The sequence below is a fragment of the Bufo gargarizans genome, chromosome 5, assembly GCF_014858855.1.
Source record: "Bufo gargarizans isolate SCDJY-AF-19 chromosome 5, ASM1485885v1, whole genome shotgun sequence".
Lineage (NCBI taxonomy): Eukaryota > Metazoa > Chordata > Amphibia > Anura > Bufonidae > Bufo > Bufo gargarizans.
The window spans coordinates 213,170,311-213,314,489 of NC_058084.1; the positions used below are offsets into that span (position 1 = coordinate 213,170,311).

The following is a 144,179-nucleotide window of genomic DNA, read 5'->3' on the forward strand; positions in this document are numbered from 1 at the left end:
ATAACCTGTAGTCTCTGTGAACTTGACATTGACTAGTTCAGATTGATTATACTGTAGATATATGTGTGTGTGAAAGATTGCGGAGACTGAATTTCACAAAGTGTTCCTTGCCATCAAGGGTAATCAGCATCCAGCAAGCATAACGGTGCGCTCTAGGGTGTATTATAATCAAGCATATAGAACAATTTACTGTAAACTGTAACTGCCTCTTATATTTTACCTCAACAGAGTGAACTGTAACCATCAAGCACAATGTGCCACATTGCAAGTATCAAGAAATTGTGCCAAATGCTGAGCAAAAAAAGAAAAGTCCTTCATTCAAACGGTACACTCTGTGATCATGTTTTAAAAGGAAACCCACAACATCAACCACAAGCTTGCCACATATCTGAAGCTACAACACAAACTTTGGTCTTTTAGGGAAGTGGTCACTTATATTTCTCCAAGGCATTGACTGTGACAGCTGCTCACCTTTTCCATAACTGACTAAAATGATAACTGTAAGGCTACTTTCATACTTGTGTTTTGGGTGGATCCGTCATGGATCTGCAAAAACGCATCAGTTACAATAATACAACTGCATGCATTCATCATGAACTGATCCATTTGTATTATCTGTAACATAGCCAAGACAGATCCGTCATGAACTCCATTGAAAGTCAATCGGAGACGGATCAGTTTTCTAATGTGCCATATAAAATGGATCCGTCCCCATTGACTTACATTGTGTGCTAGGACAGATCTGTTTGGCTCAGTTTCGTCAAGCGGACAGAAAAACCTTGCAGGCAGCGTTTGGGTGTCCGCCTCTAGAGGGGAATGGTGACTGATCGGAGGAAAACTGATCCTTTTCCGTTCAGAATGCATTAGTGCAAAACTGATCCGTTTTGGACCGCTTGTGAGAGCCTATAACTAGGCGAGTGTGAAAGTAGCCTAACAGACTCCAGTATCCAGTGAAGTCTCGAGACTTGCTTTTCTGTTCTACTGTCTCGCCTACAGTGTTCATTTTTATATGGTTTGATTTGCAGTCTGTGTGGTCTCAGACCTTGCAAGGTAAATGAGGCCTACGGTCGAATCCATAAGACAGGGAAATGTTAATGTGAAGTAGCCAATAAAGTAAGGTAGGCATTTCACTTTTGATCACCTATGGGGGAGATTTATCATAACTGATGTAAAGGAACATTGGCAACTTAGCCTCTAAGGGCTCATGCACACGATCCGTGTGATGTCCTTGTTACATCGTCTTTTTTCGCGCATCCATTGCAACAATGCCTGTCCTTGTCCGCTAAACGGACAAGAAGAGGACATGTTCTATTTTTTTGCTGAACGGACTTGTGGACATATGGATACGGAATGCAAACTAAGTCGTTTCCGTTTTTTGTGGCCCTATTAAAATAAATGGTTCTGCATACAGGCCGCAAAAAACGGAATGGACACGGACAAAAAATACGCGTGCATGAGCCCTAATACATTTCTTTATAATGGGTGTAAACTGATTATAGCGTTGCATCACTTGGATGGAGGATTTATTTTAGTCTGTACAACACAGATTAAGACAAGAAACAAATCCTGTTAGATAGGGTGTCTGGTGAACAAACACATCCTTCATGTTCAGATCTCTCTGTCAAATATCATAGTAGAATATACAGTGATGTGAAGTATTTCCCTTCCTGGAGATGTCTAATATGGCTCCGTGGTAATTACAGTCCCTGTGTTACTTTATGAACACCTGTATCAGGCATATGAAGTAACAGCTCCCATAAAGCTCCCTTTGCACTACATCTAAAATACCTGCCATCCTGTAGGTCTTTTTTTTAAATGTGGGAATATGTCACAATCACAGCACAGGGGAGAGGACAACATTCACAAACATTACTGCAGGGAATGTTTTACTTCTATTTTATATTATAGGGGTTGCATGAAAAAATTAAAATTAAAGAGCTGCATTTTTATGTACTATATATTTATTTATATTATAAGCCATAACATTTATAGACTGTCTCATTATGGCTAAAAGGTGGTGTGACTAAAGCTTAACATGCAGGTACATACACAGAAACCTTATACTGTACTTTGTTGCCCCCTGGTGGTAAGCTGTAGAAACATAAGTTATTTTTAAACAAATTGCCAGAGTTGGTTATTATGAAGCAGTATCTGAGCAACTTTGGCAAAACTGTGATGGCTTGTGGTGTTGGTGTATTCCCAGTATGCAGTGGTTAGTGCCTACCAAAAGTTGTCCAAGGATGTATAACTGGCTATAGTGTCATGGGTGCCTAAAGTTTTTGGATGTCTTTGGGGAGTGAAGGCTAGCCAGTCTGGTCTGATCCCACAAGAGAGATACTGCAGCACTAAGTGCTAAAAAAAATTTATGCTACAGTATGTTAAAAAGATACAGACAGTGTACGTCAGCTTGCTGCACATGGGACTGTTCAAACCAGGGCTGTGGAGTCGGTAGATAAATGCTCCGACTCCTCAGGGCAGAAGCCGCTGCCTTCTCCTTTGTGTGCTGATCTTCTGCTGAAGATCGGGCAGTGGGAGGATCCAGGTCGGGGAAGCGGCATTTATTGTAAAACATGTTTTCCCTAGTAGAATCCCAGTCATGTTTAAAGTTTAAGCTAACAATCTGAGTTTACAAGTTTTTATAGCCTTAGCTGAATGACAGCAGTTTTCCAAATGGTTTACAGCTTCAGTCTTGAACTATTGACCATCCATTCCCTTCACTTATACAAGTGTCTAGTCCTGCAAAAAACATATTTACTTGATCAGTTATCAGTGAAAGGCTAGGTTAACCATGGGTGTTGCGTTCCCTGTAACAGCAGAACACAACACAATGGAAAGTATAACTGTGCGTTGCGTGCCATATAGTGAAGCATATGAAAAGCATGCTTCTTCATGGTCACTTAACGTGTTCGTTTTGCGGTAACGTGACGCACTGCATGCATTGGCCTTTATTCTTACCGTAGAGAAGTAATTATAACTTTGTGAATTGGGACATTTAAACTTACTTAAAAAAAAAATTAAAATTATTCCAATTTAAATCTAGTAGGAATCGGTTCATTTTTGCAGACTCCGACTCCAGGTACCTAAAATTGCTTCCGACTCCACAGCCCTGGTTCAGACACAAGAGTTAACTGTTGGCCCAACACTTGCAGTAAACCACTATCTCCCCCAGTCATCATCTGAGCATGCATATGTAGTGAGTGGAGGGGAGAAAGTCATTTCCAGACACCTCTGGCAGCAAATTATCTCCTGAGAACAAAAGGATCAGGCAACTGAATTCCAATGTGCCCGATCCTTTTCTCCTCCAACGTCAGCCGTTGGGAGCAAGTCAGGAGGCGCCATACACATTAGATCAGGCATCCTCAAACTGCGGCTCTCCAGCTGTTACTAAACTACAACTCCCAGCATGCCCAAACAGCCTACAGGTATCAGCCTACAGCAGGGCATTGTGGGAGTTGTAGTTTTACCAAAGCTGGAGGGCCGCAGTTTGAGGATGCCTGCATTAGATAAATCGGTGAGTTTGACAAACATAGATCTAATGTGTATGGCCAGCTTTAGGCTCTGATCACATTAGGAGCCTGCATTGGAGGTATACAGTACTGTGCATACAGTACTATGCTTTCAAAAATAGAAGTGTTAATAGATTACTGATATCAATTAACAAAATTCTAAGTCAATGAACAAAAGAGAAATCTAAGGCCTCGTTCACACTTCAGTGTTTGGTCAGTGATTTCCATCAGTGATTTGTGAGCCAAAACCAGAAGTGGAGCCTCCACAGACATGAGGTAGAAGGGAAAGATCTGCTCCTGTTCTGTGTTTAGAGTTGCACCTGGTTTTGGCTCACAAATCACTGATGGAAATCACTGACTAAACACTGACGTGTGAACAAGGCCTTAGGCTACATTCATGCAACAGTGAAAAACTGCTGTGCAACAGCAGTCACGCCCGTTTTTAGAACCAAAGTCTATGGGGTTATTTACATGGCTGTTTTTTATTTTAGACAGGAGTATACCAATCTAACAGCCGTTAAAAATGGGTTAAAGTGCCGTTCAGAGGGAAGAAGAAAAAATATATGTATTTACTCACCTCATCCATTAGAATGACACTCTCTCTGCACTGGAAGGACTGATGCCCCCAGTGTCATGATGTTGCATAATAGAAGCACCCCCTTTATAGACTGGCCCAGTGCCATGCATGTACAGGGAGGGTTTAACCACTTCCTGACAATCTACCTTTCTTTTATTTTTATTTCTTCCCCCCCCCCCCCCACCAAGAGACATAACTTTTTTTCCCATTCACATAGCCGTAAGAGGGTTTTTTTTTTTATTTTTTTTGCATGTGACTTGGAAGCTTGGGAAAAAAAATCTCTCCATAGTTTTATGTTTTTTTCAGGCAATTTTATAAACAAAAAGCTTGGAAAAAAAATACATTTTTTATTTGGATCTCTGAGCCTTCAGAAGGCCAAAGGCTGCAATAGCAACCAAACAGCTCCCGTAATCTAGTCATGGGGGAACAGTTCTGTTACCAGGAGCACAGCAGATGTCGTTGTGACAATTGACATTTAAGCAGTTAAAAATCCTTGTTCATTGTTATCGCCAATCATGGACTCGCCCTCCAGGGACCTGCTTTTTCCACAGCAGACACTCCGTGGCAATGGTGTTTGCACCACAAAATTAAACGCAATCCGCAGGCAGCATTCTACAGAACAGAAGATGAGCAGACCGATATACAGTTTTGTGAGAAAAGATTTAGTAAAACTTATTACTAATTTATTCATTTGTATCTGTTTTTTCTTAACTTGAAGAGGACCTTTCACAGCTCCTTGCATGTCTGTTCTAATAGCTACCAGCATTCCCCATGCAATAACAATTCTAGAGCATCTACTCTTATGGGTCCATGTTGTACCATTCCTGTATTATTCCTGCTACAAGGTATGAATAAATTGCTAGCAGTCTGCAGTAAGGGTACAGAGGGGTGTTACCAGTTGGGGTGTGTCCCTGCAAAGCCTGACAATGGCAGCACTGATTGGACAGAGTCAGACTGTGGGGGACCCCCCCCCCCCCAACTGGTTACCTCCCCTCTGTACCCTTACTGCAGACTGCTGGCAATTCATTAATAACTTCTAGTAGAAAAAATAAAGGAATGGCACAACAAAGTCATAATTTTTTTTTTTTTGGGGGGGAACAGAACAGCTGGCCCCCGAAAGAACAATACTATCCTTGTCGGTTATGCGGACAATAACAGGACATGTTCTAACTTTGAACGGAAGGGAAATGTAAGGCATACGGAATACCTTCCATATTTTTTTTGCGGATCCATTGAAATGGGTCCGCATACGGAACGCAAAAAACTAAACGGGAAAAAAACATACGCGCAAGAGGCCTTAAAGGGGTTTTCCGAGATTTTAATACTGATGACCAGATGATTTTCTGGATGGGTCATCAGTATCTGATCGGTGGGGGTCCATCACACAGAACCCCCGCCGATCAGCTGTTTGAGAAGGCAGTCACACTCACAGTAGCGCTATGGCCTTTTAGCTGATTTCCCTAGGCCAACTGACAACACATTCATCGGTCACATGGCCTAGGCGTAGCTCGGACCCCTGCAGATCAATACTGATGACCTATCCTCAGTAAAAAAATTAAAAAAAAATAAAACACACTTGGAAAACCCTTTTAAATGTATAAATTACAGTTTAACGGAATCTATATATCTATATACACACACACACTTTTTTTTTTTAAATCTTTCCAGCTCCTCTTGCTCTAACATGGTGCCTGCAGATTGCACTGCATTTTGTGGTGACCGGTCCTCTTCAACCCCTTCGTGACCAGCCTGTTTTGGGCCTTACTGACCAAGCGTTTTTCTTCTTTTTCATCGTCACGTTCCAAGAGCTATAACTTTTTTATTTTTCTGTCTATATAGTTTTATGAGGGCTTGTTTTTTTGCGGGACAAGTTATAGTTTTTAATGGAACCATTTTTGGGGTACACATAACTTTCTGATTAACTTTTAACTCTTTCTGGGAGGGAGATGAGGAAAAACAGAAATTCTGCCACTGCATTTTTACGTTATAAGTTTTACGACATTAATTTTTAGGTATAAATTAACATATCTTTATTTTCTGATTCTCTGGGTCACTACGATACCAAATACATATATATTTTTTACATTTTACTTTTTTGCAATAACCCCCTTAAAAGAAAAAAAATGTTTTTGCATTGCCACTTCCCAAGATCCATAACTTTCTATGGAGTTGTGTGGAGCTTGATTTTTGCAGGACGACTTGTATTTTTCATTGGTATCATTTTGGAGTAAATGGCGCTTTTTGATCACTTGTTATTAATTTTTTTCGGTGGCAACTCAGAATAAATTAGCAATTCTGCCCTTTTTATTTAATTTTTTTTACGGCGTTCACGTAAAGGGGGATAATTTACATGATATTTCTGTAGTCCGGGTCGTTACGGATGCAGCAATACCAAACATATTGAGCGTAAAAAATTTTATGGGATTTTTTTTTATTGAATACATTTTTTTTTAACCACTTAATAGTCCCACAAGTGGACTAGGACAGCTTTTTTATTGCTTTTAGAATGCAATGCCCTATCCCTATAGTGCATTGCATTTTAATGGCAATGCTATTCTGACATTCACCAGAAGGCTGCGCAAGAGAGGCACAGCCTGCTGGAAATTACTCAAGGCTGGTCTGGGGCCTACATCACACCCCAGGAAGCCTTCACACACATCGGCCCCCCTCAATCGCATTTCTGGGGTGCCAATGGAAGACAGAGGGAGTCCGCTCCCTCTGTCAGCACTTTACATGCGGCAGGCGCCATTGCCCACGGCATGCAAAGTGTTAAACAGCCCGGATCGTCACTCCCGCAACGCTTAGACTGGGCTGACGTAAAAAAGCGGCGGCCCAGCCTAAAGCCCCTTAGTGACCGCCGTAAAAACAAGTATGGGTGGTCACTAAGGATTTTGGGAAGAGGTTAACATAAATAGGTTCAAAATCCTGTATTTTCTTAATATACCTTGATAGTGATTGAAGCCCCGGTTTTCTGATGCAGGGCTCCAAATAGTCTGTGTAGATATAGATTTATTAAATAGCATGCTGGCTGCCTATAGAGTGACTTTTAAAAGCTTAACAATGATAAGTGCCCATGCTCACCGCAATGGGGGATGTTTTCATACCCAAGCAACAGAAATACTTGGAGTCATTTACTATGCTGAAATATGCCAATCTGTGACTTCGCCCAGCTCCCCCCCCAGGTCTAAAATTGTGGGCGTGGCATGGGTGGGGAAGAGGAGGAGCCATCAGGCCTGTCTCATTCACCATTTTCTACACCTGCTAGGAAGCAGTCTTATATTTATTACTGGCGCTGGATGCACCAAAGTTATGGAGAGGCCTGCGACTCTTCAAAACTTCGTTGGATCCACAGTCAGTTAAGGACTGAGTGGTTTAAAGATACACTCATTGACTAAAAAAATATCACTCCCAGATAGAAATATTGCTGTAAAACGCAACGGGTAGATATCTAAATGAACAGGTGGTCTGATTAGACATTGGGTCTTTCCACTAGAGGGCGTAAAAGTGCTCCACTCCCCCACTGCCCAATATAAAAAAAGGCTCTCAGAGGCTATTTTGGTTAGCGTACCTCTTTATGAGAAATGATTGGTTAATACACTTGCCTCTATGAGTCACAATTTTTTTTCCCAGTTGACAAACTTTGAGAAAAGGTGCATCATTGGACTGAGGGAAGCAGTATGGTTGTTTTGATGAACTGCCTTATGCTCACCCACCTGCAGCAAGTGTTTCCCAGGAATGTTTCCGCCAGATTGCAACACTTCCTTGGCCTGCTCAGTTACCAAATTTATCGCTAATTAAACATGTGTATCAGTCGATCAGTTAGGATGCCAGCTTCAGCAACCTACAATTGTGCAGGATCTACAGGCCCAGCTCCAACATCTGTGGGCAAATGTGCTGCAGGATACCACCTGTATGCCCCTATGCCCAACTGTATCTCATCTTGTATCCAGGTTAGAGGCAACCCAACAGGGTCCTAGAGCCTTCTTTTAATTGTAGTTTTCTCCAATAAACTTATCCTTTCACTCTAATATTGTAATCACTTACTTATATCACCATTACATTCACACATATATAATTTTATTCGATTTCAACAACTCCTTCTGGATGCATTATTTTATTTAGTCAATGAGTGTATATTAAGAGATTTAACATATAAGCTTGGACCTGAAATGATTGTGTTTAACCCCTTAAAAGGGTCTTCCAGAATTTTTTAACTGATAACCTATCTTCTGAATAGGTCACCAGTATCTGATTGGTGGGGGTCCAGGACCCCTGCCAATCAGCTGTTTGAGAAGACACTGGTGCTCCTGTGAGTGCCGTGGCCTTCTAGCTGCTCACCAAGCAAAGCGCCATCTGCATAGTATAGTGGCTGTGCTTGGTATCGCTCACTCAGCCCCATTCACTTTAACGCCATGTGAATGATGTGTCATCACTGGCCTAGGAAAAGCTAAGAAGTCTGTGCTGATCACAGGAGTGCCGCTGCCTTCTCAGAAAGCTGATTGGCGGGGGACCCGGGTGTTAGACTCCCACTGATCACATACTGATTACCTATTCAGAAGATAGGTCATCAGTATTAAAGTCTTGGAAAACCCAAGTACTAGGCCTATTTTAATTTTTGCATTTAAATCTTTTCCTCCTCATGTTCCAATAGCCATAACTTATTTTTTGTGGGATAAGTAGTATTTTTAATGGTACCATTTAATTTACCATGTCTCGTATTGGAAAATAAGAAAAATTCTTTATGGGCTGAAACAGAAAAAATACCCACAATTCCAAAATACAGTCCTTATTCTGTGGCTCAATATAATTATGGAGATACCAAATTTGTGTGTGTAAAATTATATATATATATATATATATATATATATATATATATATATATATATATATACACACACACACACACACACACATACATACATACATATTTTTTTTATAAGAGAAACAAAAAATCAATTTTCTTTGCATCACCATTTCTGACAGCCATAACTTTTTTAGATTTCTGTCTACAGAGCAGATCACTGTTACTGCATTTTTTTGTGGGGTAATAAGATGACCACAAAATGGCAAAAATTGCGTATTTTATATATATTTTTTCATTACGGCAATTACAGAAACATTTTTATACTTTAATAGTTCAGACATCTTCAGATGCAGCGATACCCGTTATGTTTATTTTTTGTTCATTTTTATATTTAAAATTGGGAAAGGGTGTGAACTTTTTACATAATACCTTTTCCTTTAGGAGGCTAGAACCTGGGATTAGGGATGAACGAACTTGTGTTTTACGAGTTTGGGTTTTATTACAAATCCATTATGGATTCCAATACCATGGGCCATAACGTAATTCTATGACGGAATGCATAATGCCTGGCATTCCGCCATAGCCTGTGGTATTGGAATTGTAATAAAACCTGAACGCCAAACTTGTCAAACAAGTTTGCTCATCCCTACATGGGATCTTTTGATCCCTTGTCCCATAAACCACAATAGAGAACCATTATAGTGTTTGAGATTCTGCCGCTCTGCCTGCTGACCTGTGCCTCGTGCACAGTTTTGCAGGCAGATTACCATGACAGGCCTGGGAACCGTCAGCAGGCCCCAGGCTGTCATGGTAACCCATCGGAGCCCAACGACTTTACTGCGGGGGCTCCGATTGGAAGGCCGAGGGAGCCGCCTCCTTCTGTCTAGCTCGACAGATCCTGTGATCTGAAGCGGTTAAATGACGGGGCCCGACATCATTACTGATCTTGATGATTACAGTGGGTGCCTGCAGTAGTATACAGCCGGCACCCGCATGTATAAAACGGGCTCAGAGCAGCAGCCCACTTGACCACTTCATACATTCCATCAGCCACTATGACGTACAGGTACGTCAAAATGCCTGAAGGGGTTAAACAAAGATTTACAATCAGACTTTTTTTTTCTTTTCTTTTTTTAAAGAGGAAAAAAGCTACACAGAAGAATATAGATCTATCTACACAATGTACACATTATAACAGAAAAGTAAAAAGATGGACCATGTACTTGCAGTATTACATCACAACATTGTTTATTATGTGACTTTGTACAATACAAACAAAAAAATACAGAATGCAGTATATGAATACAGCTAAATGCAAAATTGTGATGTTCCTCTCCTTGTGAGGCCATGATTCCCGTTTCTAGCAAAACATAAAATAGACTGCACAAATGGGTAGGAACAGAATGTTTGTTATTTGTATCTAGAAATGACCTATAAATGCATCATTCCTGCTGCCTTACCACAAGACGAGGCAGAAAGTAAAAAATAAAAAAACAAACATATATAGAGGTTTTACTCACTGACTCCTACTGCAGAGAAATAAGATATACTTTAAACCAGTAGGGCCCATACTCAAAAAATAATATCTAAAGTAAATGTTATTACAAAAAGGAAGCAGTTATTAAGAGTCCCCTGGAAAGAAGGTATTACATGGAAAAGCATATATTTTAAGTATTCCCCAGTCACTAGAGTTTGGTTTTGGGGGGAAAAAATGAAAGAAAAGCCAACTGTGCACTGTAAGCCTGTAATTCCCATGTGTATCTTTAAACAATGGAAGTGTCAAAATAGGGGGGAAAAGGTAAATGACAAGAAACCGTAAGCATGGAAGTTCTTTGTTACGTGTGCGCGAGTTAGAAGATGTAACAAAAGTATGGCGTTTATCTTCATTGTTAAGCCAGAGTCTTTGTATTGTGGAATATCCTGCTACCAGCCACCAGACCACGCTCCTACAACAGTAAAATGCTTTTTTCTTGATTTTAAAATGAAGACATCAGTTAAAAAGAAAGAGAAGTAGGAAAGAAGGAGCAGTTACTTGCAACGTATAGTTCTCCAAGTATGCAAAAAAAGAACAAAAAAACCTCAAACAATTCAAGGCATATTTATCTCCACTAAGATCAATAATAAAAAAAAAAAAAGGTCATGCCGTTTAATCCAACATTAATGGATGCAACTGGTTTCAGAAGTGGCTGAATGGCTCCAACAAACACTGATGTCTGTGCTGGCAAATTGGCAACGGATACAGAGTAAGGTGGTCAAAAAATGTCTTAAAAGATCTTCCCTTTCTTCTTATTTTTCTCCAAGGTCCTAAGAGAAACACAAACATAAAATTCACCAAAATGAAGACAATAACCCTCTCAGTTTAGTAAACAGCTTAATTTGCCAAGCTGATGAAGGGGTCATTTGAACGGAAGTCTATAACCTCACTGCTACCCTACACTAGATGCCAGCTTGTTGTCTATATTGTAAAAGAAGAGCTATGATTAAATAAATTGGCAGTTGACCATAGGAACCTGCGTGTAGCACAAGAAGAGAAGTCATTAAAAAATTAAAACATTATAATAGATCAATATGAACACCAGGGCAGAGTTGTGAAATTGCTGCTGAGTTTAGAAGCCTGTAATATGAACTACCATAGGCCTAACCCGTAGGATACCAGAGCTTTTTCTTTGTTTTTGCGTTATTTTCCTCCCCATCTTCCTTGAGACATAACTTTTTTATATTTCCGTTTACATAGCTGTATGTGGGCTTATTTTTTGCAGGACAAGTTGTACTTTCTAATGCCATCATTTATTTTGGCATACAATATAGTGGAAAGCTGTAAAAAAATAAAAATAAATTCTAATGGGGTGGAATGTGTGGGGGCTCATTTTTTGCAGGACAATCTGTAGTTTTTATTGATGCCAGTTTGGAGTGTGTGACTTTTTGTTAACATTTTATTACATTTTTTGGGTAAGAAAAGCAATGAAAAAAATGGCAAATTGGCAATTTTTAACCCTCTTTCCATTAAGCCATTCGCCGTATTGGCAAATATTTTAATAGTACGGGCGTTTTTCGGTTGCGGTGATACCCATGATGTTTATATTTTTGCAATTTTATTTTTATTATACGGAAAGTGGGGCGATTTAAACTTTTACTTTTTTTTTATCTTCGTATTTGAGCGTACAAAAGCCAAAAAAAAATCTTGACATTTTGAACAATCATGGATTTTTAAAATCCATTTACTACTGACAATTGCTCATTTCTTATGTTGGACTGCCACCTAACGGCCAAAATAAGAATTGCAGCTTTGACATCCTCAGCCTCTTCAGCGAGCCTGAGTGTATTGATATCAATTACCAGCATCCTCATTGGCCGCAGAGGCTGCCGGTAAGACGCCCAGAAGTGAGAGCTCCCGGTTTTTCACCTTTTAGATGCTGTGATCTCACTCTCCATGTTTGCCTATCGTTCCAGCGCAGTGTAGCGAAAGGGTGAAATACTGTATCTTTGTATATCTCAAGCTTAGAGGAAATTTAAGGAAGGTCACATCTGTAGGTACACAGCTTTCTTTCACAGCAATGACAGCTCACTATTGGGATCCTGATATTCAGTACAGTACCAGAACAAATAAAATGTGTCAAATGTGTATTTAAATAGAGCCTGTCAGCAGGGAATTCCCTTTTATGCCAGGCACAACACCTTGTAGGGCTAGCTCAACTGAATGTAATGCCTTTCACTTAGGGCTCTTTCACACTTGCGTTCTTCCGGCATAGAGTTCCGTCGTCGGGGCTCTATGCCGGAAGAATCCTGATCAGGATTATCCCCATGCATTCTGAATGGAGAGAAATCCGTTCAGGATGCATCAGGATGTCTTCAGTTCAGGACCGGAACGTTTTTTGGCCGGAGAAAATACCGCAGCATGCTGCTCTTTTTGCTCCAGCCAAAAATCCTGAACACTTGCCGCAAGACCGGATGCAGAATTAATGCCCATTGAAAGGCATTAATCCAGATCCGGCCTTAAGCTAAACGTCATTTCGGCGCATTACCGGATCCGACGTTTAGCTTTTTCTGAATGGTTACCATGGCTGCCAGGATGCTAAAGTCCTGTTTGACATGGTAAAGTGTAGTGGGGAGCAGTATACTTACCGTCCGTGCGGCTCCCGGGGGGCGCTTCAGAGTGACGTCAGGGCGCCCCACAGGCATGGATGACGTGATCGCATGGACACGTCATCCATGCGCATGGGGCGCTCTGACGTCATTCTGGAGCGCCCCGGGAGCCACATGAACGGTAAGTATACTGCTCCCCCGCTCCCCACTACTACTATGGCAACCAGGACTTTAATAGCGTCCTGGATGCCATAGTAACACTGAACGTATTTAGAAGACCGATCAGTCTTCAAATGCTTTCAGTTCACTTGCGTTTTTCCGGATCCGGCGTGTAATTCCAGCAAATGGAGTACACAACGGATCCGGACAACGCAAGTGTGAAAGAGCCCTTAACAATCCTTTCTGGAGAAAAACTATGTTTAATCCATATGCAAATAAACAGTTAAAGGGGTTGTGCCATAAAAAATATTCTAAATTTTTTAAACCAGCATTTGGATGTGAATACTTTTGTAACTGCTGTTAGAAGCTGTGACAGTTACAGGTATAGTGCTGCGGCACAAAGGACTCGCCCCTGAGGAAGAACACCCGCCCTGCTGTCATCCTGAAATAAATCTGGCAGAACAAGTACAGTAATAAATGGGAAGATCACCGGCTCCATGTGAGATACAGGGCTGGTTCTAGCTGGGATAGATTTACATTTTTTACATCAAGGCATAACCCCTTCAAGGACATAATGGGAGGGCCCAAGCCACTTGTGCACTCTTGTTTCTCCTGCTTCCTCTGCCACCGCCACCCCCTTGATAGACAGGTTCCTGCATAGTTCTCTCACACAAGCCTGTCGATGAAGGAGAGGAAGGAGAAAGAGCAACATTGGATTGGGCCCGCCCTTGGTGCACTTAACTGCTCATTTGCATATGGATTCAAAGTACATTTTCTCCAGAATGAAGCAACGGATCACTAAGTGAAAGAGCTGAGGTAGCCCTACAAATTCTACAGATTGTCAGCATTAAAAAGTACATTCAGAAGTACTTAATTTGGGGTTCAATGCTCAGATTACGCTCTATTTGGATGTGTGCTTTGACGTCTGTTTTCTGGTGAAAATGTTTTACATAGTTCAGTTGGTTACTATGGTAACAATTTTTATACTGAAACTATACATTCCAGTTATAGCTGCATCACTATGACAACATTTTCCATGTCCTCTGTCACATAAGATGCTGCTGAGTTTCCTGAATGTCTGCACTGGAAGGCTGGCTCTCATGACTGCCTGTTTTCATAAAAGGGAGCGATACCAGCACAGGAGATCAAGGCTACTTTAATATCTGCGTTTTTGCTGTCCGGTTTTGAGATCTGGCATAGGATCTCAAAACCACAGCAAAACGCTTCCTTTATAATACAACTGGCTGCATCCGTTCACAATGGATCTGGTTGTATTATATCGAAAATGAAGAAACCAGTCCGAAAAAAATGGATCCGGTACTAAAACCGTTGTAAGTCATTGGATGCCGCCCCCAGTTTTCTCATGTCCGAAAAAACGGATCCGTCACTATTGACTTACATGGTTTCTGGTGCCGGAGCCAACTTCTTATGTTTCCCATGCCACACACAAAAACACTGCTTGCAGCCGTTTTCTGTCCGGCATAGGAATGGAATGCATTAAGGTGCACTGCGTTCAGGTTTGTATTGTCCCTACAGACAATGAAGGGGGACAAAACTTAAGCGTTTTCCTCCGGTTTTAAGATTCTCTGCTGGATTTCAAAACTGGACAGCACAACACAGATGTGAAAGCAGCTTAAAACTGAAGCATTTCTTTCTCTCATCTTTTACCAGAATGTAGACTAGTCATGAGCGAGCATGCTCGGCCAAACTGCTGTTTGGCTCGAGCATAGCTATGTTTGGCAGATCAGAGTGCTCAGGCCGAATAATTTGGGTGCTTGAATACAATTTAATACAATGGAAGTCAATGGGAGAACCCCAGGTACCCCCTGCTCGGAAGAGAAGAGGGTGTCTGGTTCATTAAAAAAAAAAAAAAAAAAAATAAAAAGGTTAGAAATTGATGGAAACCCCATCAAAATGGTGTGGAAACAGCATTAAGAGGATAGCTGGATGCGTCTTGGACTCCTATTATCTACGACATAAAATAGACAGCCACACAAAGGTTGTATGACAAAAGCCAGGTATGTGCAAGCCATCAATCTATCCATGAGACAGATGACAGGCTTAGTCAGCATACTTTACAATGGCAGCCTTGTGCACTATGAGACATTCCAAACCAGCTCTCATCTGACTGAGAACCAGTAAACCTCAAAGTAATTTTAGGGTGACAAAAAGTTTTCCGATTGTCCTAACAACCTTTCTATACAGTTTTGTCATGTAACAACTAATTTGCATAAACATGGACATATGGGAAAGACATGCAAATGAGCAGAATCTGCCTTATTTTTCAGCTGTCATAAGACTATAAAAACCAATAGATGGTGCAATTGAGTTATGAAGAGCGCCCTCTATTGGTTTCACAGTCTTATTACAAGACAAATATTTTTGTCAGAAGACTATGAAACCAATAGAGGGCGCTCTTCATAACTCAATAGCGCCATCTATTCCTTTCATAGTCTTCTGACAAGAATAGACAGTCTTCTGACAAGCTTTTATAGTGTAGCCTTTTGCATGGAAAATTCACAATTAGAATATTCACGATCTACACTAGGATGATATCTGACACTGGGAAAGTTGGGTAATAACTAGCGATCTACACAGAGTTATAACCCAGCTTTCCCAGTGTCAGATATCATCCTAGTGTAGATCGTAAATATTCTAAATCGCTAATTTTTATCCCAAATTTTCCATGCAAAAGGCTACACTAATAAGCTTGTCAGAAGACTATGAAATAAATAGATGGCGCTATTGAGTTATGAACAGCGCCCTCTATTGGTTTCATAGTCTTCTAACAAGAATATTTGTCTTGTCATAAGACTGATACCAATAGAGGGCGCTGTTCATAACTCAATAGCGCCATCTATTGGTTTTCAGTCTTATGACAGATGAAAAACAAGGCAGATTCTGCTAATTTGCATGACTTTTCCATATGCCAATGTTTATGCAAATGACTTTTTACATGACAAAACTGTATAGAAAGGTTATTGAATATTATGTTTGGACAATCGGAAAACTTTTTTTCGCCCTAATATTGATCTAGGTGTGCCAGGTCCACACAAGCCATCCAACAGAGGCAAAATAACTTTGAGGTTTACTGGTTCTCAGTCAGATGAGAGCTGGTTTGGAATATCTCAGTGCACAAGGCTGCCATTGTAAGGTATGCTGACTAAGCCTGTCATGGATAGATTGATGGCTTGCACATACCTGGCTTTTGGCATACAGCCTTTGTGTGGCTGTCTATTGTATGTCGCACAAAACAGGAGTCTAAGACGTATCCAGCTATCCTCTTAATGCTGTTTTGATGGGGTTTCTAGTGATGGGAAGTTCGGATCTTTCAGATGAATCGGTTCATTTGAATCAGCTCATTCAAATGAACCGATTCATGAATCGGATCTTCGGTTCACTTCCTGAGCCGGCAGAAGCAAGTGAACTGAAGATCAATGCGCATGCTCAGCTCATCGAATCTTCGGTTCACTTGCTGAGTCGGCTCTCAAGTGAACCGAAAATCAGGAGGGACTGGCTCCTGGCAAACACAGCTCTGCTGCAGTGAAGCAGACTGATGTAGTGGCTATAGTTATTGCAGGGACTCAGATAATTGTCTGAGAGTTTTAGTTAAAAGAATCGTGTCACCGAGTCCCTACCAGACTTTCTGCTCTGCTACAGCATGTAGCAGAGCTGTGTGTGTACAGGGTGCATGTAGCAGTGTAGCATGATGCTACACTGCTGCATGCACCCTGTACACACACAGCTCTGCTACATGCTAGATTAATGCCCCCCCCCCCTTCCCCCCGGACGGACTTACAGGGAGCCGCAGAGCAGGGACTCGGTGACTCACGGTTCTTTTAACTCAAAGAATCAAATGAGTCTCTGACTCATTCGATTCTTTTAACTAATAGACTCAGACGATTCTCTGAGTCCCTGCAACTCCCCCTGTGCTGTGAGTCAGTGCTGGCTGCCTCTGATTGGTTGGAGGGCGGGGAGGGGCGGGGCTAGCGTCCACTGTCTGCTCCTATTACACTGCCTGCTGCTGCCTCTATGCTGATCTGACTGAGCCGTTTCATTCGGATCAGCTCAGTCAGAGGAACCGACTCTTCCGGATCAGTGAACTGAATCGGTTCAAAAGAACGATTCGTTCATGATCCAGACATCACTAGGGGTTTCCATAAATGTCAAACTTTTTTTTTTATGAACCAGACACCCTCTTCTCTTCCGAGCAGCATTGACTTCTATTATACTCGGGTGCTCGGCCAAGCACACGAATATAGCAATGTGTTCGGGCCGAACACACGAATACTTTGGTGCTCACTCATCACTAATGTAGACCCTTTGGAGAAGAAAGACTTATGGAAGGAGTGGGGGAAGAAGCACAGAATCTGTGGATCCTTTACATACATATGCACAGCAAAGTAGGCTCCAGCACTGAAGAGTCTTAAAAAAAAACCTCAGTCCAATTTACTGAAGCATATAAAATACACCATGCAGCAAAGACTGCATGTACATCACATTAGCGCTTCACAGGTGAAGTTAACCCCTTCCAGTCAAACAATAACCAATAACAAATTTAATCTCATCTCTGGTTTAAACACTCAGGAGTACATGCGTACCCAATAAGTCTCACTATTTGTTATGTTTTTCACATGATCTCCACCCCTGTTCGGTCTCTGTACACGTTATATACCTTGGAAAACTAACGTGGAAAAATTCCCCTGATGTGTATCCCTAAAGTTTTTGGATAAAGTAGAAATATTACCAGTTTGTGTTTGAAATACTGTACTTTAAAGGGAACCTGTCATCTGGATTTTGGGTATAGAGCTGAGGACATGGGTTGCTAGATGGCCGCTAGCACATCCGCTATACCCAGTCCCCATAGCTCTGTGTGCTTTTATTGTGTATAAAAACCGATTTGATACATACGCAAATTAACCTGAGATGAGTCAGAGCTTGAAAATATGACTCTTCTCTGTTCACACAAGTAAGATATGACTCTTATGTTAATTTGCATATCTATCAAATCGTTTTTTTGACACAATAAAAGCACACAGCTATGGGGATTGGGGATGTGCTAGTGGCCATCTAGCAACCCATGTCCTCAGCTCTATACCCAAAATCCCGGTGACAGGTTCCCTTTAAGGGGATTAGTAGTATGACCACCATACTGCAATCTACATAAATTGCAACTGGCCAAAACGTGTTGTGTTGCAATTAATGTAAGATTTCATTTTAAAATTTTATTGTACAAGTCAATTTCTCTCACAATGAACAAAAGCACAAGCCTTACACCTCCAATAACCACACTTGTAGTTGCCTATCCTTTTTAGCCAAGGTCTTGGAATAATGTTCTTCTCTACATACATGCTGGGCTCAATCCAATCGCCTAAGTGGACTACATTTTTCAAGACTTCTCAGTGCTGGAGCCTATTTTGCTGTGCATCTGTTCATCCTGCTTTGGGATGTTCCATGCACAAGTATGTCAACTTGATAAAAGGGGTGAGTGAACATATTTTCAAGCTCCAAATACATAAATCCCAATACTTAAAGTGTAAGGTGCCCAGTACCTGGAAGAATTCTGCTGTTCCAGTAGACGTTGCTGAGTTTCCCAGTTCATCTTCTCCTCCTCAAATTGACGCCTCTTCTCTTCCAACTCTTTGTGCTGAGCCTCCAGGTTCTTTTTCATCTGCTCATGACGTCGCTGGAGCTAAGAGAAAATAACAAAATGTCACACTGACTGATCCAGATCTCTCAGATCTGAAGGGACATTCCTTTACAAATCAGGAGTGATATAATATAGTCTTTAGGATTGTGGGGGAAATACAGTCTACCAAAGAGAGTCTGCAATATAATGTCTGGGAGCAACTAGCATAGAACTAAATTTTTTGTTATTGGCATATCCTAATAATCAAAAGAATTAGGGGTGTTATATTTTTCAGCTGATCATTTGCGTTACCCCTCATAATTGTGCAGTCAGGCATAATAGCTAGTGGTCTACAGGCAGATATATAAAAAACACATTTATGAAGGTTCATACTTCTGCTTCAGAATCCTTAAGCTTCTGAACTTTTTCCTTGACCTTCATCTCAAACACTTGCTCCATTTCCATCTCCATTTTCTTCATCTTCGCCACATGTTCCCTTCTTTCTTCTTCCATCTGAGCTAGAGGGCTCCTGGAATATAGGAAAAGAAACAGGTTGTTCAAGGTAGCACAAACAAAGAATGGACAATGAAAACATACAAAAGGTTAAATAAAATAAATGATGGAACAGTAAAGTCATGAGATGAATGGATCGATGAGTCATTAACGACCACTATGGAGATCACTACTACTCAGTGTGTGTATGATAGATTATTATATATATATATATATATAATATATATATATATATATATATATATATATATATATATATATATATCTCTATTAGAAAATAGCCTAGAGGATTTTTTATATATAATTTCTACCCACTTTCAGCAATTTTCAGACAATGCAATGAATCCAGCTAGGTAAATGTAAGGACTGGAACGCAAGGGACCCAATGTGGAAAGGTCAGCAAACCATCCTCTATTCAGTACATTATATTATTAAAGTGGTAAATTCTCAGACAAAACTGCATCTTCAGCAATGACCTAAATGAGGTAGAAGCAGAAAAATTCAATTCCCAGTAGCAGCTATAACTGGCACCATTTGTAGTGCTCATTTGAGATAATCCCATAGTCTTTTTCCACGACTGAAGGCTGTATTACACTGGACGATTTTGCGGGCAAAAATTGCTAACAAGCGTTTGCATGAATGCTCGTCAGCGATGATTTAGCAGTGTAATACTGACACGATTCATCGGGCAATTCAGATTTTTTAAGCATGCTTAAAAATCAGTGCTTGCCAGTGGCAGATCAAGCTAAGGCTCCACACCCGCAATTCCATTCCGCATTTTGCGGAACGGAATTGCGGACCCATACATTTCTATGGGGCCACACTTCCGGGTCCGCAATTCCGATCTTGAAAAAAAATAGAACATGTCCTATTCTTGTCCGCAAAAAGGCATATTCTCTTAGTGCCGGCAATGTGCGGTGCGCAAAATGCGGAACGCACATTGCCGCTGTCTGTGTTTTGCAGATCCGCAAAACACACACAGATGTGTGAATGGACCCTTATAGCGATCTGCCACCGGCAAACCACAAGACAGTAAGACAACGAACAATGGCTCCTCGCCATGTTGTGGAGGAGATCGTTGCATGTAATAGCAGTGGTCTCCTCCGCTATCTAGCGAGCTATTGCCGGGAGTGAATGTGTCAATTGACCTGTGTAATACAGGCTTGACTATTTTTTAATTTTTACAATGATACTCTATGGTGAACGGATGCCACTGTATGGCACCAGTATAATCCATCCTTTTTTTTTATATATGTTAAACGAACGAGAAAAAACGTGATGTGAACCCAGCCTTACCGTCCTAAACATCTCACAGACATAGCTCCTGTTTCAGTGGGACCAACTAAAGAACTAATGTGCACCCACTCTCCCTAAATTAATCTTAACATTTGTTTCCAGGAGAGAGGAGCTGAAAAGTCAAGGCCACGGCCTTATTCGTCTCAAAGCGGAGCATGCATGTGTATGGCGGTGGTGGGGGCCTACAGCAATTTCAGGTCTATGGCCACCTTTTGGAGTTAAGTGACCAGGCTTCTGCAATTTAATAAGACTTCATGACTGTTATTCTGAACGAGTATATACAGATTTTTCTAATTGCCCTATTAGGCCATATAGTTCACACTAGGATGTATGTGGCTGGTTTTAGATATATTTATATTTTTGAAGCCACAACCAATACATGATCCTAAAGAGAAAAGTATGAATCTTTTCTTACACAGAGGGCACACTACATGGTACCCTTGAATTTATCACATGAAAACACAGAACGCAAGTAAATATTTCATCTAACTGTGGTGCTGTATAGCAATTTGGCTTCACTGTATATATTATAAAAGCCACAGTCCCAGGCATTACCTTTTACCCATAACAGAGCATTTAGAAAGTAAATCAGTATACAAATAGAAGTTACGTGATTTTGTAGAACTTGAAAAGACCACTTACATGCCTTCAACCGTTTCACGTCTAAAAAAAAAAAAAAAAAAACAAACAAAAAAAAAAAAAACACAAGGACTTAGCATGCGTAAATGAAGTAAATTAGGCAAATCAAAATTAATCAATTAGAAAAAAGCTTAATTTGTGCATCTAGGAAGAGGAGAATGTGTAAAGAAAGTGGAGATCAGTCTTCTGAGAAGCAGAATTCAGGTGACAGATTAGACATATAGCCAAGTTCAGCATAACAACTGATTAATTTTAGGATTGCACAGGGGAAATTAAACAGCAATGGGTGCAAAGCACATTGGCAAAAGTGCAGCCATCATGCAGTAAGGTTTCAGAGAAACTTAACATTCAGAAATTAATAGTGATTAAACCTCTTTAGGAATCTTAAGGGGTGTCAAGATTAGCAAAAATAAGATAAATCTAATTCAAAGATACAAGTGGTTGGCAAGTTCTACTACACCGGGCTATTTGACAAACAAAAATGAGCCGAGAGTCCTCTTGCAGTCAATTTAGGGCGTAAAACGATAACCATGAATTCTGTTTGTGCTCAATCTAATTTCTCAACATTTCAAAGAATATATTTTACTGTGAACAATTCGCAACCACAGAGGCTGCAATAGTTCACCAATTACCAGTGTGGGCAGTAAGTGAACCTCTGGCTGTAGGGCATTTTGTCTGACCCGATATTCATAGGTGGACTAGCCCTAAGAACAGCAGCATAAATATGAAATCTTCAGGCTGCTTAGATTTATTTCCCATTGGTTGTATAGTGCTATGATACCGAACAGTACTGTACATAGACTTTCCTATTCCAATACACCTATAGGGTCAACGGCACTCAAGGCAAATTAAAGGGGTATTACGAGATTTGGTTACAACCCACAATCAATGAGTCATCATTGAAGGCACTTTCATGGACTGCTCCCTGCACAACATCTCCAGGTATGAATCCTGTGCTAGCACTGAAGAATACCATTATGCCTCCTAACAAGCCCGGCTGCGCCTGCGCAGTCAGACAGCTTCAGATGCTGACCTACATAGTGTCCACGGCTGCCTGACTGCGCCGCCGCAGCTTGGCTGGTTAGAATGCAAGATAGTATTCTATGTTCTCAAAGCATAGTGAGAATGGGCAACGGCAGGCCACGAATCGGTTGTCAGTGAGGACCGTCACATTCATTTTGGGTTGTAACTGGGCTAGGACCACATGCACAGTGTACGGCACCTGATCCAGGAAATGACTGAAGCATCATTTGGGAGGGCAGCGCTGGCCCAGTAGGAAAAATGTAACAATTATCAATGGAAAAGTTGTTCTTCAACTGAAGGGGAAAACGTGAAAAAAATAAAATAAATGTGTGTGTGTGTGTGTGTGAATACCCCTTTAATCTATGTTTTTAAGGCGTTAGAGTATCACCATCTTTATGATATATGCCAAGGATGGCCAACCTGAGACTCGCCAGCTGTTGCAAAACTACAACTCCCAGCATGCCCAGACTAACTACAGCTATCAGCCTACAGCAGGGCATGGTGGGAGTTGTAGTTTTGCAACAGCTGGAGAGCCACAGGTTGGCCATCCCCGATATATGCCATCACTTTTTGATCTGCGGAGGCCTGACATCTGAGGTCCCTACTAATCCTGAAAATGTAGGGGTCACAGCACTCATTTAGCAAAATATATCCTTCCCCATTTTTCCTTTCACAAAGGTGCCCAAGGGATCTGCAGCATGGCCCTCTTTAAAAGGAATGGTTGCAGTTCCCTGCACAGCCTGGTGACCGAGAGCTTCTCTAAGCAGGAAAAACAGATTGGGGGCACAGTACAAACTAGTGCAGTGATCCTTTCATTCTCACAATCAGTGGGGCTCCCAGAGTTTGGACACTCAAACTTCAAAATGGGATAGCATATCCTAGCAAAATGCAGTCACTTTATGAGATGAGAATACCCACTTTAAAGCTTAAACTTTAATTACAGTTCCTGCAAACTGGAGGTACATTGGATTTAAAAAGTCTACAAGTTAATATGTCATTTTTTTTACATCACAGAAACGTGAGACAAAGATAAATCATTTCAGAACTTTTTCCACCTTTAATGTGACCTATAAACTGTACAACTCAATTGAAAAACAAACTGAAATCGTTTAGGTGGAGGGAAGAAATAAACAAAAAATAAAATATGGTTGCATAAGGGCCGTTTCACACGAGCGGATGCGTGTGTGGCATCCGCTCCGTGAAAGAGTGCCAAGACCCGATGCAGACTGCAGAGGCACAGAGCATTAACATGACTGATAATGCTCCGTGCCTCTCTGCGATCGCTTTACTACGAAATCACAGTCAACTGTGATTTCGTAGTAAAGTGATCACAGAGCATTATCAGTCACGTTAAAGCTCCGTGCCTCTGCAGTCTGCATCGGGTCTTGGCACTCTTTCACGGAGCGGATACCACGCACGGCATCCGCTCGTGTGAAACAGCCCTAAGTGTGCACATCCTCTTATAACTGGGGATGCAGCTGTGTTCAGAATTAAGAAATCACATTCAAAATCATGTTAAATAGGAGTCAGCATACACCTGCCATTATTTATCTTTGTCTTTTTTTTTACATCACAGAAACCTGACATTTTAACAGGGGTGTGTAGACTTTTTATATCCACTGTACACGTTCTAAAACATACACAAGTATAAAGAATGGAGAAAACTTTTCACTTCACTTTTAGTTTAAAATCATAAATGTGATGTGGTGGAGACGTGGGGAGATTTAGGGCAAAGATGATTGTGACATGGTGGACACTGACCACAATCAAATTATATTCAATGACAATCTTTAGGAAAGTCCATTGGACAGAATACAGTGAAATTAATACATGAATAGTCAAGTCATCCAAAAAAAATATATCTAAAAAAAATAAAAAAAAAATAAAACACCCTTAGGCTGTGTACATAGCCATATCAACCCAAGACGACATCGGTTTATACCAGTATAGCCATACAGTTGGTACGATTCTACATAAAAATGGAGGACACATTTAAGGGGTTATCCAATCCCTATAATGACCCCCCAGAATGCCTGAGCCCCCTCCTCTAGAGCTTACTTACCTAATCCCGGTGTGGAGAAGGTGGAATGTTGTGGGGGGAGCCAGGGTTTGGGGGGCGGGCTGCTGCTAGGGAGGCTGGTCACGATCGCGGCCTGCTATTGGCTGCTCCCCCCCTGTTGCTAGACGTTTTGATCCGCACAACGGGAGATGCAGCAGCCAAGCAGGGATCCAGAGGGATGCGAGTGCCGGGAAGCAGGTAAGTAAGCTCTAGAGGAGGGGGCCCAGGCATTCTAGGGGGTCATTCTAGGGATTGGATAACCCCTTTAAGTAAAGGCTGAGGGGGAAATTTATCCCACGCTGCACTGAGGCTTTAAGGACTTTTTGGACTTATTTGCATAAAAAGCCCAACTTTTATTTTTACACCACTTGCTCCAGTTTTAGGAAGTGGGTAGAAGTTACAGTAGTATCAATCCAGATTTTTCACTGCAACTTTTTCTCTTTTTGAATCCGCTCCTAGCTTCGGTTTCACAGACAGCAACAAAACAACTGAATATGGAAACCAAGTCTAGAAGTGGTTTGCTTGTTTGGACAACCCTGGATCAGACTGTGGTGTCCCCTATTTGCAGGAGAGTAAAAGATAAGTATTTGCAATGGAGCTACAATCTACATTCTAATAGAAAGAAAGCAAAGTGTTAAAGCAGCATTGAAATTCCCCTCTAGAGATAAGACTTTGTGTAAGTGAATGTAGTTCTTCTCGGGAGATCTTCCTCTATTAGCTCAAAGGGCCTAATAGGTCGTACAGGCAAGGGGCGACGTGAAGTACACAACCGATAAATCTAGACTGACATTAAGGGCTCATCAGTATTAATAGTATGACACGCTATGTATAACCCTTCATACACCAAAAGCAGCAATACATCTTGGGATTTAGTGACTAACGTGGAAGATGACGCATCATGATACTACCAACACAAGCAGGACTATGGAAATGAATAAACCTAAATCTAGATGGGGCAAAAACTTGCAATAAAAGGGAATATTTGAAATACGCAAGGGCGATAGAAAAGTGGTAAAGTTAAATTTTTACACATGAAAATAATACAATTAGAAGTGCTGGAGTGCAGGAGCCAGCATGTACAGTTCTCTACTAGGCCAGTAGGGGTCACCACGTGCACGAGACCCTGCATCGATCCACTCCTGCTATCCTGAACTCTTACTGGCCTCAAATTAAATTAAAACCAGACCCTATACTACAAAGAAAGTCAGCCATTCAAGCTTGAGCTGCACATTCCTCATCACACAGATCAGATCCACCAATACACATTCCTTTATGATGGGGAGGGGGTTGTCAAGTCTATCTAAGGAATCAAGGGATCTTAAGGCATTAAAGCCAGTTGAAAAAAAAAAAAAAATGAAAAAAACACCTATGACTGAAACAAAATCACAGTCATCCCAGTCTAATATTTTTAAATAGGTAGTACTTACAATGCAAAACCATTGACTTAAAGTGTGAACTACATTTCCCAGAATGCCTAGGTAAGTGCCAGTCTATATGTAATTCAGCACAATTTCAATTTTCATTTGTATATGTTTGAATGGGTTTTCCGAGATTCTGACATTAACAACCTATTTTCAGGACAGATCAATAAATATCAAGTCAATAGGGGTCCAACACCGGTGACCCCTACTGATCAGCTGTTGGAAGAGGCCACAGTACTCTGACGAGTGCTGTGGCCTCATCCTGGACCAGGGATGTAACGTTCATCAGTCTCTTGGCCTAGGGAAAGCTCAATCCCATTCAAGTGAATAGGGTTGAGATGCAAAACCAAGAATGGCCACTATCCAATGGATGGAGCTGTGCTGTGTAATCTGCAAGGGGCTGCAGTCTCCTCAAACATCTGATCGGAGGGAGTCCTGGGTGTCGGACAGCAGCCAATCCAGAGGATAGGTCACGAATATCAGAATCTTGGAAAAACCCTTTAACTTTATACATTTTACATGAGTGGTCTGTGTGGGGGAGTGTTATTTTCAGCAAGTGGATGCCAAGGAGAGATGAGAGAGGGAGGCTTTTATAAAGCCCAAAAGCGGTCATACATATACAAGAGCTGTTGGTCATCATTGGGCAAACAACGATCTCTCCCGACTCCCCCACACAAATCAACGTTCAATTCAGCCGAACATGTACTCAATGGGGAGAGGAGAAAAAGCCTCTGCCAAACAGTTTTAGCAGGGCTGGGAGAACCAAAAAGATCGGGTGAAATAATGCAAATCGCCCAATCCTTCTCTCCCCCAACAGATGAGTAGTTGGCCGACAACAGAACCTTCAAGTCAGAGACTTGAAGGTTCTATGATTGGCTGGACGACAGGAAGTCTGGGACACAAATGTCTAAACTTGTAAGAGGTTCTGCAAAGTTTTCAGTTCTGGCTGGAGGTTTACTATAACTAGAATTACATCCTGTAACAGCAAAGATCATGTAACACCTCTTTTCCTGGTACCACTTTTTTTTTTATATATAGATAAGGCATATGCACCTGAACCATTTGGGTAGACAAAATACATCATGGAAACTGTACAAGGCAGAAAAAGTCCTCATCTAGATTGCATTAAGAATCATATTTCTGGGTGGAGATGGTAGTGTCATCTGTGAATCCTCTGTTCACATCACATTTTTAGCCCATGTTAGAGGATCGCCAGATGTACACATCCAGCTCCTATTCCTCTGTATAGGCATGCAATGGGATATGTTGCCAATAGGCCCCATTGTGGGGGGAAAAAATACTGCACAGCATAAAAATCAAATTAAATTGACACTTATTTGGCTTCCAATAGGTGAATGGAAGCCATATATGTGAAGAGCAGGCTCCAAAATGATGTCAATAGAGAGGAGGTCTACATGGTAGATGAGATGAGACAATTGTGATAGTGACAAGACAGACTCATGTGACATGTCAGACAAATGATAGCACAAGATGGAGAGGGGAATGGAATAATAAGAGATGGAAAGATGTGACCATGTGGCAGGCACTTACTTTGTTAGCTGTCCTTTGTTTTTGTTGTTGTCCACACCATTGTAAGTCACAGCTGCTAGTTTTCTGCTTCTGTAGTTCTCATAATGTACATTATTGGTGACATCCTTCAGATCCTGCATGTGTGTTCTAAAACAGGAGGAAAAGAAAATAATTGACGGCACTGCGAGTTTTTAGGCTCAGAACATAAAAATAGCCCAGATAACGTTCTCATAGTGGACGTATACACCACATTTCGAAAGAAAGGGTTTTTCATATCTAGGAATGTTACAACATATTGCAAGGCTATGCTATCACTTAATGATTGGGTGGGTCACTTTATAAGAGTGGGTCTCTGGGAAGGAATATTCTGGAAATAACTGGGCTGCCCACCAAAGGAGAGGTGTAGTGAATGTATATAGGAGAACATATTCCAATTCTATCCACCCATCACCTACAGTCCCCACCACCACAAACTGATTCATGTATATTGGCCATCAGGAATATTGTCATGTGCCCCATTCACAGGCAAACTAGAACTGTAGCGGTGAAGAGACCCATCTCCCTGTCACAAACATAAGCTCCCGCAGGACGCACTCTGAGGGTTTCAGTGTCCTTAGACCAGACACCTCATCAGGAGCTATGCATATTAACAGTAACCGAAGTATAACAGCCTCTGATGGTGTGTGGTTAGCAGGACCTTCCGGTGCTAGTACGGCCATATGGTCTTAAGGGGTTGTCTCGCTTCAGCAAATAGCATTTATTACGTAGAGCAAGTTAATACAAGACACTTTCTAATGTATTGTGAGTATCCATACTGCTTCCTTTGGCCATCACATTATACACTGCTTGTTTCCGTGGTTACGACCACCTTGCAATTTAGCAGTGGTGGCTTGTGCTTGCACACTATAGGAAAAAAACACCAGCCTCTCTGGTGGCCGGGACCAAGGGAGTGCACATAGGCTTGTGCTTTTTCCTATAGCGTGCAAGCATGGTCACCACTGCTGGATTGTGACTTCCGCTTCTGTTTTCTACACTGGCGGCTGTTATTGATTATTTAACTGCATGCACTTCTCTGATTATAAGCACAGGAGTCAAGGCTATAAACTTTCAGCGCAGGTCAAACAGTCCAAGACATGCATTATATGGATGTATTCCAAGACGATTAACCTGCAGTCAGAAATAAGTGCAAAGACTGCATCGGAATTTCTCGGTGCTCAGTACTCCAAGAGGATAAAGAAAAGCTGGTTTTTATTCCATTTGAATGTATACCACATATTTCGTGCAAACACTGTGCACTTCATCAGGTCTCCACTTTTAAAACTGAGTCCTCACAATCCAGTCTTTGTACTCCCCGATTACATACATCAATGGACTTGAACTGAGAAGATCCACAGCTGGAACCAAAAAGACAACTCCTAGAGTGGAACTTCTCATTTTCTGATGACACAAGAGGTTCTCTTGGAAAGAAAAAAAATGCTAATACTTGGGGGGGGGGGGGGAAGAACACACACACACACATTCTAAAACTCCTGAGTGCCTTTAATTATTTACAATGACTAATTTTATCTAGGGGACAATCAATGAAGGTCTTCTTAAAATGGCCGCTCTCAGATTCCTGAACATGGAATCAGTCCTCCTAATGACACTGCAGGAAGCAGAGCACAGAGCAGCAGACCCATGTAAACTCTGTCTCTGTCAGCATCAGCACTGTAAAGTACTATATCATGCGCAGATAACAGCGGAGAAGTGTGTCCAACAATGCATGTAAATACTAAGCATCTCTACATAGGAGTTGTGCCCAACACCCTAAAGGGTGTATTAGACTGGCAGATTGTCTGCCAGATCATTGCTAATGAGTGTTTGTAGTACCGCTCGTTAGCGATGATCTGGCAGTATACTGCTGCCGATTACATGATGAACAAACAAAAGCTCGTACATCAGGCAATTGGAATCTTGACAGGTTTAAAAATCATTGTTTGCTGGTGTCAGATGGTGCTGTGTAATCACAATCTGCTGCCGGCAAACTAGTCAGTATGGGGATGAGCAAGTGATTAACAGGAAGGAACACTTACCCCCTGACAATCGCCCGTTTCATTGCTGGAGGTAATAAAGCCTTTAGGTGAGTGACACCTTGGATCTACATTGTAACCACTACCATGTTATCATCCTTCACATGCAGCGCTTTTTTTTTTTTCCCTTTCTGTATGTCTGGTAACTTACAGTAATATACAATCAGTAAATCTCAGATAGTAATTTAAAGGGTTTCTGTCACCAGAATTAACCTTAGTAAACTAGCTGACATTAGTAATGTGCTAATGTCAGCTGAACGTAACTAGTCTAGTCCTACTTATCTATGCCCACATTACTGCAGAAATATAACTTTTATAATATGCCAATTAGCCTCTAGGTGCAAGGGGGGCGTCGCCCCTGCTCCTAGAGACTCCATTATCCCAACTCTGGCCACGCCCTGCTACACTAGATTAACAGGGCCAGGCAGCGTTTGTTTCCTACTGCCAACCCTGTCTGTTGTGTAAATCTCGCGCCTGCGCCGTCCTAGGGCACAGGGTCGGCAGTTGGAGGTGAAGGCGGCTGCCTGGTTCTGTCAATTTAGTGTAGCAGGGCGTGGCCAGTGGTGGGAGAACGGAGCCTCTAGGAGCAGGAACAATGCGCCCCCCCCCCCCCCCTGCACCTAGAGGAGTAACGGGGGCATAGATAAAAAGGTAGGAATAGGCTAGTTCAGCTGATATTAGCACATTGCTAATATCAGCTAGTTTTATAGGGTTCATTCTGGTGACAGAACCCCTTTAATGCAATAAAAGAAGCATTTATGCCTCCTGGTATGGTGGATCTGGCACTTGTCAGACTGGACATTTTTGGCCTTCTTCGGGATTGTCACCGAGTAGTAAAAGGTAACCATTGCAGATCTACCTACCTTATCAACATGTTCCGCAGTATAGTGAAATCACAATGTTCGCTGTTTTCAACTTAAAAAAAATAAAAATAATAATTAAAAAAGGTGATCAAAGCAGCAATTGAAAAATAAATAAATAAATAAAATCATCATCTATGCAGTATATGGATAATCCTACAAACAGTGCACACATGTATGAAAGAACAGAAAGTTATTCCAGCCCTGGGCTTTTGAGGCTGTCTATAGATACAAGTAATGTAACCGCGCCTGCTCACAAGGGAAGGAGAGACAATGAAGCCTACTAATCACAGACACAGGCATTGCACCACCAGAGAGAGATGCACTACTGAAAGGGACAATTGTACTACTGTACACAATTCAGGCTTGTGTGTCCAGCACTAGAGGTGACAGTGTCATAACCACACACTCCACATACCCAGCAACAAATGTAATCCTATAGCATACACTTAACTCATGCACCTCCAAATCTGTGTAATCTTTTTACCGCAAAATAAAAAAAAAAGCTAAGGAAACACTTAGAAGTAATAATAATGTCTAAACAAAACCGGCAATCCATTTTGTAATCTTAAAGTACAGAAAAACATTAATTGTTCACCAGCATGACTTGAAGTTACCCAAATTTGTGTGACCTGTGTGTGTCTATGTTGCATCCATTTTTTTTATTTTTTTTTGCGGATACACTGATTTTAATGGATCCAAGGTCTGTATTTTGCAGCCAAGAAGAGGACATGTTCTATATTTTTTCAGAATGGACATACGGAAGTGGAAAGTACACTGATGAGACGCATGTCTGTTCTGCAAACAGATAAAACATGTCCTGTACTTGGTCATGTCAATGCATCCGCACAAAAAAAAAAAAAAAAAAAGAAAGGATGAAACATGGACACCATCCATATTTTGCAGATCTGCTTTTTTCTGGACTGCAAAATACATACGGTTGTGTGCATGACCATAAGGGTCATCAGGGTGCAAACGCACAAAAAACATTTCAAACATCAAAAGTTTTGATTGCTGGGCAGGAGCGCCGTCTCTCCACCCTAGTTAAAGACGTGCGATAATTTGCTCGTCTGTTGTAACAATATAACCTCTTAGTTTGTTGTCTGCACTTCCTCTGGAGTAATCAGACACCGGACTACATTTAAGAAAAAACTCACAATTACTGCATAAGAGAAATATAAGCAAAGAAGCCGCAGTTAACTTTTTATACTGTCGATCGACACAGTTCTGGATAATTTATATTTCCGTGGAAAAAAGGACCCAAAGTCAAGAAAACATTATAAAAATGCAAAAAAAAGTTACAGTTAAAGTGAAATGATTTTTGAATTACAATTTAGAATGTTTCAAAGCTGAAACCTGCGTGAAGCTTATCCTACATCCGCACATGTGGCCAGCATTCTCTTCCAGCAGAGGAACTGAACACCGGAATTGCAGTGTCTGGAGATGCTGGACAGACTGAAGGAATGCTGGCCACATACGTAGAAGTAGCCTGCTCCAACTCTGTGAATGCTCCGCTTTCCTTATCTAATTAATCAAAACTTAGATGTTTTCTTCTCCATTCAGGTATAGAGCTACACTTTGGTTTCTTGCTACCAGAGAACTATTTGAGATTACAGTTAAGAGCTGGTCACGTATCTGGCAACAGAGAGGAGACCAATTATTGTCCGTTTCCAAGGGGAAGCAGCTGTGAAGACAATGTGAAGATGATACATATAATATGGAGAACATTTGAGCATGCAAACAATTCAGTGTATAAATATGGTCTGAAGGACAACTGCAGAGAACGCTCAGAGTAGCACTGACTATTACAGTCCATACAGTATGAATGTAGACCATGAGCCAGGACCTTCAACTTTACACTGATCCTTGTGTTGAAAACTGAAATAAATATTTTGAATGTGAATAACCTTGGAAACAAAGACTCAATAGTTCTTCAATCTGTGTTTGTACATTCTGTAATCCACATTTCTTACATTGTTTAACTGAAGACTGAAAAATAAAGACATTATTTTGGGGAGATTTCACAACAGTGGTTCCACCTGTGGAAAGTATTTAGGCAGGTTTCCTTTATACCAGTTTTGACTAATCTTCCCCTTTGTATGCTTTATTATTATTTTTTTCTTTGTCAATGTCTCACCTTCTGCAACTCCCCATGGATACTGTCTTCCTCTTACTCTCTTGCCATTCACTTCTATGGTAGTGTTGCTACCCACCACAGCAAGAGGTAAACGGTCCTACGCAATAAAAACAATGACACCGATGTAAATTATTTACCGGTCAAAGAGCTGAACAATGTATGTCTTCCTTTTAGATGAGATGACTGCAAATGTGAATATATGGATATATCAAACCTTTATTTTTTTCACCAGCTTATTTTCTTCTTCGTCATCTGTTTCAGGAAATTCATAGATCTTTATTTTGTGTTCTTGGATTTCCTTCATTATCTACAACACAAACAACATTAAAGAAAAAATACATTTTGTACCGGATTCTGAAAGGGCTTCTATGGAATGAAGAAACGGTCTCAAAGGCGATATATTGCACTGTATTTGTTTTAAATGTGCACAGCAGAAAATTCTTTTGCCACCTAGAAATTGAGTATTGTGCGTTTTTACTTTATTAATACATGCATTGAATACAGTATGTGTGTTAATGAGACTGAACAGTCCCACAGCACATTCAGAACATTACATCCTTGCACACTTAAAAGGGACACTTCCATCATTTTTTTTCATGACATTAAGGCCAGTTGCAGATTAATGTCAGAGATCCGATAGGCAACAGCCTGCCGGACCTCTGTGCACTTGGGCATTGCTGGAGGTCTGTAAGGCTCCATTCACTATAATGGGGAGCACTATATGCCGACGATCGACCAAAAAACTGCTGCATGCATTCTATTTTATATAAAAAGAAACCAGTGAGTTTTTTCCAGGATATCATTTTAAGGGCACTCCAAGTCTTAGTTCTTCCTCATTTTCTGGACTTCTAGCATGGTAGAGAGGCTCACTTAAAGGGGTTGTCTCATCATTGACAATGGGGGCATATCACTAGGATATGCCCCCATTGTATTATGGGTGCGGGTCCCAACGCTGGGACCCGCACCTATATCGAGAATGGAGCCCCGCAATTGTAGGAGGGCACACTGCACATGCACAGCCGCCTTCCATTCATTTTCTATTGGGCCAACAGAAATGGCCGAGCACTGGCTCGGCTATTTCCGTTTTCCCCATAAAAAAGAATAGGAGCAAGGGCCATGCATGCACCGGTACGCTCCCATTCACTTCTTTGGGGAGCCGGCTTGGTGGTGGCCAGACCAGGGTACTCCAGCCGCCACCTTGCGGGGCTCCATTCTCGATATAGGTGCGGGACCTGCACCTATAAGACAATGGAGGCATATTCTAGCGATATGCCACCATAGTCTATGATGAGACAACCCTGTTAACATTTTGTGTCAGGCCATCAGTCTGATCATGAAGAAATTAGGGGTAGTGACTCAATTAGAGCACCACACCTTCCCTGTGCTAACCAAGTAGTGTGGCTGGTCATGACTAATCCATGCAATGCTAATTTATCAAAAGAACAAATATTCTGTCCTTCTAGACGTAATTTCAGTCTTCCACCTACTATTTTAATGAGGAATATTACCTTGCAGATAAACCATTCCATGTCCAGCAGAGCTGTAAACTGGGATTAATTCCATCTTCCATTGAAAACTTTTATCTCTGACAGAATTCTCTATATAAAATTTTCATTAGCATAGTGCTGACTAAATAAAAATAAAAAAAAAGGAGATTTTTGTATAACTTACCAGTTAAATCTCTTTCTCGCTCTTCCTTGGGGGACACAGACCTTGGGTATAGCTCAGCTCCCTAGGAGGCGTGACACTAAGTAAAACTGTTAAGCCCCTCCTCCATCAGCTATACCCTCAGCCTGGAGATAGAGGCTACCAGTTGCGTGTCCAAGTAGTGAAAGGATAACAACCAATAACGGAAACAACCAGCCAGCAACCCAACAGGGGCGCCAGACCATAACCCTGTAACCAAACACAGAAGGGTGGGTGCTGTGTCCCCCAAGGAAGAGCGAGAAAGAGATTTAACTGGTAAGTTATACAAAAATCTCCTTTTCTCGCCCATTTTCCTTGGGGGACACAGACCCAAGAGCAGTCAAGAGCAGTCCAAGAAGGGAGGGACCACAAACCCAAGGCGGAACACCACCAGAGCATCAGGAAACCGCTGCCTGCAAAACCAGGCGGCCCAACGCAGCATCCGCTGATGCATGCGTATGCACCCTATAGAACTTTGTGAAAGTGTGCAGAGAGGACCAAGTGGCTGCTTTGCACAACTGTTCAGCCGAGGCCCGATGCCTCTGCGCCCAGGAAGCTCCGACTGCTCTGGTGGAATGAGCAGTGACGCCAAAAGGCGGAGGTCTGCCCTTGGCTCGATAAGCCTCAGACACCGCCAGTTTAATGAAACGGGCAATAGCCACCTTGGAGACCGCCAACCCTTTGCGCGAACCCTCCGGAACCACAAACAGGGAGTCCGTGCGCCGAAAGGACCCGGTGACCTCCAAGTAAATCCTCAACGCCCTGACCACATCCAGACGGTGCAGTTCCCGTTCTCTGGGGTGGGAAGGAGAGGGACAGAGCGACGGAAGGACGATGTCCTCATTGATGTGAAAGGCGGAGACCACCTTTGGCAGGAAAGTCGGGACAGGCCGAAGCACAACCTTATCCTGGTGGAAGATCAGGAAAGGTTCGGAGCAAGAAAGAGCCGCTAACTCCGACACCCGTCGGAGAGACGTGACGGCCACAAGAAAGATGACCTTGCAGGACAGAAGGCGAAGGGAGACCTCCCGTAAAGGCTCGAAGGGGGCTGATTGGAGCGCCGAGAGCACCACATTCAGGTCCCAGGAAGGAACTGGAGGGCGGTACGGCGGAACAGAGTGAGCCACCCCTTGTAAAAAGGTCTTAATTGGCCCTAGAGGGGCCAGGGGACGCTGGAGAAGAATAGACAGCGCCGAAATCTGACCCTTCAGAGAACTGAGGCACAGCCCCAGGTCCAGACCCGACTGGAGGAAGGACAGGATTGTGGGAAGAGAAAACCGGAGAGGTGGGATGCTCCGGGACTCACAGAACCCCAGATAGGACCTCCAAACCCGATAGTAGATCCTAGAGGATACGGGCTTACGAGCCCGGATCATGGTGCGGACTACGTCCGCGGAGAAACCCCGTCGCGTTAAGACGGCGGTCTCAATAGCCACGCCGTCAAACGTAGCGAGCCTAAATGCTCGTGGAAGATCGGTCCCTGAGAGAGAAGGTCTTCCCTGGAGGGCAGTGGCCACGGTGCGTCTGCCAACAGCAACATTAGGTCGGCGTACCAAGACCGGCGGGGCCAATCCGGGGCGATTAGAATCGCGGGGACGCCCTCTGCCGCGATCCTCCGAAGAACCCGTGGCAGGAGGGGAAAAGGAGGAAAGACGTACAGAAGGGAGAATTCGCGCCACGGAAGGACGAGCGCGTCGGCGCCGTATGCCTTCGGGTCCCGTGCCCTGGCCAGGTATAGGGGGACCTTGTGGTTGAATTTGGAGGCCATGAGGTCCACGTCGGGGCGACCCCAGCGAAGACAAAGGGCTTCGAACACCTCTGGGTGCAGGGACCATTCTCCCGGGTCGATGGTGGACCGGCTGAGGAAATCCGCCGCCCAGTTGTCCACCCCCGGGATGTAAATCGCAGATAAGGCCGGCACGTGCGTCTCCGCCCAGAGGAGAATGAGGGTCACCTCTTGCATCGCTGCGAGTGCCTCCCTGATGGTTTATGTATGCCACAGCCGTGGCATTGTCCGATTGGATCCGAACAGGGTGGCCCTCAGCAGATGGGTCCAGTGTCTGAGGGACAGAAGAATCGCCCTCAGTTCCAGAATATTGATTGGAAGTCTGGACTCCGATAGAGACCAAACGCCCTGGACGGACCGGGGAGGGAAAACCCCCCCCCACCCCCGTAAGCTGGCATCTGTGGTAATCACCAGCCAGTTCAGTGGAAGGAAGGACTTCCCCCTTAGAGGGATATGCAACCACCAGCCGAGGGAAGCTCGAGCCAGGGGAGGCAGAAGAAAGGTCTTGTCCAGACTCCTCAGTGATTTGTCCCAGGCCGACAGAATTGCCCTCTGAAAGGTGCGGGATCGGAATTGTGCGAACGGCACCGCTTCGAAACAGGCAACCATCTTTCCCAACAACCGCATGCTGGATCTGAGGGAAGGGCGGTGATGACGGAGGAGACTGCGAACCGACCCGCGAAGGGCCAGACGCTTGTCCGACGGAAGGCGGACCTCCGCCAACTCTGTATCCAGGAGCATCCCCAGGAAGATCAGCCGTCTGGAGGGGGTAAGGGAAGATTTGGGGTGGTTGATAATCCAACCGAACCGCGTCAGGGTCTCCAGAGTGAGTTCCACACTGCGGGATGTCTGAGAGAAGGAGGGTGCCTTGACCAGGATGTCGTCCAAGTATGGGAGAAGAAAAACACTTCTTGAACGTAGAAGGGCCAAGACAGGGGCCAGGACCTTGGTGAACACTCGAGGAGCAGTCGCCAGACCAAAGGGAAGGGCGACGAATTGGAAGTGATCGTCCCCCACCGCAAAGCGCAGGAAGCGGTGATGACATGGAGCAACCGGAACGTGGAGGTATGCATCCTGAATGTCGATTGAGGCCATGAAATCCCCTCTTTCCAGGGAGGCCACTGCGGACCTGAGAGACTCCATCCGGAATCTCTGCAGTCGGAGAAAACGGTTCAGGCGTTTTAGGTCCAAGATCGGACGCACTGAGCCTTCCTTCTTGGGAACCACAAAGAGGTTCGAGTAGAACCCCCTGAACCTTTCCGTCGGAGGCACGGGGGCGACGACACCCTTGTCCATTAGAGAGTGAATGGCCGCGAAGAAGGCGGCCACTCGTACGGGATCTCGCGGAGGACGGGATCGGAAGAAACGGTCTGGCGGAATGGACGCAAATTCGATTTTGTATCCGCAAGATACAATCTCGAGCGCCCATGCGTCTGAGATGTGGGCCCGCCATACGTTCCTGAATAGGAGAAGGAGGCCCCCCACCCGGGTGGGTGGGGGCGCACCTTCAGGCAGAGGGCTGCTGGCCTGTGGGAGCCCGTGCAGGCTGGGACTTGCGCCAGGTAGGTTGCGTCCGAAAAAACGGCTTCTTGCGTCTATCCTGGGCTGGGCCAGAGGAAGAAGAACTGGCCGCGGGTCTAGACCCGGTGGGCTTGCGAAAGGACCGAAAACGGGACGAACCAGCGCGACCACGGGGGGCGCCCATTGGCCTGGACTGGGGGAGGTGAGTACTCTTCCCACCCGTGGCCTCTGATATAAGTTCGTCCAGACGGGTTCCGAACAGGCGGGAACCCGTGAATGGTAGGCCGGCCAAAGAGCGTTTGGAAGCGGCGTCCGCCGCCCAAACCTTCAGCCAGAGTTCCCTCCTGACAGAAACTGCCAGGGCAGAGGAACGGGCAATGAGGGCACCCGCATCAAGGGAGGCCTCACAGACGAATTTTCCGGCCTGAACAATTAGTTGGGCTAAGGAACGGAGGTCCTGAACAGGGACGTCCGACCCTAACTCCCGTTCCAGTTGCAAACCCCATTCAGAGACCGCTTTGCCAACCCAGGCGGAGGCAAAGACCGGTCTAAGGGCCGAACCAGAGGCAGTAAATATGGCCTTGGAGAGGGATTCCGTACGACGGTCCTCAACAGACTGGAGGGAAGATCCGTCCTGTACAGGAATAGTAGTGCTTTTGGACAGGCGAGCCACGGGAGGATCAACCTTAGGCGGGGATGTCCACGTGGTCACAGAATCCGCTGGAAAGGGATAACAAATGTCCAGCTTTTTGGGTGTAATAAAGCGGACGTTAGGCCGAGTCCAAGCCTTGGATACCACAGAAGAAAAATCTGCGTGTATGGGAAAAACCTTGGAGGCCTGTTTGGGGCGGAGAAAGGACACGCCGGCCTGTTCAGAGCTGGGGGGGTCATCGTGTAGCTGAAAGGTATCACGGATGCTAGTGACAAGATGCCCCACCGCGGACGCCAATTTGGACGGAAGCTCTGAGTCCATGTCCACGTCCGAATCCGCCAGTTCTCCCTCAGAAAGCGTATCCCTTTGAGAGGATAGACTTGACTGAGCTCGCACGCATGGCGGAGAGAGCGAAGCATCTGGAGAAGATGTGCGCTCAACCCTTGAACGTTTCTGAGTATGCCGGGCCCTGGAAGATTCGCTGGGAGGCAGGGAACCAGTGGGGGCGGCAGAAACGGTAGTCCCAGCGGGTGCGACAGGGATTGTGGCAGCCTGCGGGAGAGGCGGTCTATCCACGAGACGGCCCACTACGTGTGTAAGGCTTTCCACCGCCTGAGACAGAGACCTAGCCCAGTCAGGGGGTTCAGAGGCACCGGGGGGCGCAGCGGGAAGCGGGCCCTGCACCGGGGCCTGACATGCAAGGCAATGCGGCTCAGATTGCCCACGCGGAAAAAGTTCCTTACAGGCGGTACAGGCATGGTACCAGGGTTTGGGGGCACCTGTGGGATCTGACATGCTGAAGTGTGGTTGTACTCTAATATAGAGACCACAAAGGGTTATAGCAGCTATGACCAGGAGGGTTAGGAGAGGGTTAACTGTCCTACCAGTGCCTCAGAAGAACGTCAGGAGATGGCCCAGATCAGCAGCAGCAGAGAAGCAGTGAAACAGCAGTGAGCAGCAGAGAGCGCCCACAGAAGCCGAGCGATGTACACAGGAGGTTAGAGTCCCCCACCGTGTCCCAGCTTCCTGTCAGGAGTGAGGAAGCGCGGGAAACCTCAGCAGAAAGCGCGGGGAACAAGCTCCGCCCCCTCCAGCGCTTGAAATGTCTCCTGTGAAGGAGAACGTAGCTCCGCCCCCAAAATGACGCGCGGAAGCCCCGCCCCCTGCCGGGACCGCTAAGCCCCGCCCCCCGTTCTCGGCGGGAAGGGGGAGAGAGAGAAGAGAAAAATGGAGTCAGCCCCGATGAGGGGGAGGGGGGGGGGGAGAAAGATAGCAGCGTGGGGGGGAAAAGCGTGGGGGTGCTGAGGATGCTGCTGTGCTGCATTGTCCTGCAGATGAGCGCTCAGAATGAGCGACCACGGGTGCCCCCCTTACCCAGAGGGGTAGATGCTGCAGATAGGGACGGGGTATGGGCTGGAATAGCCATCTCACCGTGCGACGTCTTCACCCTCAGTCCTTTCCAGCAGGGTCGCCCCTTCAGCCACTGGCACCGCAGTGGCAGGAAGCTGGAAGAGGGGCTTGGCGTGCGGGCGACCCCCTAGCTGGCGGGATGTAGGGGAGCCATTGCTGCCCAGATCCTCCTATTGCTTCTGTGGGGGAGGCAGCAGTGCAGATAAGTTGGCACTGGCGCAGCTCAACCCCGGGAGAGCAGAGAGGTCAAATGCGTCTCTGGTATCCCTAGGAAAAAATAAAATAACAAAATTAGAAGAAAAAGTAAAAATAACAAGGAGAAAACAGCCCTGCAGTAGCAGGGAGTGTCTTGCCTCCTTGGACACTAAGCTAAAACTGGTAGCCTCTATCTCCAGGCTGAGGGTATAGCTGATGGAGGAGGGGCTTAACAGTTTTACTTAGTGTCACGCCTCCTAGGGAGCTGAGCTATACCCAAGGTCTGTGTCCCCCAAGGAAAATGGGCGAGAAAAATCATTAATTCTATATATTAAAAATAATTGTTTCAATGAATATGGAGTCACTAAAATGACCCCTTTCTGATGGAAGTGTCCCTTTAACATACTGAGGCTGGGTACATGTTTGACATGCATTATTTGGCTGCACAGGTCTCATTGAAGGAACACATGCTTCACCTATAAAGATTGAATGCCTTAAAACGATATTGCAAAACCTCACTCAGGAAGGCTACATGTGAATGATATCCCTTTTTATTAAGTAATGGCACTATATGCCTTTATTTGATAGTGTTTTTATGATGCAAATACCAGTTCTGTTTCATTTACTATACTTCCTACTTCAGATTACAAAGATATGACAACTTGCATATATAGCTTGGGTGTGGTAATGTGGACCGTGCGGGAAGGCATGTGAATCCCACCCGGATACCTCAGCTGGGTGAGAGAACTAAAATCCGGAAAGCTGCCGTGGTCGTAGCAAAGTATAGTTTGCGGAGACAGTTTTGTATACATTTTCTTCTGGATTTTACTTGGATTGTCAGATAGGTTTGGTAGAGGGATCTGCCAGTCCACACCCTTCTGGCACAGGTATTCCCTTTCACCTGAGGTGATCGCAGATGAGGCCTGCTCTAATCAAGGAGGTATAAAACCAACCCTCTGTGTGTTAGTGAGGGGGGAAGGAAAGGCTGAGGAGGCCTGAGAGTGAGAGAGAAAGGCTGAGGAAGGGGGACCTAGCGACGCCTGCAGAGTCAGGCGGACTTCTGGACCACAATCCCCCAAAGGTACCGATGTTCTGGTAGTCACAGCCTGGAGGCTGCTGGACTGTTTGGGTTGAGAAAGCCGCATCTGATCACGTGTGTGAACTGAGTTCTTTAGAGGCGAGTCAGGGAATTAATTATGTATTAGGTAGTGCCTAGAGGGGCAGGAGTTATTTTGGTTGCTGTATTGCGCTAAAGTGCTAGAAAATAAAGCATTGTTTGGACTTCAATCCGGTAGTCTGCGAGAAATCTGTAATGGAGACCCCCTGAGAGAGAGTGATCCCTTACACTTGGGTTATCCAAAGTTGGAGTTTTACAAGACCCCAGTAACTTATAATGTGGTGACATTCTTCTGCTTGCAGCATTAAAGCATCCCTAATCTTTCAATAAACTATGCATTAATCAATAGTACAGTGTGTGTACATGGGTAATATGTAACTGGCATTGTTTAGCACTTTTCCACTCTGCATGCTGAAGGTCTAATTTGCAGTTCTCCCAGATGTGGTAGGTAGAGACTAGGTCCCATCCACTGCATACAGAAGGTAGAGGAGAATCTGCTTCCTAACCTTCTCACTCACTAAGAAGCAACCCTAGAACTACTGACCTGTATGGTTGTGTACTAAGATCTAAAATTCCTATTTAGCAGCAGCAGTCTCTTTAGTGTCTCCCTTAAGTCCTGTCTCACTCTGCTCCTGCTTACTCACCCCCACTCCCCCTTCCCTCCATAGACTTGTACTGGCATGTATAATATGATCCTTCTGTGAACTGCTCCCATCCTGGACGGATTCCAAGCCTATTTCAAGGAGAATCATTTAATGGGGGAGGGGAAATAAACATTTCTCTCTGAAAAGCCATATTATAAAGTTTATTATGGTAGCTTGTGCGTAAAGTTAGTGACCATTTAAGCTTTTCAAAGGTGAACGAGTCAGCAAGTAGTGGCAGCAAGGTGCATTTTTAAATATGGAGTAACGAAGCCTGTTTTATCTTTAATAAGCAATAATCTGGACACAAGTCGGCAGATAAGACCTACTTGCATCAGGCAGAAGATTAAGTCATCATTCTAAAAATCACATTTAAAAGAACAGCATAGTTTTAAAGGAGTTGTCCAGGATTGACTTGTTTTTTTTGAATTCCCCTTTCAGACCTGTGAAGGAACGCATACTTGCGCTCCCCGCCTGTCTGATCTAGCTCCATGGCTCTCATCTGTGTTTTAGTTCCCACATGTAAATTTCCGGCATGGACAGCGTCAGGTTTGCTGCTGCAGCCAATGCCTGTCTTCAGCAGTGACAGATCCCCAAAATGTACATCACTACTGGGTCTAGTACCGCTTGGTGACATCACCATTGAGGGCAGTTATAGGCTGGGGTAGTGCATATGTACATGTTGTAAATTTACACACAGGGACTCAAGTGCACTGAAGACAGCTGGGGACCTGGAAGTGAGAGATGAGGAGCTGGCGAATGTGCTTCCCTTCACATGTTTGGTCGGGGAGGGATAGAAATAAATATATGTTACAGTCAGTTCGGGTCAGGGAAGCCAGGGTCAGCCTGGCAGATTCAGCCAACACACAGACCATGCTTCCCAGGCCAATCACTGCTGTGTGCATGTGCACTAATACTGTCTAAAATTTATACAGCATGAACTTAGACAGGAACTCTAAAGAAGTGCCACATTTATCAGTGGGTGGTTCGGTGCAACAGTGTTGTATTTCAAGCCATGTCCCTTCATACTACTACATGCTTTTTTCCCTGTAAGCCATTCTCCTTGTCTCATGAGTGCAAAAAATGCCATAAACACATAATAAATGAAGGGCAAGACATGTATGAAAAAATTCTGCCACATTTAGCTTTGTGAATCTTCCTCAACTCAATTCCCTAAAATGAGGGGAGAGACACTAAATCAGCCCTTACCTGTTTTTTAAACTGCTGGCATTCTTCTGGCGTGAGGGTATCCGCTTTAGCAATAAGTGGAATGATATTGACTTTTTCGTGGAGACGCTTCATAAATTCAATGTCCAATGGCTTCAGCCTTCAATGAAAAAAATAACGTGATTTATATATTTCCAGGCAATGTTAGTGCCAATGTGAAACATGCACAAATTGTAGGAGACCACTAAACCAGACATCTAAACGTGTCTCAACAGATCAACGTTCATCAGATGGACAAAAACTTCCAGCCTAAAGCACTCTGATTTTGCTGTTACGAGCATTTAGCCAAATTCTTCAGCACACGTCCGATTACTATAGTTAAAGAAGAATGATATTTGTAAGAAAGGCTGCATTCACAGACATGTTCAACTAAGGCTACTTTCACACCTGCGTTCAGGTGTCCGCTCGTGAGCTCCGTTTGAAGGGGCTCACAAGCGGCCCTGAACGCAGCCGTCTGGCCCTAATACATTCTCAGTGGAGGCGGATCCACTGAGAATGCATCCGTCTGCCAGTGCTCAGCCTCCGCTCCGCTCAGTGAGCGGACACCTGAACGCTGCAAGCAGCGTTCGGGTGTCCGCCTGGCCGTGCGGAGGCGAGCGGATCCGTTCCGACTTATAATGGAAGTCAATGGGGACGGATCCGCTTGAAGATGACACCATATGGCTCAATCTTCAAGCGGATCCGTCCCCCATTGACTTTCAATGTAAAGTCTGAACGGATCCGCTCAGGCTACTTTCACACTTAGAAATTTTTAAGTTATAATGCAGACGGATCCGTTCTGAACGGATGCAACGTTTGCATTATAGGAGCGGATCCGTCTGATGAAACATCAGACGGACCCGCTCCGAACGCTAGTGTGAAAGTAGCCTAAGTCAACGCAGACGGCAAGAAACTACAAAAACTAAATGAGAAAAAAAAAACTCCAGGGCTTCAAAATACATGAAAATGATCAAATGTAACAGATTTAACATAGAAAGAACAGATGCTTCGGGGGTCATTTATTAAACTAATACTCCTAAATTAAGCATATTTCTGGAGCAGATTGTGGCGCAAAGTGACAACTTCTCCTTGCTCACGTAAAAAAAAAAAAAAAAAACACACGTCTCATTCATTATTTTCTATGCCTAGTTTAGGCATAGAAAACAATCTAAATGTAAGATGGCTAGGAGGCTCTTACATTTAGCAGCGGTGATGGATCCGTATGAGTTACAGAGAAGGCCTGCTCCTCTTCATTACTGCGGCGGATCCACTGCCAGCACAAGGCCTCATTAAGAACGGCGTCTAAAACTGCCGGTCATAATAAATGTGCCCCTTCATTTCTATCATGAAAGGTCTGCTTTGAATTCAGCTTTTTTCCTTTACGTTGGATAAAGACCTAGTAAAGTGTACCAGCCTCTTAGGGTATGTTCACATGTTCAGGGTTTGGAAATGGAAAACTGTATTTTACTGTAGAATGCATGGCATAAATGCGATGCTTTCAGAACTGCTATTATTTTCCATTAAAACATAGTTATAAGAGAAAATAATATAATTCTTAATACAGAATGCTTACTAAAATATGTCGATTGAGGGGTTAAAAAAAAAAAATAACTCACCTCATCCAATTGTTCGCTCAGCCGGCATAGTCTTCTTTTAGGACCTGCAAAATGACCTTTGATGACGTCACCACACGGTGAATGCGATTACGTCAAAAGGTCCTTCTGCAGGCCCTGAAAGAAGAAAAAAAGACGACGATGCCGGCTGCGCGATCAAGTGGATGAGGTGAGTTAATTATAATTTATTTATTTTTTAACCCCCCCAAGCCACATTTTAGAAAGTATTCTGTATTAAGAATGCCATTTTCCCTTATAAACATGTTATAAGGGAAAATAATAGTGATAGACTTTAATGGGGTTGCTCATCCCTATAATTTCCTAGCAACTATTCGTGAAAATTGCACCACATCCGCACTTGCTTGCGATTTTCACGCAGACCTACTCATTTCTATGGGGCCTGTGTTGCGTGAAATACGCAGAATATAGAACATGCTGCGATTATTACGCAACGAACACGTGAAAATCACCGCTGATCTGAACAGCCCCATTTAAGTGACTGGGTCCAGATTCAGTGAAGGTGCAATGAGTTCACGCATTGCACCTGCACGGAATTCTCGCCCTTGTGAAAGGGGCCCAAGTGCAACACAGATTCATTCACTTACATGGAGCTGTATAGCAATTCTGTATATAGACACTGATAGAAAGTGGCATCGAGTCAGAGAAAATGCAAATGACATTAGCAAAATCTAGGATACCATGGAGCAAATAAGAAACTTAGTTTTGCAGTGTATGGCTTGTATAAAGTGGCTGCTGGTTGCAGAGAGCACAGGAAAGCATCTCAAACCACCATTCAGAGGTCAGCTTCATTTCTGCTAGACTTTCTTACCACAGGAAACTGCGAGGCACACAAATGTGATACCTTTATATTAGAAGAGCTAACATGCTTTAGCTGGTTAGTAATACACAACCTTAACGCTGTACAGTGTCTTAAAGAGTCAATTTTTAGCAGTCTGGCTTTTTGAGTCGTGCAACCATCCAAATCAAATTATATGATAGACATGCTTCCAGTACAACAAGTGAACCACACGCGAGGTCTGCACTTAATGTTCTAAATAGAAGAGAGTTATGAAGGCTGACAAAGTGAAGACTAAAATAATACAATTACAGCAGAAGAGTAAACCTATAAATACACATAGGAAAAAGTTTAAATCCACAACCTCAGAGCATAACCAGAAAAAAAAAAAAAAAAAAGGGTATATTTTTAGACTAATATAAAATAAAACAACCCCTCTCCCCCCAAAAAATAGCAGTCATGTGAGATTATCAACCCCACTCTGTATAAGGACAAAGCCTTATAAGAAATCCACACTGAGCAAAGCTTCGTTTTAGATCAACTTGGGTCAAACAGAGAAGACCAAAAACTTTGCAACGACATCTGCCCACCACCTTGTTGTGCATTTTTGATGGACTGTGTGCACGCTCCTTCACATGTGTGACAGAGCAATGAGCTTCCCAGAAATCAGAATGGCTGGTTGGCCATTTTGGGCTGTTTTATAAAAATAAAAAAATTTAAAAAATAAAATAAAATAAATGAAAAAAAAAAACACTGACTGAAACCATATGAATTATTTGTACATAGCAACTAAAACTATGTGAGCTTATGAAGGCTGGGCAATACAGAATTTTCTGCTCTGGAAGAACGCCCTTTAACTCGTGGAAGAATCAGAATTGTTGAAAAGTAAGGAACGCACAAAAAGCTGGCTACATTAGGTGGTACATTGTTAAGAGAAGTATTAAGATTATTCATAGGAAAAACCCTAAGGGCTGTTTCACACGGGCGAGTCCATTGCAGGAATTGCGCTCCGTGTGCGATCCTCCACTCTGGACTTGCAGGAGCGTACAACATTATTATGATTTATGATGCTATGCGTCTCTGCTTGACCTTATTTCTACAGAATCATACCGACCGCTTTATGTCACTATGATTCTGTGGAAAAAAGGCCATGCAGAGACACATAGCATCATAAATCATAATGCCGTGCACTTCTGCAAGTCCAGAGCGGAGGATCCCACTGCCACGGGAAGCACGATTTCCGCCTGCCCTTCTGCTCCAATTAAGAGAGCAAGGGCAGAAGCCCTGCTCCATAGGGACTGCGCAGGCGCCACTACAGTTCTGGGTAGCGGCATCTGCAGAGTCACTGCTCCAAAGCTGAAGCAGAGCTTTTGCTGTTGCTTGGCTAATTGGAGCAGAAGGGCAGGCAGCAAATTGGTAAACACCACCCCATTCATCCAGACCTGTAAAGGAAAGATTACTTATCTGCTTCCCAACTCTGGCTCCCTGCTCATTCTCCTGCAATGCTACCTCAATGTACACATCTGGTTTGCCATCGCCACAGCCAATCACTGGCCATGGAGGAGACCAGATTCCCTTGCATCTTGTGACCATTACAGGGAGTGCAGAATTATTAGGCAAGTTGTATTTTTGAGGATTAATTTTATTATTGAACAACAACCATGTTCTCAATGAACCCAAAAAAACTCATTAATATCAAAGCTGAATATTTTTGGAAGTAGTTTTTAGTTTTAGCTATTTTAGGGGGATATCTGTGTGTGCAGGTGACTATTACTGTGCATAATTATTAGGTAACTTAACAAAAAACTAATATATACCCATTTCAATTATTTATTTTTACCAGTGAAACCAATATAACATCTCAACATTCACAAATATACATTTCTGACATTCAAAAACAAAACAAAAACAAATCTGTGACCAATATAGCCACCTTTCTTTGCAAGGACACTCAAAAGCCTGCCATCCATGGATTCTGTCAGTGTTTTGATCTGTTCACCATCAACATTGCGTGCAGCAGCAACCACAGCCTCCCAGACACTGTTCAGAGAGGTGTACTGTTTTCCCTCCATGTAAATCTCACATTTGCCAGCCATGCTGTGGAGTACTTGGACGCGTGTGATTGAGCATTGTCCTGCATGAAAATCATGTTTTTCTTGAAGGATGCAGACTTCTTCCTGTACCACTGCTTGAAGAAGGTGTCTTCCAGAAACTTGCAGTAGGACTGGGAGTTGAGCTTGACTCCATCCTCAACCCAAAAAGGCCCCACAAGCTCATCTTTGATGATACCAGCCCAAACCAGTACTCCACCTCCACCTTGCTGGCGTCTGAGTCGGACTGGAGCTCTCTGCCATTTACCAATCCAGCCACGGGCCCATCAAGACTCACTCTCATTTCATCAGTCCATAAAACCTTAGAAAAATCAGTCTTGAGATATTTCTTGGCCCAGTCTTGACGTTTCAGCTTGTGCGTCTTGTTCAGTGGTGGTAGTCTTTCAGCCTTTCTTACCTTGGCCATGTCTCTGAGTGTTGCACACCTTGTGCTTTTGGGCACTCCAGTGATGTTGCAGCTCTGAAATATGGCCAAACTGGTGGCAAGTGGCATCTTGGCAGCTGTACGCTTGACTTTTCTCAGTTCATGGGCAGTTATTTTGCGCCTTGGTTTTTCCACACGCTTCTTGCGACCCTGTTGACTATTTTGAATGAAACGCTTGATTGTTCGATGATCACGCTTCAGAAGCTTTGCAATTTTAAGAGTGCTGCATCCCTCTGCAAGATATCTCACTATTTTTGACTTTTCTGAGCCTGTCAAGTCCTTCTTTTGACCCATTTTGCCAAAGGAAAGGAAGTTGCCTAATACTTATGCACACCTGATATAGGGTGTTGATGTAATTAGACCACACCCCTTCTCATTACAGAGATGCACATCACCTAATATGCTTATTTGGTAGTAGGCTTTCGAGCCTGTACAGCTTGGAGTAAGACAACATGCATAAAGAGGATGATGTGGTCAAAATACTAATTTGCCTAATAATTCTGCACTCCCTGTAGTGATAACGGGAGTCGGTCACCGCTGAGATTTCAAACGGGATGTTTACATTGAGTGACCTCAGTGATGCCTTGTGGCCTAGAGGAGAAGGAGCGGGGAGCCAGGCCCAGGAAGCAAGTAATACTTCTGCGGATGTCACTGGCCATATTATTGAAGGAAATCACAGAAATAAGATAATAATGCACTTGGTAAAGTAGATGCAAGCATTATATATGGACAAAGTCCTCACTCTGATAAAATCTGAGACACACCTCATGCACACGGCTGGTGCCCGGCTGTTTCGTGTAATACAAGGACACCATCCGCACTGCTGCTGCAGACAGATCCAGACCCATTCAACTTGAATGGGTTTGTTATCCGTCCGCACCGCAAAAACATTTGAACAGGTTTTATTTTTTTGTATTTTTTGCGGTGCAGAGGCATGGAGAAAATCCCCACGGAAGCACTCCGCCGTTTGCAGGCTGCAATACTGGCACGCCGTGTGCTTGATGCCCAAGTAAAACCAACATAATGAAGAAACTTTTGACTACTGCTAAAGCTTCTGATTTACTAATATATGAAAACGTTAGCTTATTTTATTGTACAGCCTATGAGATTACTCCTTCGTTACGAACGCCATTCATTTCTGAACCTGAAAACCTGCCTGTTCATTCAGTTAGGTGACGCCCATGGCAACCTCCTGTGGGGAAGTGAATCAGAGCATTACACATCCAACTGATTAGGTCTGCAGCCTTGGAAATTGTATTAGGCATATTACAGACCATCTATTTTTAAACCTATTCACATGCTTTCAGACTGCACAGCGTCTCATCAGAAAGCAGTGTTATTTCTTTAGAGGGGTGGTCTCATCTGAGGCATTGTCCAGAGGTGGAACCAGACCTATCTCCAGAACAGGACCCCTGATGTGAACGTATGGCAGCCACGCATAAACAGCCGCCCTCCATTAATTTCTATGGGATTTCCGAAAATAGCCAACTGCTGACTTGGCTATTTACAGCAGTCTCAGAAGTGGATGGAGCTGTGGACGCGCTTGCCCAGTGTGCTCTCCATTCATTTCAATGGGATTTCTGAACATAGCCAAGTGCAGTCGTTTGGCTAATTTCAGAACTCCCATAGAAATGAATGGAGAGCATGCCACTAGGGGGAGCTCACAGTATTTTATTATTGAGTTTAAAGGGTTTCTACCACTTCGGTTTCACATATTTAGCTGTCAGACACTAGCGATCCGCTAGTGTCTGCTCTGCCCAACCATCCTAATATAATTGCTTTTGGGGCAGCCGTTTTGCTAAAAAAAGAACTTTTATTAATATGCTAATGAGCCTCTAGGTGCTATGGGGGCGTCATTAGCACCTAGAGGCTCCGTCTACCTTCAGAAACTGCCGCCACCCAGCGCGTCCCTCCAGCCCGCCCATCTCCTCCTGAATGCGATCCTCGTGAGCGTATGTATTCTGCGCATGCGCAGTGAATGTCTGACCGCTTCCTTGCTGAGACATCTCCACTGCGCCTGCGCGATGACGCCATAGTGCTCAGAGGAACAGGCGCAGTGGAGATGTCTGAGCAGGGAAGCTGTCAGACATTCACTGCGCATGCGCCGAATACAGGCGCTCACAAGGAGGATCGCATTCAGGAGGAGATGGGCGGGCTGGAGGGACGCGCTGGGCGGCGGCAGTTTCTGAAGGTAGACGGAGCCTCTAGGTGCTAATGACTCCCCCATAGCACCTAGAGGCTCATTAGCATATTAATAAAAGTTCTTTTTTTAGCAAAACGGCTGCCCCAAAAGCAATTATATTAGGATGGTTGGGCAGAGCAGACACTAGTGGATCGCTAGTGTCTGACACCTAATTATGTGAAACCGAAGTGGTAGAAACCCTTTAAGGTATAAACACTGTGCAGTAAGCTCCCTCTAGTGGCAGCTGTAATATGGGATTCTGACCCTCATCAAAAGGCATTACAAAATACAACAAAAAAATGATATGCAAGTGCTAAATGAGAAACAATGCGATGCAATGAGCCCTGTCCCAAGAAAATCATCTATATGTACTAAGAGGTGAGCGAGTAACAGATGATCCTGCACTGCATAGCTGTTTATGCTGACCTATTATCAGAATGCTACATTCCTGAAAGAGGAATTCAGGAAATGCTGCCATCAAAAGTTTAGGGTCAGTCAGTGACCTTCAGATGTTTATTTTAGTAAAATGTTCCCATAATGTCTCAAAAAAAAAAAAAGATGAAAAATAATTGGCAAAACAAAACTAACAATGTATAAATGGACTGTGGAAAAAAAACTCCGATTACTATTGCTTGTTTGTGGTCAGTCGAGAGCTGCAGTATTCTATGAAAAAAATAAAAATGTATGGAGTAGGGCTGCAGCTATCGAATATTTTAGTAATCAAGTATTCGACCGATTAATCCAACAATTAATAGAGTACTCAAAGAAATTTTTTATCAAAAGAATGTTTTCTATAAAAACTCATCAGCTCCCACTGCCATTAGTTCCTCCCCCAGTGCCACCAGCTCCCCCTAGTGCCATCGGTTCCTCCTCCAATGCCACCAGCTTCCCCATGTCATCAGTTGCTCCTCTTCCGAGTGCCATCGGCTCCTCCCCCAATTCCATCAGCTCCGCCCAGTGCGATGAACTGCCCCCAGTTCCACCAGCTGCCCCCACTGTCATCAGTATCCCCACCAGTGCCCAGCTGCAGCGCCAGCTAAAACACTTACCTTTCCTGTAGGGGCACTGCCCACACTCCAGAGATCTTCCATCCTCTTCTTCACGCGCTGCACTAGGACCTGATGTCACACAGCGTCAGGTCATAGTGCGTGCTTACATGTGTGCGCCACGAACCAGTGCAGCAGGCGGGTGACCACTGAGCGTGAGTAATAGCAAGTTCTTCACTCACACTCCGTGGTCACATGGCACAAACTGAATTATCGATGCAAAAAATTAGCATCAAGGATTTTTTTGAGTGGAGTTAATGGATTAATTTGAGTAATCGTTTCAGCCCTAGTATGGAGTGCATGTACCATAAAAGATCTGGAGAACTAAACCAATACATAAAAAGAGTGGGGCTGGCTCCAGCGTATCCTGCCTTCTGACATTTGTTGCTTTCTGAAACATTCCAGTATTTTCAATGGAGAGAGAAATATGAGAACTATGAAATGGGAACATGAGGCTACAACTCGGGCCGTCTGCTGCAGTACAACCACTGAGGTGCATGACACATACGGGATATCATGTGAACGTCTAGGGAATTTCAGCAAACATATATTAAAAGTTACAACTAACTCCTATGAGGTTCATGAGTTTTCCTACGAGTTACAACTAAGGGCTCTAACTAAGGGCTCTTTCACACGAGCGGATGCCGTGTGGGTAATCAGCTGCGTGAAAGAGCCAAGTCCCATTGCGGAGAGCAAAGAAACTGAGCATTAACATGATTGATGACACTCCGTGCCTCTCTGTGATCTTTTTACTACACAATCACAGTGAGATAAAGTTGTCACCGTGATTTTGTAATAAAAAGATCAGAGAGGCACAGAGCATGATCAATCATGTTACTGCTCCGTGTCTCTGCTGTCCAGAAAGGGGCTTGGCACTTTTACGCACAGCGGATTCCACACACAGGATCCACACACAGGTGTAAAAAGAGCCCTAACTCCTATGAGGTCCAGTGTACAGCATTACATGGTTATACATGGTGACACGGAAAGAAGACCAGGAAAATACACTAACCCATGGCCTGAAGGAGCGATGAAGTATAAGCAGCATTGCACGCGGTTGTCGGGCATCTGACGTCTGTTGACCCGTGATTCTGCATTAAGGTAGTCCTCAAATTTACTGTCAATGTAGTCGATAACTGGCTGCCAACTGAAAAGGTCATAGTATTAAATTATATATCAACAAAAACGTAAATGACTGTAATAATCATGCGTTTTACTGATCAGCAGATTATGCACATAATCTTTATCCCCAAATTATATATAAAAAATGCTAATCAACTGAAAACAAACTTTGACCCCATAGCTGTACACATACAAATCTGTACATGAGGGGTACACAACTAATGACACACAGAGTTTGTGTAGATTTCGCTGCGTTTCCTCTTCAAAATCCAAATGCATTACTTGCAGATTGTGATGCGTTTTTGCCCAATCTCAATCTTTGCATTGCAAAAGGGTGAAATCTGCACAAAAAATCCGCACAAACAACTGACCTGCTGCGGATTTCTAAATCTGCACACCAAGTCAATTTCCACGTAAAAAAAAGTAAAGTGTACATGAGATCTGTCAAATCTTATTCACTGCACTGGTACTGTATCAGGGATCATGTACACCGCCTTCGTTTTGGTCCATATAATGACCCATGTTTTTTTCCGGATCGGATGCGGACCTATTCATGTGAATGTAGCCGCAAAAGATTCGGACAACTAGCCGTCCGCATGTCTGCGGCCCCGCAAATAAATTGAGCATGTCCTATTTTTGTACATTTTGCAGACAATAGGACATTTTTGCAGGAGTTAAAAAAAATTAAAATAAATAAATGGCAGCGTGCATTCACCCAGAGGACTCCCCTGCATAACGGAAATGGAACGATCAGTTTTGCAGCCCATACACTTATATCATGAGGGAATGAATAACGGAATGCCTCCCCCAATCTCAAGCACTGTAGCGTTGGTCTTCACCTTTGGTTTTTACTTACAGGCTGCAGCAGTGACGTAGCTGTGTATGGCACATGACCGCTGCAGCTAATCACTGGCCTCAGCAGCATAGGGTATGAGGCCACTGAGGTAAGCGATTGGCTTCAGCGGTCACATGCCTTATACAGCCATGTCATCTCGGAAAACTGTGAACAGAAACTAGAGTGGCAGCACTGGAAATGGAGGTGGTGCATGCAGTAAGAATGTGTTCTTTTATTATTTTGTTACATTTGGAGGAACAGGGGGGGATTGTCATAACTGGGACTACTGTGTGGCATACCTTCATTTTTTACATGTGGCCTATGGGCAACGCAGGCTACCGTATACCTATGCACTGAGGTATACTTTAGAAAATCCACATGACATTCCCAACATAGCATAACTGCACCTTAAAGTTTTCTGAGAGGAAAAACAAACAAAAAAAATTACCAGTTACTATTGTCCACCGCATCGCCAAACCCAGGGGTGTCTACTATTGTGAGAAGCAGCTGGACTCCACCTTCTTTGATTAAAACTTTGGACTGCTCAACCTACAAAATAATAATAGTTTACAAAAATGTATACAAAGTAGCAATCTCAAAACCCAAATGAATGACAATAGAGCATATTTACTAACAGTAAGACTACACAGATTTATCACAGTGCCTACATGGCTGACGATAAACATGGCTAGGGCTGCAACGTTTAATCAGCTTTATCGATAATATTCTATAACTGGATTTGATGTCAACGAATGCGGGCGAGCGGTTTACTTTAAAATCAGAGCATCTTTATTTTACCTTACAATGAAGCTCCAGTAACAGGCAGAGTGGGCGTCGGCGTAACGTCACTTACTCACGTGACGCTCCTGCGTCATTCATAAAGTGGGCGGAGCATGCACATCACGTGAGTGAGTGACGTTACGCCGCCGGCCGCTCTGCCTGTTATCGGAGCTTCACTGTATTTGATTTTGTCAGGTATTAAAGATCAATTCATTGCGCCGATTTAAAATTGAAGTAAAAGTTACTGCAGGGTAATGGTTAAGGAATACTCTTTAGATATTGCTGTGAGCGGCGGGGCCAGTGTATTGGGACTCGGGAGACACTGTTATGGGGGAGATCTGTGGATGACACATATAGCATAAGATGCTATATAGCAGTGATGGCAAACCTTTTAGAGACCAAGTGCCCAAACTGCACCCCAAAACCCACATATTTATCACAAAGTGCCAACATGGGAATTTCCCCTGAATACTACAGTCCAGTATAGTATATCTTCCATGTACTTTTCGCTATAAAAGCCTGTTTACACTCAGTGCGCTGCCTGTGGTGTACATAGTACGCCTGCGCTGATGAATGGCAGGAAAAGTCTAAGGCCTCCTGCACATGACTGTAGGTGTCCCGTTGCCATATTGAGGACCGCATTTGCGGACCCGCAATACATGGGCACCGCTCCACGTGCATTCCGCATCACGGATGCGGACGCTTTCACTTTAATGGGTCCGCCAAATCCGGAGATGCGGAATGGTGCGGAACGGAAGCACAGAACGGAACCCTACGGAGAGGTTCCATGGGGTTTTATCCCGTACTTCCGTTCCGAAAAAAGATAGAACATGTCCTTTTTGCAGATCGTGGACCCATTAAAGTGAATGGGTCCGTGATCCACTGCGGCTGCCCCATGGTCAGTGTTCTTGCATTGCGGCCCGCAGCACGGCCACGGGGTTCGTGTGCAGGAGGCCTAAGGCATATTGGTACACCATAGACTTTTCCAGGGTGCAAGTGCCCACAGAGAGGGCTCTGAGTGCCGCCTCTGGCACCCGTGCCATAGGTTCGCCATCACTGCTATATAGTCTCATCCACAGATCCCCCTCTCCATAACAGTGTCTCATCCACAGATCCCCCCTCTCCATAACAGTGTCTCATCCACAGATCCCCCCCTCTCCATAACAGTGTCTCATCCACAGTTCCCCCCCTCTCCATAACAGTGTCTCATCCACAGTTCCCCCCCTCTCCATAACAGTGTCTCATCCACAGTTCCCCCCCTCTCCATAACAGTGTCTCATCCACAGTTCCCCCCCTCTCCATAACAGTGTCTCATCCACAGTTCCCCCCTCTCCATAACAGTGTCTCATCCACAGTTCCCCCCTCTCCATAACAGTGTCTCATCCACAGTTCCCCCCTCTCCATAACAGTGTCTCATCCACAGTTCCCCCCTCTCCATAACAGTGTCTCATCCACAGTTCCCCCTCTCCATAACAGTGTCTCATCCACAGTTCCCCCCTCTCCATAACAGTGTCTCATCCACAGTTCCCCCCTCTCCATAACAGTGTCTCATCCACAGTTCCCCCCTCTCCATAACAGTGTCTCATCCACAGTTCCCCCCTCTCCATAACAGTGTCTCATCCACAGTTCCCCCCTCTCCATAACAGTGTCTCATCCACAGTTCCCCCCTCTCCATAACAGTGTCTCATCCACAGTTCCCCCCTCTCCATAACAGTGTCTCATCCACAGTTCCCCCCTCTCCATAACAGTGTCTCATCCACAGTTCCCCCCTCTCCATAACAGTGTCTCATCCACAGTTCCCCCCTCTCCATAACAGTGTCTCATCCACAGTTCCCCCCTCTCCATAACAGTGTCTCATCCACAGTTCCCCCCTCTCCATAACAGTGTCTCATCCACAGTTCCCCCCTCTCCATAACAGTGTCTCATCCACAGTTCCCCCCTCTCCATAACAGTGTCTCATCCACAGTTCCCCCTCTCCATAACAGTGTCTCATCCACAGTTCCCCCTCTCCATAACAGTGTCTCATCCACAGTTCCCCCTCTCCATAACAGTGTCTCATCCATAGATCCCCTCCATAAAAGTTAAACTTGCAAGATCATATTTGTCTATCCCAAGTACATCCACACCATCGGAACGCCTCTTCTCTGCTACAGGCAACATGGCGTGCAAGAGATCTAGCCTCAGCCCTGACCACGTGGACATGTAGTCTTTTTTACATTGTAACATTTTTATAATTAAGTAACTCCTAAATTTGTTTTAATATGGCCTTTGAACATAATTTTTCAAGTAGAATCATATAAACCCAAAAAAAGAGCCAAATTTGTGGTATATCAGCAGGACTTTTTGCCTGGCCAAAAGCAGTCATTTATGCCAGAAAGTGGCCAGATCACAGTTGGATCCTATTATGGTCAACAGGGATCCGGTGGTGCGCGATTGAGTTTGGCTATGCCGGATACAGTAAACTCAGATACTCTGTACCAGTGTTTATGTAGCATATATGATCAAAGCCTTAGACTTGTCTCTTTCTTCTGCCACCTCAAGCATGACATATTTACCAAAATTGTTAACGTAAATTTGAAGCTTTCCCTATGTTTTCCTTACAACCTAGCTACTACACTACTGCAATTAGCTGACCAAAAAACTCTATAAAAATAAAACTCAATACTAAATATACAAAGCATAGCCAGCTTCGCCCCTAAAGGATCTTTTTAAACTGGGATACTGTTTTTGTTGGTCAGTACATTAGTGCATACTCTTAAAGGAGACCTGTCACCAGGAAATTCACTGATAAACCAGGCGTGATAACCTGTAGGGCTAGATCACCTGAATGTAATGATACCCATCACTTAGCAATCCGTTGCTTCATTCTGGAGAAAAAGTGTTCAATCTACCGACATAAAAGCAATTTAAACAGTGTGTCATCTTTAATTTTCTTTCAGAAAGTCACTTTTCTAATCCAATTTTATTTTCTGATTGTAGATGTTTTCATTCTAGTTCCTGAACGTGATTATAGGATCAGTCATCTTGCCTGAGCTCCCTTTAACAGCTACGTGCGCCATAGACACAATGGTCAGGAAGGCACCTCACTGACTTCTATGGGAGAGTTCTCTAGGCATGCGCTGAGGTCATTGTACAAGGAAAGAATAGATAAGCTGTGACAATCGCCTATTGAGAAAGGATCCTGTGATTTCTGTCTTTGTAATACGGCCTGTGATAATGAGATGACTGCTGAAAAGTGACCTGTACAGATCAGTAAGTGCTGACTTGTATTAGGCTTAGTGGCCAGTGTGAAAACTGCGTGGTCTTAGGATTTTTTTTTTTTTTTTAAGGGTCAATTCAGACAGCCGTAGTGCTTTGCGGATCGGCAATTGGGCGCAACAATAATAGAAAATGCCTATTCTTGATTGCGGACAAGCTCTATGTTTTCCCTCGGAGACGCGGAGCGGAACCAGCAATGCAAACAGCGCACAGTGTGCCGTCTGCATCTTTTGCGGCACCATTGAAATGAATGGGTCCGCACCCATTCTGCAAAATTGCAGAACGGATGCGGACTCAGTCATACGGGCGTAAAATTCTTCAAAAAACAAAACAAAAAACTTGATTTAAACAATAGGTCGTTTTGTGATGCCACTTTTCTTTCAGTTCATGAGAGCAGTCCTAAGTCACTGAGCACCCTTGTTTTGTAACCAAGATGTGAGAAGCAGCCACCCTTTTGCTGAGCAAAATCCAGCGAATTGTATTCATGTATTGATAAATGGTACACAATGCAGAGATAATAATTCAATAACATCTGCAGGTACGGGGTGCACAGAGCGACATGGAGAAGGGAGGTGCTGCGGGCTTCTCTCCAGCATTGAATACAGAGGCCTATAGCATTCTGTGCCCATACATGGTCAAACACACGCACTAAAACATCTGGAAGCGAGCCAACAAAACACAACTGTATAGCCGTGTCATTCACAGTTAAACTTCCAACTGTATCCCATCATCCGCTTTCTCCGCCAGAATTCCCAAGAGGCTCATGGAAAACAAATTAGCTTGAGTCCTGGAATTTCAAACTTTTCTCAGCAGATCGACTCCAAATGGCTTCTTTCCCATGCACTCGGTTAGGCGGGTCACTTCCATCCATTTTACAGATCTGTGGCCCCTACACACATCACTAAGATAAGCCTTTCCGCTGGAAGATGGTAGTAACAGCCGCACGAGAACAGGTTTGTGCATACAGCGTGGGACAATGAATGAGCATTCCTGACATCAAACGCCGGCTGACTTCTCTTAATATACTTGGGAAAGCTGCACAGTCCTAACCCACGTTTTATTTTTATTTCCCAATATTTCACCTTTAAGTGACACTTTATTCTAGGGCTGCAGCTAACGATTATTTGAATAATCGATTAGTTGTCGATAATTTAATCGATTAAATCGGGGGGGGGGGGGGAAAAAACACAAAACAAAAAGGTTTATATGATTCTACTTGAAAAATTATGAAAAATTGTGGGTGGCACTGTTATGGGGAGGGGGATCTGTGGGTGGCATTATATAGCATCTTATGCTATGTGTGTCGTGCACCGATCCCCCCTTCCCCATAACAGTGCACCGATCCCCCCTTCCCCATAACAGTGCACCGATCCCCCCTTCCCCATAACAGTGCACCGATCCCCCCTTCCCCATAACAGTGCACCGATCCCCCCTTCCCCATAACAGTGCTATACACAGATCCCCCTACCCATAACAGTGCCATACACAGATCCCCCTACCCAAAACAGCCCGGACGCGCTGCTCACAGCAGACTATTTCAGCAGTAACTTTTACTCAGCGTCAGCGCAGCTTCATTACCTTACAATGAAGCTCAGGTAACAGGCAGAGCAGGCGGCGGCCTAACGTCACTCACGTGACGTGCATGCTCCGCCCACTTTATGAATGAAGGAGGCGGAGCAGGCGCATCACGTGAGTAAGTGACGTTACGCTGCCGTCCGCTCTGCCCGTTATTGGAGCTTCCTTGTAAGGTAAAAAACATGCAGTGATTTAAAGTAAACCGCCCGCCCGGCAACAAATCGGCAATTATTCGATAACTGGATCCGTCGCCAACGAATCCAGTTATCGAATATTATCGATAAAGTCTATTAATCGTTGCAGCCCTACTTTATTCCAAATGAATCGGATTTCTTTTAATAAAGGAGGCCCCCCTCTACAAACTGACTGGTGTAAAATACACTAGTATTAGTAAATGTCGGCCACAAAATAAACATTACACTTTCAGTGACTTGTCACCTAATATTACACCGTACCTGAACAGTTTTTTTTATTCTGTGCGATGGACCCGGGTAATCTGGGGCATATAAATCCGTTAAGAAAAGTGAATTGATGAGAGTTGACTTTCCCAAACCAGATTCACCTACAGGGAAAAGGAAAAAAAAAAATTTACACAAAAACCTCTCTGTTAACACATTCTGTATGATGCATAAAAAGATACAATTCACGTTTACCAGACTGAATCAGCCCCTTGTTCATGAAAGTAACATACATTTACTTAATTACATATAAATGATAAAATTATCCTGTCTCTTAAATAAAAAATGTTAGCTATTTAAAGGACCCTTCACACGGGCCAGGAATCTGCCAGATAATCGTTCATAGGAACGCTCGTTAGCGATTATCTGGCGGTGTAAAAGGTGCCACCAACTACCCGATGAATGAGCGAAACGCTCATTCATTGGGTGATAGTTACTCTGTGCAGACACAAAAATGATCATTTACCAGCAGAAGATCGTGCCATGTAAAAAGCCTCGGCTGCCAGCAAATAAGTCTATATGGAGAGGAACAATTGCACTAGCGATCGCCCCTCCCCATACTATGGAGGAGATCCCTGCATGTAAATGCAGCAGTCTTACTCCACTGACGAGCAGGCAATTGCTGGGAAGGAACGCTTCCTTCCCGACAATCGACTGTTGTGTTGTCCTGTGTAAAGGGACGCTAAGGGTCAGAAAATAAAAGTAGAAGCTTTGCATCTGCTGCATTTCATTAGGCTTTTTTGTCAGAACTGTCACTATGTGAAGCCAACTCTGGCATTAGCAAACAATTACACTCTGCCACAGTGGGTTAGATGGAGAGGGGGGCAGATGGAGTAACACACGACTGCAGGTGTTGTTTGCAGTCTGTAACCATGGAGATACACAAGTCCAAAATATCCAACCATTTTATGCTCAATCCATTTAAAAGGCAAAACTTTCTTCATTAAACAGGCAATTGGCAGTTAGCTTGGAAACGACACACTTGATATAAGTTTATTTTATAAGTTTTAAACTATTCGGCTACATCCGCTATTGAGGATGCTGAAGCTGATGCTAGAGCCAATGTTGAGGACTGCTTGGGTTTGGTTGCTAAGGTGGGGACAAATAAAGAATGGCAAGCATAAGGAAAGTGTCACAGCCAAGATATAGCAATTTGACAAAGATTCCTTTAAAAGAATCCAAGATGGAAAAGTATGGTGTTCACTTAAAGAGAATAGGGGGAAAAAAATACATGACTAAAGGTTTACAAAAAGGTACAATATTTGAAGGATTTACATATTGATAGCCTAGCCGATCAACTGTTTGAAAAAGCCATAGCGTACACCGGAGCACTTGAATTAGACAGAGCTGTGCCCAGGCCTGTCATGGTTAACCTCCGGCACTCCAGCTGTGGTAAAACTACAACTCCCAAGATGCACAGTTGCTTGGCTGTTCTCAGAAGTCCATAGAAATGAATGGAGCATGCTGGGAGACGCAATTTCACTACAGCTGTAGAGCCAGAATTTAGCCATCACTTGCCTAGGCCATGTGACTGATGAACATGACTACATATAGCACCATGGAGTTAGATCCTGAGGATAGGCCATTAATATCCAAACCTTTAAGTCTACAAAAATATAAAAAAAATTACATTAGAATGCATCCCCAAAACAGCATTAATGAGCTTATAAACACAACCAAACTGAGCATTAATCACTGCCTACTAGAAAAATGGTACCATAGCGTTCCACAAAATATACAATACTGATTCTGATTAGATACCTTAAAACGTAATTTATCTTATAACCATTTAAATCCCTAAATGTATTAGCTAAACACTACTCGGTGCGCCATCGGTAACCAGGAGCTAGGGATGTGGGGAGACTAAAACTGGTCTCACAACTAGTCTCTGCCTACAATGGATGTACCTTAAAGTGACAGTCGCACTATCCACAGGGTTATCCCACGGTTGCCCGTGGACACCTAATAGGCCCTCCCTGTCCCTAGAGACTGCCCAGCTTTGTCACACTGTGGTGGAGGGCCCTGTTACCAATAGGTCATTATTTTAATCCTAGTAAACGTTCCAACGCGTTTCGTTGGACATTAGTCCAACTCATTAGGGGACCTGTTAGTAATGATCCCAGTTTCTGATCCATTCGATTACATAAGCGTCAGTACTTGTCTTAGCCCCCCATAGTAATGATCCCAGTTTCTGAGGTGGTAAGCCCTTTGCTGGGCTGGGCTAACCGCACACCCAAAGCCGCCTCTTCCCACTGGGTCAGAATGTACACAACATTCGAATACAATGGAGAAAGTGAATCCCAATAAGCCAGAAGCCACAACTTATAGCCGCATCCTTGTGGACCGAGACATTGGGGGGGGGGGGGGCTAAGATAAGTACTGACTCTTATGTAATCGAATGGATTATTTTATTGGGATTAACTTTCCCCATTGTATCCGAATGTTGTGTACAGTCGTCATCAAAAGTTTTGAGAATGACAAATATTGGAAAAGTTGCTGCTTAAGTTTTTATAATAGCAATTTGCATATACCCCAGAATGTTATGAAGAGTGATCAGATGAATTGCATAGTCCTTCTTTGCCATGAAAATTAACTTAATCCCAAAAAAACCTTTCCACTGCATTTCATTGCTGTCATTAAAAGGACCTGCTGAGATCATTTCAGTAATTGTTAACTCAGGTGAGAATGTTGTCGAGCACAAGGCTGGAGATCATTATGTCAGGCTGATTGGGTTAAAATGGCAGACTTGACCTGTTAAAATTAGGGTGATGCTTGAAATCATTGTTCTTCCATTGTTAACCATGGTGACCTGCAAAGAAACGCGTGCAGCCATCATTGTGTTGCATAAAAATGGCTTCACAGGCAAGGATATTGTGGCTACTAAGATTGCACCTCAATCAACAATTTATAGGATCATCAAGAACTTCAAGGAAGAAGGCTTCAGGGCGTCCAAGAAAGTCCAGCAAGCCCCAGGATAGTCTCCTAAAGAGGATTCAGCTGCAGGATTGGAGTGCCACCAGTGCAGTGCTTGCTCAGGAATGGCAGCAGGCAGGTGTGAGCGCATCTGCACGCACAGTGAGGCGAAGACTTTTGGCAGATGGCCTGGTGTCAAGAAGGGCAGCAAAGAAGCCACTTCTCTCCAAAAAAAAAAACATCAGGGACAGATTGATCTTCTGCAGAAAATATGGTGAATGGACTGCTGAAGACTGGGGCAAAGTCAAATTCCGATCAGGAAAAAGGCTTGTCCGGAAAAGAAAAGGTGAGCGCTACCATCAGTCCTATGTCATGCCAACAGTAAAGCATCCTGAGACCATTCATGTGTGGGGTTGCTTCTCATCCAAGGGAGTGGGCTCACTCACAATTTTGCCCCAAAACACAGCCACGAATAAAGAATGGTACTAAAACACCCTCCAATAGCAACTTCTTCCAACAATCCAACAACAGTTTGGTGAAGAACAATGCATTTTCCAGCACGATGGAGCACCGTGCCATAAAGCAAAAGTGATAACTAAGTGGCTCGGGGACCAAAACTTTGACATTTTGGGTCCATGGCCTGGAAACTCCCCAGGTCTTAATCCCATTGAGAACTTGTGGTCAATCCTCAAGAGACGGGTGGACAAACAAAAACCCACAAATTCTGACAAACTCCAAGAAGTGATTATGAAAGAATGGGTTGCTATCAGTCAGGAATTGGCCCAGAAGTTGATTGAGAGCATGCCCAGTCGAATTGCAGAGGTCCTGAAAAAGAAGGGCCAACACTGCAAATACTGACTCTTTGCATAAATGTCATGTAATTGTCGATAAAAGCCTTTGAAACGTATGAAGTGCGTGTAATTATGTTTCACTACATCACAGAAACAACTGAAACAAAGATCTAAAAGCAGTTTAGAAGCAAACTTTGCAAAAACTAATATTTGTGTCATTCTCAAAACTTTTGGCCACGACTGTACATTGTGACCCAGTAGGAATAGGCAGCTTTGGGTTTGGGTATGCGGTTATCAGCACAGCCCAGCAAAGGGATTACTACCTCAGAAACTGGGATCATTACTAACAGGTCCCCTGATGAGTTGGACTAATGTCCAACGAAACACATTGGAACGTTTACTAGGACCAAAAGAATGACATATTGGTAACAGGGCCTTCCACCACAGTGTGACAAAGCTGGGCAGTCTCCATTGCTGCACAGGGACAGGGAGGGCCTATTAGGTGTCCACGGGCAACCGTGGGATAACCCTGTGGATAGTGCGACTGTCACTTTAAAGGGGTTCTGCACTTTAATTTAACTGATGATCTATCCTCTGGATAGATCATCAGCTTCTGATCAGCCGGGGTCCAACATCCGGGACCCCCGCCGATCAACTGTTTGAGAAGGCAGCGGCTCTCCAGCAGCGCCGCGGCATTCTCACTGTTTATTGCCTTCTCAAAACAGCTGATCGGCAGGGGTCCCGGGTGTCGGACCCCCGCCGATCAGAAGCTGATGATCTATCCCCTAGTATTAATCATTGGTGGCAGTGGCAGCCAGGACTTCAGTAGCGTCTTGGCTGCCATGGTAACCGATCGGAACTGCAGCTCCGTGGTCATATCGCAGTCCGGCGATAACACAAAATCCATATCGTGGCACAAATTTATATCGCATATCGCCTATACCGCCCACCCCTAGTCAAGATATAGCTATTTTGCCGGTATCACATAGGAAGAACTCCCTTTCCTTATGAAAAAGCTTTGCCCATACCATTCCCTCGGATCATTCATGATTGGATTTTCTTAAAGAGGGTTATCCGTGAAATAATATTGACTACCTATCCCTAGGATAGGTCATCATTATCACATTCACAGGGGTCTGAGTTCTGGTACCCTCGCCGATCAGTCATTTCAGGGAGCTGCAATACCTGCCAGAGCTCTGATGGGCGCCTCGGTCTTCTGGTAGCTTACTAAGCACAGCGCCGTACATTGTATAGTAGCAGTGCTTGGTATTGCAGCTCAGCCCCATTGACTTGAATTGGGCTGAGCTGCAACTAGGCCACATGACAAATGTACGATGACATCACTGGCATAAGGAAGATCTTAAGATTTTTTTTAGTTTTGCTAAAAAAAAAAATGCATTTCCAGATGTTCACTGAAAATCTATGGGAAACATGAAATGCTGAAAGTTTTTTCTTTTTTCATTTCAATTTTATTTGTCCCTTTTTGTTGAAAATGTACTATGCTGAAACTTTTTTTTTCTTCATTTTTCTATACAGTGGAAAAAAAATAAGTCTGCAAAAAACCACTATCCACACATTTTGTGAAAAAGAAAGTAATAAAAATAGCCATCACAAATTTATGTAGTACGGAATAAAACGCCAGTGGTTTCTATGGCTTTTGTTTTGGTAGTAAAAAGACCACCTGAACAAATTTGTGTGGAGGGTTTGAATTCTTTTTTTATATAGGATTTCTGCTCTATCGCTTTGTATTTTTCATAACAAAAACACATTTAAAACACAAAAGAAATAAAGAACTTATGAAAGTAAAGGAGTAAAGAAATAAAACGAGGGATACTATCAATAAACCTAACAGACTATTACAAGTTAATAGGGCCCAGCAGATGTTTGAGTCAGTCATGTATTGGATATCGTTCTCTGCCATTTTTGGCTTTCTGCTCCTACAACGGAACAGAAAACCGGAAATCACAAGATGTGAACCAGGCCTCTATAATAAATAATAGTAAAGTGACTCACTTGACGTCCAATGCTATTTAAATGGTAAATTACAATACAGTAAGCAGTCCCCAAGCAATCCCAGCATACAGCCAAACAAAATATACTAATGAGAACATGACTCAGTAGTTAGACACAAGATTTTCACCAAAAAAAAAGAGAGGCTTTTGTATGATAAAAAGAACTGGGATGTTTCAAGCCATCATTGGATGTGCCCAGCAGCCCAGAAATAAAAGCGGATAAATGAGGAACAGAGATTTGCATATCTGGTACAAACTGCGTGTGCTCATGTGAACAGAACTGCCTATTCAACACAGACAAATGAAGGAAGCCGCAGAATAGTAATAAAGCACGATGCAATCTTACCATTGCCAGTGAAAGTCTACCAATCAAAATCATCACAACCAGAGAAAAAAGGAATGCTCTTAAAAGGGAACCTGTCATTAGGTTCAATCCCCAGTTATGTAGCTTGGATTATCTTCTAAACGGGCACACGTCTACACCGGCCTCATGGAGTCCAGGTCTTGGATTCATCTGTGCAATGAGCATGTATCTGGTGCTTTACTATGCATAGAAAGCCAAAACCCAGAGACAGGTTCTCGTTAAAGGTTATACAAGTATGCATATTCTTTCATAGTGTTATGGGAAGATCTATAGATACTAACGCCTCCATGGTAAGATAGATTATGCACTCAATGGGACACCATGTAGGGATCTATGTTACCATCACACACACACACCCTATAAAAATTGAACAGAAATAATGATACTATACCTCTGATTTCATACAGAGTTTTCTTTCGGATTCAGTATCTATTCTGCAATGCTTCTAGGTGAGAATAGCTCTTTATGGTGCAATGCAGTGACTTACAGCTCTGTAGTATGAAGCTGCAAGGACTGCGTATGCCTCCAAAGGTTAACATGATCTGAACAGACACAAAACCATCTGAAGCCACTGTGATGTCCCCATACAGAATTACTGCTTGCTGGCAGCCAGTCTCGGTTTACACAGGGCTATGTGCTAAAAACCGGAAAAATGTGATCATCCAATGAATGAGTGTTTAGTTGTTCATCAGGTGACTGGTGGCTCATCAGGAATGAGAGTTCGTACGAATGCCCCTGGTAATCTGCCACTAAATAACATATCTACAGGATATACCATAAATGTCTGATGGGGTTAATTTCCATAGGTAAATAGGTTAAGGGGTCCCTAGACCTCTGGGGCCAGCACATCACAGTGCACAAGGAATGGAGTGGTGGTTGGGCGTGTGCAGTGCTCTTGATTCATGTCTATGGCACATGCACCCATCAGACATTTAACATCCTATAGGAAAAAGTGGCACTGGAAAATGATGTGTTTAAAAATAATAGTTTTGCATATAGAGAACACGTGATCTTCAAGCTTTAATAATTCCAATACAGCAGTGGGAACATTATAGCACCTCAGGTAAGGATGCAAATCAAGCAAGCAACAGACAACTCCATTTGGGAAAACAAACTGTTAATTGCAAATTACTAATGCAAAGTATTTTTCCTGCCTGAGGACAACATTGCCTTCATTTCACTACCAACAAAGCTGAGGTTATTCTTCAGTAAATAATAACTTGAAGAAACAAACAGGCAACATAATGGAAGAAAGTATTCTACAAAGTATTAAACTGCTACTTCCCCCTGGCACACCCCCCTCATTCACATTAAAGAGTGGTAGCAGACAAATTCCTTCCATGTGCTCCATTTACCAACTATCCCAAAGTGCTAGGGTCTCACCAATTACCCCTCCTCACAGCAGTCATACAGTAACAAGGAATGGGGGCTCAGGACCACCATTCGAGTGATTGATAGGGTTCCAAGACATTTATCACCTATTGTGTGGACTGGACTTAAAATGTTTTCTGTGGGATAACCCCTTCAGGCGCCATAAGAGGGACTAAAAGGAACATGATATTCATGAAATGACTACTTTGAAGATCTTTGTGGTGTATTCCATGATTCCCAATGCCCCAAGCAAGGTTATAAAATTGGTAGAAAAGGCTAGCAAGCTAAAAACAACACAGCTCTGTATCTTCATGTGACCAAGCAGAAGGACCTCTTTCTCTACTGAGAATGTCTTGTGGTTTTTAAAGAATTTGAAGCATGCAAGTGTTGTGCTCATAACTCCAAATAACCATGCCTGAAACCAATCAAGAACATGGATGAGTTTGTAAGTTTTCGCAATAGTTGGAGCCCTCTACACTTAGCCATAACAATCATTTGTACATTGGCAGCAGATATTTCTTTGATTGCTCTATGAAGGCATTCTCATCTTGAAGATCATGTTGATAGCAGCCACTGCTTAGCCTGGGTTCCAAAATAGTGGTTTTTGGTGGCCTTTTGTGGACAGATGTTAAATAGGGCCCCTCAGCTCTCCTTAGGCTACTTTCACACTAGCGTTCGGGGCTCCGCTTGCGAGTTCCATTTGAAGGCTCTCACAAGCGGCCCCGAACGGATCCGTCCAGCCCTAATGCATTCTGAGTGGATGCGGATCCGCTCAGAATGCCTCAGTCTGGCACCGTTTGTCCTCTGCTCCGCTCAGCAGCGTTCGGGTGTCCGCCTGGCCGTGCGGAGGCAAACGGATCCGTCCCTCCTTTCAATGTAAAGTCAAAACGGATCCGTTTGCACTATCATGAACAAAAAAATAATTTTTTTTTTTTTTTTTTTTTTTTCATGGTAATGCAAACGGATCCGTTCTGAACGGATCTAAGCGTTTGCATTATAGGTGCGGATCCGTCTGTGCAGACACCAGACGGATCCACTCCGAACGCAAGTGTGAAAGTAGCCTTACCTGTATTTCTTAGTAAATACTTGCATTCCTCATGCAATAACAGTTCTGGAGCATTTATGCTTATGACTATGATTTTCCATTCCTGTATTATTCCTGCAAGAAGTTTACAAATAAATTGCCAGCAGTCTGCAGTAAAGGTACTGCTGGGTGTTACCAGTAGCGGGTGTGTCTGACTCTGCTCAATCAGTGCTGCTGTCTTGGACTGTGCAGGGACACACCCCTGACTGGTAACAACCATCTGTACCTTTACTGCAAGCTGCTGACAATTCATTCATAAACTTCTAGTAGAAATAACAGGGAACGGCATAACAGTCATAAGAACCGATTCTCCAGAATTATTACATGTGGCATGCAAGTAGTCACTACAACAGACATGTCAGGAGAGGTAATAGCTCCAAGTCTAAAGGAAAGTGCTATAAAAACAGTGAGGGTTTTTCATTTTTTTTGTTCTTTTCCAGGTATGTCTTTATTATTTTTCTATAGACTTCTGTAAGAGGTCAGAAATGGCAGAAAAAACTTGTGTAAAAAACGTAATGAAAATATTATTTTCAACCAAAAAACGCAAAGGCACATTATTAGGGCTCATGCACACGAACATATATTGCTTTCAGTGTCTGCTCCATTTTTTAGGCGGACCGTATGCAGAACGAAAAAAAAAAAAAAAAAAAAACACGGAAGTTACTCCATTTCCGTATTTCTGTTTCGCAAAAAAATAAATACTAAAAAATAGAACATGTCCTATTATTGTCCGCATTACAGACAAGGATAGTACTGTTCTATGTGGGGGGGTGGGAGGAAGCTGTTCCGTTCTGCAAATTTGAATATGAAATATTAAAAATACATAAGAAAAAAATGTCTACGAAAAAGAAAAAAAAAAAAAAAAAAAAGGTGTACAGGCGCCTCAGAGCAAAGGCCTTTTTAAACTGGTCAAGAAAGCAGGCCATAACAGGGAACAAACATTCCTATAACAGATTATCTGATCAATTTCTGTCTAATCAGACCAATAGCTGGTGCGTATAACAAAAGGTCTGTGTGTGTAAACAGCCATCTGACCAATGATTGGTCAGAAAATCTGTGGTGTAATACAGCCATAAATGGTGCATTAGACACCCCGATCAGGCAGACGATTGTCGGGAGGGAAGCGTTCCTTCCCGGCAAATTGGCAATCGCCTGCTCGCTAGCAGAGGAGACCACTGTTATTACATGCAGCGATCTCTGTAGCATGGGGAGAAGCGATCGCTATGTCATCTCTCATCCCCATGCTGTCTAGTGATTTGCCGGCAGCAGCTCGTAACTACACAGCGCAATCTGCCACCGGCAATATTACACTGCAAGATGATCTCTAGCAATAATTGGGCAGAATCTCTCTCCACTGACGCAGCTGCCGCTACCACCAGTGGCCGCTACCAATGACTAATTAAACCATTAATACAAAATGTAAGCAGCGGGCGCTGGCCATATCACATAGCCGGCACCTGGTCTTGCTGTGATCCCTATCAATTAACCCCTTAGGTGCGGCAGAGGTTAACTGCCGCGGTTTGGCACATCGCTGTGCCTCATCAGAGGCCGGGTGCAGGCCGTATCATACCCAGCCTCTATGACAGGGCACAGCGATCGGCCGAAACACGCCTAGCCTACATTTGCATTAATGGTTTAATTACATTTATTGGTGGCGCAGTGGCCACAGCCCCTCCCCTCCTTCTGACTGCCATCTCATCACTGGTGGCAGACACGTCAGTGGGGAGGGACCATCTCCTTCTCCACTATGCGGGCTGGGGGGGGCAAACATGGCATGCGCTGAGTGGTGCGTGCCATGTTCTGCAAGAGATACTAGGCTGTGCAAAAATACAAATAGCAAATCCCAGTATCAAATTGATCAGTGTCCAAAACTATCGATTGGATATCAACCCTAATTACATGGGCAGATTGTCTGCCTGATGATCGCTAACGATTGGCCGATGAATGAGCAAACACTCCACCTGGCAATTGTGATTTTTAAGCACGCTTAAAAATAATCGTTTGCTGGTGGCAGATCGTGCTGTCTAATTACCATCTGCTGCCGGTAAACCACTAGACAGCGACTCCGCCCCATGCGGCATTTCAGATTTTACGAACACTATTATGAAGAGGTAAAAGTTTTCATGAGCATAATATCATGCATCCATGAATTTAAAATAAAATTACACAAAGTACATTTCATTTAACAGACTAATAAATCAGCATTAGTTTATAAAAAAAAATAATAAATAAAAATGACACACATGGTGCTGTTAACAGGGGTCATGATGAAGTAATGCAGCATGAAAGAACATTTTTAAGAACTTCTGTTTACCTTGCTTCGGTTCAGCCACGCACAGCATGCTAGACACATTCATGCAGCAGCTGTCAGAATACCAGCAGACATCCTAGCAGCTGCAGAAACAAGTTATTAAAGGGGTATTCCGAAATTCTGATACTGAGGGTAGGTCATCAACATCAGATTGGCGGGAGTCTGTCTACCAAAACCCTCACTGATCCACTTACCAAGCACTCTGCTCGTTACTACAGCTTAGTGACATTCACTTGAATCTCGGACATTTCCAGCCATGTGACACTGGTTGGAAGAGCATGACAAAGACTTCCAAGTACTACCCTGGCCCCCCAGACTGGAACCCAATTTGTGGGACCACCTTGATCGTCATGTTCGCTGTATGGATCTTCCCACACGCACCCTCCAGCAGCTGTGGGATGCACTGCAGTCAGTATAGCCCCCCCCCCCCCCCCCTCCCCCCGATACCTGGGACAACCTAGCGGCTCCAGACTACACACAGCAGTTACTCTGGATATCAGCTGGTGGTCATAATAATGAGACTTAACGGTGTATAATTATGACAGGTCGGATGCACTACTCACAATCGGTGATGATATAGTTTATCTACTAAGTGCACAATGACCTCGGCAAAGATCACAAAGAACATCTAGAAAGCTTTCCCATAGAAATCAATGAATATCTCCTGCCTATTGTGGCCCATGTCCATATGGCTGCTTCTATAATCCTGTACAGAAAGTGTAAAGAAAATCTACAATCTGAAAATAAAAACTGATTACAAAAAAGAAATAGTGAAAATCTGGTTTTAATGAGTAAAAAAAAAGTGATACATTCCTTTTAAAGCTTTCTGATCACACTTTTAAGTGCACGGCTCTGCTGAAAGGAAAACAAAAAAGACAAATCTAAAAACGACTAGTTTTCCGTGAGTACCGAGTTTTAAACGATACCCCTTTCTGACAGAAGTGTACCTTGAAATCACATAGCCCTGGTTTTGTTGGAGCCCCATCAGTCAAATACACATGCTAAATAGTTCAATTTTTAAAACGTTCCACCCCCAAAGAGTTAACATTTGTTACACATTCCTTTCCTATGTAAATGCCTTTCCCTTCCTTCCGCTTCAGGATACTCCTGCAGTGGAGAGAAATCTGAATTCTACCAAAGAACGCAAGTCTTCAATCACGTAAGAGCAGGAAAGAAGCGCCTACAAAAAAGCAGCAACATCACGGTCATGGCTTCAACATGGTATAACGCTTTAAGGGGAACCTGGGCTACATTCACACTTGCGGCAGAGTGATCCGGAACTGCCTGCCGGATCCGGCAATCTGCATGCAAATGCAAAGCATTTTTAGACCGATCCGGATCAGTCTTACAAATGCATTGCAAGAACGGATCGGTCTCTCCGGATGTCATCCGGAGACACGGATCAGTTATATATAATTTTTTTTACATTTTTACCAGTCTGCGCATGCAGACCAGAAGGAAGGTTCCGGCAGTGCGGTATGTTTAATGCCTGATCTGGCCCTAATACATTTCAATGTAAATTAATGCCGGATCCGGCATTCCGGCAAATGATCCGGAATTTTGGACGGAGATAATACAGCAGCATGCTGCAGTATTTCCTCCGTCCAAAACGCCGTTTAGGACTGAACCGAAGACATCCTGAACGGATTTCTCTCCATTCAGAATAGATGGGGATAAAACTGATCAGTTATTTTCCAATATAGAGCCCCTAGGACGGAACTCTGTGCCGGAAAAGAAAAACGCTAGTGTGAAAGTACCTTTAGTCACCAGGACACCCTTACAGATCAGGCACATCCCTCAACCCACGTTTGCTTTGCACTGAACATGAAGGGCAGATGTGGCAGGACTTCTCAGAAATGTAACAGATCAACTTCATTTACTGGTTCTATCACAATGGTGCTTAACTTACACAAAGGAAAAGGCAGAAGGCGGCTTGTTTCCTCTAAGAAAGAAGCTGCCTGGTGGATGGGTTAGAACTCACCCCCTGACACTGCGGTGATCAATGACAGATCAGATACAGAGTATAGGCGATATAGTACTACTCACAGCACATCAGATAAAGGCCTCATGGACACGACCGTTGTTTGGGTCCGCATGCGAGCCACCGTTTTGGCGGCTCGGATGTGGATCCATTCACTTCAATGGGGCCGCAAATGATGCGGACAGCACTCAGTGTGCTGTTCGCATCCGTGACTCCGCTAAAAAAATAAAATAACATGTCCTATTGTTGTCCATGCTTTGCGGACAAGAATAGGCATTTATATTGCCGGCGCCCATTCCGTAAATTGCGGAAGGCAACACGGGTGGCTTCCGTTTTTTGCGGATCCACGGTTTGCGGACTGCAAAAAACAGCACGGCCGTGTGCATGAGGCCGAAGACTAAGTAGAGTTTCTTCTTTGTCTCCCTATCTTAGGCCTCGTTCACATCTCAGCCTGCTGGATCTCCACTGACTAATGAAGTATGGCGGTAATCTGGACAATTTCCAGCACAAATGCAGGGTTTCATCTGGACAGAAACTGTTTAATTCAGCTGGCATTTGCGCCGGATCTGCTAAACGGAGATGTGAATGCAGCCTTAGGCCTCTTGCACACGACCGTATGTATTTTGCAGTCCGCAAAAAAACGGATCAAAAAAATACAGATGACATCCGTGTGCATTCCGTATTGGGGACAATAATAGGACATGTTCTACTTATTTGCGGAACATAAATACGAACATACGTAATGCACACGGAATAACTTTCTCTTTTTTGGCGGACCCATTGAAATGAATGGTTCCGCATACAGTCTGCAAAAAAAACAAAAAACGGAACGGACACAAAGAAAATACGTGTTCGTGTGCAAGAGGCCTTAAAGGGAGTCTGTCACCTCCATATGGCCATATACATTGCTTACATGGCTCTGTAGCACACCTATACAGGATTGTAACGGTACCTTTGTTCTTTTCTTTAGACTTGCACCAGCAGGAGGCAAGTCTAAAGAAAATATCGATGAGGCAAGAGACTTGGAGGGCAGGCAGAGGCTGGGGAGGAGTAAAGTGAAAAGAAGGCAGAGCAGCCTGGGCACCCACACAGAACGCCGCCCCTGGGCACTTGTGAATGCTCATTTGCATATGAATTAAACTTCGTTTTTCCTGCTGGTGCAAGTCTAAAGAAAAGAACAAAGGTACCGTTACAATCCTGTATAGGTGTGCTACAGAGCCATGTAAGCAAGAAAATATGGGATGAACATTAGCAGTTAGATACTATCTGCAGGCAGAGGTACTGAAGTAACTCGACTGCAGGGAGATTTATGGAACAGCATAGTTTTCCCCCTTCAGACAGACAGTTTTATAAATCTGCTCAGTTGTCTCTAATCATAGAGACGACATTTGCATAAGTGACAAACGCACACAAAAAAATAGAGATAGAGAGAGAGAGAGAGAGAGAGAGAGAGAGAGAGAGAGAGAGAGAGAGAGAGAGAGAGAGAGAGAGAGATCTATATCTATATCTCTCTATCTCAGGACTTTTCTCTTTTGACTACTTCAAGATCGGTCCATTTATCGCCCATTCCTGACTAGACGCATTTTTCGACTTTTCTTTAGCACATGCGCCATAAAGTTCTCAAAAACTGTGTGTCCCATCATAAGCTCCTACAATACCTTTGGGGGCCATTGGACATAACATTTTCTGCCGATCTCTCCTGTAAGGCCGTTCAGCAGCACTGTACATCAGCAGCTTGTGCAAATACCCAGTGCCCAACAATTACACTTCCCGATATGTATACATAGCTCTCTTTGAGCGCTGTGTATACAGCGATGGAGAAGGCAGTCCCTGCCTTCTCCATGGTTAGCCCTACTGTCACTGACAGCTGGCTCCCAGCTCCTGCATCTGCACAAATAGCGTCCAGTTGCTAACTCTGCCTTGACGCTCTGAAACATCTTTGCCGAGTTCAGTGTGGCCTGCCTGGATGTTTACAGTCTGCTAGAGCTAATGCCAATGCTGCTGTGATCACAGGACTTCCAAGTTCTCTCTACAGACACGCAAACAGCTTATAATTTTTCTGTTCGGGTGAGATATTCAAGAGTTTTTAGTAAGATATCTTTACCTCTTAAAGGGAAATGTGGAAATTACTAGTGTATTACTGTACAGCAGCAGCTGCATGAAGCGCACGGCGTCATAGCAACCAATGACGCCGTGCGCTCATGCTGTCAGCAGGAATCCCGGCCGGGTTTCCACGGTCCGCTCACGGCCACGGAACATGGCCGTGTGCATGAGGCCTTATTCATAATCTTCTGCTCTCCGTGTCTATCTGCTGATGATTGGAAGTTCTCTCCTAGAGTGAAAGGGAGAAAACTAGGTAGAAGACTGTCAGTCATCAGCAGGTGGGCAGGGAAAGCAGGAATTCATGAATAACCAGGACTCTTCTCAGGTGGCCGGGACTCTTTTCCAGGCCCAGTCTGCAAACATTGTGAGGTTGGTTCTCAGCAACCATTTACTTTTAACTTATAAGTGACAGTCCCCTGAAATCAACCCAACTGTCTCTACTTTATTCTGCTGTTAGTATGGGCAGCACAACATTAATAACAGGTTCCCTTTAAGACATAGAAATAATCTGTGTGTGAAACTGTAGGCTACAAACTTTTTTTATTTTTATGTTTTCAACCTAATGTGAACCACATGTCACATCCCACAAGTTTCTCCAACAAATGGTTTCAGTTTCAGTAGGGATTAAAATGGGAAGTCTTTCCAAGGGAAGCTCATTTTCTTGGCACATAATTAGGGATCATTTTCACTTTTGACTGTAGGTGTGGTACAAAAGGCAAACTCTGAGGATGCCAGTCATAACACGGAAACTAGGAAATGCAAAGGGAATAAAAGGAATGCAGCACACATGTTTTTTACATGAAAGATTCACTTAGCATGAGAAATTTCTATGCATGTTTTCAGTAAGAAAGTTTTTTTTTGTTATGATTTTGACACTAAAGGGTTTGTTGGGGATTTTTTTTATTTTTATCCCCAGTCAAGGGGACCTGTGAATAGAAACATACTTAGGCTAGTTTCTCACTATAGCGTTTCTATTTTCCAGGAATGAGACCAGTCATAGGGTCTCAATACCGGAAAAAAAACACTTCCTTTTTGTCCCCATTCATTGTCAATGGGGACAAAACATAACTGAACAGAATGGAGTGCTCCGAAATGTATAACGTTCTCATACCGGAGAGCAAAGCTACTGTATTCAGTCTTGCTCCGTATCCCATGACGGAAAGATCTGTCATGACCCACAATGCAAGTCAATAGGGGACGGATCCGTTTTCTCTGACAATAGAAAATGGATCCTTCCCCAATTGACTTTCAATGGAATTCATGACGGATCAGTCTTGGCAATGTTAAAGATAATACAACCATCTGGTACCGATCCAGTTGTATTATCAGTAACGGAAGTGTTTTTGCTAAACCATGCCGGATCCAGCAAAAACGCTAGTGTGAAGTAGCCTCACCTGCTCCCTGCAGCTTTGTTCCAGCTCTGAGGCTCTCTGCACCACACTTCCTATCTGCAAACACCCGCACAGACATGGCCTTGTGCACTGTGGCAGGCAATGACTGGCCTCAATGGGGAGATGTCTAGAAGTGGCACACCACCAAGCAGTGACAAGCCACTTGCGCATATGGCAAGCCTGAAACCAGTGAATGGGTGCAGCAGTGTATGCTAAACTATACCTGTATTTGAAGATGGGTGCTAGCTCCAAGGGGAAAAGCTTGCCCAGAATATAAAAATAAAAAGCAGCACTCCAAATTGTGGTAGAAAAGGGATGTGTTTATTCACCCATAAGTGACGCGACGTTTCGGCTCCAAGATGAAGACTTTCTCAAGCAATGTGAGCAATGCAAAATGAACATATATATGGTGAAAGGAAGTGACATCATCAAATTAAAGTGCTTACAAATTAAGCTGGCATTAACCAATGTCGGCGTGAATGACATTATAAATACATCAAAATCACATTATACACACACACACACACACATCAAAACGACTGACAAAATAGGGAACCCATTTTAATATTTTATTGTTGTGTTAAAAAAAATAAAAGCTAATGTTTGAAAGAGAAAAAAAAAAGAAAAATAGTCAGTTTTCCCTAATTAAACCTAAAAAAAAAGAAAGTAATAAAATACTCTAAAAAGTACTAATAAAAATCTCTAAGGCCTCTTTCACACGAACTATACGGATTAGGTCCGGATGCGTTCAGTGAAACGCACACCATTTTGCAAGCAAGTTCAGTCAGTTTTGTCTGTGATTGTGTTCAGTTGTTCCGTTTTTCCCGCGAGGGTGCAATGCGTTTTGATGCGTTTTTGACGCACGCGATAAAAAAAATTGCTTGCGGATGCAATGCGTTTTTTCACACAGCCCATTTATTTCTATGGGGCCAGGGCTGCATGAAAAATGCAGAATATAGAACATGCTGCGATTTTCACGCAACGCACAAGTGATGCGTGAAAAACAATGCTCATGTACACAGATCCATTGAAACGAATGGGTCCAGATTCAGTGCAGGTGCTATGCGTTCACATCATGCATTGCACCAGCATGGAAAACTTGCTTGTGTTAAAGGGGCCTAAGTGTCACAAAAATTATTTTGTAAGTCCAACAAAGGGTTATTAAACCAATTAAGTCTGTTCTCATGATCAGTGGGAGTCCCAGCAGTAGGACCCCCACCTCCTATGTAACCAGAATACCCCTTTAACCACTTCAGCCCCGCTAGGTGAAACCCCCTTCATGACCAGGCCACTTTTTACACTTCGGCACTACACTCCTTTCACCGTTTATCGCTCGGTCATGCAACTTACCACCCAAATGAATTTTACCTCCTTTTCTTCTCACTAATAGAGCTTTCATTTGGTGGTATTTCATTGCTGCTGGCATTTTTACTTTTTTTTGTTATTAATCAAAATGTAACGATTTTTTTGCAAAAAAATGACATTTTTCACTTTCAGCTGTAAAATTTTGCAAAAAAAACGACATCCATATATAAATTTTTCGCCAAATTTATTGTTCTACATGTCTTTGATAAAAAAAAAATGTTTGGGCAAAAAAAAAAAATGGTTTGGGTAAAAGTTATAGCATTTACAAACTATGGTACAAAAATGTGAATTTCCGCTTTTTGAAACAGCTCTGACTTTCTGAGCACCTGTCATGTTTCCTGAGGTTCTACAATGCCCAAACAGTAGAAAAACCCCACAAATGACCCCATTTCGGAAAGTAGACACCCTAAGGTATTCGCTGATGGGCATAGTGAGTTCATAGAACTTTTTATTTTTTGTCACAAGTTAGCGGAAAATGATGATGATTTTTTTTTTTTTTTCTTACAAAGTCTCATATTCCACTAACTTGCGACAAAAAATAAAAAATTCTAGGAACTCACCATGCCCCTCACAGAATACCTTGGGTAGTCTTCTTTCCAAAATGGGGTCACTTGTGGCGTAGTTATACTGCCCTGGCAATTTAGGGGCCCAAATGTGTGAGAAGAACTTTGCAATCAAAATGTGTAAAAAATGGCCTGTGAAGTCCGAAAGGTGCACTTTGGAATATGCGCCCCTTTGCCCACCTTGGCAGCAAAAAAGTGTCACACATCTGGTATCACCGTACTCAGGAGAAGTTGGGGAATGTGTTTTGGGGTGTCATTTTACATATACCCATGCTGGGTGAGAAAAATATCTTGGTCAAATGCCAACTTTGTATAAAAAAAATGGGAAAAGTTGTCTTTTGCCAAGATATTTCTCTCACCCAGCATGGTTATATGTAAAATGACACCCCAAAACACATTCCCCAACTTCTCCTGAGTACGGCGATACCAGATGTGTGACACTTTTTTGCTGCCAAGGTGGGCAAAGGGGCACATATTCCAAAGTGCACCTTTCAGATTTTGCAGGCCATTTTTTACACATTTTGATTGCAAGGTACTTCTCACACATTTGGGCCCCTAAATTGCCAGGGCAGTATAACTACGCCACAAGTGACCCCATTTTGGAAAGAAGACACCCCAAGGTATTCCGTGAGGGGCACGGCGAGTTCCTAGAATTTTTTATTTTTTGTCACAAGTTAGCGGAAAATGATGATTTTTTTTTTCTTCTCTTTTTTCCTTACAAAGTCTCATATTCCACTAACTTGCGACAAAAAATAAAAAATTCTAGGAACTCGCCATGCCCCTCACGGAATACCTTGGGGTGTCTTCTTTCCAAAATGGGGTCACTTGTGGGGTAGTTATACTGCCCTGGCAATTTAGGGGCCCATATGTGTGAGAAGAACTTTGCAATCAAAATGTGTAAAAAATGACCGGTGAAATCCGAAAGGTGCACTTTGGAATATGTGCCCCTTTGCCCACCTTGGCATCAAAAAAGTGTCACACATCTGGTATCGCCGTACTCAGGAGAAGTTGGGGAATGTGATTTGGGGTGTCATTTTACATATACCCATGCTGGGTGAGAGAAATATCTTGGCAAAAGACAACTTTTCCCATTTTTTTATACAAAGTTGGCATTTGACCAAGATATTTTTCTCACCCAGCATGGGTATATGTAAAATGACACCCCAAAACACATTCCCCAACTTCTCCTGAGTACGGCGATACCAGATGTGTCACACTTTTTTGCTGCCAAGGTGGGCAAAGGGGCACATATTCCAAAGTGCACCTTTCGGATTTTGCAGGGCATTTTTTACACATTTTGATTGCAAAGTACTTCTCACACATATGGGCCCCTAAATTGCCAGGGCAGTATAACTACCCCACAAGTGACCCCATTTTGGAAAGAAGACACCCCAAGGTATTCCGTGAGGGGCATGGCGAGTTCCTAGAATTTTTTATTTTTTGTCGCAAGTTAGTGGAATATGAGACTTTGTAAGGAAAAAAGAGAAAAAAAAGAAAAATCATAATTTTCCGCTAAATTGTGACAAAAAAAAATAAATTCTAGGAACTCGCCATGCCCCCCACGGAATACCTTGGGGGTGTCTTCTTTCCAAAATGGGGTCACTTGTGGCGTAGTTATACTGCCCTGGCAATTTAGGGGCCCAAATGTGTGAGAAGTACCTTGCAATCAAAATGTGTAAAAAATGGCCTGCGAAATCCGAAAGGTGCCCCTTTGCCCACCTTGGCTGCAAAAAAGTGTCACACATCTGGTATCGCCGTACTCAGGAGAAGTTGGGCAATGTGTTTTGGGGGGTCATTTTACATATACCCATGCTGGGTGAGAGAAATATCTTGGCAAAAGACAACTTTTCCCATTTTTTTATACAAAGTTGGCATTTGACCAAGATATTTTTCTCACCCAGCATGGGTATATGTAAAATGACACCCCAAAACACATTCCCCAACTTCTCCTGAGTACGGCGATACCACATGTGTGACACTTTTTTGCAGCCTAGATGCGCAAAGGTGCCCAAATTCCTTTTAGGAGGGCATTTTTAGACATTTGGATCCCAGACTTCTTCTCACACTTTCGGGCCCCTAAAAAGCCAGGGCAGTATAAATACCCCACATGTGACCCCACTTTGGAAAGAAGACACCCCAAGGTATTCAATGAGGGGCATGGCGAGTTCCTAGAATTTTATTTTTTTTGCATAAGTTAGCGGATATTGATTTTTTTTTGTTTTTTTCTCACAAAGTCTCACTTTCCGCTAACTTAGGACAAAAATTTCAATCTTTCATGGACTCAATATGCCCCTCACGGAATACCTTGGGGTGTCTTCTTTCCGAAATGGGGTCACATGTGGGGTATTTATACTGCCCTGGCTTTTTAGGGGCCCTAAAGCGTGAGAAGAAGTCTGGAATATAAATGTCTAAAAATGTTTACGCATTTGGATTCCGTGAGGGGTATGGTGAGTTCATGTGAGATTTAATTTTTTGACACAAGTTAGTGGAATATGAGACTTTGTAAGAAAAAACAAAAACAAACAAAAAATTTCCGCTAACTTGTGCCAAAAAAAATGTCTGAATGGAGCCTTACAGGGGGGGGGGGGTGATCAATGACAGGGGGGGGGTGATCACCCATATAGACTCCCGGATCACCCCCCTGTCATTGATCACCCCCCTGTCATTGATCACCCCCCTGTCATTCATCACCCCCCTGTCATTCATCACCCCCCCTGTCATTGATCACCCCCCCTGTCATTGATCACCCCCCCTGTCATTGATCACCCCCCTGGTAAGGCTCCATTCAGACATCCGCATGATTTTTTACGGATCCATGGATCGGATCCACAGAACGCATGCGGACGTCTGAATGGAGCCTTACAGGGGGGTTATCAATGACAGGGGGTGATCAGGGTAATCAGGGTGATCACCCCCCTGTCACTGATCACCCCCCCTGTAAGGCTCCATTCAGACATCCGCATGATTTTTTACGGATCCATGGATACATGGATCGGATCCACAGAACGCATGCGGACGTCTGAATGGAGCCTTACAGGGGGGTTATCAATGACAGGGGGTGATCAGGGTAATCAGGGTGATCACCCCCCTGTCACTGATCACCCCCCCTGTAAGGCTCCATTCAGACATCCGCATGATTTTTTACGGATCCATGGATACATGGATCGGATCCACAGAACGCATGCGGACGTCTGAATGGAGCCTTACAGGGGGGTTATCAATGACAGGGGGTGATCAGGGTAATCAGGGTGATCACCCCCCTGTCACTGATCACCCCCCCTGTAAGGCTCCATTCAGACATCCGCATGATTTTTTACGGATCCATGGATACATGGATCGGATCCACAGAACGCATGCGGACGTCTGAATGGAGCCTTACAGGGGGGTTATCAATGACAGGGGGTGATCAGGGTAATCACCCCCCTGTCACTGATCACCCCCCCTGTAAGGCTCCATTCAGACATCCGCATGATTTTTTACGGATGCATGGATACATGGATCGGATCCACAGAACGCATGCGGACGTCTGAATGGAGCCTTACAGGGGGGTTATCAATGACAGGGGGTGATCAGGGTAATCAGGGTGATCACCCCCCTGTCACTGATCACCCCCCCTGTAAGGCTCCATTCAGACATCCGCATGATTTTTTACGGATCCATGGATACATGGATCGGATCCACAGAACGCATGCGGACGTCTGAATGGAGCCTTACAGGGGGGTTATCAATGACAGGGGGTGATCAGGGTAATCAGGGTGATCACCCCCATGTCACTGATCACCCCCCCTGTAAGGCTCCATTCAGACATCCGCATGATTTTTTACGGATCCATGGATACATGGATCGGATCCACAGAACGCATGCGGACGTCTGAATGGAGCCTTACAGGGGGGTTTTCAATGACAGGGGGTGATCAGGGTAATCAGGGTGATCACCCCCATGTCACTGATCACCCCCCCTGTAAGGCTCCATTCAGACATCCGCATGATTTTTTACGGATCCATGGATCGGATCCACAGAACGCATGCGGACGTCTGAATGGAGCCTTACAGGGGGGTTTTCAATGACAGGGGGTGATCAGGGTAATCAGGGTGATCACCCCCCTGTCACTGATCACCCCCCCTGTAAGGCTCCATTCAGACGTCCGCATGATTTTTACGGATCCATGGATACATGGATCGGATCCGTAAAAATCATGCGGACGTCTGAATGGAGCCTTACAGGGGGGGTGATCAATGACAGGGGGGTGATCAATGACAGGGGGTGATCAGGGAGTGTATATGGGTGATCACCCGCCTGTCATTGATCACCCCCCTGTAAGGCTCCATTCAGACGTCCGTATGCTTTTTGCGGATCCGATCCATGTATCTGTGGATCCGTAAAAATCATACGGACGTCTGAACGGAGCCTGACAGGGGGGTGATCAATGACAGGGCGGTGATCAATGACAGGGGGGTGATCAGGGAGTTTATATGGGGTGATCAGGGGTTTATAAGGGGTTAATAAGTGACGGGGGGGGGGGGTGTAGTGTAGTGTGGTGTTTGGTGGGACTGTACTGACCTACCTGAGTCCTCTGGTGGTCGATCCTAACAAAAGGGACCACCAGAGGACCAGGTAGGAGGTATATTAGACGCTGTTATGAAAACAGCGTCTAATATACCTGTTAGGGGTTAAAAAATTCGGATCTCCAGCCTGCCAGCGAACGATCGCCGCTGGCAGGCTGGAGATCCACTCGCTTACCTTCCGTTCCTGTGAGCGCGCGCGCCTGTGCGCGCGCGTTCACAGGAAATCTCGCGTCTCGCGAGATGACGCGTATATGCGTCCAGGAGGAGTAAAGCAACCACCTCCCGGACGCATATGTGCGTACAGCGGTCGGGAGGTGGTTAAGGTCATTTCAGGTCTGGTCATGAAAAAGGTTAAGTACCATGATTTTATACAAAAAGGAAAATATAAGTTCATATTTTATTGAAAAAAAAGATTCAATTACAGGACAATTGCTCTTAGGAGACAAAAAGTACCGATAACCACATACAACTACAAACTAGCAAAAGAAAGTGATCAGTGGTCCAAGGATTCAGCTCATGACAAAGTATGATATAATGTCAGGGCATATATTTGTATATTCTGGCATGCCAGATCCTCATTTTTTTAAAACCAGATTAGAAAACCAGTAATCAGAGTTTATTATAAAAAAAAAAAAAAAAAATACATAAAATTTAATTTTAAGATAATACTTGTCACATGTGACATTGGGAAATAGGCCAAGTTCTTACTGATATATACAGGAGCCAAGATAATCGAATCTGTCAGTAGCCCGGAAACAGAAATTCATTGAATAAGGCTACTTTCACACTAGCGTTCGGGGCTCCGCTTGCGAGTTTCGTTTGAAGACTCTCACAAGCGGCCCCGAACGGATCCGTCCAGCCCTAATGCATTCTGAGTGGATGCGGATCCGCTCAGAATGCATCAGTCTGGCACCGTCTGTCCTCCGCTCAGCGGGCGGACACCCAAACGCTGCTTGCAGCGTTCGGGTGTCCGCCTGGCCGCGCAGAGGCAAACGGATCCGTCCAGAGTTACAATGGAAGTCAATGGGGGCGGATACGTTCGAAGGTGACACAATATGGTGCATTTTTCAAACGGATCCGCCCCCCACTGACTTTCAATGTAAAGTCTGGACGGATCCGTCTGAATACAAATTGTACTTAGACTTTTTTAGTGAAATATAATGCAAACGGTCCCGTCTGAACGAATACCATCGTTTGCATTATAGGAGCGGATCCGTCTGTACGAATACCAGACGGATCCGCTCCAAACGCAAGTGTGAAAGTAGCCTAAAGCTACTCTAAAACTTAAACGTGCATCTGTCAGCAGGTTTGTACATATAAAACTGGCTGACCTTTTGAATGTGCACTTGGCAGCTGAAGACATCTGTGTTGGTCCCATGTTCATATGTGCCTGTATTGCTGAGAAATATGATTTTTTTTAAAATATATGCAAATGAGCCTCTAGGAGCAACAGGGGCGGAGCTCTCCCCACAACAGCCTCACGTTGACTGACAGGCCTGGCAGTGAAATCATCATCACGCCAGTCGCAGAGAGAGCAGAGACTCTAGGTGTAACGGCAATGCCCCAGGTGCTCCTAGAGGCTCATTTGCATATATTAAAACAATTTTTCTTAGTAATGCGGACACGAACATGGACCCAACACAGATGCCTTCAGTTGCCAAGTGCACATGTAACAGGTCAGCCAGTGTCATGGGTACAAATCTGCTGACAGATGCCCTTTAACCTTTAATACATATACATTAAAAAGTCAGTTTGAAAAAATATCAAAGATTACTGGGATCCTCCCCATTTGGGAAATACCATGCAGGGCTAATAGGTTGGCACACCAGGGGGGGGGTCACATTAGACATAGCTGATTAACCACCATATTGGTTTGTGGAGATAACTGCACCAGGAAGACACACAAATACAACACAATGCTGTGATGATCACATGAACACCATGATTGCTGTGGACTCACCAGCCCTGGTCAGAAGCTCAGTTGGAGAGGGACACCCACTTTATAGAAGGTGAAAGATGGGGTGATCATGCCAGGTAGAGCGCTCTATGCTTCGATACACTTCTTTAGGTTGCTGTGTTTATCTACAGGGGGTACCGATGGGACGTGCGGGTAACTAATTTCACCCTATATCGATTCCCTATGACGTCTCTTCGTGGAGACCCCTGCCTGAAAAGGGCGACACTGTGGACTGTCCCTAATAAACCACAATACAGCCCTACACATTATGCAGATGGTAGAATCCAAGCTAAATAGCCCATACGCCTTTCTGCTAGTGTCCCAACCACATTCAGTGAGCAACAAAAGCTTGGAGAAAATCCATCAGTGAACGTGCATGACCAAGTTTACAAGGAGCTCCATCTTTCAGCATCATAAGGCTACCTGCACACGGTAAGGGCTGTCTTGCAGAAATTCTGCACGAAAAGGGTGAAGTCCGCACCGAAGAACCGCACAAAGAATTAACAGGCTGCAGATTTCAAAAACCACACAACAGGTCAATTAACGTACAAAATTAAAAAGATAAGTGATTGGTAAAATCACATACGCTTTGCTGGTAGTGTTACATCGCCCTTTAAAGGACACCAGTCCCTTTTCATCTGACCATGCACGTTCACAATATGGCGTTTAAATCAAGATATGTCGCTATTGGCCTTACATGCGATTTCCCAGACAGTTTCGTCTTAGAGGATCCACTGTAATGACCGATTATTTTCACACTGACTTTTCAAGGACCTTCACTGATGGTTCACGTAGCTTTCTGGTGCAGTAACCTCCACAATACGGGGGTTAGCCAGATATGTCACTATTGGCATAGCATCAAGGGAGGATTCATCTTTAATATTCTCACACTGACTTCTAAAGCCCTATTTACTATCTACAAAGGTTACGTTTTAGAGTAGCTTCATTCTATGAACTCCTCACGGAGCTGACAGAACTGTGAGGACCTGAAATTCCACATGGACGCCCTGATCCCTGACAGACCACTTTACAGTTACTATAAAAGCTTCTGCTGTCACTTTATGGGAAAAGATTACATAACCAAAGCGGGTACTGCCCAGTTTTGCAAGGGAGGTGCCCTCCTAAAAAAATAAGAATTAGGATCCCAGTCCATTCAAACTAAAAAGTTCAGCTCCTTGGCTCCAAGCTCCAGCTGCTTGAATAAAAGCACAGGAAGCCTCCAGACCAAACCAAAAGGAACTCGGGGGATGGGGAGAGCCTTGACAGAAGCTACAACATTATGCATCATTTATGAAAATAGCTATTACAGATATAACTATACGCAGTGGCTGCTAATAACACTGTTTTATCTTCAATAATTTACTGGCGGACTTCTGATTATTTCTGGACTTTGGAAGTAAGGAGCTGATCAAGACAATATGACCAAGTTCTGTCACTACCCCTGACAAGTCTGTAACTACTTGTATTGCCCATGAAACAACTATTCTGGAGCCTCTCGTCTTGTATCTATGAATAATTTGACAACTATTATCATTCTGCTTGTCAAAGGGTTGTTTCCCTATACAGTCATGGGCAGCACTGACTGGACAATGTCAGGCTGTGTAGGGACACATCTCCAACTGGTAAGACCCAAAAATGAATGTATCAATACATTTCTGGAAGGAATAACAGGAGCAGCACAGCTCAAAGATACAGGAAAACAGGCTACAGAAATATTAAAGGGGTTCTGCAGTTTGTTTAAACTGATTATCTATCCTCTGGATATATAGTCAGCATCTCATCGGCAGGGGTCTCGGGTGTCGGACCCCCGCCGATCAGCTGTTTGAGAAGGCAGCGGTCCTTCTCACTGTTTACTGCTGGCCAAGTGAAGTATCAACTTGCCTGGGCGGGGCTAAGCTCCATTCAAGTGAACAGAGCTTAGCTCCGCCCAGGCCATTGACACTAGTCGTGACGTCACTGGGCCTGTGGTAAACTTCGAGAAGGGAGTGGCGCTACTGCCAGCACCGCTGCCTTCTCAAACAGCTGATCGGCGGGGGTCCGACACCCGGGACCCCCGCCGGTCAGATGCTGATGATCTATCCAGAGGATAGATCAGTTTAAACAAACTGCAGAACCCCTTTAAAGGCTACGTACACCTCCAGGGGCAATTTTGGAAAAAAAAATATATATATATATATATATATTTTCAATCGGTTATTAAAATTATTAAGCTGCTCTGTTGGAAAGGGTTAACTGTTTCTCTAGCTGTGTGAATCCTACTTTGACTTTGTGAAGGTCATCCAATAAACCTCATCTCTAAACTTCTGAGAGGTCATAATGACTTCGTTAAGCCACATTCTTATCAGTAATGAGTGTTTCTAAGGTCAGAGAGCAGAGATAAGGAGCTCAGTCTACTTTCACACTGGCGTTTTGGCTTTCCGTTTGCGAGATCCCTTCAGGGCTCACACAAGCGGTCCAAAACGGATCAGTTTGCATTCTAATGCATTCTGAATGGAAAGGGATCTGCTCAGAATGCATCAGTTCAGTCTCCATTCCGCTTTGGAGACAGACAGCAAAACGCTGAGGATTCATAACCTATGATATTATTTCAAAGCTGTAATTCTGCAGAAGACTTAGACCACAGTGGTGGAGAAAGAAACTAGCCATAAGTGTCCTCATTGCCCGTAGCAACCAATCAGATGATAGACTGAAAATGGAAGTGTTGATCAGAATGGCTGATATAGGCAACAATGACGTGCTCTGTTAGAGAAGTTTTATCCAGGAGTATGCTTTATATACACACACCATAGACTCTAGCAGGCAGGGCAAGACCATCAACTTGTGTCGCTTGAGCAATGTGGGCCATGCACATTAGATGACGGTCACCATCTTATCTATATCTGGGTGTCCCAACTCTCCCCCTAGGGCAGATGTAAGGGGAAGGAAGGCTTGGGTGTGTCCTCAGGGGATATAAGTTACTGCCAGAGTTGCCCGGCAACAGTTTATTCTGCATTATCAGCCATGTGTACTGGGTGAGGTAGAAGACAGTTGTCAGATGAATGGTCATTCAGCTGACAACCATCTAAAGCTAGTTAGTTCTTTGGTCTGTTGTAAGTCTGGCAAACTAATATCAACGTATAGATCTGCGTTTCGGAGCTGCAACAGAGCAACTGTCAGAATATTTCTAGAATCTCAGTGGTTTTAGCTGAATGTGTGTGTCTCTTTACACCTATAACCCAAAGAAACTGTGCTTAGGGACAAGTATGTAAAGGTGAATCTCAAGTTTAGAGTACACTAGTGTTACTTTTACCTTATATGAAAAAAAATACATTTTCACATGTAACCAAAATGTCGGATATAAGAGGCAAGGCTGAACTGCTATGGGAAAAATGTACATGGAAAGTAGAGAGGCTGCAGTATGTGAGAAGAACATACAGGTCTTTGTTTCCTAATCCTATCCAGTCTTCGGTTTCTTCTAATCCGCTACATCATCCCAGCAAAAGGACTGCTCAAGGAGGAATTTTATTTATTACTAATAAGACAAAGAAATGCCGTTCACTGACTAACACAAACTGTAAAAAAAAAAAAAAAACATCTAAATATACCAGAATTACTGTTCTTTGTTTCTCGAATGTCTGATCCACGTGTTCGAGGGATTGGATGAGGTTCTCATCATTGATTCTTAAAGGGGTTTTCCAGGCTCCTAAAAACTGATAAGCTATCTTCAGGATAAGTCATCAATATATGATCACTGAGGCCCTGGGACCCCCACCTCTTTTTTCTGTAACCATCGGCAATGGAACCAGCCCTCTGAACGGAACAGGAAGCACAGCTAGGTTCCTGCAGCTTAGCTCCTACTTACTTTAAAGGGGTTATCCAAATTCAAAAATACCCCCCCTTGTATGGATTCTACCCCTCTCCCTGGATGTTTTGATCCAAACAGGGAGATGTAGGCAGATGTGTAGGGATCTGGAGCGTCACGGGTGCCGGGGAGTAGATAAGTATAATCCATACAAGTGGCCCGGGCACTGGGAGGGGGATACTTTAGAATTCGCATAAATTCTTGAATGGAAGCTGAGCTGCAGTAACCAAGGACGTCCACTTACCGTATGAGCTGTGCCTCCTGTTCCATTCAGGATCTAGTTCCAGGGAAGGAGGTTGCAGGAAAGAGCTGATCAGTAATCAGACATCAATGATCTATCCTGAGGATAGCTCATCAATATCAGGAACCTGGAGACACTTTGAACAGACAAGTATTAGGATGTGACATCCCAATGAACAGCACGGTGCTGATTAACGGAAGGATCGTCCATACAGTTACTTCTGTTAATTTCAAACAAGCTGTAATCTTGGTCATTCATTAAATATAAAGTATAGTTTTCTTTCCAAACACCCATCCACCTCCTGCCTCAGAGGCTTATGGGCCCATACACCTTTAACAGCTGTCAGCTGACTCCCCCACACACATGCATGCTTAGCTGGATGAGCATACATGTGTTTCCAAGATGGAGAAAATTGGTTGCAGACACCTCTGGCGGCAATTTCCTGCAAAAACAAAAGGATCAGGCATTGAACGTCAACGTGCCCGATCCACCTTTCCCCGAACATCAGAAAAGTAGGGGGGAATCGCACTAGGGCGGCATCAATCTGATGTAAGGGGATGCTATTCAATTCCTCCTTCATGGTCTACAATGTAGCGGGGCTTCTACAGACTGACTAGCGGGTTCAAGCACCAGCTTACTCAGGGCTCCAGATGGCGACCAAAATGGTCGCCAATGCGACTTAGAATTGTGAAATGGTGACAAGACTTTATAGTCTTGTCGCCATTTGCGCCTAGACCCTCCGCTGCTCTGCCGCTTTAAGATCGGCATTTCATCCAGCAGGCAGAAGGCAATCCAATAACAGAGCTCCGCACAGTGGATAGAGCTCTGTTAGAGAGGAGGCTGCTGATTGGTCTTAGTATTCCCGGGCTGCCCTGCCATTGGCTGCTCCTCTCACCCCGCCCCCATTCTCCTGTGCTGAACACAGCAGACGCTTGATCTCAGTCAGAGTAATGAAGAAGACAGGGAGCCACGCCATGCGGAGGTTAGCTTGAGGAGGTTAGCTTGAGAAGGAATAATTAACAATCCACAAAGAGACAGTCACTCACCCCTGCGCTGATAAAGGCTAATCCTTGTCTTTACAACCCTGATAACACTCAGGGGGCCCGCTGCTGGTGCTCCGTGTGAGCTCCCTGCCTGGGCTCACAAACATTCTTAATAAGGGAATAAAAGGGTTAATAGGAGCCCGCACTGGTCAAGACACTAAAAAGCCAGCGAACCATATCTCTTTCAATAGTCGTGCTTAGTAGGAGGGGAGGTTATCTCCTAAGCACAAGAGATATGGTTCACTGGCTTTTTAGTGTCTTGACCAGTGCGGCTCCTATTAACCCATTACATACTTAACATTAGCAAGTGGCGAGATGACTGCTGATCACCCCCCCACTTGCCAATGGCTGCCGCTGCCCAGTATCCCCCCCCCCCCCTAACTTTCTCTGCGCATCTCCTATTTTATGCTGAAGTGTTGGGGGGGGAAAGACACCTTTTCTTGTGTGAGCCTGATAAGTGCAATTGTGACCAGATCCATCAGTTGCCGCACGTGTGGCGGTATTGAGGGAGCACTCCGCCATTTGTACAGCCTACAATGTACTCCAGAGCTGCACTCACTATTCTGCTGGTGCAGTCACTGTGTACATACATTACTTATCCTGTACTGATCCTGAGTTACATCCACCCCAGCTGCAGATTACATCGCTACGCTCCTTACTCTTTGCAGTCTCCGGTCTGACACAGTCCCGCCAAGTGCCAGAGTCTGCTAAAAACAACTCAGCGCTCCAGATGGCGACTAAAATGGTCGCCAATGCGCCTTAAAATTTGCAGATGGCGACAAGACTTTTTAGCCTTGTCGCCATTTGCGACCGGGCTGCCGCGCTGTAGCTGGATATTGTGGCGGGGCACGGGCATAAGTGACGCGCTGTCATCTCAGACTCCTAGAGAAACAGACAGGAATGGAGCGGAGCTGAAGTAAGTGTCCATGGTGCTGTAACAGGAAGAGGCAGAGCCCACAGTCATGACAACTTAGCGGCGGCCTCGCTTTTTGGCAGTGTCGGGAGCAGCTTTCAGCCGGGGTGTGTGAGGTAGGCGCTCTTAGCGGGAAACTCTGTTGTTCTCGGGGCTGCTGTGTCAGTGGCACTGGTGTTCGGGGAGCAGGGCAGAGCCAAAATGAGCGCAGCCGATCGGGAGATCATCCGTATCGCTAAGAAGATGGAGCGGATGGTGCAGAAGAAAAACACGGTCAGTGGTGCCTTCTGTGCCCGGCGGGTGAGGGGGAGCTGCCTGCTGTGGGCTCACTGAGGACGACTTACCTGCGGCCAGCGGGAGTCACCTGAGGACAAAGCAGGCTGACTGCAGGAGCTCTGCTCTGGGCCCTCAGGTCCTTCTCGGGTGGTATCAGAAGTGCCCCCTGATGCAGCAGAATACAGGCTGCTGTGAATGGAGGGCTGTATCTGAGGCATCAGGGTGACCAGCCTCACATAGGGTACTTTCACATTAGCGTTTTTCTTTTCCGGCATAGAGTTCCGTCACAGGGGCTCTATACCGGAAAAGAACTGATCAGGCATATCCCCATGCATTCTGAATGGAGAGTAATCCGTTCAGGATGCATCAGGATGTCTTCAGTTCAGTCATTTTGACTGATCAGGCAAAAGATAAAACCGTAGCATGCTACGGTTTTATCTCCGGCCAAAAAAACTGAAGACTTGGCATTTTTTCCCATAGGAATGTATTAGTGCCGGATCCGGCATTCAAAATACCGGAATGCCGGATCTGTCCTTCCGGCATGCGCAGACCGGTAAAAATACAAGACCGATCCGTCTGTCCGCATGACATGCGGAGAGACGGACCCATCCTTGCAATGCATTTGTGATCCGGATCCGTCTCACAAATGCTTTCAGTCAGCGGCGGATCCGGCGGGCAGTTCCGACGACCGAACTGCCTGCCGGATCACACTGCCGCAAGTGTGAAAGTAGCCGAATACTCTAATTATTCCCTTTCTGATCAGGTTCTGACGTTAGGGATCTGTTCAAGTTCATCGGTCTGTCAGGATCTCCAGTATCTGTTATACAGTAATTACATGTATTTTAAATTTGGCAACTAAAAATGTAATTTGGCTCCTAAATTTTTCAGGTTAGGAGCCAATGGCTCCTTGATATTTTTTTTAGTCTGGAGCCCTGTTACTTGGAAGCTATTATTTCGTATGACAAAACCAACAGGGGTAGCTTTGATTTAAGGATCGGGCAGATCAGAGAATGCATGCAGCTTGGCCAAGACATCCAAACTTACTTATTTCTCCTCACCACACTATTCACATGGCTGGAGAAATAAGGCATGGGCATACTAGCCCCATTTCAATGGTTCTAAATCATGCGTGGTACCCACCTAAAGAGTTTACGTGAATTCGCCATTTACACAACGCGGACATCAAATACACAACAGAAAATTCCGTGTCCATATGAACTACGGATTGGAGTACGAGAGATTAATTTTCAGCCCTGCACACACTCCAAAAGCCACGTGAAAAATCAGCCACGTGGTTTCCTACACAGACAGATTTTTTTATTCAAGCAGATGTACTGTGTGACTGTACGTGTACTGCAGTAAGCCACAGCAAAAACAGAAGTGACTCTGCACATAAAGTACCAGACATACACCATAAATACAATGACTATTCTGATGCTACAAGAAAGCAATCGCTTTAAGAATAAAGCCATGAACCTGCAAGTGTTAGGCTACTTTGACACCAGAATTTTCCAGTATCAAGATCAGTCATAGGGTCTCAAAACCTGAAGAAGAAAAAACGCTTCCTTTTATCCCCATTCATTGTCAATGGGGACAAAATGTAACTGAACTGAACAGAACGGAGTGCTCCAAAATGCATTCCGTTCTGTTTGGTTCCGTTCCCATACCGGAGAGCAAACCGCAGCAGGCTGCCGTTTGCTTTCTGTCCTGGGATGCAGAGCAAGACGTTTTCTCTGACAATAGAAAACGGATCTGTCCCCTATTGACTTTCAATGGAGTTCATGATGGATCCGTCTTGGCTTGGTTAAAGATACTACAACCGGATCCGTTCATAACGGATGCAGATGGTTGTATTATCAGTAATGGATAAGGTTTCTGCTAAACCCTGCCGGATCCAGCAAAAGCGCTAATCTGAAATTAGCCTTACATGAATTGAAAATGCAGTCCTACATCACAGAAAGAAAGCGGAGGAAAGTCTGAAAAGACGAGAAGCTGCAATACCAGCACTTACCTACAACCATAAGTGTGAATTCAAACCCCCTCTTCACAGACTTCCTGTACACTTGATTTGGCAGATTAGCAAAGCCCACATATCCTTCAAGGTTCTTCTGTTGCTGCAGTTAATAGAGAGGAAAAATGTCAGCACAGTTGGAAAGGGTTGCGCAGGCCACACTAAACGCTGCTCCTCTGCCTCCATGTATGCCATTATATTTGTGTATTATCCTCATGGTGAGTGGGATAGGACCTTGAGGCATATTAATATTGGCAGATGCGGCCTCTTCAAACAGCTGATCGGCAGGGGTGCTGGGAGTCAGAAAATGTACAATACTATCCACGCACCTCCCGCCAGCTCCATTAACGCCTTGAACCAAGGACCCGACGATCCTCCACATGAATTACATCCAACAGCAAGAGGCACTTGTATTGCAAAACTTATTTTCGTTATCAAATATGTCCATTACAATTGTAAGTGAGATAGTATACTCATACCAGTATATTAGATGTTCCATAAAATCCTTTAGTCCATTTATAGCAGCAGCAGGACATACATACCTTATTTTTCAGGCTATAAGATGCATTTTTACACCAAAAGTGAAGGAAAGGTGGCAGTGTCTCTTATAGTCCGAATGCTAATGACCGCTTCTACTATGGAAGTGGTCACCAGCATGCGAGAGGCACGGGAAGAGGTGAGGAAAGCGCTGTATTTGCTCTATTCACCCTCCCAGGTCTTCTTACGGGCCCTGCTTTGCACTGCGTCCCGAGGCTGATAGAGCTTGGGTGGGTCTGATGGCGCTTAGGGGTCTGATGAAGAATGGGGGTTTGATTTGGATGTTTGATGAGGAATAGGGATCTGCTCTGAAGTCTGCTTAATATTTTTTTCTTTTCTTATTTTCCTCCTCCAAATCCTAGGTGCTTCTTATAGTCCGAAACATACTGTAGCAGCTTGGCTCACCACAGAAATGGACAAGTCATGGTGAGTACCTGCAACATGTGAGAGGCAAGCTCTCTTTCTCAAACATGTAGATGATGAGCACCACGTCCATCTCTTTGGTGAGACAATCTGCTGCTATAAACTGTCCCTTGTTGTTTGCTGGATGTGATTCATGTGCTGGGAGTCCGACCACCACCGATCTCATAAGCGATAACCTATCCTGAGGATGGCCATTAATATCAAAAACCCGGAAAACCCCTTTAAAGCACATTGCCCTTGAGTGCCGTGGCTACTTCTTCTACGATAGCTGAAAAAAGTAACATATCGTCCTAGCCTCGGCAATACAAAAAGTAAAGTGGAAAGAGTAAACAATTGGTTTAGATTTTGTACGACTCCAGCAGGGACATATTTTTAGTTAGAGGGGCCTAGCATTTCATGACGAGACGGGGCCAGGTGAGCACCGAAACAAATCCTAAACTGATGGAGATTTGAGCTTCCAGCGCACTGCATATTTAATTTTAGCAAAATTGGTGAGACTACACCCCAACTTTTTTTTTTGTAGTGCAACCGATTGATCTTAACTGTTTAACTACAGCTTGCAGTCCAAATTGATACAGTTGAACACACAGCAGCTGTCATTCAATATTTAAAATAAATCAGTTACGCGACAAAAAGTCGCGGTGTAGCCCAGGCCTAAAGGCATCATTTAAAATCAACAGGATCAACTCTATTGACCCTGCGAATAGGACCTCTAACTCCCAGACAAGCCCTTTCTCCTGTAGCCAGTGATTAAACTGAACAATTATAACATACTTCATAATCAGCTAAGAACTACTTTCAGAAACAAGGCCAATCACAGTCTCCAGACCTGCGGATCGATCAATGCAAGATGACATAAGGACAGTTTTAAACTTACAGCTTACAATAACTCTGTAGGACACAGGAGATATTTGGAAGCTGTGATATCTGCCATGAGGCAAGGGTTATGATGAATAAGGGTTAAGCGATGGTTGAATGAGCGCCCAAGCTCTTCCATGTGCCAAATCTTGGATTAACTGTAGTAAAATGAATAGGAGTAGAGGGTTTAAAAAAGGTCAAATATTTCAAGCTTCAACTGAAAAATAAGCTTCCCTAGCATTGCGGGTGACGCTAGGGAGGATGGTCACCATCGTGGCCCGCTATTGGCAGCTCCCCCATTCACCATATGATTTGGTCCACGTGACGGGGAGATGCAGAGATCTGGAGGGAAGCGGGAGCCAGAGACCAAGTATCGTCTATATGAGGGGGCATTTCTACAATTGGATAACCCCTTTAAAGGGCTTCTGTCACCCCACTAAACGTTTTTTTTTTTGTCTTTTTCTGTTTACTTATTATCCCTATACTGCGATTTATGCATACATAATCTAATTAATCATTTCGGTTCAGTAGATTGTTAAAAACGTACTTTTAAAATATGCAAATTACCTTGCTACCGTCTCTTCCGGGTGTACTCGATGACGTCATCGGCGCAGGCGCATTGAGAATGGAGCGGCTGAGCGAGCGCCTGCCACCGACTGAATACCGTTACGGCGCGGCGCGAGATCTTGATAGCAGACAGGGCTAGCCAGAGGACAATCCCGTTAGCTGGCCCTGTCAATCAACATGCGGAGGGGGCATCTTTAGGATAGGAGGATGCGGCTGCTACCAGCAAGTAGCCGCCCTACTTGCTGGTAGCAAGGTAATTTGCATATTTTAAAAGTACGTTTTTAACAGAATCTACTGAACCGAAATGATTAGATTATGTATGCATAAATTGCAGTATAGGGATTATAAGTAAACAAACAAAAAAAAAAAAATGTTTAGTGGGGTGACAGAAGCCCTTTAATTATATAAGGATTCACATATAGGTTTTTAGGAGGTTTTTTGCTAAAAGAATGCAAGCTTCAAATGTCAGCTGAAAGTGAATTACTAAATGGTGGCATTTTTTTTAAGGCATTGTCCCACAAAAAAATATATTACTATGCAATGTACATGCAATTCAAAATGTTTTTTTTTTTTGGTTACATTATTCTCCTCCCTGATAGCACCCCCCTGCTGTTCTGGTCCACCTTCTCTAGCAGTCAGAGGTAGACCTACATGCTCGGTAGCTCCCCTGCTCCCATCCTTCCCCCTCAGTTCTGGTGTAGTGATCTCATAGTGAAGCAGATCAAGTGGTCCAGATACCTTTCATTTAACCCTGTTCTATATTCATAGAAAAAAAAATCTCTCTAGGCAGTGTAGAAGGAAATTGTGGGTGCAACTGCATTACATACCATATGTATCTTAGGGCCATAAGCGGTGGGTCTATTTTGTGTGCCGGGGAGTAAGAAGTTAACAGGAACTAACTGCAGTGCATACTTGCAGTGCATACTGGGAGATGTAGGCACTTGATGAGCTACTGCCTACTCATAGAAATGGAAAAAAGTCCTCCTAAGGGTCCATTGACACGTCTGCAAAACAGGTCTGCATCTGTTCAGTAATTTCGCGGAACAGTTGTGGACCCATTAATTTTCAATGGGGCCAAAATGTGCTGTCCGCATCAGCATCCACAAAAAAATAGAACATGTCCTACTCTTGTCCGTAATTGCAGACAAGAAAAGGCATTTTCTATGAGAACTCTGAGATTGCGATAAACATGTTGGAGCCAAAACGTTGCGTCACTTATGGGTGAATAAACACATCCTTTTTTTATCACAATCTCTGAGTGCTGCTCTACGCCCCTCTGCACCTAGAGGCTAATTAGCATATTAAAAAAGTTATATTTCTGCAGTAATGGGGTCATAGATCAAAGGAGGAATAGGTGTTGGGAGAGTCACCCTGGGTCTCTTTGCACACGGTTTATTTCAGGTGAGCTCCTGCCTCCTGCTGCCCTCCTTAGGCTACTTGACCTAGTTATTTTCATATGCTTGGTCTCTAATTGTTTGGTCTGCAGCATATCTCCATCTTTACCTACTATCTACACACCATTTAAGACTTATATGAGTGATATGTGTTGACAGGAGTCTCACCTGGTATTCATTTGTCTTATTATTTTGCATGGGTTGGACTATCTATCCAGCATTTATTCCCATGCTTTATACAAATATTGTATTGCAATTTTTTGATCCGTGTGCTTCCTTCCCAGGGTGGCGCTTTTCTTTTTCTGTCCTCCACTCTTGTTTTATCATGTTTAAGGCGTCACACTTACTGATTTTTTTCTATTTATGTCATTTTAATCATGCTTTAATAAAAAATGTATTATTCCTTTGGCATTATGAGCTCCTTTTCTTTTTGTTCCCAAAGTAGGAATAGGCTAGTTAGGTTCAGCTGACATTAGCACATTACTAAAGTCAGCTAGTTTAATAGGGTTAATTCTGGTGACAGAAACCCTTTAAAATATACAAAATTTAAGAGCGCTCTCCAGGAGTATAGCTTGGCCTCCTACACCACTTAGCTATTAAATGCAATTATATAATCAAGGGCCAGCTTGTTATAAAATCTAATACAATACTTTAATTAAAAAAAATAACAAATCTGGCTAAGATTACATACACAAAGGTATAACCTAGCCTCTAATTACCGTTAACAATTTGCATATAGTCGCAGTCCCTCAACTTGTTATAGTGCGAATCTCTCACACTGTAATAAAAATGTTTGCAAAGTTCTGTATCGTTCTTATATGCTGAGTATAGGTTGGACAAGTGTGTTCAAATCGGGCTAAATCAATCCTTTGATGGTAAACTGTATCGTACTTATGATGCAGTCCCATTCGAATATAGATCAAACCCGAATCAGACAAATACAACAGATCATATGGTATGTATGATGGCTACTGTTTACCAAAGTCTCAGTTGAGTCCGAATTGCTGGTTGATAGTAGAGCAGTTTATACATATGTGATGTTACTCCATAGACCTTTTAAGGCTGCTTATATCTGTCATCAAGCCCCGTGCTAGTGCCGGAACTTTGATTTTTTTGCGCATGCGAGTTGGAAACCCAGGGAAGCCAAGTCGGTATTCTGGTTGTGTGTGATAATCTCCGATACAGATGGTAAACGCTTCAGACAACCTTACACCCCGCTGTGTAAATGACGCTATGGCAATATATTCTTCAGTTCAGCTGCCATGGCGTCATTTACACAGCTGAGTAAGTATAAGGTTGTCTGAAGCGGTTACCATCTGTATTAGAGATTAATCGCGGAAAGTTATAAAAATATTTTAATAGTTCAAACATTTTTTGACACCGCGATATCTAATGTTTATATATTTGTATATTTAAAATTAGGAAAGGGAGATTATTTAAACTTAATATTTTGATGTGTTTGATTACTTAGTCCCATTACGGGAGCTAGAACCTGGGATCTTTTGAACCCTTGTTATATTCTAATAGAGATCTACTAGGGTGAATAGGATTCTTACAGTGTCCCTGCTGAGCTGAGTCTTGGGCATAGCGCAGCAGGGAGCTTATCATGGCCACTGCGCCATCAATGATAACTAATGTTTAATACATAACAAATGCAGGCGGCAGCAGAAACACATTGCCAGTATCCTGCCTCTGACAGGACAGTGCAATCCTTGGCAATTAACCCCTCAGGTGCCTCACGGTATACATTAATTATCATTGGTGGCGCAGTGCCGTGGAAAAGTGCAGGGGGGCACAGCAGGGCGTAGGAGCAATATAAAAAAACAACAACAAAAAAAAAACACAAGTAAAAGGTATTTATCTAGAATAAATAAAAAAACATGAAAGGTCCACTTTAGATTTATAAATAGATCTTTAGAGTAAAATATACAGACTGATTCTCTACGATACTGGTTACATGCTGCAGTAATAACGATAATTATCACAAGAGAGGAATCTAATACAGAGAGCCAGTCAAAGACCCTAACCGTATGTGTCAGTTTTAGGGTACTTTCACACTAGCGTTATTCTTTTCCGGTATTGAAATCCAGTAAAGGGCCTCTATACCGGGGGAGAAAAAAAAACGCATTCGTTTTGTCCTAATACATTCTGAATTGAAAGTAATCCGTTCAGTATGCATCAGGATGTCTTCTTTTCCGTCCCTTGTACGGTATTTGACTGGACAAAATACCGCAGCTTGCTGCTGTATTTTTTTCCAGCCAAAAACCTGGAACAATACCACTTGCCGGATCCGGCATTAAAGGGAACCTGTCATCGGGATTTTGGGTATAGAGCTGAGGACATGGGCTGCTAGATGGGCGCTAGCACATCCGCAATACCCAGTCCCCATAGCTCTGTGTGCTTTTATTGTGTAAAAAAACCTGATTTGATACATATGCAAATTAACCTGAGATGAGTCAGAGCTTGAAAATATGACTCTTTGGTCACACAAGTAAGATACGACTTATGTTAATTTGCATATGTATCAACTCAGTTTTTTTACACAATAAAAGCACACAGAGCTATGGGGACTGGGTATTGCGGATGTGCTAGCGGTCATCTAGCAACCCATGTCCTCAGCTCTATACCCAAAATCCAGGTGACAGGTTCCCTTTAATTTCCATAGAGATGTGTTAATGTCGGATCCGGTACCAAGTGTTACGGAAATTGCTGCATCGCCGGATGCGGTTTTCTGGTCTGAGCATGTGCTGGGATATAGGAGGAGCTGGTTTAATTTTTGGTCTTTGAAAAAACAATTATACCGGAAAAAAAGGATCAGTTTGCATTAGGGATCAACCGATTATCGGTTTTAACGATATTATCGGGCGATATTCAGGATTTTGCCGATATTCCGATAACCAAATCGGGAAGACTGATCGCGCTGCTGTCAGCGCTCTCCGTGTTCCCTCAGCAGCACAGGGGAGAAGGAAGCAGTGTCTCCCTCCCCCTGTGCTGCTGCTACCACCAATAAGAGGAGTGAGGACAAGAGGAGGGGATGGGCTGTGGCCACTGCGCCACCAAGGAAGGAAGATACCTCTCATTAATTCATATACAGGAGGCGGGACCTGGCTGCAGAATCACATAGCCGGCTCTCGACCTCTATGAGCGGTAGCTGCGATCTGTGGCAGTTAACCCCTCAGGTGCCGCGGATCACAGCTACCACTCAGAGGTCGGGAGCCGGCTATGCGATTCTGCAGCCAGCTCCCGCCTCCTGTGTGTGAATTAATGAGAGAGGTAACTTCATTGGCGTTGCAGTGCGTGCGCGCCGCGCCCCCCCCCCCCCCCCCCCCATTAATCATTGGTGGCCACAGGGTCCCCCCCCCCTCAGTGGCAGTTCCGATCGGAGCCCCAGCAGTGTAAGCCTGGGGCTCCGATCGGTTACCATAGCAGCCAGGACACACACACACACACACCTTAACACTAAACATTAATTTTCAGCAGATTTGTGTAGGTTTTTTTTTAAATGAAAATTCACAGACTATCGGCATAAATTATCAGCATCAGCCCTAAAAAAACAAAAAAAATAAAACAAACAATATCGATCAATCCCTAGTTTGCATACGGAACGGAACTGCCTGCCAGATTCTAACAACGCTACTGGAAAGTAGCCTTACATGCATTACGCAGTGTACCCAAAGTACTTCATGTTTTCATTACCTTACATTTTTTTCAACTTCGTTCTCAATAAAAGTTATGTTTTCCCAAGGTGCTCCACATCTAGCTGAGCATATAAAAACTGGAGGTACTAGCAACATAGACTAATCTAGGGCCTAATGAGAGGCAATTATTGTATTAAAGGCTAGTTACCTTTTAACCTCTCCACTGAAAGGCCTCTTTCACGTGCGGGTGCGTTGCGGGAACACCCGCAATTTTTCCGCGCGAGTGCAAAACATTGTAATGCGTTTCGCACTCGTGTGAGAAAAATTGCATGTGTTTGGTACACAAACCTGAACTTCTTCACAGAAGTTCGGGCTTGGGATCGATGTTCTGTAGATTGTATTATTTTCCCTTATAACATTTTCTGTTCCTCTGGCATTATCAGCACAAACACTGTGCACCAGCAGCTGCATGAAATGGGTTTCCATTGTGAGCAGCTGCATGCAAGCCTTACATCAATAAGGACAATGCAAAACGCTGGATGGAGTGATGTAAGATATGCCACCCTGGACTCTGGTGTTCTGTGGAGTGACAAATCACTCTTCTCTATCTGCCAGTCTGATAGACAAGAAAGGTTTTGCAAATAGAGAACTTTACTTGCCTGACTGCACTGTGCCAACTGTTAAGTATAGTGGAGGAGAGATATTGCTATGGGGCTGATGTTCAGGGTTTGGCCTAGGTCCCTTATTTCCATTAAATCTTAATGCTTCCGCATATCAAGACATTTTTGGACAGTTGAGCACTTCCAACATTGTGGGAACGGTTTGGAGAATACTTTTTTCTGTTCCAGTATGGCTGTGCCCCAAGGATCTATAGCTGGGGAAGGGGGGGGGGTATGGTGTGGAAAAACTTGACTGGCCAACACAGGGCCCTGACCTCATCCTCATCGAAGATGAAGCAGAATGGCGATTGTGAGCCAGGGCCTCTCAACCTACGTCAGTGTGACCTCACATGCTATAATGGATGAATGGGCAAAAATTACTACAGACACTCCAAAATCATGTAGAAAACCTTTCCAGGGGAGTGTAAGCAGTTCTGGCTGCAAAGGGGGGGGACCAACTACATATTAATGCTTATGGATTTAGAATGGGAGGTCACAAAATCTTCTGTAGATGTAATGACCCAGTACGTTTACCCATATAGTGCATCAATCTGTTCAGCTTCTCCAGCTCTATACCAAGGTGCCCACATAAAGGACTATAAAACTGACCATTTATATTCATCTATTTACCTTGACATTAAACAGCCCAAAATGTGTGCGAGTAAACCTATGAACACAGTCTACTATCATAGAAACACTTTTGGTCTTTGTGTTGTGATTGAAAATAATGTTCCTATCAACAAACATAAAAGACACGAAATAATAATACAGAACTGCACATATAAGGGCTACTTACAGCTACTTTGTAAATAACACAGTTCCAGCATTCGAGGATTCCAAGGGTAATGGACGTCCAGATGGTAAATCAACCATTCCAAGAGGTCGAAAGAGACGAGCAGGAGGCATAAAGGAAGACAAAAAAAAAAAAAAAAGTCAGATAAATGTCCCTTTAAGAACAGTACATCCTAAAACAAAAGTGAATATTTAATATGCAAAATCTTCAAGACAACACATTTTTATATAGTACATTTTAGTCCCATAAGGCTTCATGCACAGTCATGTCCATTTTGGCTATTTTAGGTCACCGCTCTAAATAACTTTACAAGGTAAAAGCAGGACAACTACACAACGGCCATTGTAAAGATTTTTGCTTAAAGCAATTACTAACCTTCGGTGACAAGGTTAGTGCAATGATTTTCTTCTCTGTAGAGCAGTCCGAGTGTATTCATATGCATTCTGAAATTTACCAGCATCTCTAAAGGATACTGGACCCAACCCACATCAGTACACTCAAACCAGAACCACCAAGGCTTCAACAAAATATGGATCTTTCATTTATCCCATGGATATTCTGTTTGGGAGTTTGCATTTTTCACCTAAACCTTATTATGTTAAAGGAAATTTTCACTTCTGTATAGTACAGTAAGTAAAAAAGGAAATCAAATGTATCCTACACCCTACTACTACCAGTACTGTCTAAGTGAACAGTGAAGTGTTTCTAGATATTAGTCAGGTCTATAATAGACTGTTGTCTGCTCCTGTCAGTTTCCGTTAAAGAGTTTGTCCAGTTTCAAGAAGAAAGCAGACAATAAACTGTAATAAAGAATAGATAATTACTGTATTTTGCACCTTATAAAATACGTCCGACTATAAGACGCACCCCAGGTTTAGACAACAGAAAATTAGAAAAAATATTTTCTATGTCCTTTTTGAAGGGAATGTGGTTTACTGAAGTGAAGGGATCAAGTTCAAAAACTTTAGGGTTTATCATGGGGAATAGCTTCTGTCAGCTCCTGTTAACCTTAGGGCTCATTCAGATGGCTGTATGCTGTTAGCAAAAATGCAGATAATTTTTTGGGCGGATTAGAGGCTGTCCCATTCACTTCTATGGGGCCTTTTCTTTTCTTCTATTGCACAGCTCATCAAAACAAATGAAACATGTCCTATACTTGTCAGTGAAAATCAGAACATTGCCCCATTAAAGTCTATGGGTCAGCAAAAAAAACTGAATGACATCCGTCTTTTTTGCGGACATGCTGAACTGTCTGCAAAAAAACTGACCCGCATTTTTGGGGACAGCGTACAGCCGTCTGAATAAGCCCTTACTGTGTCATCTGCTGTAACAACCAGCAATAGTGCATGTGGTCCCCTCAGTAAATGTATCTATCCAAATAAATGTGTCTCCTCTGTTGTGTTCTGCCATGCTGCTTCTTCTGCTAGAGGCACAGCTCTCTCACTGATCGGGCAAAGCATGGTATTTGTGCCGGATCAGGGGGTCTTGTCCATGCTGGATCTCCCTGACTGACTTAAGACACAGGCACTTTTTTTGCAAGATTTTTTTCTTGCTAAAAAGTGCATTTTACCTGACAGATCCTGCACTGCCACCCCAGTTCTCCCAACAGGGCACTGTTCTGGCTGCAGTGGGGACAACCCATTACCACTGCACCAAATCACTGGTTTCAGCAACTCAGTGAAGCCCTCATGGACTGGCATGGGATCTGTCAGATAGAAAAATCATCTATTTTGTATTACAGGATGATTCCAGAATAGTCCGCTTCCCTCTATTAACTGGAAAATCCAATTAGAGGGTCATGCACACGACCAGTCAGATAATGTGCATTTCAAATTTTTCGAAACGCAACGTCCAACCCATAATAGCACAGTCTTATCCTTGTCTGTAAGGCTACTTTCACACTAGCGTTCGTCGGTCCGCTCGTGAGCTCCGTTTGAAGGAGCTCACGAGCGGACCCGAACGCCTCCGTCCAGCCCTGAGGCAGTCTGAATGGAGCGGATCCGCTCAGACTGCATCAGTCTGGCCGTGCGGAGGCGAGCGGATCCGTTCAGACTTACAATGTAAGTCAATGGGAACGGATCCGCTTGAAGATGACACCATATGGCTCAATCTTCAAGCGGATCCGTCCCCCATTGACTTTACTTTGAAAGTCTGAACGGATCCGCTCAGGCATCTTGCGCACTTAGAAATTTTTCTAAGTTATTAATGCAGACGGATCCGTACTGAACGGAGCCTCCGTCTGCATTAATATGATCGGATCCGTTCAGAACGGATCCGATCAAGCGCTAGTGTGAAAGTAGCCTAATACAGACAATAATAGGACATGTTCTATATTTTTTGGATGCCACTGAGCGGACGTGCGGATGCGGATAGCACAGTGTGTGCTGTCTGCAAATTTTGCGGCCCAACTAAAGGTGAACGGGTCTGCCGCCGACCCGCAAAACACGCAGATCGGATGTGGACAAAAACTAAGTTTGTGTCCATGAGTCCTGATTCAGCAAACGTTTACATCAAAAAGCTCATCCTGCTGTTAAGTTCTTCTGGACTAGGGCTGCAACGATTCATCGATGCAAAAAAATAAAAAAATAACCTTGATGCAGGATTAGTTTAAATCACGTGACCACGGTGGCCTCCCGTCCGCACCGAGCAGCGCCGCAGGCTGCCGCTGTGTGTGACGTCAGGCTCCATCCAGTGCATACCGGAAAGAGGGAAGAAGATGCGGTCCGTCTCATGAGGACTCCATGCCAGCGCACTGCCAGGAAAGGAAAGTATAAGGCCCGAATCTGCTGGGGGGGGGGGGGGGGGGGCTGATATGATTGCACTGGGGGAGTGGGGACATGGTGGATGGCATGGAGGCACTAGGGGAGGGGGACAGATGGCAATGGATGGGGGTCTGATGAGTTTTTATGAAGGGAAACCGTCTATTAATTTTTCTTATTAGAGTACTCGATTAATCGTAAAAAATAATCAGTAGAATACTCAATTGCTAAAATAATCATTTGCTGCAGCCCTGCTCTGCACCCAATTCAGCAGACAATTATGAATTCCATACATACTATATCTGTTTATTCGGATCCACTCAATTGTCATACATGCCAAGTAAATAAATAAAAAAATATGCATGTTTTGGATAAGGTTGCAGGAAGCATCATAAACAAGTTCAAACATCCCTGCAGGGCCTGGAGACGACCCATCAAGGATGCTCGGGGCAGATGCCTGCAGACAGTGATGAGGGGAAGTTGCTGTATTACACGGCTAGAGAAGAAGGACTTCTGAAACAGATCATTGGTTTCACTCATAAAATAACCTTCTTGTAAACCAGATCCTGTAGAGAAGCAAACATTCCAGTATAACCGTAAAAACACATTTTCTTTCTTGCCGTATTCTCCAATTCAGCCTGCAAGCCCTTCTCTACAGTAATCTTTCCTGTCACGTGTCACACCAATGACAGTCTAATGGTAACAAGTGCTAACTGGAGCTGATGACGTGGAATCTCCACCAATACTTATTATCTAACCTAAATTCAGGACCCAGTGAAATCCAAAAAAAACTGCAGAAAAATCTGTGGGGAATTTATAAAGACTGGGGTTCTCATGCCAGTCTTCATCTGGATTCTGGTGCAGGGTGATTTGCCAAAATTATTAGGAGGCACACACAGCATAAAATAAAATGCAAATTTTTGGTACCACTATTCTGGTGCAAAAAGCTTGATCTATGCGCTTGCTAAATAAGCAGCAATAAAAAATAAAAATTTTTTTTTAAATAATAATGCAATGTTGTATAAAAAACAAGATATGCCTTAGAGGTATTGGACTTCCTGCTGAGCATTAGGGTACCCATCACCCTCTGAGATAGACCCAGACCTAGGAGAATGGACTGTAACCAGGCTGACAGCTTGAGAAGCCTGGGGTTCAGATGATTGATTGGACCCTGCATTAGAAGGTCCTCCGTCGGAGAAAACAGAACTGGATCCTCCCGGCTGAGGGATCTCAGAAGACCAAACCAGCCCCTTCTGGGCCAAAAGGGGACCACCAGGATTAGGGTACATTTCTCGGTCTTGAACTTCTGGAGGACCTTCGGAATCCTCGGAAGTGGGGAAAAAGCATAAACAAGACCCGACGTCCAATCCTGAGTGAAGGAGTCTACCGCCCCGCAGGGATCCCTGGGGTGAGGGAGAAGTAATGAAACACTTTGTGGCTTTTCTTTGAGGCGAACAAATCCATACTCTGACTGCCCCAATGAACCTGGATCTTCGAAAGGCTGTCTGAGAAAAAGACCACTCGCCTGATCTAGTCTCTGCAGACTCTGAAGATGACCATGCCAGATGAAAGCCACTGCTGTGGAGTTGTCTGACTGGACCAGTACATGACTGTTTCTTGACTGGGCCTATGTTGCTTTGAGACCTTCCCATATTGCCCGAAGCTCTCTAATTGGACGACATCCACCTCTGATGTTCGGACCAAGCCCCCTGGAAGGAACTTCTGGCTATAAGGGCGCCCCAGTCCCAAGAACTGGCATCAGTTGTCAACTAGATAGAGCAAACCAGTGCATTACTGTATTGCGGCGGCAGCAGGGAGCGCACGGCGTCATAGCAACCAATAACGCCATGCGCTCCTGCTCTCAGCAGGAATCCAGGCCGCGGTTCCACGGACCGCTCACGGCCGTGAACAACGGCCATGTGCATTCGGCCTTATTCTAGAAAACCCCCATCTGTAGATTCTTGTCTGAGCCACCACGGTAAAGAGATTCTTACTTCCCTGTTTAGAAATATCCTCTGGTCCAGGGTTGACTAAGATCTGTTCCATTTCCTGAGGACAAGGTCCTGCAAAGGTCTCATGTTGTATTGAGCCCAGGAATGCATGACAAGAGGTGTCCTAGACTTTTCATGCCCCCTCTCATCGAGCAAATGGGTTTTTCCAAGGACTTGCTGGACTCTGAGCTTCAGATCCAGGACCATTGGGAAAGGTAAGAAAGATTTCTGGAGGATGGAATCTAGAAGGATGCACAAAAATACTCTGTCTGGAAGGCGGTCGGATTTTTCCCAATTTACTATCAAGCCCAGGGCCTGAAAATGAGGGAAAAAAAACAAAAAAAAAACCTGAAGATGGGAATGAAGATCCATATTTTCTGCTATGACTAAGATCGTCCAGATACGGAATTATTAGTATCCCCTTCTGGGTTAAGGGAGGACACTATCTCTGCCATGATCTTGGAGAATATGCAAGGGGCAGAAGATATTCCAAAAGGAAGCCAGTTGAATTGGTAACGATAGATGCTTCCTTCCAGCCGGACTGCAAATCTTAGATATTTTCTGGATTGGGGATGGATCGCGACGTTAAAAAGTAAGCATCCCCTCCCTGAGGTCCATCGTGGCCATCATAGCCCCCTTCTTGATGAGTTTCACTGCAGACCCTACTGTTTTCATCTTGGATCTGCGATAGGTGATACATTTGTTCAGTGGCTTCAGATTTATTATAGTCCTGAATTTGCCGCTCCTCCTGAACCGATCTGGGCTTCCTGGGAACCTCCATCCTGATAGTGGCCCTTATAACTTTAATTAATTCAGAAACCTCCCGTATTCGTTATCTTCATCGGACTCCTGGGTCCTATCCAAGATATCAGGATTTACTGAATCAGAATCACGCATCCCAGAAGGCCAGGGCAGATTGAACTTCCTCCCTAACCATGGATTTGATGTCCTCCAACAGGCTAGTGGATTCAGATTTAACAACCAATGTGTACATTCTTTACACAAATGTTTAGTCCCAGAAGAAGGCAGACGTTTTAAACACAAGCCGCAGTTCCTGGCCTTAACCTTAATAGAGGAGGAAGACTCCTTTTCTCCCTGAAACATAAGGGAGAGAATGGTCAACCACTACAAGGTAACAACCAAACATGAAGGGTGCCTGACACAGGCTACTCACTGGACCCTGGGCACTCAGTCAACAGGTCCCGTCCACCAGAACGCCAAAAGGCACAAACAGGGGTGAAGACCGCCGGGCGCCATATTAGAGTTGGCATTGCCCCATTATATCCACTGGCCATGCGCCGGCATGACACCACAACGCAAAGCCACCCACCTCTGCGTCTGACGTCATCACCCGGCGGCTGGAGGGAAGCGCGTCCTACCGTCGCTCCAGGCTCCATATTGCCACTCCGCATACAGCCCTCCTGGACCGCCGCAGGAGGGAACTTGAACAGGGCCATAAACATCGCCCGGGCACAGACCATGCAGGAGGAGGGAGAGCCGCCCACCGGAACCAACCTCCGCTCTGTACAGGAAAACGCCTGCTGAGGTACAGACATTGCCAGGAACCCCATAGAGCTCCCAGCACCTCTCTGCCATGACAGTAAAAAACATTGGCGATTAGGGGTAGGGTTTTTAACCCCTCTGTGTTTGTTCCTATCCTATCAGAGGAAGTCAGTCTCAGGATGTGCAGTCATGGAGATGACTGGGATAGCTGTGACATCAACTATTGTGAATGATGGATTCTGTCTTAGCTATACCGAGGTGTTACTCATCATTGTAACTCTGCCTATGGTGATAATGGCCACTGAAAGGTCATCTGTACAGAACAGGAAATCAAGACTTTTATTAGGCCAAGAGGTCACTGTGTAAACTGCAGGATTATATATTTTTATTTTAAATAAAGTGAAGCGAAACATTTTAAAAAATAAATAGTGATTTAAACAATAGGTATTTTTTTATTATTATTTATTTTAAAGCGCCATTAATTCCATGGCTCTGTACATTCGGCTGGTGTTACACAGAAATAAAAATAAAAAACCCACTAAACAACTATTAACAGACTACTTTTTTTTTCCTCCTTGAAACTTAATTTTTTTTTTATTAGAGAGATGCTACCTTACATCACTAAAAGTGCAACACCAAGCGATCAAAAAGCCGTTTCCCCACCAAAATAGTATCAATCCAACAGTCACCTCATACCGCACAGAATAAGCCCCTACCTAAAACAGGTATTGTCACGTCCGTTACATCAAACAGTGTAATACCAAGCGATAAAAAAGTCATACGCACCCCAAAATCAAACCAGTCATCTCATCCAGCAAAAATTGAGACCCTAACCACCTAAGACAAATCGGCCAAAAAATATAAATAATAAACTGTCTCTCAGAATGTGGAGACACTAAAACATGATTTTCTTTGTTTCAAAAATGCGGTTATTGTGTAAAACTTTAATAAATAAAAGTATACGTATTAGGTATCGCCGCGTCCATAATCACCTGCTGTATAACTATCACATGACCTAACCCCTTGAATAGGTGAACACTGTAGGGAAAAAAAAATAAAAAATAGACATTTTTGTCACCTTACATCACAAAAAGTGTAATACCGAGCGATCAAAAAGTCATACACACTCCAAAATTGTACCAATAAAACAGTCAGTCATTCAGCAAATAATGAGATCCTACATAAGACAGTTGCCCAAAAAAAAGGCTTTCAGAATATGGAGACACTAAAAAAAAAAAAAAAAAAAAAAAAGTTGTCACATTTGGTATTTTCGCATCCGTAACAACCTGCTCTATAAAAATATCTCATGATCTAACCTGTCAAATGAACATTGTAAATAACAAAATAAAAATGGTGCCAAAATAGGCTATTTTTTGTTACCTTGCCTCACAAAAAGCAATCATATGTACCTTAAAATAATACCAACAAAACTGCCAGCTTATCCCGTAGTTTCCAAAATGGCGTCTTTTTTTGGAGTTTCTACTCTAGGGGGTCTTCAAATGTGACCCGGCCCTCCAAAAACCATATGGCATTCCTTTTCTTCTGCATCCTGCCGTGTGCACGTACAGCAGTGTACGATCACAAATGGGGTGTTTCTGTAATCTACAGAATCAGGGTAATAAATAGAGTTTTGTTTGGTTGTTTACCCTTGCTTTGTTACAGAAAAAAATTGATTAAAATGGAAAATCTTCCAAAAAAGTGAAATTCTGAAATTTAATCTCCATTTTCCTTTAATTCTTGTGGAACACCTAAAGGGTTAAGCCTCTTTCAGACGGGCATTGCGGGAACACGCGCGATTTTTCCGTGCGAGTGCAAAACATTGTAATGAGTTTTGCACGCGCGTGAGAAAAATCAGCATGTTTGGTACCCGAACTTCTTCACAGAAGTTCGGGCTTGGGATTGGTGTTCTGTAGATTGTATTATTTTCCCTTATAACATGGTTACAAGTGATGCGTGAAAATCACCGCTCATGTGCACAGCCCCATAGAAATGAATGGGTCCCGATTCAGTGCAGGTGCAATGCGTTCACCTCACGCATCGCATCCGCGCGGAATACTCGCCCGTGTGAAAGGGGCCTTTAAGTTTGCAAACTCCGTTTTGAATACCTTGAGGGTGTAGTTTCTAAAATGGGGTCATTCTATTACAAACCGGATTCCCAAAAAGTTGGGACACTATACAAATCGTGAATAAAAACTGAATGCAATGATGTGGAGGTGCCAACTTCTAATATTTTATTCAGAATAGAACATAAATCACGGAACAAAAGTTTAAACTGAGAAAATGTACCATTTTAAAGGGAAAAATATGTTGAATCAGAATTTCATGGTGTCAACAAATCCCAAAAAAGTTGGGACAAGGCCATTTTCACCACTGTGTGGAATCTCCCCTTCTTACAACACTCAGACGTCTGGGGACCGAGGAGACCAGTTTCTCAAGTTTAGAAATAGGAATGCTCTCCCATTCTTGTCTAATACAGGCCTCTAACTGTTCAATCGTCTTGGGCCTTCTTTGTTGCACCTTCCTCTTTATGATGCGCCAAATGTTCTCTATAGGTGAAAGATCTGGACTGCAGACTGGCCATTTCAGTACCCGGGTCCTTCTCCTACGCAGCCATGATGTTGTGATTGATGCAGAATGTGGTCTGACATTATCTTGTTGAAAAATGCAGGGTCTTCCCTGAAAGAGATGACGTCTGGATGGGAGCATATGTTGTTCTAGAACCTGAATATATTTTTCTGCATTGATGGTGCCTTTCCAGACATGCAAGCTGCCCATGCCACACGCACTCATGCAACCCCATACCATCAGAGATGCAGGCTTCTGAACTGAGCGTTGATAACAACTTGGGTTGTCCTTGTCCTCCTTGGTCCGGATGACACGGCGTCCCAGATTTCCAAAAAGAACTTTGAATCGTGACTCGTCTGACCACAGAACAGTCTTCCATTTTGCCACACTCCATTTTAAATGATCTCTGGCCCAGTGAAAACGCCTGAGCTTGTGGATCTTGCTTAGAAATGGCTTCTTCTTTGCACTGTAGAGTTTCAGCTGGCAACGGCAGATGGCACGGTGGATTGTGTTCACTGACAATGGTTTCTGGAAGTATTCCTGAGCCCATTCTGTGATTTCCTTTACAGTAGCATTCCTGTTTGTGGTGCAGTGTCGTTTAAGGGCCCGGAGATCACGGGCATCCAGTATGGTTTTATGGCCTTGACCCTTATGCACAGAGATTGTTCCAGATTCTCAGAATCTCCAGATTATGTTATGCACAGTTGATGATGATAGATGCAAAGTCTTTGCAATTTTTCGCTGGGTAACACCTTTCTGATATTGCTCCACTATCTTTCTGCGCAACATTGTGGGAATTGGATATCCTCTACCCATTTTGGCTTCTGAGAGACACTGACACTCTGAGAAGCTCTTTGTATACCCAATCATGTTGCCAATTGACCTAATTAGTGTTAATTGCTCTTCCAGCTCTTCGTTATGCTCAAATTTACTTTTTCCAGCCTCTTATTGCTACTTGTCCCAACTTTTTTGGGATTTGTTGACACCGTGAAAATTTGAATCAACTTATTTTTCCTTGAAAATGATACATTTACTCGGTTTAAACGTTTGATCTGTCATCTACGTTCTATCACAAATAAAATATTGACATTTGCCATCTCCACATCATTGAATTCAGTTTTTATTCACAATTTGTTTAGTGTCCCAACTTTTTGGGAATCCGGTTTGTATGTAAGCCTCACAAAGTGACCTGAACTGGTCCTTAAAAAGTGGGGTTTGGAGGATATCCAGCATCTGTATGACCACTACCATACCAGCCTGCATCTCAGCAAGGGGAGATGTCACCCAGTATTAATGTGACCCTGAAGCAGAACCCAAAATAAAGGGTGCACCGCATTAGTTGTGTGATCATTGGCCAAGCACCACTAGCAGTTTATACTTTGCCAATCTCAGCTTAATGGCATTTAAAGGGTTTTCTGAGATCTTACAACTGATTATTTATCCTCAGTATCTGATCGTGAGGGTCCGAGACCCAGGTCCCCCGCCAATTAGCTGTTTGAGAAGGCACTGGCAGTCCTACGAGTGCTGCAGCCTACTCCCTGCTTACCAAGCACAGAGCCGTACATTGTATAGCGGCTGTGCATGACATCGCAGCTTAGCCCCATTCACTTAAAAAAAAAAATGGGCAGCGCCTAGGCCAAATGATCGATGAATGTGTTGTGTCACTGGCCTAGGAAAAGCTGCAAGATGGCCACGGTGCTACGACGAGCACTAGTGTCTTCTCAAACAGCTGATTGGCGGGGATCCTAGGTGTCGGACCCTCACCGGCCAGATGCTAATGACCTATCCAGAGGTCAGGGGTTCTTTATTTTATTTTGCGGTAGTGTACGAGTATGAAATCTACTGCAGCATGCATCACTGATGCCCGTGGAGGAACATTGGTGGTACAGATGATTGTCAAGACTAAGGCCATGATTAAAACACAGCACATCATATCTGCCCAGTCCTATCAAAAGTGCAGACAAAGTGAGGCAGTTGCAGAGAGAGCAGAGCCTCTAGGTGTAAAGGCAACGCCCCTGTTACACCTAGATGCTTATCTGCATATAGTAAAAAAAAATTAAAAAAAAGGGCTCTTTCACACTTGCGTTGTTCTTTCCCATCCGTCGTCGGGGCTCTATGCCGGAAGAATCCTGATCAGGATTATCCCAATGCATTCTGAATGGAGAGAAATCCGTTCAGGATGCATCAGGATGTCTTCAGTTCAGGACCGGAACGTTTTTTTGGCCGGAGAAAATACCGCAGCATGCTGCGCTTTTTGCTCCGGCCAAAAATCCTGAACACTTGCCGCAAGACAGGATGCGGAATTAATGCCCATTGAAAGGCATTAATCCGGATCCGGCCTTAAGCTAAACGTCGTTTCGGCGCATTACCGGATCCGACGTTTAGCTTTTTCTGAATGGTTACCATGGCTGCCAGGACGCTAAAGTCCTGTTTGCCATGGTAAAGTGTAGTGGGGAGCAGTATACTTACCGCGTCCGTGCGGCTCCCGGGGCGCTTCAGAGTGACGTCAGGGCGCCCCACGTGCATGGATGACGTGATCACATGGATCACATCATCCATGCGCATGGGGCGCTCTGATGTCATTCTGGAGCGCCCCGGGAGCCGCACGGACGGTAAGTATACTGCTCCCCTGCTCCCCACTACTACTATGGCAACCAGGACTTTAATAGCGTCCTGGCTGCCATAGTAACACTGAACGCATTTTGAAGATGGATCAGTCTTCAAATGCTTTCAGTTCACTTGCAGTGTTACGGATCCGGCGGGCACTTCCGGCAAATGGAGTACACGAAAGATCCGGACAACGCAAGTGTGAAAGAGCCCTTACAGGTCAGCCAGTGTCATGGGTACAAATCTGCTGACATATGCGCTTTAAGTGCCTAAAGAGGAGCTGTCACCTCTCCTGACAAGTCTATTTTAGTAACAACTTGCATTCCCCATGTACTAACTGGAGAATCTATTCATATAGCTCTATATTTGCCAATTACTCCATTATTCATACTAGAAGTTTATGAACGAATCCTCTACTGGGTGTTACCAGCTGGGGAGTGTCACCGTACAGTCTGACACTGTTCAATTAGTACTGCCAGTGTCAGGCTGTACAGGGACACTCCCCAACACCCAGGAGAGGATTAGGATGGGCGATATCAAAAATATTCAGACGATAACGATATTAAGAAATGTATCGCAATAACTACCAGTTTAAAAGAAAAAAAACACAAGGAGACGTTATACTGTATATGGGGGCAGCCGCAAGGAGACGTTATACTGTATATGGGGGCAGCCGCAAGGAGACGTTATACTGTATATGGGGGCAGCCGCAAGGAGACAATCCATTACAGTATGGGGGCAGCAGCCACCCCGCCATGTCTTATGGCCACCTGTGTGACCTGCCTGCCACCACCATACAGTAATTCCTTCTGGTTGGTCATGTCATGGGGGAGGGAGGGACTCATGATGGCTCATTCCCTGCCTGCTGGCTGCTATTTCAATGTGCAGTGCGGTGCGTGCAGCTAGTTGCAGGCAGGCAGGAGTAGACCAGAGTCAGACAGGGCTGCGCAGCACTCTGCGCAGTAAAATACATAATTGGGGTCATCTGATAGACAGACACATTACACCTTTAAACAGGGCCAGGCTCCGGCAGCTGTAATATATAGGGTCTCTCTCCGCAGGCGAAGTGAATTCTGTGGGGGACGGAGTGGGACTAAGTTCAGAGACTTTCCCGCCACTTGCTCCTGTACTGCGCTGCTCAGCCTCAGGGGCCTCGCCCGGGCGCTAGACGTCGGTGGGTGGAGTCAGCAAGGAGGAGCCTGGGCAGTTTTTGAAGTGGTCAGCGCACATGACAGCTTCGTTGATGTCACAAAATGTGTATCACCCAGCACTAGGAGAGGATTCATTCATAAACTTCTAGTATGAATAATGGAGTAATAGCACAACACAGTTATATAAAAAGATGCTCAAGAATCGGTATTACCTGGGGAATGCAAGTCGTTACTGAAAGACATGTCAGGAGAGGAGAAGCGTCCCCTTTAAGTACAAAAATGACTTCCTAAAATAGCAACAAGTTCAAAAGATACGATCCACATGCAGCATGCTTGTGAGTACAGTCTTCATACAGTGTTGGAATGCATATCACGTTCTCAGCTACTAGGTGACCATCTTCAGATCTTTCATATACTGGACTATGAGATTATACTATAACAGATCCTCCCATTACACCAAATATTAGCACACAAATATAAGGACGGCACTCTGGAGGGGACAAATGCACATGTTACCGTTATCTGGCGCTGGGGTTAAGCAAGCCTCAAACAACAAAAAAGAAAGTTAGAAGGAAAACATGGAAATCTAGAACTGGCAAGGAACAGGTTAAACTAGCATGCCTGTGGGTTGAGAGACCACACTGCTGAAGGCTGTCTCTGTTCCAAAGTGATGAGGAAGAAACTTTTTTTGCCCAGGACTGAACGCAGCCCACTGCACAGAAGGCAGTATATGTCTTACATGCAGGATACGTAAGGCAAGCGGAAAAGGTAAAATGCAGGAAAGTCGGAAAAGGAAATTCCAGAAGCCCGAGAGGACATTCCCCTATCACGCAGGGAGGCTTCTGGATGTGGCCGTTCTAAATACTCCAGATGCTGATATACAGATATCGACTATTACTATACATTGCCCGCACTTTCTTCAGTTTCAGGTGCTTTCCGCCCAGTCTACCATCTACCAAAAAAGATGGAAATGAATTGCTACGTTCACATCTCCATTACTGAGATCCGGAGCAAATGCTGTTGGCACACAGTGCTTTTTGTATGGCCGGATCTCATTACAGTAAATGGGGATCCGGCGGTGAAGTGGAGAATCCTGCGCAATCCAGGAGGCTGCTTTGTAATAAACAGCCCGTCTCTCCTTAGGCCACATTCGCATCACTGTATGTATTTTGTGGTCCTCAAATTGCAGATACACAAAATATGCAGGTTGCATCTGAACTCTTTTGCGGACCCAGTGACTTCAATGGGTTCATAGTGCGCATTTTGCGATATAGGACATGTTCTATCACTTTGCAGAACAGACATACGGATCATCTGTGTGTGCTTTCCGCATTTGTATATTCATTACCCAAAAAGATGGTATATGTACTCAAGTCAATGGGCCCACAAAATATAATGCGGACGGCACACGGATTACATCCATATTTTGCGGATCCGTGACTTGCAGTTGTGTGCATGAGGCCTAAGTCCAAAGATTAACCCTTTGGGCCCTTTTAAATGAACAGATACATCCCAATATATGTTTGAGTACCATTCAGGTGTTTATGTGTACGCCAACGGAAGGCTAAAATGTAGTGTTGAACCCCACATATGACATCCATAGACAGGGGGTTCTCTTTATGAGACAACCCACATAATGACATTGATGCCTTGATGGGTCAGCTACTTCACCAGTCTGGACGTGGCATTCCATTCTTCGTAAGGCGAGACCCGCATGTATCACAGCATTTCCTGTAGTTGCGCTGTAAGGCCTGGACTGCACTGCGACTTTTTAGAGCGCTACGGATTGATATTAACTATTGAGTAACAGCTGCAGTCCACAAGAATGCATTCATGTGGACTGCAGCTGTAGTTAAATAGTTAAAATCAGTTGCGCTACAAAAAAGTCTAATGTGGGTAAAGATGCCACGTCCTGTGCCATCAGGCTCACTTTCAATGAGATCGTATGTGCAGAATGAGCATTTATAGCACAGAAATAAAAAATAAAAAAGTCGTTGCTTTCACTTCAGAATCAAGGATCAGACTAAACAAATGAGAGCACTTCCTCTATCTCTGCCCAGAAGGAGAATCATGGGAAGCCATCCATCAGTCCCAACTCAAGTTTCAGGGCTGGGCAGCCATTAACTCTGTGTGTGCAGCTTCCTGTACAGCTCCAGAGTGACAACACCGTCTGCGTCTGAAGTCCCAGAGCCAGGACAAGCGTGACAGTCGCATCACTAATAGTTAGGAGCACCCCTATTGTATTCATTGTAACCCATATATTATGGAAGTAGATCAACGTGCCGTTAACCCCTTAACTATTTTGGGAATATTCCCCATTTGGAAATCCTTATCCATGTTTTCCACATTTCGGGACACCATGACATGATCTTTAACCAATCTATATGGATAAAAAAAATTGTATAGAATATAGTTTTAACTTTTCACTGTTCGAATCCACAGGCCATGAGTAAGGATCTCATGCAGGTCCAAAATGCATTAGCTGTGGAGTTTATTTAAGGGGGTTATGCCACAATGAACACCAGACATCATACAGTACATGCCAACCTCTTTCTAACCAAGCTAGAACCAGCCCTGTACCTCACATGGATCCAGGAAGGGGGGGGTCCTTTCTGCTGCAGCTCTCCCTGCAACTGTCATAGCTTCCAACAGAACATATGGCTGGCAGCAGTTGAAGATTTAAAACATGCGTACGACCACCTCAGCAAAAGAGCAAACAGTGGCTATGCTAAATGTTTAATTCCACACAATTACAATAGTATTCAGATCAGGGATTAAGACTGTAGAATATTTTTTCATGGGACGACCCCTTTAAATATATCTCGGACATTACTTATATCTGGATCTCCACCTCATACACATTACCAGGACACAATGCTTCTCTGTTCTCTTGGAATGTGTTAGCAGTCCAGTGATGGTTCCACTGAAAAGGACTGTTAGGAGCAATCGGCTACAATGCACTAACTAAAACCATACCACCAGACAATGCCAAAGTCTACCGTAATCCCCTGTTATGGTTCAGAAAAGATGCCGTAAAAGGATATAAACCATGGTTAGGATCCATCTACAGTGTATCTGTTTGACAGCCGCCCTGTAAAGTAAATGAGTAGTCCCATGCCTGCTTTCTCCTGGTGGTACACACACACACGGGAGACGCCCACCACTCAGAAGAGTCTCACCCAGCCACACAGACAACTGCATCACTTCCAAGCCTCTGCTGCCGAAGCACATATTATTTCTACGTGACTAACAAAATGAAAACTCTTTTCTAAAGCCAAGGGAGCAATCCAGAGACGTGAGGAATATCACTCACTGATGCTACAGGTCACAAAAAACAGCTGACGAGCAGACGCAACCACAAAAAGCGTTCACCTTCCAGTCCCTGCTCTTCCATTTCCTCCCACATGAAGGTATCTTCTTTCCGGCAGGACAGCTATGCAGCCCCCCAGACATAAATTAGGTGAAGGATGGTCTCTGACAGCCACCCGCAACCAAACCCTTGCATCCCTAGCAATGTCCTGAGGGAGGAGCCGCTTCCTGATGTCCAGCCCCGAGAATACAAAATGAGAAAAAACTTCCGTTCCCACAGTCACCAATGCAATTTACCTCGGCAGGCTGAAAGTGAGAGGAAACTCCACTTAGGAGTAAATTTGGATAGAAATTACTTATTATGCTGTTTACAAGCAGGAGGGACCTGGTAGTCACTTCCTACAACGTAACTAGCATCCAGTGCAACGTTACCGCGCCGGCTGACCTTTGCGACTACCACCCAGTAACGCGCCGGCTGACCTTTGGGACTACCACCCAGTAACGCGCCGGCTGACCTTTGGGACTACCACCCAGTAACGCGCCGGCTGACCTTTGGGACTACCACCCAGTAACGCGCCGGCTGACCTTTGGGACTACCACCCAGTAACGCGCCGGCTGACCTTTGGGACTACCACACACGGGGCAAGTAACCATGTTTTGTGGATCCACAGTCTAAACCCACTCTTCCCATTACAGCGCACATGCAGGATATTAGGATATAGTGACTTCCAGCTTCTATGGAATGTATGACCCCTATATACCCTTATTAGGGACATAAAATACATAATAGTCATTAAATGGGTAGAAAACGCACAGTGTGAACAGAGAATACGTTTATGTATTTGGAACATGAGGGTCTGAGTAGAATACACATGCAGTATACATGCATGCTCCTCCAGTCCAAGCATGCATGTTTATGTGTTAGTTGAAAGCTACATAGTGCCGTCACATACGGTGGACTTCTTCAACTTCCATTCATGTGAATCAAACATTCTCAAAGTGCTGGAATTTACCACCATGCAAATGCTTGGGGCCCCAGAGATCAGAGGGCCCATTTGCAGGTCAAAGGCAGGGAAAAAACAGAAATGTGAACAAGGCCTTACCAGGCTAATGGGGACAGAGCGTAACAGTGTAACGCGGCAGAGCAGAGACCCCCCCAAATAACTTGGCTTGAGCCCTGGGCACCCTAAGGCAATTTTTGGCCATAAATCACCTTTAAGAAATCAATACTCCAAAGAATAATAAAAAGGAGCCTAAACAGCAATTTCCTAACCTATCAACAAACCAAGAAAAAGTGGCAAGCAGTAGAGGGTGCCTGCCGCTCAACAGACAGGATACAGGCTCCCATAAACAGCAGTCTGCCTTCTGATGGATTTATAGACCCCCCCCCCCCTCTCCCTCAGCCCTGCCGGCTTCCTGTGAAGCCGCCACTACTACTACTCTCAGCGTTAGAAGCAGATCCTACATTCCACTGAGGAGGAAGTGATGTCACCGGCAGAACAGTACGCAGAGTATGACATAATGCGCCGGCTATTTACAGAAGAATCATCCCGACATCGGGCAACCTGCCAACTAAACGCATGCCACTAATACGTAGGTATATCTGTCAATATGTAAATCACATACAATCCCGAGTCACAATGTACAACGAAAACTGCACAAAAAGCGTATAAAGTGGACAACGCGTGGCAGTGGGCACAACGGCTGGAAGATTTACCATTACATCCGTTTTCCAGCCATACATGGACAGCCGCGACAATTTTGTTATAAAGGGGTGTGGTCAAATGGTGACATATGGTGACAGGGGAAATGAATGAGGCTCACCATGGCGTGGGCACTACTCAAGCATGCCCGCTGTGTACAGTAGGCATCATATGATCTACTCAGGGGGACAAACAATGCACCAATTCACACAAACACTGCAGATCTGTTCCCTCCTGAAATATGGGACCACAACAAGTAACCCCCAGAGTCACCAGCAGCACAGGCCATCCCTCCATGAGGGTCTCACTACAGGGAAGTAGCAGCCAAGTACTGGGGGGACACCATGGAGCCCCCTCAGCAGCAGGCCTGTACCCAGCTCCCCCCTCCTCTCTGCGGGGCCTCTTCCCTCCATCACCGAGCAGCACACAGCGGTCCCTCCTCACACATACACGCACAGGCCGGATATGAGACTCACCCATGGTGCCTCTGGTGCTGGACCCACTCCGCCTGGCCTGCTGCGACTCTCTGCTCTCAGTAACTGACACAGCCACCGGACGTCGCCGTGCGCGCTACGTCTACGGACGGCAAGGAAGCGGCGACTACAGCCCACCCGGTGACGTCACGGAGTGGGAGGGGCGTCGGCTGTGGAATCCGCACGGCCCGCCCGTACAGCGGGAGATGGGAGTGGTGGGACAGGCCGCTTCCGCCCGCACACTACAGCCCTCAGAGCGCCGCGAATGACAAAATGGAGGCCGCGCGCTCTGACGTGGATAATATATCCTGTGTGTTCGAGGGGTGGAGAACATGTCTTCCGCTGCTAGGCTGGTTCTCTACGACGTGGAGAACTACAACTCTCAGCATGTGGCTGTTTTTATCATGCTTATGGGAGTGCCATAGAAGTAAAGGCCAGAAGTGTATATAGACCGGTGCCATATAGCGGAGAGCTAATGTAGAAGCGGCCCATGGCTTATTTTTCTGCTGCATTTGTATAGAATCTGACACATTCTGATGTATTCCAGGGTCACTAAATTTTCACCAAACTTTTGATATTTTATAGCAACATCTTGGATTTTGATCAATGGGGATCCGAGTTCTGGGACCCCCAAGGATGTAGTAGAGAAGTGCTCACCTATTGCACTCTCATCACTGCAGGAGTGGAAACCAGAGGGACTCAATAGAAAGGCTATAGGTCCATCTCCTGCTATATCATTGGTTCTTTCTCCTAGTGGTCATGGGGGTCTCCGCGGTCAGACACCCCCCACTGATCGCTAGAAAGAAAAGTGCTCATATATTCTCTCCTCACTGCAGAAGAGTGAGGGCCCATCTCCTGCAGTGAGGAGAGAGTGCTATATGACTGATCATCTCCTAGTGATCATGGGGGTCTCTGCACTCAGACCCCCACTCATCTCTAGAATGAAAGTGCTCACATATCGCATTCTCTTCTCACTGCAGAAGAGGAAGCAAGATGGACTCAATAGAAAGTCTATAGGCCCAAATCCTGCTATAAAACTGATTCTCTCTCCTCCTTCTAGTGACCATGGGGGTCTCAGTACTCCGACCCCCACCAATTGCCTGAACGAAAGTGCTCACATATTGCATTCTTTCCTCGCTGCAGGAGAAGAAACTAGATGGACTCAATAGAAAGTCTCTAGGCTCATCTCCTGCTATAACTGATTCTCTCTCCTCCTTCCAGGTCATGGATCATGGAGGTCTCAGCACTTAGGCACCACTCACAGAAGAGGAAGCAAGATGGACTCTATAGAAAGTGTCTAGGCCCATCTCCTGTAGTGAGGAGAGAATTCTGTATGACTACTTCACGCTCCGCATTCTAGGGACCAGTGGGAGTGTCGGGACTCAGACCTCCCATCGATTAAACTTTTTTTTATATATATGTCTATGACCAAAAGTTTGAAAACGTCAGTGACTCTTTAAAGAGGCTATTTTCCAAAATTATTAGAATGAGGGCCCCTCTTTTTAGGAGTTTGGATTGAACTCCATTTAATGTCCATGGGACTCTGTGTTTAGTGATGTTGAAAACTCAAGTAGTGAGCAAGCCAGACAGTTTTATTGTCCTGGGTGATGTGTAGGCCATCTCCATATATCTATACACCCTAAGGCAGGGGTCAGCAAAGTTTGGCACTCCAGGTGTTGTTAAAGTACAACTCTCAGCATGCTCTATTCACTTCTATGGAAGTTTTGAGAACAGCCAAGCAAGTGTGGATGCTGGGAGTCCTAGTTTCACCATATCTGGAGTTTCGAAGGTTGTTGATCCCTGCCCTAAGGGGAGAATCCTCCACTATTAGGCTACATTCACACGAACGTATTTTGTTTCCATGTCCGTTCCGTTTTTTTGCGTATTGGATGACCCATTCAACTCAGTGGGTCTGCAAAAAATGCGGACAGCACATCGTCTGCTGTCCGTTCCGTAGCTCTGCGAAAAAAAATAGAGCATGTCTTATTGTCCGTTTTGCGGACAAGGATAGACATTGTTACAATGGATCCACACAAAAAAAGGATGCCAAAAGTACGACACTTTGCAGAAAAAATCCACCGTAACATAGTACTAGCAAAGCGCAGGAATTGACCTGCCCTGCGGGTGTACAAATTCTTAACATGTCAATTGTGCGATATATGCTGCAGATTTTACCCTTTTCAGTGGAAGATTGAGATCTGAGAAAAATCATCATCAAATTTGGAACAAAAGCCGAAGTAACACATGCGGTTTTTCAGTGTGGAAATGCACAAAAGACCGTGTGGATTTTCTGTTTTGAAATCTGCCCTTGTGTGCAGGGAGCTACTGCATACAGTAGTCCAGATTTACTAATGTGTCTGCTCCAAAAATCTTTCTAAAAAATTTCTGCCACAATTTAGAGCATCTAATGGGAGATTCCTATACATTTTCCCATACACCAGTCATAATCTCCCTTTGCGGGAGAATGATAGGCCTACTTTATTATAGAAGGCAAATGTCTCTTAATAAATCACATTTCTCATGCTCCATGCCTCAGAAACTGAGGTCAACCCCTTGTCTGGCGTAGACTTGAGCTATAACCTATGCCAGTTTCTAGTGTAAGTTATAATGTCAGGGACGTTGGAAGTGTCAAGGGGACCTAGTCTTGGTGCTTTGTTGCTGTAAAAAACATTGACCCAGTAGGCCTTCGAAGATGGGATAATTGCAAGGAGCAGCCATTGTTCTCTGCCTCGTGAGAGTACAAGGCAGGGATGGCTTGTTTGGATAAATAATGCTGACTAGATCTCTCTAAGTTGGGCTGAGCACGCTCCAGTTTCCTAAAGGCAGCAGAATCCATTATGTGGTGCAGCAGCGACTGCACCACCAGAAACTTGGCCAGGTGGGAGTTAAGCTTGCACACCATTGGATTGCTCGAAGTGTGGAGTTGTTTCCGGCCACACATTACCTTATCGATGGCTGATGGAGCAGAAGAGGAGTGGGAGAAGCAGTAACATCATGATGACAAGAATACTGTATTTCATATGGATGCCTCTGGGCTGCTGCAAAGGAGACCTGGAGAAGGAGGACAGTCTTGTTGCTCTAGCTGGTGGCCACTTCTGTTTTTCCATAAGATCTGTTGATGCTGCTGCATGTGCTGCAATAAAACCTCTCACACCTTAGTTTAAAGGGGTATTTCGGTAAAGTAACTTAATTTTTGAAAAACTGCATTGAGGCTGCAAGCTGTGACCCAACTAGAACCCATACCTATACATATAACCAGAGTTTCAGTTTACCTTGCAATCCATTTGTCTAGCTCCTTTGTGAGCCTGCAACACATTGAGAGTATCATGATGCCTGTTCCTCCCTCACAAAACTTCAAAGACTACAATCCCTAGCTTTCCTGCTGTGAATGTTGATGTTTATTGATTGGCTGCCTGATATACAGTCTGGTCACGCCCCCTCTACTCAGTAATCACCAGCTATATGATATATTATTGTAGGCTCCTTTGTACCCCTACCAATTCCCTGCTCTGTATTTGCCCTAAGTGCTACCACCATGTATATACGCTACTCACAGAAAGTTAGGAATATTTGACTTTCAGGTTAAAATTATTGAAAATATAAAAAGTTCAAAACTGTTCACAGTGATAGTAGTATATCATGAAAGATTGAATTAGAAGCATGCAATGGTGAGTTTCTCATCTCAAACAATTTATTGAAACAAAAGCCAACAACAGTGGTGGGTATAACCCCACAAAAATGCCAATGTCTCAGTAACTTGTTATGTGGCCTTGAGCATCAATTACAGCTTGACAATAACATCTCATGCTGTTCATAAGTCAACTTATTGTCTGCTAAGGCAGGGCATCCCACTTTTCTTGAAGGGTAGCCCTCGGGTCATTGAGGTTGCGAGTTACAAGCCTCTACACAGCGACTCAGCTGATCCCATAGGTTTTCAATGAGATTCAGGTCTGGAGAAAGTGCAGGCCACTCTATTTAAACAGAACCTTTCTTCAGTTTTGACAAAGGCTAATTATGGTATTACCTTGTAGGGCGGCCCCCACTGATGCCATGGGTGTATATATATTTTTTTCCTTCTCCATGGTTGTGAGTGGTCCGCTCTGATTGGATTGCGCTCACAGCCAGGGAGAAGGAGACGCCCACAGCAAAAGACTGTGTCTCCTCCCGTAGCGAGTTAAATGTTCATTATAAAATCAACGGGGGGGGGGGGTTAAAAATAAAAATACACCCATGGCATCAGTGGGGGCCGCACTACAAGGTAATACCATAATAACCCTCAAAACTGATGAAAGGTCCTCTTTAAGGTACCTCAACCTAAAACTGCAGTTTCCTAATGATGTGACCTTAATGAGCTGGCACATTGTCGTTCATGAAGATGAAGTTAGGCCTGTGTTCATGCAGAGGCACAATGACTGGATTATTGATGTTAAAGTAGTATGGGCTTGTCACTGTACCACTGCCTTCTCTTCAAACAGCTGATAAATGGGGCTACTGGGAGTTGGACCCCCAGCAATCTGATATTGATTGCCTATCTTGAGGATAGGTCATTAATACACTGAACAGAAATCTAAACGCAACACTTTCTGTTTTGCTCCCATTTGCATGAGCTTGAACTTAAAGATCTGAAACATTTTCTACATACACAAAAGAACTCTCAATTACTCTCAAATATTGTTCATAAATTTGTGTTAGTGAACACTTCTTCTTTGCCAAGATAATCCATCCCACCTCACAGGTGTGGCATATCAAGGTGCTGATTAGACAGCATGAATATTGCACACGTGTGCCTTAGACTGCCCACAATATAAGGCCACTCTGAAATGTGAAGTTTGAGCACAATGCCACAGATGTCGCATCGTTTGAGGGAGCGTGGAATTGGCATGCTGACTGCAGGAATGTCTACCAGAGTTGTTGCCCGTGCAATGAATGTTCATTTCTCTACCATAAGCCATCTCCCAAGGCATTTCAGAGAATATGGCAGTACATCCAACTAGCCTCACAACCGCAGACCACGTGTAACTACACCAGCCCAGGACCTCCACATCCAGCATGTTCACCTCCATGATCGTCTGAGACCAGCCACCCGGACAGCTACAGCAACAATCGGTTTGCAAAACCAAAGAATTTCTGCACAAACTGTCAGAAACCGTCTCAGGGAAGCTCATCTGCATGTTCGTCGTTCCTCATCGGGGTCTGGACCTGACTGCAGTTCGTCGTCATAACCGATTTCAGTAGGCAAATGCTCACATTCAATGGCATCTGGCACTTTGGAGAGGCGTTCTGTTCACGGATGAGTCCGGTTTTCACTGTTCAGGGCAGATGGCAGACAGCGTATGTGGTGTCATGTGGGTGAGCGGTTTGCTGACGTCAACGTTGTGGATCGAGTGGCGGTGGGGTTATGGTATGGGCAGGCGTATGTTATGGAAAACGAACATATGTGCATATTATGGCATTTTGAATGCAAAGAGATACAGTGACGAGATCCTGAGGACCATTGTTGTGCCATTCATCCACAACCATCACCTCATGTTGCAACATGATAATGCACGGCCCCATATTGCAAGGATCTGTACACAATTACTGGAAGCTGAAAACATCCCAGTTCTTGCATGGCCAGCATACTCATTAAGCATGTTTGGGATGCTCTGGATTGGCGTATACAACAGCGTGTTCCAGTTCCTGCCAATATTCTGCAACTTTGCACAGCTATTGAAGAGGAGTGGACCAACATTCCTTTGTCACCGCCAGTTCTGTGAGAAGGTCTTGCAGACGTTCTTCTCTACCTCTTGTATGATCTTTGTTTTGGTTTCACTTTCTCATCTGCTTTCCTTCTGCCAGGTGTCACTTATTTAGACTAATCGTCTTACTTTATATTCCCTCCCATACTGCCTCACTTTGCAGTTTATACTACTTCCTGGATGAAGTGTTCACTGCTGGAGGCTGCTTCTGCTGTTTGCTCAGATAAGTCCTTTACTTTATTGTGTTTCCTTGCTGGCTTGATTCTAGGTGACCCTGACTCCGTCCGTATTAAGTCCAGGGAGCCGGTGGTCGTGTCCCCTCACTATTATAGGGTTTTCAGGTGTTACACAGACTTAGGTACGTGGGTATGCAATCGTCTACCATCGAGACCCTTGCATGTGCATAACAGTCAAGGAGAGCTCTTAGGGCTTTATAGGGCTCACCTATAAGCTCCTTAGTTTCGGATCAAGACAGTCGCTCGTTTATTCATAAGTTCCAGCTATCTGCAAACTTCACCCGTGACATTATAAACCGTCATAACCGTCTTAAGCATGGATCCAGTTTCATCCTTGATTGACCACATGCAAGATCTTTCGCTGAAGGTAGCAGATCCCCGTAAAACTGTGTCTCAGTTTCAGGTGACCGATTCTGCTGGCGTTCATGGAGTTTGTTCCGAGCCTAAGATCTCGCTTCCGGATATGTTCTCCGGGGGTAGTGAGAATTTTGTTCGCTTTAGAGAGGCTTGCAAACTCCATTTTTGCCTACTTCCCCATTCCTCTGGTGATGAGGAGCAGAGGGTGGGGATCATCATCTCGCTGCTCAGGGATAATGCTCAGTCTTGGGCCTCTTCACTGCTGGTGGGGGCACGGCCCCTCCGATCTGTGGATTAATTTTTTGTAGCCCTGGGGCAGATATATGATGACCCAGATCGTATTGCTCTGGCTGAATCTAAACTGCGTCTTTTATGCCATGGTAAACAGTCCGCAGAGATATATTGTTCTAAATTTCGGAGATGGGCAGCTGATACTGGTTGGAATGATGTTGCACTCCGAAGTCAATTTTGCCATGGTCTTTTGGAAAGATTGAAAGATGCATTCGCTTTTCATGAGAGACCAGTGTCGTTAGAGTCAGCCATGTCTCTAGCTGTTCGTATTGACAGGCGTCTTAGAGAGAGAGAGAGGAGACTACTCTTTCCTGTCATATTAAGCCCAAGGACAGTGGGGCTGTCTCATTCAGTGCGCAGGGGTCTCAGTCTGTCTCAATCCCCTCTGAGGAGGAGGCTATGCAGCTTGGTTTGCTTGCTTCCGATAGTAGAGGATTCAGCTCTCAGAGGCGGGTTTGTTTCTATTGTGGGGGTATAATTCATTTAGCTAATGTTTGCCCCTCTAGGAGATTCATGAACTTTTCTGAGGGTAATAAAAACAAAACAAAAAAAATCCTTTCCATTTGCTACTATTGGCAAGGTTGATGCGGAAATTGAAGGTTTGACATTTGCTTGTAGTTCTCGTTTTCTCCTCCCTGCCAGGGTGGCGCTAGACAGCAAGAACATTGTTTGTGAGATTTTTGTAGATAATGGAGCAGCTGTCAATCTCATTGATAATCAATTTGCAACAACGCATAGTTTCCAGGTATTCACTTTGGAAAAGGATATACCTGTTTTTGCTATCGATTCCGCTCCACTTTCTCAAAGATCGTTAAAGGGCATAGTTCACAATATCCATTTGACTGTGAGTGACGCTCATGTTGAGGATATGTCATGTTTTGTCTTAAGCGGATTACCTACTCCTCTAGTGTTGGGGCTACCCTGGCTCACTAAACATAACCCCACCATTGATTGGCAAGCAAGGCAAATAAATGGTTGGAGTGAGTTTTGCAGAGAGAATTGCTTAACGGCATCTCTTTCAGAGGTTTCTACCAAGACTGTGCCATCTTTTCTCTCTGAATTTTCGGATGTGTTTTCCGAGAGTGGTGTCCAAGAGTTGCCCCCTCACCGGGAGTACGACTGCCCTATTAATCTCATCCCAGGCGCCAAGCTTCCAAAATCACGACTATACAATCTCTCCCAACCTGAAAGGGTTGCTATGCGTACTTATATCTCTGAGAGCCTGAGAAAGGGACACATCCAACCCTCGAAGTCACCTGTTCCCGCTGTTTTGTTTTTTTTTGTTAAGAAAAAAGATGCTTCTTTAAGACTTTGTCTGGATTTCAGGGATCTGAACCGTATCAAGATTTGTGACCCATATCCGCTTCCTCTGATCCCGGACCTGTTTAACCAGATTGTTGGGGCTAAGGTTTTTTCTAAGTTGGATTTAAGAGGGGCATACAACCTAGTCAGGGAAGGGGATGAATGGAAGACGGCCGTCAATACCCCTAAGGGTCATTTCGAGAATTTGGTTATGTCCTTTGGTTTGATTAATGCTCCGGTCGTCTTCCAACATTTTGTGAACAGCATTTTTTTATCATTTAATGGGGAAATTTGTACTGGTGTATCTAGATGACATTTTGATTTTTTCTCCTGATTTCAAGACTCATCGGGACCACCTATGTCAGGTCTTGCTGATTCTGCAGGAGAATAAATTGTATGCTAAACTGGAAAAATGTTTGTTTGCGGTTCCGGAGATTCAATTTCTTGGTTTTCTTCTCTCAGTTTCTGGTTTTCGGATGGCACCCTGAGAAGGTCTGCGCTGTGCTTGATTGGGAGCTTCCTGAGAATCAGAAGGTGCTGATGCGGTTTTTGGGTTTTGCCAATTATTACAGAAAGTTCATTTTGAATTATTCCTCTGTTGTTAAGCCACTCACTGACATGACTAAAAAGGGGTGGATTTTTCCTCGTTGTTGGTAGATGCGCTTAAAGCCTTTTTCTAGTATTAAAGAGAGTTTTGCTTCCGCTCCCATTTTGGTACAACCTGATGTCTCTCTACCTTTTATTGTTGAGGTGGATGCTTCTGAGGTGGGTGTGGGTGCGGTCTTATTTCAGGGTCCCTCTCCTGCCGAATCGCGACCGTGTGCCTTTTTCTCGAGGGAACTATCCTCTGCAGAGAGAAATTACGATGTGGGAGATAGGGAGTTGTTGGCCATCAAATTAGCTTTTTAGGAATGGCGCCATTGGTTAGAGGGAGCCAGACATCCTATTACTGTGTTTACCGACCATAAGAATCTGGCGTACTTGGAATCAGCCAAGCGTCTGAACCCGAGACAGGCCAGATGGTCTTTGTTCTTTTCTAGGTTTAATTTTGTTGTTAGGTTCCGCCCTGGGGTTAAAAATGTGAAGGAGGATGCCCTGTCACGTTGTTTTCCAGGAGAGGGGAACTTTGAAGACCCGGGTCCCATTTTGGCTGAAGGGGTGGTCGTCTATGCTCTTTATCCTGATTTGGAGGCAGAGGTTCAGGCAGCCCAGGCAGAGGCTCCTGATCTTTGTCCTCCTGGGAGGTTGTTTGTGCCTCTCGCTTTACAACACAAGGTTTTTAAGGAGCACCACGATACTGTCCTTGCTGGGCACCCGGGGAGTAGAGCCACAGTGGATCTCATTGCTCTGAGATTCTGGTGGCTGGCTCTTCGCAAGACGGTTGAGGGTTTTGTGGTAGCCTGCGAGTCCTGTTCTCGTGTCAAGGTCCCTCATTCACGGCCATCGGGTTCTCTCCTCCCATTACCCATTCCTTCCCGTCCTTGGACGCATCTGTCCATGGACTTCATTACGGACCTGCCTCGTTCCTCAGGGAAGACTGGTGGTAGTGGACCGTTTTAGCAAAATGGCACATTTCATTCCCTTTCCTGGGTTACCCAATGCTAAGACGCTGGCACAGTCGTTTATTGATCATATTGTTAAATTGCATGGCATTCCTTCAGACATCATTTCTGATAGGGGCACGCAATTTTTTTTCAGATTCTGGAAGGCCTTCTTTTCTCGCTTGGGGGTTCAGTTGTCATTCTCTTCTGCTTTTCACCCGCAGTTGAATGGTCAGACCGAACGTGTCAATCAGAATCTAGAGACATATCTGCGCTGTTTTGTGGCGGAGAATCAGGAGGATTGGTATTCTTTTTTGTGCCTTGCTGGGTTTGCTTTAAATAACTGTTGCCAGGAGTCCTCTGATAAGTCACAATTTTTTGGTGCATATGGCTTTCATCTGCAGTTTGGGACATTCTCTGGAGAGGGGTCTTCTGGTTTACCTGATGAAGAGAGATTTTCCTCGTCTTTGTCATTTATTTGGCAAAAGATTCAAGGTAATCTGAAGAGGATGACTGAGAGATATAAGCGTGTGGCGGATAAGAGATGTGTGCCTGGTCCAGAACTGAATGTGGGTGATCTGGTGTGGTTGTCTACAAAGAATATCAAACTGAAGGTTCCCTCCTGAAAGTTGAGTCCTAAGTTTATTGGGCCTTACAAGATCTTGTCCATCATCAATCCCATTGCCTTCCGTCTTGATCTTCCTCAGACATGGAAGATCCATAATGTTTTTCACAAGTCCCTATTAAAACCTTATGTCCAACCCACTGTACCCTCCTCTTTGCCTCCTCCTCCGATTATTGTTGATGGTAATCTTGAATTTCAGGTCTCTAGGATTGTGGATTCTTGCATTATCCGCAGTTCTCTTCAGTACCTCGTTCATTGGGAGGGTTATGGTCCTGAGGAGAGGATGTGGGTCCCAGTGGCGGACATTAAGGCCACTCGGTCTCATCCTGAGAAGGTGGGCTCTGAGTGTCCGGAGTCCACCCGTAGAGGGAAGGGTACTGTCACCGCCAGTTCTGTGAGAAGATCTGGCAGACGTTCTCCTCCTCTTGTATGATGTTCTTTGTTTTGGTTTCACTTTCTCATCTCCTTTCCTTCTGCCAATTGTCACTTATTTAGACTAATCGTCTTCCTTTATATTCCCTCCCATACTGCCTCACTTTGCGGTTTATACTACTTACTGGATGAAGTGTTCACTGCTGGAGGCTGCTTCTGCTGTTTGCTCAGATAAGTCCTTTACTTTATTGTGTTTCCTTGCTGGCTTGATTCTAGGTGACCCTGACTCCGTCCGTATTAAGTGTAGGGAGCCGGTGGCCGTGTCCCCTCACTATTATAGGGTTTTCAGGTGTCACACAGACTTAGGTACGTGGGTATGCAATCGTCTACCATCGAGACCCTTGCATGTGCATATCAGTCAGGGAGAGCTCTTAGGGTTTTATAGGGCTCACCTATAAGCTTCTTAGTTTGGGATCAAGCCAGTTGCTCGTTTATTCATAAGTTCCAGCTATCTGCAAACTTAACCCGTGACATCCATAGGCCACAATCAACAACCTGATCAACTCTATGCGACGGAGATGTGTTGCATTGCGTGAGACAAATGGTGGCCACACCAGATACTGACTGGTTTTCTGACCAGCCCCCACCCCCAGTAAGGCAAAACTGTGCACATTTCAGAGTAGCCTTTATTGTGGGCAGTCTAAGTCACACCTGTGCAATATTCATACTGTCTAATCAGCACCTTGCTATGCCACACCTGTGAGGTGGGATGGATTATCTCGGCAAAGGAGAAGTGTTCATAAGTCTTTTGTGTATGTAGAAAATGTTTTAGATCTTTGAGTTCAGCTCATGCAAAATGGGAGCAAAACCGAAAGTGTTGTGTTTATATTTTTGTTCAGTGTAGTAAAAAGCAGACAACACATTTAATGGCTTGTGACTCTGCAATTGATTTTTGACAGACCCAGCCACCACACATTCTATCACATCCCCAGGTGTGCATACAATGGCATTTATTCCTTCAGAGCAGAAGGACCTGCCTGAATGCTCCTCTGATTAGCTGATTAACTTCAGATTCTATTGGAGGATTTTTTTTTTAATTCATAACAATCTGTTTAGAATTGATTATCTCGTCTCTGCTCCATTACTGCTGCTTGCTTTCAGAGAGCAGCAGTGAAGTGCCTGGATATGGCACATAATTGCTGTAGCCAATCATTGTCTACAGTTCTGGATAGTGGCAGCAGTGGTGAGGTGCTGAGTCCAGGCACATTACTGTACATGTCTGTATTTATTCTCTGATATCTCTTAGGATTTGTAACACCTGTCTAACGTGATCCTGACGAGTCTCCACGTCTGGAGAATAAATTAGTATGTCAACAAACATCCCCACCAGGTGATGAAAAATGTCATTCACAAAATGAAATTCACAAAAACCGCGGGAGCATTGGTCAACCCAAAAGGCATGACCAGGTTCTCAAGGTGACCCTCTGGGGTATTAAAAGCCGTCTTCCATTCATCCCCTTCCTTGATCCTGACCAGATTATATGCCCCCTTAATCCAACTTGGAAAACACCTTGGCATCAACAATCTGGTTTAACAAATCAGGAATCAAAGAAAGTGGGTAAGGATCACGGACAGTAATCCGATTGAACTCACGGAAATCCAGACATGACCTAAGAGTTCCGTCCTTTTTTTAAACAAAGAAAGACCCTGCTTCCACTGGAGATTTGGAAGGTCTTATGTGTCCTTTAGCCAATCTCTCTGTAATATACTCTCTCATGGCCGTTCTTTTGGGTCCAGAAAGGTTATACAACCTAGATTTGGGCAACTCAGCTCCGGGAATAAGGTTGATAGGACAATCATATTCCCGATGCGGAGGTAAATCCTGGCATCTACTTTCAGAAAATACATTGGCAAAATCAAATATAAAAGAGGGTACTGTTTTAGTGGTTAAAGCAGAATGTCAATGCAATAATCACCCCAATCCAGAATCTATCTAGCTTGCCAATGAATAGTTGGATTGTGCTTGCTGAACCACGGTAAAACCAGAACCAACGGAGCAGAGAGACCCTCCAACACAAAACACAAGATGAATTCCTGATGAAAGTCACCCATTCTTAATCTGATATCATTCACCACTTGAGATAAACCCTTCTGAGTTAGAGGTGCAGAATCAATAGCGAAAATGGAAACGTTTTTCTCTAATGCACTTGCAGACAGCCCGTGCAAACGGACAAACTGAGCATCAATCAGGTTCACCCCTGCCCCACTGTCGAAACAAAAACACCTCAATCCCCACAGTCTTGGACTTTAGCGCCACCTCGGCAGTCAGGAGAAATCGGGTACTACTAGTCAAAGACAAATGCACGTTCTCTGACTCTCCTCTCACGCCTCCAAGAGTCAGATGGTAATTAGACGTCCCCTTTTTTTTCTTCCTTTTTGACGTTGAATGCATGGACATACAGTCAGGTCCATAAATATTGGGACATCGACACAATTCTAAGATTTTTGGCTCTATACACCACCACAATGGATTTGAAATAAAACTAACTAGATGTGCTTTAACTGCAGACTGTCAGCTTTAATTTGATGGTATTTACATCCAAATCAGGTGAACGGTGTAGGAATTGCAACAGTTTGCATATGTGCCTCCCACTTGTTAAGGGACTAAAAGTAATGGGACAATTGGCTTCTCAGCTGTTCCATGGCCAGGTGTGTGTTATTCCCTCATTATCCCAGTTACAATAAGCAGATAGAAGGTCCAGAGTTCATTTCAAGTGTGCTATTTGCATTTGGAATCAGTTGCTGTCAACTCTCAAGATGAGATCCAAAGAGCTGTCACTATCAGTAAAACAAGCCATCATTACGCTGAAAAAACAAAACAAACCAATCAGAGCGATAGCAAAAACATTAGCCATGGCCAAAACAACTGTTTGGAACATTCTTAAAAAGAAGGAACGCATTGGTGAGCTCAGCAACACCAAAAGACCCGGAAGACCACGGAAAACAACTGTGGTGGATGACAGAAGAATTCTTTCCCTGGTGAAGAAAACACCCTTTACAACAGTTGGCCAGATCAAGAACACTCTCTAGGAGGTAGGTGTATGTGTGTCAAAGTCAACAATCAAGAGAAGACTTCACCAGAGTGAATACAGAGGGTTCACCACAAGATGTAAACCATTGGTGAGCCTCAAAAACAGGAAGGCCAGATTAGAGTTTGCCAAACGACATCTAAAAAAGCCTTCACAGTTCTGGAACAACATCCTATGGATAGATGAGACCAAGATCAACTTGTACCAGAGTGATGGGAAAAGAACAGTATGGAGAAGGAAAGGAACTGTTCATGATCCTAAGCATACCACCTCATCAGTGAAGTATGGTGGTGGTAGTGTCATGGTGTGGGCATGTATGGCTGCCAATGGAACTGGTTCTCTTGTATGTATTGCATACTGCGAAAGCAACCAAATAGTTTTTTAAGGGAAAGAAGTGGAATGCTATGCAATGGCCAAGTCAATCACCTGACCTGAATCCAATTGAGCATGTATTTCACTTGCTGAAGACAGAACTAAAGGGAAAATGCCCCAAGAATAAGCAGGAACTGAAGACAGTTGCAGTTGAGGCATGGCAAAGCATCACCAGGGATGAAACCCAGCGTCTGGTGATGTCTCTGCGTTCCAGACTTCAGGCTGTAATTGACTGCAAAGGATTTGCAACCAAGTATTAAAAAGTGAAAGTTTGATTTATGATTATTATTATTTGGTCCCATTACTTTTGATCCCTTAACAAGTGGGAGGCACATATGCAAACGGTTGCAATTCCTACACCATTCACCCGATTTGGATGTAAATACCCTCAAATGAAAGCTGACAGTCTGCAGTTAAAGCACATCTTGTGCGTTTCATTTCAAATTCATTGTGGTGGTGTATATAGCCAAAAATCTTAGAATTGTGTCGATGTCCCAATATTTATGGACCTGACTGTACATCGATAAAATGTCCCTTTTGTCCGCAGAAAAAACACACTCCCTTCCTATGACTAATACGCTTAAAAGTAGATCCAGGATTAGCTTCCCCTAATTGCATGGGTTCGTCCCCAGACATAAACCCAGGAGTATCTTCACACAAAGTGTCAGAGGAAGACGATTACGTTATGTGATAGTACCTTCTGAGAGTGGGGGCCACTAGATCTCTCTCTCTCAGCCATCTATCAATGCCTACTACAAGAGACATACTGGCTTCCAGAGACTCAGGATTCCCATGAAAGGCCAAAACGTTCTTCAGCCTCTCTGATAATCCCTGACAAAACTGACTACGGAGAGCCGGAACGTTCCACTCAGTATCCGTAGCCCACCTCCTAAACTCAGTGAAGTAGATCTCAGCAGAACACTCTCCCTGACGAAGGCCACGTAGCTTGGTCTTGGCCAGGGAGGTCTGATCCGGGTCATCACAGATGGGAAAAATTCCTCCACCGACCTTAGAGACTGCAATCAGGTCGGCAGAGAAAAAGCCCATGACTGAGTGTCCCCTTTAAGCAATGAAATAAACACACCAACTCTCTGAATCTCATCCCCAGATGAGTGTGGATGTAGCCTAAAATACAATTTGCATGCCTCCCTAAACAAAATGAAATTATCACTTCCCCCAGAGAATCTGTCCGTGAGTGCACCTTTAGACTTGAGACAGGCCTGGTAACCACCACTAGGACCTGCAGCCTGTGGTCTCTGGATCTGCAAGACGGTCCTCCGGATGTCAGCTGTCCGGCCAGTGCAGCAATAGGATCCATGACTGTACTGAAACAAGCAAAGAAAATGGCGGTTTATAATGTCACGTTCAGGTGTCGGAGGGGAACACCACACCGAACATAGGAGGGAAAGAGCTGAGGGAATAAGGCCTGGAAACTAGGGAAAAGAGATGGACACCTCCTAGGTCTCCCTCAGGCCTTAATACAAATGACAGGGAAATTCAACACACAAAATAACCCAAACAAAACACAAAAGGGAAAGAAAACCACACCTGGGGAAAGAAGGTGTGGCAGGCACCAGAAACAACACAGACGTCATTTGATCCAAACGGAAAACATGTCAGATCAAACCATGTGTTGCCACTCTTACCGATCTACTTCCACCTGTCGTGGGAACGTCCGTGACACCTGGATTAAGCACTTCACTGCTGCAGCCAGTCATTGTCCTCAGCTGTAAACTGCCAAGGAGAAAAATAGGCCACAGCGATCATGTGCCATATTTAGGAATGTCACCCCTACTGTTTGAAGCTAGGCAGTGGGAGTACTAAACCAGTGCCACAAAGAGTAAGGCTGGAGAAATTGATGTGTATATAATTTTTATTTTAGGACATTGGAAGGGTTGTCCAAAATTTGTAATTATCTTGGACAACCCCTTTAACAAGAATGGTTATGGCCTGATTTGCCTATTAGGTACATATAATGGGCCATTATCCAGTGAACTGATACTTATTATCTACATCAATATAATGTATGCTGTGTAGCTTTCATTCCAGTTTGGCTGTGACTGGTTCATCACATGACTTCCAGACAGACTAATTTTATATGTCACTTAAGATTTGTGCTGCCCCTTTGTGGTTTGGTAGGGTGTAAATGACCTTCAGTTTGCCTCCCCTTTCTTTTCCTGCTCCTCACTGAGCATAAAACTGCTATGGGTGTAGTCAGAAGTATAACTACAGGTCCCAGTGAGTGGAATTTTGCTTGCAACAGTTGCTTGCTAGCTTTGAGCTTTGTGTCCAAAGTAACTTTATGTTGCTTGTATAGAGGATAATGTACAATACATGCAAGAAATATTGTATGTATCTCAAGAGAAGAAGCAACACTCCAAATTTATTTAAAGTGTACCTAAAATTATAAATAAAGTTTATTAAAACCTACTGTAAATGCCCTAAAATGATTTTTTCCCATATACAATTTTTTGATTGTTTTCCGGGCATTATAGCCATCTGAAGTTAAAGGGAACCTGTCATTAACGTTATACTGACCTCACTGAGATGCTGATTTCAGCGGTGTGTCACTTATGAGCTAAAAGTAAGTGGTTGCTGAGAACCAGCTTCATAATCATTGCAGCCCAGGCCCTGAAAAGAGTCAAATCTACCTGAGAAGAGTCATAGTTATACATAATCTCCTGCACTCTCACCCACCTGCTGATGATTGGCAGTTCTCTCCTAGAGAGAAAGGGAGAAAACTAGGTAGAAGACTGTCACTCATCAGCAGTGGCAGGGAAAGCAGGAATTCATGAATAACCAGGACTCTTCTCAGGTGGCCGGGACTCTTTTCCAGGCCCAGTCTGCAAACATTGTGATGTTGGTCGGCGCAGGAGCACTGAGAGGCGGCCGCTTGCTCGGCCGCTCCATCCTCAATGCGCCTGCGCCAGGTGTAGATGTGACATCATCGGCGCAGGCGCATTGAGGATGGAGTGGCCGAGCGAGCGGCCGCCTCTCAATGCGCCTGCGCCGACTGAATACTGTTACGGCGCAGGCGCGAGATTTTGCTAGCAGACAGGGCCAGCAGAGGACGATCCCGTTCCCTGGCCCTGTCAATCAACATGCGGAGGGGGGCATCTTTAGGATAGGAGGATGCGGCTGCTACCAGCAAGTAGCCGCCCTACTTGCTGGTAGCAAGGTAATTTGCATATTTTAAAAGCACAATCAACTGGACCAAAATGATGAATTAGATTATGCAGGCATTAAATCGCAGTATAGGGATTATAAGTAAACAAAAAAAAAAAAACGGTTTAGTGGGGTGACAGAAGCCCTTTAACTCTCTACCTTCCTTCCTCCTCCCTGAGCCATTGATTTTTATCAGCTGGTTCTGGCAGGATGGGAAGAGGTATTTAGGAGACCTGTGAGGTAAGTGCACTTCAGGTTATGATTAAGAACCAAGCAGGTTCGTAACATGTAAGGGTCCATTCACACGTCCGTAAGTGTTTTGCGCAAAACACGGACACTGGCAATGTGCATTCCGCAATTTGCGGACCGCACATCGCTGGCACTATAATAGAAAATGCCTAATCTTGTCCGCAATTTTGGACAAGAATAGGACATGTTCTTTTTCTTTGCGGAAACGGAAGCACGGATGCGGAAGTGCGCATCCGCGAATGCGGACAGCAAATTCCGGCCCCATTGAAAATGAATGGGTCTGCACCCGTTCCGCAAAATTGCGGAACGGATGCAGACCCATTTTGCGGACGTGTGAATGGACCCTAAACCTGTCCGGAGGCGTGGGTAGGTGATATCCACGTTTGGAGTTGTTCATTGATGGCCATTCAAAAAAAACAGACTACGCAATATTATCCAATGCTGGAGTGCTTTCCTTTTTGCATTTACTTTCACACTGGCGTTTTGGCTTTCCGTTTGTGAGACTCGTTCAGGGCTCTCACAAGCGGTCCAAAACAGATCAGTTTTGCCCTAATGCATTCTAAATGGAAAAGGATCCGTTCAGAATGCATCAGTTTGCCTCCGTTCAGTCTCCATTCCGCTCTGGAGGCCGACACCAAAACACTGCTTGCAGCGTTTTGGTGTTCGTCTGATGAAACTGAGCCAAACGGATCCGCTCAGGCACACAATGTAAGTCAATGGGGATGGATCCGTTTTCTATGACACAATCTGGCACAATGGAAAACGGATCCGTCTCCCACTGACTTGGCTATGTTACAGATAATTCAAACAGATCCGTTCATGATGGATGCATGAGTTTGTATTATTGTAACGAATCCATTTTGCACATCCATGACAGATCTGCCCAAAATGCGAGTGTGAAAGTAGCCTTAGTTAGCTGCTTAAATTCTTAAATCTTCATTATCTCTTATCTTGGAGGACAGTGGTGGCATGCTTCACATCACTCCTTCCAACGCATGGCGTTGTGCTTGGTGATATAAGGCTGGCATTTGTGCTGATATTAATGGCAGAGGAGGTTTAGGATTCTGCAGTCATTGAGGCTTCAGAGCATTTGTGACTTATATGCAGTATGTGCCTCAGCAGTTCAGTCCTGGTCTGTAACATTACGTGGTCTGCCACTTCGTGGCTGAGTTTCTCTGGTTCCACTTTGTAATCATACCACTTATAGTTGATCATGGGATATCTATCAGGAAAGAAGTTTCACGAAAAGTCTTGTTATAACAGTGGCATCCTATTATGGTACCATACTTAAATTCAATTAGCTCTTTAGAATGACCCTTTATTTCACAAATGTTTGTATAGGCAGACTTCATGGGTAGGGGCTGGATTTTATACACCTGTTGCAATGTGACTGAATATCAGAATTCAATGATTAAGAGGTGTGACTCAAAACTTGCCATTTTCCAAGCATATTTGACATCAGCATGTTACAAAATATGACCGTGTACATGGTCGCCTTTTTCCCATTGAAATTGGTGGTGGGGGGGAAATTTGTTAGTTTGGGCTTAGACTGGGATAAAAACTTCTGGGCTCAAGGGTTGCATATAATGGAAGAGAAGCAATCCTGTGTACTTCAGAATATTATGATTTGAGGGCAGTAGCCTCAACAGGAAAGTCAAGGTGGCATAGCGCCAAGAACACTTCAAACGGCGATATGAACATTATCCAGGAAGTATTAGACAAATGGAAGGGACATTCCCTGCACTCCAGAATTTGTCTTAAAAAAGGGATTTTGCTACTTTTTTGGGGTTGCGTGTGAATTTTTTTTATACCACTAGCTCCTGTGATATAAAGTGGACGTGGTTAACTATGTTAATGAGTTTCACTCCAGATTCATTACTGAGACTTTTTTTAAAAGTTGTCAAAAAGTCTCAAACTCATTCCATTAGTGAGGTGATACAGAAAAGTGGAGTAAATATTGTAGACCAAAGTGTTAAAGGGGTTCTGCATTTTCATTTAACTGATGATTAGGGATGAGCGAACTCGAACTGTATAGTTCGGGTTCGTACCGAATTTTGGGGTGTCCGTGACACGGACCCGAACCCGGACATTTTCGTAAAAGTCCGGGTTCGGGTTCGGTGTTCGTCGCTTTCTTGGCGCTTTTGTGACGCTTTCTTGGCGCTTTTTGAAAGGCTGCAAAGCAGCCAATCAACAAGCGTCATACTACTTGCCCCAAGAGGCCGTCACAGCCATGCCTACTATTGGCATGGCTGTGATTGGCCAGAGCACCATGTGACCCAGCCTCTATTTAAGCTGGAGTCACATAGCGCCACCCGTCACTCTGCTCTGATTAGCGTAGGGAGAGGTTGCGGCTGCGACAGTAGGGCGAGATTAGGCAGATTAACTCCTCCAAAGGACTTGATTAATCGATCGATCTGCAGCTGTGCATCATTGAGCTGCTGAAATTCAATTGCTCACTGTTTTTAGGCTGCCCAGACCGTTTGTCAGTCACTTTTTTCTGGGGTGATCGGCGGCCATTTTGTGTCTTGTGGTGCGCCAGCACAAGCTGCGACCAAGTGCATTTAACCCTCAATGGTGTGGTTGTTTTTTGGCTAAAGCCTACATCAGGGTGAAGCTGTCACACCAAGTGCATTTAACCAGCAATAGTCTGTTTATTTTTTGGCCATATACTACATCAGGGGCAAGCTGCGCCTGTCACCAAGTGCATTTAACCCTCAATGGTGTGGTTGTTTTTTGGCTAAAGCCTACATCAGGGTGAAGCTGTCACACCAAGTGCATTTAACCAGCAATAGTCTGTTTATTTTTTGGCCATATACTACATCAGGGGCAAGCTGCGCCCGTCACCAAGTGCATTTAACCCTCAGTAGTGTGGTTGGTCAAGCTGTCACACCAAGTGCATGTAACCAGCAATAGTCTGTTCATTTTTTGGCCATATACTACATCAGGGGCAAGCTGCGCCTGTCACCAAGTGCATTTAACCCTCAGTAGTGTGGTTGGTCAAGCTGTCACACCAAGTGCATTTAACCAGCAATAGTGTGGTTATTTTTTGGCCATATCCCAGTCTAATTCTGTCAGTAAATCCATAACGGTCATCCAGCGCCTAAATACTAGACCTCAAATTTATATCCCGCTAAATCTGTCGTTACCGCTGTACTGTTCTGGCTGGGCAAGTTATTTAATGTCCGTCAAAGCACATTTTTTGTTCTGGGTTGAAAAACAATTCCCAATTTAGCAATTTCCTAATTTAGTGGTTTCTGCTGTATCAGAGCTATTTTAAATCTATCCCTAAAAGGGTATATAATATTCAAGGTGCACATAGGGTCATTCAGAATAACTTCACACACACGCTACTGTGCATTTCCAAGTCTAATTCTGTCAGTAAATCCATACCGGTCACCCAGCGCCTAAATACTAGGCCTCAAATTTATATCCCGCTAAATCTGTCTTTACCGCTGTACTGTTCTGGCTGGGCAAGTTATTTAGTGTCCGTCAAAGCACATTTTTTGTTCTAGGTTGAAAAACAATTCCCAATTTAGCAATTTCCTAATTTAGTGGTTTCTGCTGTATCAGAGCTATTTGAAATCTATCCCTAAAAGGGTATATAATATTCAAGGTGCACATAGGGTCATTCAGAATAACTTCACACACACGCTACTGTGCATTTCCAAGTCTAATTCTGTCAGTAAATCCATACCGGTCACCCAGCGCCTAAATACTAGGCCTCAAATTTATATCCCGCTAAATCTGTCGTTACCGCTGTACTGTTCTGGCTGGGCAAGTTATTTAGTGTCCGTCAAAGCACATTTTTTGTTCTGGGTTGAAAAACAATTCCCAATTTCCTAATTTAGTGGTTTCTGCTGTATCAGAGCTATTTGAAATCTATCCCTAAAAGGGTATATAATATTCAAGGTGCACATAGGGTCATTCAGAATAACTTCACACACACGCTACTGTGCATTTCCAAGTCTAATTCTGTCAGTAAATCCATACCGGTCACCCAGCGCCTAAATACTAGGCCTCAAATTTATATCCCGCTAAATCTGTCGTTACCGCTGTACTGTTCTGGCTGGGCAAGTTATTTAGTGTCCGTCAAAGCACATTTTTTGTTCTGGGTTGAAAAACAATTCCCAATTTAGCAATTTCATAATTTAGTGGTTTCTGCTGTATCAGAGCTATTTGAAATCTATCCCTAAAAGGGTATATAATATTCAAGGTGCACATAGGGTCATTCAGAATAACTTCACACACACGCTACTGTGCATTTCCAAGTCTAATTCTGTCAGTAAATCTATACCGGTCACCCAGCGCCTAAATACTAGGCCTCAAATTTATATTCAGCTGAATTTGAATACAATACATTGGGCCAAATAATATTTTTGTTGTTGTGGTGAACGATAACAATGAGGAAAACATCTAGTAAGGGACGCGGACGTGGACATGGTCGTGGTGGTGTTAGTGGACCCTCTGGTGCTGGGAGAGGACGTGGCCGTTCTGCCACATCCACACGTCCTAGTGTACCAACTACCTCAGGTCCCAGTAGCCGCCAGAATTTACAGCGATATATGGTGGGGCCCAATGCCGTTCTAAGGATGGTAAGGCCTGAGCAGGTACAGGCATTAGTCAATTGGGTGGCCGACAGTGCATCCAGCACATTCACATTATCTCCCACCCAGTCTTCTGCAGAAAGCGCACAGATGGCGCCTGAAAACCAACCCCATCAGTCTGTCACATCACCCCCATGCATACCAGGGAAACTGTCTCAGCCTCAAGTTATGCAGCAGTCTCTTATGCTGTTTGAAGACTCCGAAGGGCATCCACCTAGCCCTTCCCCAGCGGTGAAAGACATAGAATGCACTGACACACAACCACTTATGTTTCCTGATGATGAGGACATGGGAATACCACCTCAGCATGTCTCTGATGATGACGAAACACAGGTGCCAACTGCTGCGTCTTTCTGCAGTGTGCAGACTGAACAGGAGGTCAGGGATCAAGACTGGGTGGAAGACGATGCAGGGGACGATGAGGTCCTAGACCCCACATGGAATGAAGGTCGTGCCACTGACTTTCACAGTTCGGAGGAAGAGGCAGTGGTGAGACCGAGCCAACAGCGTAGCAAAAGAGGGAGCAGTGGGCAAAAGCAGAACACCTGCCGCCAAGAGACTCCGCCTGCTACTGACCGCCGCCATCTGGGACCGAGCACCCCAAAGGCAGCTTCAAGGAGTTCCCTGGCATGGCACTTCTTCAAACAATGTGCTGACGACAAGACCCGAGTGGTTTGCACGCTGTGCCATCAGAGCCTGAAGCGAGGCATTAACGTTCTGAACCTGAGCACAACCTGCATGACCAGGCACCTGCATGCAAAGCATGAACTGCAGTGGAGTAAACACCTTAAAACCAAGGAAGTCACTCAGGCTCCCCCTGCTACCTCTTCTGCTGCTGCCGCCTCGGCCTCTTCTGCTGCTGCCGCCTCGGCCTCTTCCTCTGCCTCTGGAGGAACGTTGGCACCTGCCGCCCAGCAAACAGGGGATGTACCACCAACACCACCACCACCTCCGTCCCCAAGCATCTCAACCATGTCACACGGCATCGTTCAGCTCTCCATCTCACAAACATTTGAGAGAAAGCGTAAATTCCCACCTAGCCACCCTCGATCCCTGGCCCTGAATGCCAGCATTTCTAAACTACTGGCCTATGAAATGCTGTCATTTAGGCTGGTGGACACAGACAGCTTCAAACAGCTCATGTCGCTTGCTGTCCCACAGTATGTTGTTCCCAGCCGGCACTACTTCTCCAAGAGAGCCGTGCCTTCCCTGCACAACCAAGTATCCGATAAAATCAAGTGTGCACTGCGCAACGCCATCTGTGGCAAGGTCCACCTAACCACAGATACGTGGACCAGTAAGCACGCCAGGGACGCTATATCTCCCTAACTGCACACTGGGTAAATGTAGTGGCAGCTGGGCCCCAGGCGGAGAGCTGTTTGGCGCACGTCCTTCCGCCGCCAAGGATCGCAGGGCAACATTCTTTGCCTCCTGTTGCCACCTCCTCCTACTCGACTTCCTCCTCCTCTTCTTCCACCTGCTCATCTAGTCAGCCACACACCTTCACCACCAACTTCAGCACAGCCCGGGGTAAACGTCAGCAGGCCATTCTGAAACTCATATGTTTGGGGGACAGGCCCCACACCGCACAGGAGTTGTGGCAGGGTATAGAACAACAGACCGACGAGTGGTTGCTGCCGGTGAGCCTCAAGCCCGGCCTGGTGGTGTGTGATAATGGGCGAAAACTCGTTGCAGCTCTGGGACTAGCCAGTTTGACGCACATCCCTTGCTTGGCGCATGTGCTGAATTTGGTGGTGCAGAAGTTCATTCACAACTACCCCGACATGTCAGAGCTGCTGCATAAAGTGCGGGCCGTCTGTTCGCGCTTCCGGCGTTCACATCCTGCTGCTGCTCGCCTGTCTGCGCTACAGCGTAACTTCGGCCTTCCCGCTCACCGCCTCATATGCGACGTGCCCACCAGGTGGAACTCCACCTTGCACATGCTGGACAGACTGTGCGAGCAGCAGCAGGCCATAGTGGAGTTTCAGCTGCAGCACGCACGGGTCAGTCGCACTGCGGAACAGCACCACTTCACCACCAATGACTGGGCCTCCATGCGAGACCTGTGTGCCCTGTTGCGCTGTTTCGAGTACTCCACCAACATGGCCAGTGGCGATGACGCCGTTATCAGCTTTACAATACCACTTCTATGTCTCCTTGAGAAAACACTTAGGGCGATGATGGAAGAGGAGGAGGCCCAGGAGGAGGAGGAGGAGGAGGAGGAGGAAGAGGGGTCATTTTTAGCACTTTCAGGCCAGTCTCTTCGTAGTGACTCAGAGGGAGGTTTTTGGCAACAGCAGAGGCCAGGTACAAATGTGGCCAGCCAGGGCCCACTACTGGAGGACGAGGAGGACGAGGATGAGGAGGAGGTGGAGGAGGATGAGGATGAAGCATGGTCACAGCGGGGTGGCACCCAACGCAGCTCGGGTCCATCACTGGTGCGTGGCTGGGGGGAAAGGCAGGACGATGACGATACGCCTCCCACAGAGGACAGCTTGTCCTTACCCCTGGGCAGCCTGGCACACATGAGCGACTACATGCTGCAGTGCCTGCGCAACGACAGCAGAGTTGCCCACATTTTAACGTGTGCGGACTACTGGGTTGCCACCCTGCTGGATCCACGCTACAAAGACAATGTGCCCACCTTACTTCCTGCACTAGAGCGTGATAGGAAGATGCGCGAGTACAAGCGCACGTTGGTAGACGCGCTACTGAGAGAATTCCCAAATGTCACAGGGGAACAAGTGGAAGCCCAAGGCAGAGGAGGAGCAAGAGGTCGCCAAGGCAGCTGTGTCACGGCCAGCTCCTCTGAGGGCAGGGTTAGCATGGCAGAGATGTGGAAAAGTTTTGTCAACACGCCACAGCTAACTGCACCACCACCTGATACGCAACGTGTTAGAAGGAGGCAACATTTCACTAACATGGTGGAACAGTACGTGTGCACACCCCTCCACGTACTGACTGATGGTTCGGCCCCATTCAACTACTGGGTCTCTAAATTGTCCACGTGGCCAGAGCTAGCCTTTTATGCCTTGGAGGTGCTGGCCTGCCCGGCGGCCAGCGTTTTGTCTGAACGTGTATTCAGCACGGCAGGGGGTGTCATTACAGACAAACGCAGCCGCCTGTCTACAGCCAATGTGGACAAGCTGACGTTCATAAAAATGAACCAGGCATGGATCCCACAGGACCTGTCCGTCCCTTGTCCAGATTAGACATCAACTACCTCCCCTTAACCATATATTATTGTACTCCAGGGCACTTCCTCATTCAATCCTATTTTTATTTTCATTTTACCATTATATTGCGAGGCTACCCAAATTTGAATGAACCTCTCCTCTGTCTGGGTGCCAGGGCCTAAATATATGCCAATGGACTGTTCCAATGTTGGGTGACGTGAAGCCTGATTCTCTGCTATGACATGCAGACTAATTCTCTGCTGACATGAAGCCAGATTCTCTGTTACGGGACCTCTCTCCTCTGCCTGGGTGCTGGG

At 44.4% G+C, this 144,179-nt stretch overlaps 1 protein-coding gene across 6 annotated transcripts; it reads right to left on the reverse strand.

Moving 5' to 3' along the window:
• Window positions 1–10,110: 10,110 nt before the first annotated feature.
• Window positions 10,111–118,975, reverse strand: SEPTIN7 (septin 7). Of its 6 annotated transcripts, none has more exons than XM_044292728.1 (15): window positions 118,749–118,975; window positions 116,692–116,693; window positions 91,816–91,918; window positions 58,717–58,823; window positions 53,097–53,197; window positions 51,704–51,838; window positions 42,523–42,640; window positions 32,520–32,612; window positions 32,306–32,402; window positions 30,172–30,223; window positions 27,261–27,386; window positions 21,210–21,230; window positions 19,152–19,287; window positions 18,682–18,821; window positions 10,111–11,191 (listed from the first exon to the last, which is right to left on the reverse strand). In XM_044292728.1, exons 1-15 carry the CDS (start codon window positions 118,750–118,752, stop codon window positions 11,152–11,154), a joined length of 1,275 nt encoding a protein of 424 aa, XP_044148663.1. In that variant the 5' UTR covers window positions 118,753–118,975; the 3' UTR covers window positions 10,111–11,151. The 6 variants fall into 6 exon arrangements, with proteins under 6 accessions (XP_044148663.1, XP_044148661.1, XP_044148657.1 ...); XM_044292726.1 differs by lacking the exon at window positions 116,692–116,693 and adding an exon at window positions 100,688–100,692 and having other exon boundaries at window positions 118,749–118,974; XM_044292722.1 differs by lacking the exon at window positions 118,749–118,975 and adding an exon at window positions 100,688–100,692 and having other exon boundaries at window positions 116,633–116,693.
• Between the last annotated feature and the right edge of the window lie 25,204 nt (window positions 118,976–144,179).

What these genes read in the sequence shown, in the direction of transcription:
- SEPTIN7 (XM_044292722.1), bottom strand. Translation starts at nt 116,666, where the DNA reads ATGTGGGAGGAAATGGAAGAGCAGGGACTGGAAG. An exon ending in GAATAAAAAAAACTGTTCAG is followed by an intron (nt 53,198 to 58,716) that starts GTACGGTGTAAT and finishes ATTATTTTGTAG; the next exon opens with GTTGAGCAGTCCAAAGTTTT. An exon ending in TCCATGGGGAGTTGCAGAAG is followed by an intron (nt 30,224 to 32,305) that starts GTGAGACATTGA and finishes ATTTTTTTTAAG; the next exon opens with TTGAAAACAGCGAACATTGT.